This window comes from Onychostruthus taczanowskii, unplaced genomic scaffold (genome assembly GCF_017590055.1).
Source record: "Onychostruthus taczanowskii isolate IOZ18803 unplaced genomic scaffold, ASM1759005v1 scaffold75, whole genome shotgun sequence".
NCBI lineage: Eukaryota > Metazoa > Chordata > Aves > Passeriformes > Passeridae > Onychostruthus > Onychostruthus taczanowskii.
Window position 1 is genome coordinate 1,273,361 of NW_024505339.1, and position 115,688 is coordinate 1,389,048.

General features: G+C 56.2%; 6 protein-coding genes across 24 annotated transcripts; 5 read left to right on the plus strand and 1 right to left on the minus strand.

The window, feature by feature from the left end:
• Positions 1-2,391: 2,391 nt before the first annotated feature.
• Positions 2,392-34,777, plus strand: MYO18A (myosin XVIIIA). Of its 11 annotated transcripts, XM_041423156.1 has the most exons (49): positions 6,781-7,012; positions 7,874-7,941; positions 8,776-8,832; positions 9,210-9,884; positions 10,089-10,151; positions 10,355-10,459; positions 10,854-10,889; positions 11,510-11,566; positions 12,111-12,198; positions 12,327-12,436; positions 12,514-12,690; positions 12,807-13,017; positions 13,258-13,400; positions 14,086-14,186; positions 14,275-14,338; positions 14,448-14,592; positions 16,042-16,053; positions 16,521-16,697; positions 16,776-16,866; positions 16,952-17,144; positions 17,568-17,654; positions 18,239-18,380; positions 18,589-18,748; positions 18,828-19,014; positions 19,121-19,355; positions 20,183-20,292; positions 20,381-20,446; positions 20,693-20,821; positions 21,261-21,404; positions 22,368-22,457; positions 22,543-22,662; positions 22,739-22,850; positions 22,949-23,076; positions 23,187-23,341; positions 24,487-24,610; positions 24,687-24,887; positions 25,183-25,293; positions 25,615-25,719; positions 25,833-25,979; positions 26,070-26,183; positions 26,327-26,443; positions 26,546-26,629; positions 26,851-26,988; positions 27,664-27,849; positions 27,932-28,071; positions 29,303-29,347; positions 30,857-30,979; positions 31,870-33,048; positions 34,130-34,266. In XM_041423156.1, exons 2-48 carry the CDS (start codon positions 7,903-7,905, stop codon positions 33,038-33,040), a joined length of 7,215 nt encoding a protein of 2,404 aa, XP_041279090.1. In that variant the 5' UTR covers positions 6,781-7,012; positions 7,874-7,902; the 3' UTR covers positions 33,041-33,048; positions 34,130-34,266. The 11 variants fall into 11 exon arrangements, with proteins under 11 accessions (XP_041279101.1, XP_041279095.1, XP_041279092.1 ...); XM_041423164.1 differs by lacking the exon at positions 31,870-33,048 and having other exon boundaries at positions 6,778-7,012; positions 34,130-34,777; XM_041423159.1 differs by lacking the exon at positions 29,303-29,347 and having other exon boundaries at positions 6,780-7,012.
• Positions 34,778-35,466: 689 nt separating this feature from the next.
• Positions 35,467-38,174, minus strand: PIPOX (pipecolic acid and sarcosine oxidase). Its single transcript, XM_041423168.1, has 8 exons — positions 38,049-38,174; positions 37,577-37,725; positions 36,948-37,146; positions 36,621-36,803; positions 36,406-36,558; positions 36,181-36,339; positions 35,997-36,072; positions 35,467-35,901 (listed from the first exon to the last, which is right to left on the minus strand). Exons 1-8 carry the CDS (start codon positions 38,172-38,174, stop codon positions 35,771-35,773), a joined length of 1,176 nt encoding a protein of 391 aa, XP_041279102.1. The 3' UTR covers positions 35,467-35,770.
• A 3,563-nt stretch (positions 38,175-41,737) lies between these two features.
• On the plus strand, positions 41,738-55,718 carry SEZ6 (seizure related 6 homolog). The gene is made up of 19 exons (XM_041422845.1): positions 41,738-41,922; positions 42,058-42,164; positions 44,991-45,167; positions 49,120-49,689; positions 49,762-49,895; positions 50,786-50,978; positions 51,286-51,471; positions 51,546-51,714; positions 52,149-52,315; positions 52,399-52,593; positions 52,769-52,907; positions 52,984-53,180; positions 53,257-53,451; positions 53,531-53,722; positions 53,802-53,999; positions 54,096-54,134; positions 54,240-54,360; positions 54,440-54,542; positions 55,471-55,718. The coding sequence occupies exons 1-19, from the start codon at positions 41,738-41,740 to the stop codon at positions 55,501-55,503; spliced, it is 3,300 nt and encodes a 1,099-aa protein (XP_041278779.1). The 3' UTR covers positions 55,504-55,718.
• A 1,012-nt stretch (positions 55,719-56,730) lies between these two features.
• Positions 56,731-88,362, plus strand: PHF12 (PHD finger protein 12). Of its 2 annotated transcripts, none has more exons than XM_041422941.1 (15): positions 56,731-56,876; positions 57,195-57,376; positions 71,509-71,581; positions 73,131-73,518; positions 74,058-74,178; positions 75,141-75,273; positions 75,972-76,136; positions 76,726-76,887; positions 77,944-78,760; positions 80,773-80,895; positions 81,853-81,996; positions 83,897-83,995; positions 84,547-84,629; positions 86,445-86,583; positions 87,189-88,362. In XM_041422941.1, exons 1-15 carry the CDS (start codon positions 56,811-56,813, stop codon positions 87,521-87,523), a joined length of 3,030 nt encoding a protein of 1,009 aa, XP_041278875.1. In that variant the 5' UTR covers positions 56,731-56,810; the 3' UTR covers positions 87,524-88,362. The 2 variants fall into 2 exon arrangements, with proteins under 2 accessions (XP_041278875.1, XP_041278876.1); XM_041422942.1 differs by having other exon boundaries at positions 56,735-56,876; positions 73,109-73,518.
• Positions 88,363-89,280: 918 nt separating this feature from the next.
• On the plus strand, positions 89,281-92,776 carry DHRS13 (dehydrogenase/reductase 13). The gene is made up of 5 exons (XM_041423030.1): positions 89,281-89,432; positions 89,510-89,628; positions 90,218-90,341; positions 90,423-90,734; positions 92,018-92,776. The coding sequence occupies exons 1-5, from the start codon at positions 89,306-89,308 to the stop codon at positions 92,335-92,337; spliced, it is 1,002 nt and encodes a 333-aa protein (XP_041278964.1). The 5' UTR covers positions 89,281-89,305; the 3' UTR covers positions 92,338-92,776.
• A 303-nt stretch (positions 92,777-93,079) lies between these two features.
• FLOT2 (flotillin 2) lies at positions 93,080-112,657 on the plus strand. Of its 8 annotated transcripts, XM_041422879.1 has the most exons (13): positions 93,145-93,212; positions 96,598-96,781; positions 100,593-100,674; positions 101,939-102,017; positions 102,673-102,763; positions 108,407-108,530; positions 108,942-109,060; positions 109,473-109,586; positions 109,678-109,797; positions 110,184-110,398; positions 110,514-110,697; positions 110,915-111,064; positions 111,243-112,657. In XM_041422879.1, the coding sequence occupies exons 2-13, from the start codon at positions 96,710-96,712 to the stop codon at positions 111,279-111,281; spliced, it is 1,389 nt and encodes a 462-aa protein (XP_041278813.1). In that variant the 5' UTR covers positions 93,145-93,212; positions 96,598-96,709; the 3' UTR covers positions 111,282-112,657. The 8 variants fall into 8 exon arrangements, with proteins under 8 accessions (XP_041278815.1, XP_041278816.1, XP_041278814.1 ...); XM_041422880.1 differs by lacking the exon at positions 96,598-96,781 and having other exon boundaries at positions 93,086-93,212; XM_041422881.1 differs by lacking the exons at positions 96,598-96,781; positions 101,939-102,017 and having other exon boundaries at positions 93,080-93,212.
• Positions 112,658-115,688: the final 3,031 nt, after the last annotated feature.

A 115,688-nucleotide genomic window follows, 5' to 3' on the forward strand; every position in this document is an offset into this window, starting at 1 on the left:
GCACAACACACGGGCTGGGGACATCAGTGCGGGGCGGATGCTGCGGTCCTTTCCCCAGCCCACAAAAGCCCTGTCTCCCTGCCCCACTGCTGCCTATTGTGGCCCTGAGTGGGGCACACGTGGCTGCGGCAGTGGCCGCCAGCGCTGCCTGATTAGCGATGCGGCTGGGAACGCTGTTCCCCCTTTTTGTTGAGCGTACAAAGGCTGGGAGGCAGCCTGTGTGCCGGGAGAGAAACCACCGAGGACAAAGAGCGTGCTGGCTGCCTGTCTCCTGGCGCTGTGGCTCTCACCAGCACCTGCCTGGCGAGTGGCTCTGCTCCCAGGGGACCCCTAGGAAGGATCCCAGCAGCCCCCTCCCTGCCATGGGGTGAGCACTGGGTGCTCCCAGGGGTGCAGCCTTTTTGTACAATTTCAGGGATGCCCAGGCAGCTGTGGTAGCGGTGGCATGTGTCACACAGTGGGGACAGGAACAGGTGCAGGTTGTCTCCCTGCTATTGTTGTGCTGAGGCCCTGGCACAGGGGAGCAGCCCCCAGCATGGCATGGCCGTGGTGCCCTTTGTGGCAGCATCTGCTGTGGGTCATGAGAAGGAGCTGTGCTGTGCCCTGGTTCAGGTCAGTGATCGCCCCACAGCCAGCAGTTCTGGGAGAGGAGAAAGGAGGTGGGTTGTTTTCATGTGTTTTAGGGCCCTGCCCTGCCCAGGTCCTGCTGTGGGTTTGGGTAAAGCCCAGTTGCTGCAGGGAGGGCAGAGCAGCCAGAGCCCCAAGGCTGGGTTAGGGTTAGGTGTGGGCAAAAATGTGGCAGCTCTTCTGGCCGTGGCCAGGAGCCTTGCAGCTGCAAGCCTGACCTTGTCCCTCAGGCTGCTTCCTCTCACTGCCTCAGAGGTATCACACACCCAGAGCCAACACTGTGCCATGGCTTGCAGGGCTCTGTCCTCACCTGCCCTGTGGCCAGGCCTCTCCTGGGCACGTGTGCTCCTGTCCCAGCCCCAAGGGGCAGCGAGGTTCAGGGAGTTCCCTGCCATCCCTGTATGCCTTTGTCAAGGGGAAAACGGGTTTCCCTTGTCCCACTGGGTGTGTTCAAGGGCAGTGCAGACCGTGTGTCCTTGCAGGGAGATGGTCCAGGCAGTGATGGTGATGCAGTACTGATGCTGTGCTGGAGCCAAGGTGCAGCTTGGCACAGCACAGCACATCCATGCACCCACCGTGGGCAGCGCTGCCCATCCCTGTGGCTGCCCAAACCTCATCCCCACACCCGTCGGAGAGCTCTAAAGCAGATGCTTCAAACGTGGGGAGCTTTCCTGTTGTCCTTTGTGCTGAGGTTAAGTTCCTGTGCAGTTTCCTGCCCTGTTATATATAGCTGTCAGCCCGTCCTGCGGGCGCTGCCAGCCGCCTGCTCCACTTTGGAGTTGTTTATCCGCAGCCCAAGCGCTCGATGGAGGCTGGGGGGGGCTACCAGTTACCCCAGGGGCACAGGAGTGCCACAGCACCCCACGCAGGGTGAGACTGTGGGTGCCCCCAGGCACTGGGTGTCCCCAGGCACTGGGTGCACATGGGCTTTTCCAGGAGGGAGCTGGGTTTTCTGCCCGGCCGTGGTTTTCCCACTGGCACTGGGTGCTCCCCCCGCTCTGTGGGATGCCCAAATGAAAGAGCCACTGTTCCTGGAGGTCGCCGGCAGCGTCACGAGCCAGTGCGTCGCCCTGGCTAAAATTAGACACTTATCAGTGTTGGGAGGGATGTGATTTTACAGGTTCCTGTTTATTAGAGCAACCTTCGCTCCAGGCCGTGTTTCCGGCTCCTCCCTGGTGGGGACCCTGCCCACGGCAGCCCCTGTGGTTTGCGGTGGCCAGAGCCAGGATGAGCAGCAGAAAGGCCTCTGTTTTCTCAACAAGGGGCTTTTGAACAGCAGGCAGGACGTTGGTGGCTGGATGGGATGGGGGGTTTTGCCCTGGGGAGTGTCCCTGCCAGCAGTAACTGCTACAAAAGCTAGCAGGATATTTTCTTCCCTGCCCACCCATGCTGCTCCAAAACGGCTCCAGAGCTGCTGAGGGTCTTGCATGCAGTCAGCCCTAGTGCCAGGCACTGCCAGGCTTCTGGGCTTCTTTTGGGGCAGCCATGGGGGTACAGAGCCAGCCTTGTTGCATCCCTGAGGCTTGATGCCCAGTCAGGACAAGGACACATCGACTGGGGCAGTCTCAGCCCTGTGATGTTGCAGTCCCCAGGGAGGGTGGGAACACTGGAACATGGCTCAGGGGCTGGGGGTGGCATGGGGTGACCAGTGGGGTGGATGGAGGGGTGGTGGGTGGGTGTTGGCCGTGCTGGTCTCTGATGGCACCTTTCCTGTCTGTCCTTCTGCACAGGCGGCTGTGCCGTGACCGGCGCCCCAGCCCAGTGCCCTGCTGTGGGGGCAAGAGTGCCCCGAGCCCCCTCCACCATGTTCAACCTGATGAAGAAGGACAAAGAGAAGGATGGGGCCCGGAAGGAGAAGAAGAAGGAGAAAAAGGAGCGAATGTCAGCAGCTGAACTCAAGAGCCTAGAGGAGATGAGCATGCGCCGGGGCTTCTTCAACCTCAACCGTGCCTCCAAGCGGGACTCCAAGACCCGCCTGGAGATCTCCAACCCCATCCCCATTAAAGTGGCCAGTGGCTCCGAGCTGCACCTCACCGATATTGACTCTGACAGCAACCGGGGCAGCGTCATCTTGGACTCGGGCCACCTGAGCACGGCCAGCTCCAGCGACGATCTCAAGGCGGACGATACCAACTTCAAGGGCTCGGTGCTGCAGCGGGCAGCCAAGTTTGGCTCCTTGGCCAAGCAGAACTCCCAGGTGATTGTCAAACGCTTCTCCTTCTCCCAGAAAAGCCGGGATGAGAGCACTTCAGAGACCTCCACGCCCTCTGAGCACTCGGCAGCCCCCTCTCCCCAGGTGGAGGTGCGCATGCTGGAGACCCCGCTGGACAAGCAGGGGGTTCCCTCTGTTCAGCCCTGCACCCCTCCCGCCGCCTCCCTGCGTGCCAGGGTGCCGGAGCTCGTCGGCAAGAGGTTCCCTGCCGAGCTGCGGCTGCCCGCCCTGGTGCCCCCCCAGCCCCCCACCCCACGGCAGCTGGAGCTGCAGAGGCGCAACACCGGCGATTTCGGCTTCTCCCTGCGCCGCACCACCATGCTGGACCGGGGCCCCGATGGGCAGGTGTACCGGCGCGTGGTGCACTTCGCCGAGCCCGGAGCCGGCACCAAAGACTTGGCCTTGGGCTTGGTGCCGGGTGACCGGCTGGTGGAGATCAACGGGAGGAACGTGGAGAACAAATCCCGGGATGAGATCGTGGAGATGATCCGGCAGTCGGGGGAGACGGTGCAGCTGAAGGTGCAGCCCATCCTGGAGCTGAGCGAGCTGAGCCGCTGCTGGCTGCGGGGCGGCCAGGGGACACGCCGTGCTGCCTGGGATGTGAGTAACGCCATCCTTGCCATGGGCACTGCCAGGCCTGGGTTCTGCCAGCGCGAACCCAGGGTTCTGTCCTCTCCTCGCGGGGGTGTTTGGGTTGGCAGGGGCCGTGGGACACAGCGGGTGCTGGGGCTGCTCCAGCCAGGAGCGATGCACAGGGAGGAGTGGGAGGCTGTGCCTGGGATGCAGCGGTGATGCATCAGGTCTTGCAAATCATCATGGGTGGGTTGTGCTGCCCACAGTGCTCAGGGTGCTGTTGGATTGGGTTTTCCTCCTGCTAGGGGAGAGCCCAGCTCTGCGTTGCCTGTGGGAAGTCTGTCCCCATCTCTTTGCTGACAGAGCACAGTCCAGCTGAGAAGGGAGCTTTGCTCCTCACTGCCAGGAAATTCCAAAGGCTACTTTGCAGAAGGACACTGCTTGCTCCACTGCCCACGCTGGCGTCCCCCGCAGGGATCCTCCCCGGGGACTGGGGCAGGCACACAGTGTGCCAGGGGCCGGGAGCTGCTGCCGTCGTGCACAGCCCTGCGTACGCGGCTGCTGCTGCTGCTGTATAAATAGAAACTTAATGGCTGGGTGACCCACATCCCTCACGCCTGCTGCCCGCCACTGCTGACCCTGCCGCAGGCTAACCAGCATCCTGGCCAGCTGGCACCCCAGCAGAGCCCCCCAAACGCCAGCATCCTGCAGGGCTGGACCCCCTCTGTGGTGGCAGGGGGTGCAGCAGAGTGGTGTTGTTTAGTGTATAACTGGACTTGTTTAGTGTATTTTTAAGCCTTCCTTGGGGGAGGAGGGTGCCTGTGCCTGCAGAGCAGGTTGCCTGCACTGGGGAGAGCCACAGCGTGCATGGCAAGGCCCTGTGCCTGCGGGTTGGTGGCCAGGATGGATTGAGGGTGACCACGGAGCTCCATGTGCTCCTGGAGCAGATGCCGGCACTGCGGGGTGGAGTCTGCGCCAAGCCAGAGCGGTGCCTTTCCCGCAGCTCCTCCCCGGAGCCCTGCAGGCATCACCAGGCACTGCTGCCTGGATAAAGCCTGATGGGATAGCCCTGTGTGGACACCTGAATAACGTCTGGTGGGATAGACTTGTGTGGGCACCTGGATAACCCCTGGTGGGATAGCCCTGTGTGGACACCTGCATATCTCCTGGTGGGATAGCCCTGTGTGGACACCTGCATATCTCCTGGTGGGATAGCCCTGTGTGGACACCTGCATATCTCCTGGTGGGATAGCCCTGTGTGGACACCTGCATATCTCCTGGTGGGATAGCCCTGTGTGGACACCTGCATAACTCCTGGTGGGATAGCCCTGTGTGTTCACCTGCATAACTCCTGGTGGGATAGCCCTGTGTGGACACGAGGCACGGCTGTGACTGTGTCCAGCGCCTTGGCACAGAGACACGTGCGTGTTGGCTGTCAGCACACAGCAGGCCAGTGATGTGCTTGTGCCTTCCAGGAGCTGGGAAGGAGGAGAGGAGACGCTGGTGCCCTTGGGGCTGCATGGGAGCGGCTGCAACGTGCAGCCTTGTGCTGGAACATGGTGTGGTTTGACAGCATCAGCTGGTGGGAGCTGGTCAGAGGGCTGGCAGTGACTGTACCGTGGGGTGGCCACCACAGCACCAGTACAGGATGCCTCCTCCTCCTGCATGGTGCACCAGAGCGACGTGCTGTGGCTTTGCTGGTGACAGGGAGCCCAGACTGGGGTGCTGGGTGCAGCTGGGGGTCCCTCACACAAGGTGCTGGCACACAGGGAGGCCTGGCTCTCCCCCAGGCCCCACTAAGCTCCCTGGAATGTTTCTGGTCCTAATTTAAATAAAAATGATCCTTTTTGAAACAGGAAATTATAGACATATTTTGGGCTGTTGCTCTGGAAGCCCCTCCCTGGCTGGAGAGGGGTGGTGCTGGTCTCTCTGTGCACCATGGGGGGTTTAACCCCCTCACTGGGTCTGTGCTGTGTCACCCTTGTCCCCACGGACCTGGCTGGGCAGTGGCAGCACCCGCTGCCTCTTGGGGGGCTGTCAGTGCTGTGGGGTGACAGGGGACAGCTGGTGGCACTGGGGCTGGGGTGAAGCCCCCTCCGTGTCCCAGCCTTGCTCCCAGTGTGGGGCAGCTGGGCTGGCTCGGCTCCACACTCGTGTTTATTTATTTACCGGCGAAATTCCTCAGGCAGGGCCCAGGCGTGCGCCGGCCCAGCAGAAATATTCCAGAAACGCCTCTGACCGCTCCAGTGCTTGAGCAGGGCCGCAGGCACCCGGTGGCTGTGCTGGCTAACCCTGTGTGCCACTGTCCACGGGCACACAGGTCCCTGCAGGTCGCTGTCCCCTGGGTGCAAGGCACTGTGCCATAGCATGGCTGGGTTCCCCGTGTCCCACCAGGGTGGAAGTGTGGGACTCTCATTGTGTCAGATGCACTTTTGACATTTTTCCATGCTTGGCAAGTTCTTGGTTTGGCTCTTTTTCTGCTCTCAGTGAGGGGTTGCTGCTGCTGCAGTGTCCCAGTGTGGGGGGGTCTTGGGAGGGGGCTTGTATCCAGTGGGCTCAGCCGTGGGCCAGTGTGTGTCTGCTGAATTTCCTGGCTTAGGAATGAGAGAATTATGCTGGCCAGGCAGAAATGCTGCTGTCACCAAACAGCTGGGCTGGGCATCCCAGTGGAGGTGGCTGCATGCCTGTGCTACCTGGGGACACCTGTGTCACTGCAGACACTCTCTGCTGTGTTATGCCAGCCCTGCCAGGGTGTTTGATGTGGCCTGTCCCTTGTGCAGTGGGATGTGCCAGGCTGGGACCCCCTGCTTCCTCTGGGAATGATTTTTTTGCTCAGGGCACATCTGTCTCACTTAGGTTGGGCAGGGACCTGCTCAGCTGCCAGCTGGGGTCCCAATGTGCCATGCCTGTGTCAACCGCTGCTCCTCCATGCCACCAGCATGCCTGGCTCCCTGCCACCAACTCCTCTCAGCAGCCCCCACACGGGGAGGCCCCTGACCCTCAGCCCCTTGTCTGCCGCTCCACTCACACTGTTCCCAGGGACACCTTGAACTTCCAGAGGCAGCTTTGCCATGAAAACATCTTTATTATGTGCTGCTGGGGTGCTGTCTGTCCCCAAGAGCATTTTGGGGGGATCTGGTGTTCGTGAGAAAGCCAGAGGAGGAGCAAGGAGCGTCAGGGTTGCACCGCCTGGCACGACAGCAGGCGCCCAGGGGTGTGGATTGTGCAACCCCATCCTCTGAGGCACAGAGCCCTCCCTGGCCCCCCCAGCTCCACAGCTGCCCTTGCCTCGGGGGTGTCTCTCCCACTGGCTCCGGGCGGACGGTGCACGGAGGCCGGGCAGTTCCCCCCGCGGCGGAGCCCACATCACTTCCTCTGGCAGCGGTGACGGTGGTGGTGGCGAGGCCCCACTGCCCGCGTGTCCCCCCCCAGCTCTCCCTCCGGCTGCTGCTGCGCCGGCGGGGCCCTCGCATTCCTGGGCTATTTTTAGGGTGGCCCTATCAGCCCAGCTGTCCCCGCTGCCGGCTGCCTCCCCACTAGTGCCTCTCCCGTGCGGTGCCGCGCTCGCCCCGGCGGAAACCCTTCTCCTGGCTCCCTCTGGTAAGGTGGGGACCCCAGCACGGCCAGCACGGCTTGGGGGAGCACCAGGGGGGTGTGTGGGAGATGGTCCCGGTGCTGGGATCGGGGATTGTGAGGCTGAACCCACCCCTGGGGTGCTTTGGGGTTGTTTGTTGTTGGGACCTCATGGCCGGTGCTCTCTGGAGACCTTTGTGGCAGTGCCAGGCTGCTTGGAGGTGGGAGTGCTGTGGGCAGAGGGTTTGGGGGTTCTAACCCACAGGTGGGTTCATCTCCGGACCCCCATGCTCAGCCTGTGCTCCAGGCACTGGCATTTCACACCATGGTGACAGTCTGGGAGGGACAGGGATGTGCTCCCAGACTGCTGGGTTGCTTTGGTGGCCAGGTGCTCTCCTGTGTCACACCTGGCCCTCAGAGGGGGCTTCTCCCCAGTGGCCCCAGGCATAGCCTGGGGTTGGAGAGTGGGTGCCATCCAGGCCAGCAGGTCCCACTAGAGCTGCCTGGCTGCTGGCATGGGGTCAGGCTCAGAATAAACCCAGGCTGTCAGGGCAAGCAGGGAGCTGGGGCAGAAAATATCCCTTCCCTCACCCTGGCATTTGCTTACCACAGCGGGCTGGCCCGCTCAGGGGAATGGGGCCACGGTCCTGCAGCCTGACTAAAGGGGTTTTTTTAACACAGTGAGTTTTGCAGGGTCTCAGACTGGTCACCTGTCTGGCCCCAGAGCCCCTCTTGTGAGCACTGTTTTTATGCTGAGCAGGTCCAGGTGGGCTTAGACCCCCATTCCTGAGGATCCCAGGTGGGGGAGGGCACATGCCTGTACCCTGTGCTGTGGTTTGGCATTCTGTGTGCTGTCCCAGTCAGTCTCACTTCTCCCTCTCTCCCCAGCCAGGGCTGCAGCTCCATGAGACATCACCATGGCGTTCTCATCCCGGTTTGCGTTCTGGGAGCAGAAGGGAAGTCTCTCTTGCATGTCTGCCTGCGCCCCACATTTGGGTCACACTGCTGACCAGCTCCCCCAGTTTGCCCAGTGCTGGCACCATGTTTGGAGCAGCATTCCCAGCCTCACTGTGCTGCTGTGACAAGGGCTGTGCTGGGCAATTGGGAGCTTGGCCGGGGCTGGTGTCACCAACACAGCCATGCATGTGATCACTAACACCATCACTAACGGCTTTGTGAGTGCCTGGAGCAGCCCCTAACACAGTGTGAGCCACCCCAGTGCCACCTGCCAGCCAGGAGCTGCTGTGTGGTGGCGAGTCGGGGTGTGTTGCCCACAGGATGCACCACTGCAGTGTCACAGCCGAGTCCTGGCACTCAGAGGCACAGCTCAGGGCAGGGTTTGGCTGCCCACCCCCCCAGAGGCCCCTGGTTTCCCCGGGTTAGCAGGGATCTGGCATGTCCCACGTGTGGCTGCTGCAGAGATTAGCTGGTGACACTTAAAACGTGCTGTGACACCGGCTGGGGGGTGACGTGTAGAATGACAGAGTCCTGCAGGAGGGGTGGTGGGGCTCTGAACCACCTCCCTCACTGGCTGCACGTGATGAGAGGGCCCAGACCAGGTGGGCAGAGCATGTACCTCTCCCACCTTTGGGGTTTGCTATAACTAGGGTACATCTCTGTGCTTCAGCCTCATTTTTTTGGCTGATGGGAAGCCTGGGAGGATACATGTCCTTGTCCCTGCAATGGGCTGCAAATTTGGGCTGGCATGGAGTGATGGTCCCAAAAGGTTTTCTGGCAGCAAGGCCCCACAGTGGGCTGAAACATGCTCCTCTTGTTTGTCTGACCCTCAGGTCAAGGACGAGGACAAATCTTTAGCTGTGAAAAGACCCGTGAAGGAGGATGGGGCTGTAAGTGTTACAGGGCACGGGCAGGGTGGAGCTTTTGGGGATGGGGCTTGTCCTTGGTGAGAACAGCCCCTGTGACAGGGCCTGGGGACACCATGCAGGGTCATGGGCTTAGTGGTGCCCTGAGCACTGAGTTTTACCCCCATGCTGGCAGCGTGAGGGTTGAATGGTCACTGTTTGTGGGGCAGGGAGATCACCACTGCTCCCTGCCCTGGGACCCACTGTGAGGCTGTAGGTTGGTGGGGAGGAGTGCTGTGTCCCCAGTGCTGGGTCTGGCCAGGAGCTGTGCTCCATGGCAGGGCAGAGCCCTGGGCACCATCATGTCCCAAACAGCAGCGGAGGCTGGACCTCCACTCACACCTCTGTCATTGTGGCTGCAGTCAGAGAGCCCGAAGGATGCAGCATCTGCACCCCCGAAAGCTGAGCCCCCGAAAGCTGAGCCCCCGAAAGCTGAGCCTGTGAAGATCCCAGAACCTGCAAAGAGCCCTGAGCCACCTCCTGGGAGAGGGAAGAGCCCAGAGCCGGTGCTGAACGGGGCAGCTGAGAACGGGCTGGAGGGCCCAGCCCCCGAGGCACAGGGAGATGATGGCCAGGGGCTGTCCCGCCGCAAGGTGGTCCGGGTGGTCCGCAAGGTGGTCCGCAAAGTTCTGCCAGGGGAGGACGCTGGCAGTGCCAAGGAGCCAGGCCGAGATGCCAAGTCTCCTGAGCCAGTGCCACCCCCAAGGAAGGAGGAAGCAGGCCGTGCTGCTGTCCCAGCTCCCCCAGCCCCGCCACCTCCCCCCTCCGTGGTGCCTTCAGCCAAGCCGGAACCCAAGGATGAGATCTCAGAGGGGCTCAAAACCCTCATGGCAAAGGGCAAATCCAAGGAGCACCGGCCACGGCTCCGGCCGGGGGACAGGCGGGAGAAGTCCCCTGAGCCCGCTGGTGGGGACACAAAGCTGTCCCCGTCCCCGGGCGCTGAAGCCAAACCAGAGCCACCAGTGCAGCTTTCAGGAGGGAAAGCGGAGCCGGCAAAGGTGTCTGCTCTGAAACCCACGGCCCTGGAGAGGCACAAGGTACCAGTGTGTGCACAGCAGGGGATGCTCTGACCCGACGGCGGGTTGTGCCCCCAGTGCAGCATGGTGTGAGCTCACCTGCATGGTTTGCGGTGCTTTTGAGATGCATGGTGTGGGTGGGAGTCACTTTTTTTGGGCACTTGTGTGTGCTGTGGCCACTCCATCATGCTGCCCCTTGTCTCCCCTCCATTTCATGTGGAGAAGAAGCTGCAGACCAGCGAGAAGCGGCCGACCCCTGTGAAAAATGCCCCAGCTGCCCCCCAGCAGGTGTGTAGGAGTGGTGACCCAGGTCCCTGGACACTGTGGGTACGCACTGATACCCAGCTGTGCCTTCACCCTGGGACCTGCCCCAAGCACTGATGGGCTGCAGGGCTGGGAAAGCCTTGGCAATGGCCCTGATGGTGCCCATGTACCAGGGCTGTGAGGGCTGTGGGACAGCTGGCCTGGAGCTAATGGTGCTCTGCCCCTAGGCTGCCCCTGGCCCTGCTTCCCCTGGCCCCACATCCGTGCTGAGCCCATCTGAGGAGGCGCAGCTCCGGCTGGAGAGGATCTTCACCACTTCTGTAATTCCAGAGGTGTTGGTGCTTGCGTGTCGCCTTCTCAGGGATGGGGAGGCATGGGCAGCGTGTGGCTGTCCCAGACGTGCCATGTGCTCTGCACACAGTGACTCTACCCTGTGTCTGGCTGCCAACCCCATGGCCCATCTGTGGGTGACGCTGGCAGCAGGGAATGGATGACCAGGGCTGTTGGTGGGTTTGGGGATCATTGCCCAGACTAGTGTGCTGGGGATGGGGGCTGCCTGCACCCCGTAGGGGCCCAGGCACACTGTGGTGCCTGGGATGGATGATGTCCTGGTGGTGCTGTGCAATCGTGGCCATGCTGGGGCCCTGTGGCTTGTCAGGGTGCTGCTTCTGCTCTCTGCCTCTCACCCCCTCTCTTCTTTCTCTCCTCCTTCCTTGCTGCCGTTAGCTGGACCCCACTGCCTCCGCCTCGGCACCCAGCCAGGTACTGTACCCCCGTCCTCAGGAGCCCTCTGCCTCCAGCAGCGACCCCCCGCCATCCTCTGTCTGCCGCTGGGCTGGCGTCTGCGCCCGCGCCTCCTGCTGGAGCGTAAGGCTTTCCCCATCCCACCCTGCTCCGTGGGCTGCCGTGGGGCCGGCGGGTGCCGGGGCAGCCGCGGCTGGGTGCCTCTCCCCTCCCCAGCGAGGTCATGCCAGGAAGCCAAACGTCCCAGGAGGGTGACCTCAGTGGAGGTGGCACAGCTGGGGTGGGCAGGGGTGTGGAGCAGGGTGTGAAGGGGCAGAGTGCTGGCATAGGCAGGATGCATGGCTCGTGCCGAAGCAGCTGTGGCGCGTGGTGCTGGCAGAGCTCAGAGCGGGGTCAGTGGAGTGACCCCCAGCCCCAGGGCTTTGGCAGCAGTGTCCTTCCCAGCTCTGCGTCTGTCCAGCACTGCACTGGACTTGCCACCCCGCTGTCCACAGCGGTGGCTGTGGCACGAGGAGCACCCGCAGGGTTTGGCACAGCGGTGCTTTGCCCCCGCTCGCTCCCCCTCCCCTCTTTCTGTGCTGTGTGTGGGGCAGGGCTGAGCCCTTCTCGCCTTCACCGCCGTCTCTCGGCCTCGCCAGGGTCCAGCGGACGATGCGCCGGCAGCTCCCCTTGGCCCCGTCCCTGCTGCAGCTCAGGTTTGGCTCTGGAGCTCATCCTGCTCTCCTTGTGCCAGGGACATTCCCGCTGTGCTGGCCACCAGCCTGGCATTTCCCATGTCAGAGTCCTGGGCCGTGTCCTGTATCCCTCCATTACATGCCTCAGTGTGTCCTGTGTCCCTACAGCATGTCCCTGCAGCATGTCCCATGTCCCCATAGCATGTCTGGTGTCCCTCATCCTGACACGTGGTTGGCATGGGTGCCTGCTCTCAGGGCTGTGGTTTGGGAGCTTGGCTCCTCCAGGCTCACCCGAGGTGGCCATAGTGAATGTGCCTGTGGGCCATTGTGTCTTTGTGTCTGTCCCAAGCTGTGGCAGGGCCCTGGTGGTCTCTGCAGCCCTGCACCCACTGGGGTCCCCAGCGGGCAAACTGGGGACATGTGCTGGGAGGGTTTGTGGCTTGTGGAGGTGGCCTGGCTGTCCAGCACATGAGCCCTGCTTCCTCCAGCCCCAGGCATGAGGGGAGGGGGTGAGGCAGGGCAGGGAGCAGGTGACCACAGCCTCTCCACATCTGCTGTCCCACAGGCCAAGACGGAGGAGCAGATAGCAGCCGAGGAGGCCTGGTACGAGACCGAGAAGGTGTGGCTGGTGCACAGGGATGGCTTCTCCTTGGGTGAGCCAGGGACACTGCTGGGACACAGCACCCCGTCCTTCCTGTGGCGCAGCGAGCCCCCCGACCCCACTGCGGTGTCCCTGGGGGCTGCCAGCACGGCCCCGCTGAGTGCCCTGTGCCCCTCACAGGCAGCCAGCTGCGGCCAGAGGCGGGCAGTCCCCTGCCCGAGGGCAAAGTGAAGGTGAAACTGGACCACGATGGAGCCGTCCTGGAGGTGGAGGAGGACGATGTGGAGAAGGTAGGGCTGCGGGGCGGGGGCCGGCGGGGCAGATCCCAATCCCCGCCTGACCCGCCCCATCTCAACCTCACTGCCAGGCAAACCCCCCGTCCTGCGACCGCGTGGAGGACCTCGCCAGCCTCCTCTACCTCAACGAGTCCAGCACGCTGCACACGCTGCGCCAGCGCTACGGCGGCAACCTCCTGCACACCTACGCCGGGCCCACCATGGTCATCATCAACCCGCTGAGCTCCCCCTCCATGTACTCTGAGAAGGTGACGCCGCTGTGGGGGGGACACCGGAGGGGACAAGCGGCTGGCACCGCGCAGAGGGGCCGGTGGGGGTGGCAGGGTGCTGACCCTTGCCCGTTTCCCCTCCCTGTCCCCATCAGGTCATGCACATGTTCAAGGGGTGCCGCAGGGAGGACACGTCCCCGCACATCTACGCGGTGGCGCAGGCCGCGTACCGCAGCATGCTGATGAGCCGCCAGGACCAGGCCGTCGTCCTGCTGGGCGCCAGCGGCAGCGGCAAAACCACCAACTGCCAGCACCTGGTCCAGTACCTCGCCACCATCGCCGGCAGCACCGGCAAGGTCTTCTCTGGTGAGTCCCTGTGTGGGTGTGGAGTCCCTTTGTCCTGCCTGCACACGCCCCTTGCTTTGCGGTCACAGCCCCACGCACATGGCAGAGGCTGGACACGCGCCAAGCGGGCTGTCACTGTGTCACGCCGGTGCCTTTGCCGTGCTCCTGGGGGCTGCTGTAGTGCAAGGGAGCAGCAGCACCTGCCCAGCCAGCTCTGGCCCCCTGCACAGCCCCTGCACTGCCCTGCTTGTCTTCCTGCAGTGGAGAAGTGGCAGGCTCTCTACACCATCCTGGAGGCTTTTGGCAATAGCAGCACCAGCATAAACGGCAACGCCACCCGCTTCTCCCAGATCATCTCCCTGGACTTCGACCAGGCTGGGCAGGTGGCGTCTGCCTCTGTACAGGTGAGGGGACCAGGATGGCCCCCCAGCATGGGAGCTGGTCCATTCTTGCCAGCATGGCTCCCCGTGGTGTGGGAGCCAGCCCATCCTCACGGGAATGTTGTCCAGAGAGGCTGTAAGTGCCCCATCCCCTGTGGCAGTGTTCAAGGCCAGGTTGGACAGGACTTGGAGCAACCTGGGATAGGGGAAAGTGTCCTTGCCCATGGCAGGGGTTTGAAACTCACTGATCTTTCAGGTCCCTTCCAATCCAAACCATTCCATGATTCTCCTGGTGTTTCCTACACTACGAGCTCTGCCTTAGATCCCCAGCCATGCTCACAGTGCTCAGCAGCCTGGCATCCTGCTCTTGTCCTTGCTCATACCCAGATCAGATGGGATCCCTGTCCTTGCTGAGTTAGTCCCAAAATCAGGGGATGTGTCTTCAAGACACCTCCCTGCTGTGATGCTGTGATTTAAACGCAGAGCCCTTAAAATGCAGGAGATATACTCCGTGCTCTTGTAGTAGCATTCACTGAGGAGAGATGCTCATGGGCTGTTTGGGTGATGTTTGCACTCACATGGTGCCCGGCAGGGGGAGGGAGACACTCACAGCTCCCTGGGGACCCTGGATAGGCAGCAAGGGTGGGATGTGTTGGGGGGTCTCAGTGGGGCTCTTGGGGACAGTTCCCAATTGTCCCACCTCTGCCAGACACTGCTGCTGGAGAAGCTGCGCGTGGCCCGGCACCCGGCAAACGAGGCCACCTTCAATGTCTTCTACTACCTGCTGGCCTGCTCTGACAGCACCCTGCGGTGAGCTGGGGGGAGGGCATGGCCTCCGTCGTGGGGGGAATCTCTGGGACCTCCCCCACGGGGCCAATCGTGGTGTTTATCCCTGCAGGACTGAGCTTCACTTCAACCACCTGGCAGAGAACAATGTCTTCGGCATCGTGCCCCCCTCCAAGGTTGTTGCCATGGGGGGCTGTAGGGGAAGATGGGGGTCTCTGGCCCATTTCAGTGCAGGGGGAGGCAGAGCTGGGCTCCCAGACCAATGGTTCCTGTTGTTTTCCACAGCCAGAGGAAAAGCAGAAGGCAACCCAGCAGTTCAGCAAGCTCCTGACAGCCATGAAGGTGATGGGCATCTCAGGGGATGAGCAGAAAGCCTTCTGGCTCATCCTGGGGGCCATCTACCATCTGGGAGCTGCGGGGGCAACCAAAGGTAACAAGCTGGGAGCCAATAAGGAGGGGAGATTTGAGACTGATGGATGTGAGGGGTTCCAGAGATACCTTGCAAACAGCCTGCAGTGCAGCCAAGCCCTGGGGGAGAGGGTGGGAGGCTGTGCCAGCTGAGGGACAGTGCCCTGCCACCCTGAGTGCTCTGGGGCACCCAGCTTTGTCCCCATGGTGGGGTGGTCTCATTAACTGGTGGGAATTGAACATTGCCAGACCCTGGGCTGGCCCCTGCCAATTTGGGGAGTGGGGCCTGGGTGGGGCCGAGGCAGTTGGGGGGTGTCCCCTATTCCCAGTGTAACGCTTTCCCTCCCTCCTCCTTGCAGACCCACTGGCAGATGGAGCTGGTAATGGGAGTGGGGAGGGCTCTGCTCTGGGCGGTGCCATGCAGTGCAGATTTGGGGGCTGCAGTGGGGGCTTGGGGTGCTGCTGGTGTGCTGGGATCAACCTTGACCCTGATTGGGTCCTGGCAGCTCCAAATTTGCCTGCTGCTCGTGAGGGGCCCCATCCCAGTCCAGTCAGCACCATTGGTGGTGTGGGTCAGGGCTGCCCTGGCACACAGCACTCACCATGGGTGTGAGTCTCCCACAGCACCAGCTTTGCTCTCCATTCCTGGGGATGGCAAATTTGGCTTTGGGGGCTGCTCTTCTCCCCCTGTAGCTTTTTCTTTCTGCCTGTTGTGCTGGAAGCCCCTGTGGTGCTGCACACTGGTGGGAGAGCTGGGCATGTCATCCCCCAAAATGGGCACCTGGAGCTGGTGGCTGCACCCAGGGAATTTGCAGCCCTGGGGAAAAAGATGATCTGGGGATGAAGAAGGAGAGACCAGAGGGATCTGGATGCACACTGGGGCACAGGGCTGGCCTGTGGGGTGTTCTTGGGGTGCAGTGCTGGCCCATGGGGTGCTCTCAGGGCACTAGAGGGCAGCAGGGCCCTGCTGCAGCCACCACAGCGGGATGCTCAGGCAACTCCGGAGCCTCTCCATGGGAGCCTCTCCATGGGAGGCTGCTGTGGGGGGATCCCAGATCCTGCTTGGGGGGAGCATTGTTACATCCTGCTCGGGGTGGGCATCCCACCCCCGGGTCTGTGCTGCTGCTGCTGCTGCTGCTGAAGCCTCCCCTGCATCTCGTGGTCGCTGGAGTGCTCAGAGCTGAGTTGCAGCAGCCCCACAATTTCCTTGGCCCCGGGCTGGATCCAAAAGTGGCTCCCCATGTGCTGGGGCAGAGCCGAGCTGCTCCCCAACAGTGTCCATGGTGCGGGGGGCTCAAAGGAAGGGGTCCCCACGCTGGTCACGGTTTGTCACTGCAGCGGTGCCTGGGGAGGGGGCAGGCGTGGCATGTGCGGTGGCGTGGTGGCAGGAGGGCGTCCCCGTGCCGTCGTGTGCCGTTGTTTCTAACCCGTGTCTCTGTTCGCATGGTGCATGCTGCCCTTTGCAATGCAGACGCCGACGAAGGTAAAGTCCCATTCTCCGTGTGTCTCTGGCCTCCCCTTCCCCCGTGCCACCCTCATCCCGTTTCTATGTCCCTGTGTGTCACCATTAACCTGCTCCCACCGCCCCCAGCGTCCGTGTCTCTGTGTCTGTCTGTCTGACTGCAGTGCAGCTGTGTCACCAAGCAGGGACATGTCCCCGTGTGGGGTGGCTCAGAGCCTCAGAGGTCCCTGGGTAGTGGTGGCAAGGGGTCTGTGCTCCACACCAGTGTGGCTCCAGGCTCAGCCCTGCAGCAGCACAAAGCCGTTCACCCCTAGCTCCTCTTACACCCAAACATCTGTGTCTCCTCAAACCCCAAAACGTGCTCCCACTGTGCCCATCATCCCTAACCTACTCTGTGGCTCCCTAAGATCATCCCAGGCCTGTTTGGAAATGCTCCCCATTTTTAGGGGTGCCCTTCCTGGCCCTGAACCCCCTTCTCCACCCTTCAGCTGGGAGGAAGCAGTTTGCACGGCACGAGTGGGCTCAGAAAGCCGCGTACCTGCTGGGCTGCAGCCTGGAGGAGCTCTCCTCTGCCATCTTCAAGCACCAGCCCAAGGGCAGCCTGCAGCGCTCCACCTCCTTCCGGCAGGGCCCCGATGAGTCTCCCCTGGGGGACAGTGGCACAGGTAGGGTGAGGTATGGGGGGGACAGCGGCTGGCCCCAGGGGATGCCGGGTTGAGGACACTCAGGCTTGCTTTGGCCAGGTCCCAAGCTGACGGCGCTGGAGTGCCTGGAGGGCATGGCAGCTGGCTTGTACTCCGAGCTCTTCACGCTCCTCATCTCCCTTCTCAACAGGTACGTGCTGGGGGGCCAGCAGGAGAGCGGGGGGGTGCCTGGCCGCAGCCACTGACCCCACTGTGTCCCTTTGTGCTCCCCCCAGGGCGCTGAAATCGAGCCAGCACTCGGTGTGCTCCGTGACAGTGGTGGACACGCCTGGGGCACAGAACCCCAAGCTGGCGGGGCAGAGCCGGGGGGCCACCTTCGAGGAGCTCTGCCACAACTACGCCCAGGAGCGCCTGCAGCAGCTCTTCCACCAGCGCACCTTTGCCCGCGAGCTGGAGCGATACAAGGAGGTACCAGGGACACCCAGGGCTGCCGTTGCCTCCTCCACTCCTGCCCTCCCATACCCACATGAACATCTCCTACGTGCCCCACTGATTTCTTATGCAGTGGTCACTGTGGACCAGTCCAGCCAGAGCAGCTCTGACACGATGCTCAGTGCCCAGGGTTGCTGTGCTGGCTGTGGAACACAGCACAGGAGGGCTGGGCTGGGAGGTGGTGGAGTGGCTGTGGGTGATGATGATGGTGGTCACTGCTTCTCCATCTCAGCACTGACAGCCCATGGGGACCTTTCCACATGTCCTGGTCCTCCTTTAGCATTCGCATCACTCTGAACCCCATCAGGACCAACGCCCTGATGGGCTCACACTCCCTATCACTGCTGCTCTGCAGTGTGGGCACTCACCTGCCTCTGTTTCTCTGTTCCCTCTGACCAGGAGAACATAGAGCTCGCCCTGGCTGATGCTGAGCCCAGCTCCTCTGGCTCCATAGCTGCTGTGGACCAGTCCTCACACCAGGCACTGGTAAGCACTTTCCACTCTTCCTTCCAGCCACATCCTGGCAGCAGATGGGCAGCTTTTTGGCATTTTGGTGGTATACGGGGAGGAAAGGGGCTGTTGGCCATGAGAGCATGGGTACAAGTGTGTGTGCAGCCCACATACTTGTCCCACAGCATGGTTTTCCCCTCTTGTCCTGGGAGCTGCTTGTGCTGTGGACAGGGGACCTGGAGATTTCTGGGATCCTCTGGTTTTCAAAGTGCTCTGGTCCCCAGGATTCTCTGGTCCCCAAGGTGCTCAGGTTCCTAGTGTCCATGGGTCCCCAAGGTTCTCCAGTCTCTGGGGTCTTCCAGTCCCTGTTGGAGGAGGCTGTTGGCACTATCCCTGTGCTGAGCTTCAGCCCAGCACTGCATTTCTCACCTCAGTGAGATGTGCTGCCAGAGTGTCCCATATGGACCCTTTCCCTTCTGGGTCTCCACTAATCAGGAGCCCTCTCACACAGTGTGAGGTTGGGTGCTCCCTGGGTGCCCTGGGTGCCCTGTGTCACCCCATGTCCCTGCCCTGGGGGACCCTGGTGTGCTGGGGTGGCTGCCAACGTGGTGACCCTGCAGGTCCGGTCTCTGGCCCGCACGGACGAGGCGCGGGGGCTGCTGTGGCTTCTGGAGGAGGAGGCTCTGCAGCCGGGTGGCAACGAGGACACCTTGCTGGAGAGGCTCTTCTCCTACTATGGCCCCCAGGAAGGGGGCAAAGAAGGTATGGAGGGGGCCCTGGAACCATGGGGATGTGTCCACTACACCAGAAACAACCTCTGTAGTGGAAGATGTCCCTGCCCATGGCAGAGGGTTGGAATGAGATGATCTTTAGGGTGTCTTCCAACCCAAGCCATTCTGGCATTCTGTGAATGCCCCAGTGAAACACTGGTGCCCAGGGCTGTGCCCACTGGTGCTGTGTTTCTCTGCAGGGCACAACCCGCTGCTCCCCAGTGACAAACCCCGACACTTCCTCCTGGGACACAGCTCAGGGACCAACTGGGTGGAGTACGATGCTACGGGATGGCTCAACTACGTCAAGCACAACCCAGCCTCCCAAAACGCCTCAGTCCTGCTGCAGGAGTCCCAAAAGTGAGCAGGGTGCTGGGGTGGGAGCATGGCAGGGGGGAGAGGTGACGTGGGGGGGTGACGTGTCCTCCGTGCCCTGCAGGAAGGTGATCAGCAGCCTGTTTGCCGGGCGCGGCGGCTCGGCGCTGGTGCTGTCGGGCTCGGTGGCGGGGCTGGAGGGGGGCTCCCAGCTGGCCCTGCGCCGGGCCACCAGCATGCGCAAGACCTTCACCACCGGCGTGGCTGCCGTCAAGAAGAAATCCCTCTGCATCCAGATCAAGCTGCAAGTGGTGAGCGAGGGCGTGCCGAGGGGAATCCCTGCATCTGGCTGGGGCATCTGGCTGGGGCACGGCACCGCCGCACGTCACCGCTCACCCTGCTCTGCCGCACCCACAGGACGCCCTCATCGACAGCATCAAGAAGTCCAAGCTGCACTTTGTGCACTGCTTCCTGCCCAAGGCGGGGGGCGGCGGGGACCCCCAGGCTGTGCCGTGCCGGCGGGTGAGCGGCAGCGAGCTGGAGCTGCCAGCAGAGCACTGCGAGGCCGGGCTGATGCAGCTGGACGTGCCCCTGCTGCGCGCCCAGCTCCGCGGCTCCCGCCTGCTCGATGCCCTCCGCATGTACCGCCAAGGTGAGCCCTGGCAGCAGCACCAGGGGATGGACAACAGCCAGGTCCCAGCTGCATCTTCTCACTAGAGAGCCAAAGACCCCCAGGAGTCCCTTCAGCACGTGCCCGTGCTCTGAACTCTGGAGCCTCTCCCCAGGGTGGTCCCATCCCTGTCCCCCCTCCCCTGCTGGGCTGTTATCTGCACTGGGGACAGGCATGGCCTTAATTGGGTGTCTCCCCTGGCGCCGCTGGTCCCTGGCAGAAATCCCATTGGCATCCAGCCCCTGTCCCGCTGTAACGAGAGCCTCTGGGTTGTGCTCAGCAAAGCATTTATCGATACATTGGCTGGCCAGCCACTCGGCTGAGGGTTTATTGCTTGGAGGCCGGACCCTTCCTGCCATGATTGGAAATCAATGCCACCTGCACACCTCCTGGATCAATGGCCGTGGCCAGCCGCCCGTGCCGGGGTCAACGTTCCCATCAATACCTCATCGTTAATTAAGATACAGAGGCTCGGTGCTGGAGCCTGATGCAGGAGTTGGCTGTGGCTCAGAGTGGAGCCAGAGCAGGACTTGCACAGGCAACATGTGTCACTGTTCTCCCCCCGAGGAGGGATCTGGCCGCTTTCTCCTCAGATCCCAGCCAAAACTGCTGGAGGATGCAGCCAAGGAAAACCTCCTGAGGAGGCTGAGGGCATTCCAGCTATGCCTGACCCCATGGGGAGCTTGTGTCACGTGGGGTGACCCCGTCAGCTCACCCAAAACATGAGCCCCAGCATGTCAGGGCACGTGGGGCTGTCCCTGGCCATCCCCTGGGCATCCACACAGCCCCCCTCTCCCTTGCTTCCCCAGGTTACCCTGACCACATGGTGTTTGCGGAGTTCAGGCGGCGCTTTGATGTCCTGGCCCCACACCTGACCAAAAAGCATGGGCGCAACTACATCGTGGTGGATGAGAAGCGGGTAGGTGCCCCATGTCAGAATCACTGCTGTGGTCCAGGGTCCCCTGCACCTCAAATGGCTTAGCCCTGACACCTTTCCCTCCTTGCAGGCAGTGGAAGAGCTCCTGGAATCACTGGACCTGGAGAAGAGCAGCTACCACATGGGCTTGAGCCGGGTATGGTGCCCGACACCACCGGGTGTGGGTGTGGGCAGGGCTGTGCGTCATGGCACGGTGGGACAGCAAAAGGGCAGCGCTGTTCACTCCCACCCACGGCATTCCTCATGCCCGGGGAATAAAACCCCACGGTGGGACAGGGCCAGTGCCTGCAGAGGGGACAGACACATCCCCACCAGCGGGAGGGTGGCACAGCGTGGCCGGAGGGATGCCGGCACCCATCGCTGCCCTGCTCCCCTCCCACAGGTGTTTTTCCGGGCTGGATCGCTGGCCAGGCTGGAGGAGCAGCGGGACACACAGACCAGCAGGAACATCACCCTTTTCCAGGCGGCGTGCAGGGGCTTCCTGGCACGGCAGCACTTCAAGAAGAGAAAGGTTCGTCCCAGCAACTCTCCCCTCCCCGCTCTGCTGCACAATTTCGCCTAAAATGGGCAGTGCAGCCTTTCTGCGCCTCCTGGGCCAGCACCTCCTCCTCCCGCCTCCCCCGGAGCCGTGGGGGGCCAGGGGGAACCGGGGGGCCAGGGGGAACCGGCAGGGAGGCTGCTGGGCATCGCCACTGAAGGATGAAGCCACACTTCAGCTCCTACTTTTATCATTAGGGAAGGTGTAAAATAGGCGTCTTACAGTGCCTCATCTTCCCGGGATTAGCATTTAGAGGGGCTGGAGAGGATCAAACAGCAGATTTGCTGGTGCAATTAGCCCAAATGCTGATGAAGGGAAGCATGGAGGGGTGCTGAGCACCAACACGCCCGCTTTGCCCTGCTGGTGGCCCTGTACTGACCCCATACCCCTGCTGACCCCGTGCCCTGCACAGATCCAGGATTTGGCCATCCGGTGCGTGCAGAAGAACATCAAGAAGAACAAAGGGGTGAAGGATTGGCCCTGGTGGAAGCTCTTCACCACGGTGCGGCCCCTCATCGAGGTGCAGCTCACCGAGGACCAGATCCGCGGCAAAGACGTGGGTATCCATGCTGGGGGATGCTGGATGGAGCAGGGAGGGCTTGGGGGAGCGTTGGCCCTGGGCAGGGCCCCACAGTGGCGTTGGATGCAGGACCCCATGGTGGGGTCACATGCAGAAACTAATGCTGGGGTGGGATACAGGATCCTGTGGTGGATTAGGATACAGGATCCCACAGTGGGTTGGGATGCAGGAGTCCACGATGGGGTGAGATGCAGGACCACGTCTGCCTGTGCCCCATCAGCACTAGGCTCGAATTGCTCCCTAATTTGCGAATCAGCATGTCATTAGCATCCCGAGAGCCGGCTGTTGCTTGAGCCCAATTACAAGCGTGGAGAATGGAAATGAAACCGTGCGCCGAGAGGCAAATGCGGGGGCTCCGCTCGCACCGGCAACCAGACACTGGTGCACCCGGCGAGCACGAGCTGCTGCCTGGCTCAGCTTTCACCCTGACCTGCTGGGGACAGGCACCTGGGTGGGGGCACCTGGGCAGGGGCACCTGGGCCCCTTGCTGCGCCTCCAGACTGTGCTGGGACCAGAGGAGGAGAGAGGAAGATGTTAGCAGCCAGACGTGCTTCCACAGCACTGCCTGGTTGTCCCTGGGCATCCTGGCGGGCCCCCTCCCTCCCTACCTGAGCTGGGTGCACCCAAACCCTTCAGCAAGCTGCTGGTGTGTGGATTTGCTCCCACCTCCTCTCGCGGGGGATGTGGGTACCCCTCTGCAGCTTTTCTGGGACTGCCTGGCATTTCGACACCATTTATGGGGTTGCAGTCGGCACGACAGCAGAGCGGGTTGGGGAAAGTCCCTGCCCAGCCCTTGGCAGGGGAGAGCAGCCCCAGGGAGCTCCCACCCTGCTCATCCTGTGCAGGGGGGTGCTGGGGAGGGGCAAAGAGCTGCCAGCCTCCTACCCGCCAGCCTCTTCCCTGCGCCTGCCCCCTCCCTCACCGCCCGCTCTGTTGCAGGAAGAGATCCAGCAGCTGAAGAGCAAACTTGAGAAGGTGGAGAAGGAGCGTAACGAGCTGCGGCTCAACAGCGACCGCCTGGAGAGCAGGGTAGGTCTTTGCCTCTGCCAAAATGGGGTATGGAGCCATGCCAGCCTGCCCCAGCCCAGGGTCCCATTCCTCCTGCCACCCACAGATCACAGAACTGACATCAGAGCTGACAGACGAGCGCAACACCGGCGAGTCGGCCTCCCAGCTGCTGGACGCTGAGACAGCCGAGAGGCTGCGGGCTGAGAAGGAAATGAAGGACCTGCAGGTAAGTGTGCCCCTCCCCGGCCTCGCAGTGTCTCCTGTCCCCCTCAAGTGCTTACCACGGCCATGTCCCCTCCCAGGCCAAGTACGATGCCCTGAAGAAGCAGATGGAGTCGATGGAGATGGAGGTGATGGAGGCTCGGCTCATCCGGGCGGCCGAGCTCAATGGGGAGCTCGACGATGATGATTCAGGTACTGTCCTGCCTCCAGTGCTGGCTGCTGACCCTGCAGTGTCCCCTTCTCCCTGTGCCACCCCCACAGCCCCTTGGTGACCACTTTTCCCCACACAGGTGGCGAATGGCGGCTGAAATACGAGCGAGCAGTGCGGGAGATCGACTTCACCAAGAAACGGCTGCAGCAGGAGCTGGAGGACAAGCTGGAGGTGGAGCAGCAGGGCAAGAGGCAGCTGGAGCGCAAGGTGAGTGGGGGCTCAGCTCTAGGGACTCCCTGGTCCCCTCAGCGTGGCAAGGACAGCAGGGACGTGGTGACATCCCAGAGCCCTCACTGCCTGCCCGCCTCTGCCCGCAGCTGGCGGACCTGCAGGCGGACAGCGAGGAGGGCCAGCGGGCGCTGCAGCAGCTGAAGAAGAAGTGCCAGCGCCTGGCTGCCGAGCTGCAGGACACCAAGCTGCACCTTGAGGGACAGCAGGGGCGAAACCACGACCTGGAGAAGAAGCAGCGGAGGTGGGGACCGTGCGCTGGCAGTGGTGGGGACATGGGGGACACGCCTCTGGCGAAGTGGCATTACCATTTTAGCAGGGATTTGGGCACCTCACCAGCTCCTACTTGGCCGAGGTGTCTCCAGCAGGATGGGGCTGCCAAAGTTGGATGTGTTTGCTGGGGGGGATCCCCATGCCCTTTTGGGGGGGCGCAGAGCTGAGTGATCCCATCCATGTGGGGTCATGCCCCATGGTGGAGGCTGCTGATGCCCTGCATCTCCACTCGGCACGCGCTGCCATCCAGTCCCCTCTCCCAGCCCCAAAGTTTGCTAACGTTATTAAGCAGCAGGGACGCTTTCATCTCATTATGGTAATGATCGCACACACAAATACAGCGAGAGAATCCAATCTAATTAATTTCAATTTCCGCGGATTGGAGTCTGTGCTAATGCAGCTGTTTATTACCCAGCGCAAGGAAAAATGGGGATTAGCTGCCGAGGTGTTTAACGCAGGTCACAAACTCAAGCGCAGGGTTGTTTTCCAAGCCCCAGAGGCAGTGATTTTGGAGCAAACCCAGCTGATCCCATCCCAGGGGCACTGGAAGAGATTGCCACATTGCTGACTGGCTGCAGGCTGTGCTGAGCACTCCTTCAGCAGGGGCTTGTGTCCTGTCCAGGGGATCGTGTGTCCCCTGTGGGGATGGGACTGATGCCATGTCATGGGGAACTCCCACACTGGGATGCAGCTGTGGGAGCTGAGGTGTACCACAAGAACCCATCTCTCCTAGAGACCCCTCCATGTCCTGCTTGGCAGGTTTGGTGTCCCCAGCTGCTTTGGAGTAGCCAAGCCCCTGCCATTGGCAGGCACGGTCCCACAGGCACATGCTGGCCCTGGAGAACAGCTGAGATGCTGCTGGGGTTGGTGATGCAGGTGCTGCACTCCCCTTTAGCATGGAGTGAAGGCATCAGGAGGAGTGTCTGAGTGACTCCGTGCCACCGTGCTGGCAATTAAAGACTCATCAACAGTGTGTTTCAAACAAGCACTCAGCAGCACACCACCCTTCCCAGTGCTTGCTGCTGAAGGAAGGGGCTGCTCGGTGCAGTGTCTCTGGCACAGGGCTGAGGATCAGTCCCTGGGGTGCTGAGTGCTCACCCCACTCTCCCTGTGCAGGTTTGACAGCGAGCTCTCACAGGCGCATGAGGAGGCGCAGCGGGAACGGCTGCAGCGGGAGAAGCTGAGCCGAGAGAAGGATGTGCTGGTGGCCGAGGTCTTTGGCCTCAAGCAGCTGCTGGAGGTGAGTAGCCCCCCGACCCTCCCCAGCCTTCCAATCAGCGGGTGCCCCGGGCTGATGGTGACCCTCTCTCTCACAGGACAGGGACTCGGACATCGCAGGGCTGACGCAGAAGGTGGAGGCGCTGGAGGCAGAGCTGCAGGACATCTCCTCCCAGGAGTCAAAGGATGAAGCCTCCCTGGCCAAGGTGAAGAAACAGCTGAGGGACCTGGAGGCGAAGGTCAAAGACCAGGAGGAGGAACTGGATGAGCAGGCTGGGACCATCCAGATGCTGGAGCAGGTACAGCGGGGAGGGGCGAGGTTTCTGGGTGGGGTGGTTTCATGCAGGGCTGTTATTACCTGGGCCGGGCTTGCCTGGGAAGAGGAGGCGGCCGCCCTGAGCCCGGCGGCAGGCCAGGCATCGCCGCGGCCGACACGGCTCCTGGCCCTCCGTGCCATGGCCCGGCAGGTCACCATGGGGCGGGCAGCCCAGCTGGCCTCAGACCGGGGGGTTTTCAGGGTGAGTGGTGACTGGAGAGCGGTATGGAGGGGTGCCCACGTCCCCTTCACCCTGACCACATCCCCACCATTTGCAGGCGAAGCTGCGGCTGGAGATGGAGATGGAGCGGCTGCGGCAGACCCATGCCAAGGAGGTGGAGAGCCGTGATGAGGAGGTGGAGGAGATCCGGCAGTCGTGCCAGAAGAAGGTAAGGCTCAGCTGTGTCCTCTCTGCCCAGGAGGGCCTGGGATGCATCCCCATGCCCTGGCTGGGTACTGGGAGCTGCCAGCTGGGCACCGTCATGCAGCACCCGGCTCCCACGCAGCGACCACAGGCCGGCTCCACCGGCCCGGCGGGTCCGACCAGTCCTTCTGCTGCCCGGGCCAGCACACGCCGGGCTTTGTGCCTCTGGTTGCGCAAACACCCAGTGGTGGGGGTCACACAGTGTCTCCAGGCTGTGGGGACACGTGAGGAGGGGTCATGACCCCTCCCCGCCGCCCTGACTGGCTGCCCCCTGTCTGTCCCCCAGCTGAAGCAGATGGAGGTGCAGCTGGAGGAGGAGTATGAGGACAAGCAGAAGGTGCTGAGAGAGAAGCGGGAGCTGGAGAGCAAGTTATCTGCTGTCAGCGAGCAGGTGGGGTGAAGGGCAGCAATGGGCACCTGCCTTGCTTTGGGGACCCTGAGGTGGCCATGGTGGGGTGGACACCCCTCTGGCGTGGAACTGTGGCAAAGTTTCCCCTGCCACAGGCCAACCAGAGGGACTTTGAGACGGAAAAGCGCCTGCGCCGGGACCTGAAGAGAACAAAGGCGCTGCTGGCTGATGCTCAGATCATGCTGGACCACCTGAAAAACAACGCACCCAGCAAGAGGGAGATCACCCAGCTCAAGAATCAGGTGTGCATCTAGACACTCCTCATACTGCAGGCTTTGAGGGACACAGGGTGTCCCTGTTCCCTGGCCAGGCACTGAGCTATATCCCTGCAGCTGGAAGAGTCGGAGTTCACCTGTGCAGCCGCTGTCAAGGCCCGCAAATCCATGGAGGTGGAGATCGAGGACCTCCACCTGCAGATTGATGACCTTGCCAAGGCCAAGGCAGCGGTGAGTAGGTTTGGGTTGTGATGAACCATGGTGGGGCCATGCCCTGTTTGCACCCAGGGTGGCCCCACGCTGTTTGGAGTGGGTTTGGGGGGTGAGTATCCCATTCTTGGGAAGGAGTGGGAGACAACTGTGTCTCCCTGCAGCTGGAGGAGCAGCTGAGCCGTCTGCAACGGGAAAAGAATGAAGTGCAGAGCCGGCTGGAGGAGGACCAGGAGGACATGAATGAGCTGATGAAGAAGCACAAGGCAGCTGTGGCCCAGGTGAAGTGGGAGGATCAGCTGCACCCACCCCACCCCCTCAAGATGTCCCTCTTGGAGCCAGTGCAGTGGGATCACCACTGATCACCCTGGTGTGTCCTGCAGGCATCCCGGGACCTGGCGCAGATGAATGACCTCCAGGCACAGCTGGAGGAGGTCAGCAAGGAGAAGCAGGAGCTGCAGGAGAAGGTGAGGATGCACCCTGAGTGAAGCTAGGACAATGGGGGGCACCCAGAGACCTGCTGCCCACACCATGCAGGACTGCCCTGCACCATGGGGATACAGAGCAGTCTGCTGGGAAGCTCTGCATCAGGATGGGAGCAGCATGGCCAGCAGCTCTCCTCCAGGACTGCGTGGCAGTGGGGGCAGGGTGATTGTGGCCGAGGCTGAGGCTGTGCCCTCTCCTGCAGCTGCAAGGTCTGCAGAGCCAGCTGGAGTTCCTGGAGCAATCCATGGTGGACAAGTCGCTGGTGAGCCGGCAGGAGGCCAAAATCCGTGAGCTGGAGACCAGGCTGGAGTTCGAGAGGACACAAGTCAAGCGCCTGGAGGTAGTCACAGGGCTTTTCCTCTGCACCAGCTGGGACAGGGGTGCACCAGGACCATCATGAAGCTGCCTGAGAGTTTTCTGAGTGCCTCCCCTCCCCACGACCCCCCACGCTGCAGCCCTCCCCCTCTGGCAGCCCATCCCTGTCTCCACAGGGAAGGCTCCCTGCAAGCACTGATAACAGTAATCCAGCGTCCAGCCCGGCAAAGTGCTGCTCTTTCCCTGCATCGACTTAGGGAAATTATAGACTCCCCAGTCCCGCGCACGCAGCCTGTTTTATATTCTGCCTCCGCAGCTCTGCCGGGGAGCGCGGCAGCTTAGCTCTCCTCTTCATATTTTCCAAGCTATTATTTCCTTCTCCACTCTCTCTGCCTGGGCCATAAATATGCAGCGGCTGGCTCAGTGGCTGGGGGAGAACGGGAGCTATTTTTTCCCTACGTTACATGTTTTAATTACTTCACACACAGTTAAATCTATTTTTCCAATTCAACAAAGCCCTTGCTGTTGTTCTGCCCCTTCCCTGGCCCTGGGAGGGGGTGGTTTCTCCTCCATCTCCTTGTGTAAATCGATGGGAGGGGGATCCGTCCTCGCATCATCGGCTGGTGGGTGTCGGGGTGAGGGTGGACCTGCGGGGTGAGAGGTCCGTGGGGGGATTTGGGGTGACCCCGCTGCTCGGCAGAGCCTGGCCACGCGGCTGAAGGAGAACATGGAGAAGCTGACGGAGGAGCGGGATCAGCGCGCAGCCGCCGAGAACCGCGAGAAGGAGCAGAACAAGCGGCTGCAGCGGCAGCTCCGTGATGTCAAGGAGGAGATGGGCGAGCTGGCCAAGAAGGAGGCAGAAGCCAGCCGCAAGAAGCACGAGCTGGTGAGGAACCCGGGATAGGGCCAGGCAGGGCACAAGGGGGTGTTCCCTGAGGCATGCGGCTCATCCCACTCCCTCCCCGCAGGAGATGGACCTGGAGAGCCTGGAAGCTGCCAACCAGAGCCTGCAGTCAGACCTGAAGCTGGCCTTCAAGCGCATCGGGGACCTGCAGGCGGCCATCGAGGATGAGATGGAGAGTGACAGCAATGAGGACCTCATCAACAGGTGAGAGCACCTGGGCCCAGCTCCCCTGCATCCCTGGGGGTCACTGCTTCCCCTTGCCACTTCAGAAATGCCACAGGGACCCCTTGGCTCTGCCTGGCCCTGGCAGGATGCTGTCTGTGCATCCGTCCATGCATCGTGCACGCGTGCATCTGTCCATGCACCCGTGTCTGTCCGTCCATGCATCGGGCACCTGTGCACACAGGCATCAGTCCATGCATCTGTGCATCCATCCCTCCGTCCACCCGCAGCCCCCATGAGCTTCAACCACTTGTGGAGGTGCCTGAAATGCGTCCAGGATCCTGCCAGCTGGCTGGAAACAGCCCAGGGAGCCCCAGGAGCCAGGGCAGCACAAGCTGGCAGGAGGTTTGGGATGCTGGGATCCAGCCCAGCCCAGGATAGAATTATAGAATCATACAATTGTTTAGGTTGGGAAAGACCTCTGAGATAATCGACTCCAGCCATTAACTCAGCACTGCCATGTTAGCGCTGAATCATGTCCCCAAGTGCCATATCCACACTTTTTTTTAATGTTTCCAGGCAATGACTCCACCACTTCCCTGGACAACCTGTTAAAATGCCTGACCACCCTTTTGGTGAAGAAATTTTCCCTTATATCAAATCTAAGCCTCCCATGGCACAACTTGAAGCCATGTCCTCGTTTTATGGCTTTTTTCTTGGGAGCAGCTCCTGATCCCCCTGGCTACAACCTCCTTTCAGGAAGTTGTAGGGAGTGAAAAAGTCCCCCCGATCCTCCTTTCCTCTAGGCTGAGCCCCTCCAACTCCCTCAGTTTCTCCTCATCACATTTGTGTTCCAGACCCTTCCTCAGCTCTGTTGCCTTTCTTTGGATACACTCCAGCACCCAACCTGGGATGCTGGGGTCCAGCTGGGTGCAACCCCTCTCCAGGGGCACAGGGCAGCCTCACCTCCCTCCCCTGCCCCTTCCCCATAATTTAATTTTCCCCCCCCCTTGGCCTTTTTTTTTTTTTTTTCCATTTATTTAATTTATTTTCTGTTGTGTTTCTCCCCCCTCCGACCCTGCCCCCTCCAACCCCTCCCAGTCTGGGTGCAACCCCTCTCCAGGGGCACAGGGCAGCCTCACCTCCCTCCCCTGACCCTTCCCCATAATTTAATTTTCCCACCCACTTGATCTTTTTTTTTTTTTCATTTATTTAATTTCTTTTCTGTTGTGTTTCTCCCCCCTCTGACCCTGCCCCCTCCAACCCCTCCCAGTTTGCAGGACATGGTGGCAAAGTATCAGAAAAGAAAGAGTAAAATGTGAGGAGCATCTCTTTCCTTCCTCCCCTCCCCTAACCCCCACCTCACCCCCAGGGGCCGGGGTCCCGCATGCCACTGGCCCAACTCTGCATGCCCTAACAGCACCCACGGCACGGCACGGCACGGCACATAACCACATCCCGTGCATGGGGACGGGATGAGCCCCTGGGATGGGGTGGGGGGTGATGCTCTGCCATGGCTGATGACAAATGTGTCAGCATGGGGCAGCAATGGAGCCCTGCTGCCACTAATTAATGCCCCATCCATGGTCGCTCCCACAGCCCTGGTCCTGCTTAACTAACGGCACGTTTGCCTGGACATAAACTGTGTTTGATGTGGAGCTTAATTCCAACGGTCAAAAAACCTTAGCTGCCCCCAGAGCTTGTTTTTGAGGCTCGTTGGGGGTTTTTTTTGTGTCATTCTGTGGGGTTTTTTCATTGGTGGTTTTTTTTTCCCAAGCCCAGCGTTGCCTGGATGTATTGCAGGGGAGGGAGATGCGCAGGATGGAGAGCGGCTCGTTGCTCTGAATTTAAAAAGAGAAGGATTCATATACAGGGTCTATCCAGGCCTGTCCCTTGTGCTGTTTGCTTTCATTCCCCAGCAGGGAATAAGCCCAAAACCAGGGGGACAAAAGGCCATTTAAGATCCTGTGATACATCCCATCCCTTCTTTGCAGTGGCCTGGTGGGAGCGGGGTGGCAAGAGGGGACCACACCGCTTCAATTTCCGTATAGATCCCGGCGGTGCTGCCATGGCCCTAATGAAAGCAGTAAGCGGTGAGGTATTAAGAGAGATTTATTCAGGGATGCTTTTAACGTGGAGGAATGGATTTTGCAATGCAGACAGCACCTTCTTTCTAAAGGCAATCAATATGGTTACGAACGGCCCTTATAAATTAGATGGTTTAAGCCAGATAGGACTTTTTTTACGCCGAGACGTAAATCAGGGGCTCTCGGGCACGGCAGGGCTGTAAATCTGCCCGCTGTGCTCCCACGCCTGCCGTGCCAGAGCCGTTTCTGTTCCGCCTGCTAAACTCCTGTTTACCCGGGGCCATCAGCATTGCTCTTCCTCGCTGTAATTCTGCGCTCGACGGCAGCCTATAAAATGAACCCACTTATTTCCTTCCCAGTCCTGGAGCTGGAAATCTGTGTTTCTGGAGCTGTGCCCTGCCTGCTGCCCCGAAGCCAGGCCTTGCTGTCTCCAGCTCTGCAGCCAGGCAGTGACAGGGAGATGTTGGGCAGAGGGTGCAGGAGCCCCTTGGGCAGCCACAGGGGTTTGGGGGTGCTTCAGGGAGCTCCTGGCTTGCAGGCTGAACTATGTGTGTGCAGATTATGTCCCAGAGATGGAGCAGAACCATAGGATGGCGTTTCGCCCATGCCAGGGTACACAGGCAGTGGGTGCTGGAGGGGTTCAGTGCCTTCCAGTGCACTTCCATCTCTCCAGCACCCAAAAACTCATTGCCTCTTGCTGACCTCTTGCTTTCTTCCACCCTGACCCGCTCCTCCGGCAGCGACGGTGACTCAGATGTGGACTCGGAGCTGGAGGAGCGCGTGGATGGGGTGAAGTCTTGGCTCTCCAAGAACAAAGGCTCCTCCAAAGCGCTCTCTGATGATGGCAGCCTGAAAGGCAGCAGGTGAGTGCAGGGCTGGGCATGGGGCTGGCAGGCAGAGGACGTGCTGAGCTGTGCTGGGACATGGATAGGGCTGGGTGGATGCCTTTGGGATGTGGCATTTGGTGCTCTGTTCCCACCTGGTGCTTGCGTGGATGGCCAGGGAAGGATTAATGCTGGGGACACACGTCCCCCCCACCCAGGGGGAACTCCCTGGTCTCCCTTCCCTCATCCCACCATGGAGGCATATGGAGCATCCATAGCCCCCACCCCATCTCAGGGCTTGTGGTGCTGGGCTTTAGCTCTGTGCAGCATTCCATCTCTCCAGGACTGATTCCCTGCTCCATCCTGCCCTTCTCTGCAGCCCCACCCCATCTCTCCCCACACCTCTCAGAAAATGTTGGCAGAGGTGGGGAACGTGCCCAGGTGCACCCACAGCATGGGGCTGAGGCACACAGCCCCACTCCCCCTTGGAAAACGCTTGCCTGCTGAGCACAGATTGCTTTTATCCAAACCCAATTTCCTAGCAGGGCTCCAGGAGTCCCAGGGGACTCCCTCCCTCTGCCGAGCAGGGGGGAAAGATCTGAGCTGGTTTCTGTTAATTGGTTTAATTTATTCAGCGGTGCAGATGTAAAACATTTTGTTATTGGAGATAATTCCACCTTTTCTGAAGTCGGGAATCAAACGCAGCGGCTCCAGGTAGCCGACAATGAAATAAATTGAAGGCAACACTTTAAAGGGGGATCAAAGTGCTGGGCTAGAACAATTCCCCCATTTACATGACATTTTTCCACGATGCCATTTCCCGCTGACGCAAATTGCCGAGGCCGCCTCGTCGGCCCCTCCTTCGCCCGCTCATCTCCGTGTCTCTCTTGTCTCCCCGGTGCGTGCGGGGCCGCGGTGCCGCGGCGCAGGTCAGCCCCGCCGGACGGCCCCGAGCCCGAGGAGCGGCCGGTGTCGGTGCTGAGCTCCCTCAGCTACAGGAAGCGGCCGGGCCTCAAGGACTCCATAGGCGGCCTCGGGGATGAGCAGACGCTGTTCAGCGCCCTGGGCGAGCGGCCGCCTTCCCCCGAGCGCCCTCCGCGCCGGGCGGCCCGCGGCGGCGAGCCCCAGGACCGGGCTGCCGTCATCGCCCGAGCCTTCGCCGACGCCAGCGGCCGGGCTCGCCAAGGGCTGGACAAGCGGTGGTCCCTCTCGGCCACCGACGTAGAGAAAGCGTCTGTCGCCTCCGCCCCAGTGAGCCGCGTCTCCTCCGCCTCCTGGCGCGGGCTGGAGGACGGCGACGATGGGGACGAGGGATGCTCGGTGCTGAGCTTCGCCCTCTCCAGCCCCGGCAGCTTGCGGAGCCGGCGCGGGGGCCCCGAGGGTCGCCCTGAGTCGCGGCTCTCGCTGGCTCGCAGCCGCCTGGATGAGGCGGACGAGGGGTCCCGCGGGCAGCCCCTCTTGGGGCGCAGCTTCTCCGTGCCCCCACGGCCCCGCAGCGCGGCCTCCGAGGAGGAGGCTCCTGGGGACGCCCGTCCCGTGCGCCACCGCTCCTACCTCGACCCCGACCTGGAAGCCGCCATCCAAGAGGTGCTGAGCTACCGCCCGCTGCCGGCCAGGGGCTACTCCAGCCCCGACTCGGGGGACGACGGCCGGAGTGTCCGCAGTGTCCGGAGTGTCCGCAGTGTCCGGAGCGCGGCCCCCCTGGGCGCCGCTGACCGCCCCTCCGGCAGCCTGCGCCGCTCCGCGTCCGCCCTCGACTTCTCCCGGCACACTTGCCGGTGCCGCAGCAGCTCGGGCTCCTCCGAGGAAGAGGAGGAGCAGAAGAAGAAGAGCTCCAAGAAGCGTGCCAAGAAAAGCAAGAAGAAATCCAAGAAGAAGAAGAAGAAGCAGCAGTCATCATCCGAGTCCAGTTCCTCCTCCGAGTCCTCCTCCGGCTCCACCAGCTCCTACCGCAGCACCTCCAGTGTCAAGAAGGGCCCGCGGGGGGCGGGGAGCGAGGAGCCGACACGTCCTGCCCGCGCCAAGAAGGAGGAGAAGCAGCGGAAAAAGCAGGTGGACAACCTGATGATGAAGTACCTGTACCGTCCCGAGAGCGACTGAGGCAGGAGGTGGGAGCGGTGTGTGCCGTGCAGCATGAACCTCCCCGTGTGCCACTAACCGCTCGCCCTAACCCTCTCCTGACTCCGGAGCTCTCCTCCGCCGGCATGGGCAGCCCGGGATGGGGCAGCCCGCTGTGCCTGCAGCAGCCCTGCTTTGGGCATCTCCATCGGTGGGGAGATCCCCGGCGTGGCCGCAGCGGGACCGGCGCTGCCCGTGCTGCCAGGACGCAGCGTGGTCAGGATTAGCAGCTGCGGGACACCAGGAAGCGCTAATCCCTTCCTGGCTCCCCAGCCATCGGCCAGGACACATCTGGATTTATTCCTTCAGGAAATTGTTAAGGGTTTGATGGGCAGCACAGCCCCCAGGAGCAGAGGGGAGTGGGATGGGTACTAACACGCACCCAGTGTGTGAGCATGGGGGGAGGCTTCACCCATGGCAGGGGGGGACCAGGTTGGGCTGCTGGAGGACAGAGTTGCCCTGTGCCCTGATGGGTGCCTGTGATGGGAATTCGGGGTGTGAATTTGCATCAACCTGCAGGACTCTGGAGCTCTGCATGCTGTTTGATGCAGAGAGGGTGTGTTTGGGCTCTCTGGCAGCAATTTCAGAGCAGGCTTCATCCTTTCTGATGGCTGAATAGGAGAGTGGCTGGAGGAAAGGAAAGAATCCTTTTGGAAATGTGGTTGCCTTGAGCTGTCTATCCCAGAGGAAGGGAAGGCATCATGGGGTACCGGGGAGCAGCACCCCCAGCACCCAGCCCTGGGCTTGGGTACAACCAGGACCCTCAGGGGTCTGGGGGCACTGGTGTTGGCATTCAGGGCCACGACCCTTTTCCCGGGCAGGCTCAGCTCGGCCCCACTGCAGAGCAGGGGCTCAGCTCGGCGCAGCGAGCAGTTGTTTGCAGCGAGGCATGTCCCAAATATCTCGGAAAGAATAAAAAAGGAGGCAATCAAGGCTCCATCCAGCTGGCTGCCAGCGTGCTGGCTCACCGCAGCTCCCGCTGCGGCCGGAGGGGAGTTGAGCTCAGCAGCCAAGCCATGCTGGGGACATGGAGCCCCTCATCACCCCCGCTAACCCCGCTCTCTCCCACAGCCCCACGAGCTCCCGGCACACCTTCACCTACGACAGATGGGACGATGAGCAGGACGCCGGGGACAGCACACGTCGCTCCTCCCGCAGCTCCCCCAGTGCCAGCGAGGCGGAGAGCCGGGCTGCCGAGACCCCCGCCTAGCCCCCCACCACCGCTTCCCGCCGCCCCGGGAACACTCAGCCCCGGGGGCCGCCCGGGCAGCCGGTATTTCTTCTGCACGGGTTGGGGGGACACACGCAGCCGCCCCCCGGCTCCAGCCACGGGAGGAGCAGCCCGGCCGGCTCGCTGGCTGCACCCCCCACCCTCCCACCTCCTGTCTGTCCTTGGCGGCGGAGTCGGCTGCTCCGGCACCCGGGATTTATTCCTCAGTGCCTGCTGGCACCTTGTTTTGTAACTTAAACTCCCCCCTTCGGGACCCTGCCGTCCTCTTACACCCCTTTTAGTTGAGCCAAAGACGTCTCTCGCTGGCCGGGCCCTGGGGAGCAGCCGGGAAGGGGACATGGGGCGAGGGTCCCGCGTGCCCACCTGGGTTTTTGTGACCCCCCCCCAGCCCCCCACCTCTGCCTGGCTGTTTTGCACTAGCCCAGCTGTGCATCTTCCCCCACCCCCTTTACTTTCAGTATGAAAATAAACGTCATTTCTGGCTGGTGATACTGGCTGCTGCCTGCTCCATGTGCCTGGGGGGTCTCCCTGTTTTGGGGGAGGGTGTTTGCATGGTGGAAGGGTCTGATGGAATACATCCAACCCCAGCAAGGATTTAGGGCTTCATGGAAAGGCCAAGTCTGGCCTCTTCCCTGAGCCTGCTGCACCCATGGGTGCTGGGGAGGGGAGTGGGGGGGAAGCCCTCGTGGGTGCCAGTGCTGAATCATTTATCAATCTTCATAAATATGCAGATGAGCAGCGGGACATAGCCTCTGCCTGCTGGCGTTAAATAATTAACGCGGAGGAGATGATGATGTGCATTGCTGGCTGCCTGCACGGCTCAGCCTCGGCCCTGGCCCTGTGCTGTCCCTGTGCCATGTGCTGTGCCCTGCACCCGGCCCCAGGGACAGCCTGCACCCTGGGGACCCCCCCAACTCCTCGGCAGGTTGTTTCCCTTTCCCCAGTATCTCTTGGAAGCACACAGGCCAAGCTCGGTGCTCGCTGCCATAAAGCCACGCTGCGCTAATGCGCTTTCATTAAGTGGGAGCGATCTAATGATAATAAAATGGCACATTTAACATTAAAACATTTAACTTGACTCCTAAGCGAGTGTGTCTCTCCGCGCTGCTCCTGCTCCATCTTCATGAGGCTGACAAAGCTTCTTAATTTGTTCCCCAGGAGTGGGTGCTTGGTAGAGATGGCTTGGCACCGCATGGCACGGGGGATGCTGGGGTGCTGCGATGTGGGGGCGCAGGGTACCAGGGTGCAGGGATGTGGGGAAGCAAGGATGCAGAGGTGCTGGGATGGTGGAATATGGGGACATGGCAGTGCAGGGTATCTGCGCTGTGGGGTTGGAGGAATGCAGCATGTTGGGAGTCTCAAGGGTGCAGGGAGGCGGAGATACATGGAGGTGGAGGTGTAGTGGGTGTGAGGACACTGGGATGCAGGGACACAGCTGCAGGCCAGTGCGATGCCATGGGGGCATGTCTGGAGCCCCACACCTACTGTGCAGCCCCAAGCACACCAGGGAAACGAGTGATGGCAAAGTGGGCCATGTTGTAGGATGGCTCCTCGCCCAGGCTCAGCTCACACAGCAACTTCCCCACCACTGGTGCCAGCTTGAACCCATGGCCTGTGGGAAGGAGAGGGAAGGTGGGGACACAACCATCCCCACGACCCTGGACAGCTCTGGGGTGCTGGGTTGGGGAGGTGGCTGCCCTTGCCTACCTGAGAAGCCGGCGCCGATGACAATGTTGCTGAACTTGGGGTGCCGGTCCAGGATGAAATCTCCATCTGGAGTGTTCTGGGGAGCCAGGGTGTGCAGGTGAGGGGACAGGGTAGGGTCCACCTTGCGGTGGGGGAAGGCTCAGGACCCCGGATGTCTGGATCAGTGCCCTGGGGAGGGTCTCACCGTGTAGAGGCAGGTCTCCCTCACCGCGGGCTGGGTCTCCAGCCCGGGCAGATAGCTGCTGATGAAGCTGCTCAGAACGGCGATGTCAGGGCGGGGGGCACTCGGGGGGATATGATCCCGCTTCTCTGGGTCAATGGGGCTGCCGTGGTGGTGGCACACCTGGAGCACAACTGGTCAGGGTGGGCTGCTTAGGGAATCCCCCACCTTCAGCTGTGCCCTGCTCACCTTCATCAGACCTGGGTACTCAATGGAGGGCAGCCCGTAGATGCCGTGGGGGGCTTGGCTCAGCCCCAGGGTCAAGAAGCAGGGACTGACACTGCCCAAACCAGCGCTCCCAGGCTGCTTCTCCCTCCAGTAGCAGACATCGATGCGCAGGGGCTGGAATCACTCCATTAGCTCTGGCCATGCCTGTGCCACCCCCCCGTGCCACCAACCTTTACCTGCAGCGGCAGGCACAGACCCAGCTGTTCCACAAAGGCACCAGTCCAGGCTCCAGCTGTGATGACGAGCCGGGGGGCTCTGTACACCCCCGCAGTGGTGGTGACAGTGACCGTGGCCCCGGGTTCGATGCGCAGCACCTTCTCCCCGTCCCGCAGGGTGCCCCCGTGCCGGCGGAAAACCTCCTGGGTGGGGAGGGTGACAGGAGGTGGCTGCGAGGATAGAGCCAGGGGACCCCCATCCCATCCCACCCCATCCCATCCCATCCCATCCCATCCCATCCCATCCCATCCCATCCCAAAGCACTCCACCCCCTCAGCAGCACCCACCTGCACTGCCCGCAGTGCCCGGTCAGCGAAGAGCACCCCGGCAGTGCTGTCCAGCACGGCCACCTGGCCAGCTTGCAGCTGGAAGCCAGGGAAGCACTCGGCCAGTGCCGCGGCGTCGAGGAGATCAACGCCCAGGCTCCTCCTGCAGGCCTCCAGCTCCAGCTCTCCCGGCCGCCCCAGCACCACCAGTCCCGTCTGCCTGCATCCCGCCAGTCACGTCAGCTCTCCCTGCTCCCCCTCCCTGCATGGACCCCCAGCTTGCTTTGCCCCTGGGGGAAACTGAGGCACGGTGACGGCAGTGATGCTTGGGGTGTGCTACACCCTGGTGCTGGGGCACCGCACGGTGGGATGCAGGGGACAAGGGCAGAGTGAGATGCATGGGGAGGGTCTGGACACTGACATCACACTCTCCCCCCTAAATACAGCAAGGGCCATCAGCCTTGACCCCGGCACCGGAGGATCATTTAGGTGCTCATTTCCTTAATGACATTACCCTCGTGGAGCCCCATAAATCTCCAGGAACTGGCAGCTGCCTGCCAAGGAAGCCACATCCCACCCAAAGGTCACCGCCCCTTGTCCCGCGGGGAGGGGACCGTGCCCGGCGGTGGCTGCGTCCCTGTCCCCATCACCTGTAGAGGGTGGTGCCGGTCTCGGCCTCCAGCTGCTGCCAGAGGCGGAAGCAGTCGGGCATCATGCGGGAATAGTATTCCTGCGGGTAGGCGCTGCGGATGATGCGGCTCTGCCCGTGAGAGCTGCCCCGAGAGTGGGGCAGGAGGAACTGCGGGGCAGAGAGGACAGGGGGGTGACCACAGACACTGCCACCCTCAGTGCCACCAGCCCCATGCGCACCAGAACCGCGTGGCAGAGGGCACCTTGGGGACACAGCCTGTCCTATCACCCACGGCACCGGGAAACAGCAGGAAATGGGTGTCCTGGCGCTGGGGACACGAGGGTGTTGGCACTAGGGACAGGGTGTCCTGGCACTGGGGACTGCAGTGCCAGCAGCAGCTCTGCTCTGTGCCACGGTGGAGGGCAGCCAGGTCTGCAGGCACCCTCCCAGCCTGTCGGGAATGGGGACGTGGCAGAATGGGGTCACCATACCTGCTCCAGCAGCAGAGTGTCCTTGTGGCGCTGGGCCAGGTGGTAGGCAGTGAAAGAGCCCTGGATGCCGGCCCCGATGACAATGACATCGTAGGTGGACTTCTGGGGCTGGCTGGGGGCAGCCATGGCTGTCCTCGCCCTGCTGCTGTCCCTGTGGCTGCTGGGAGGAGGCCAAGGGGAGGAACGGGGCAGAGTCCAGCCGAGCCCCGTGGGTGGTGGAGCCCTGGCCACCTTCCAGCTCTGTGGGGACACGGGGACACACTCCTCCTGCCCCTTGCAGCTGGCCAGGCACGAATATTTTCATTCCCCCCCCCAACACCAACGCCTGGTCCCACCGGGGCAGGCAGCTCAGCTGATCAGGGTGGCATAGATGTGAAGGAAAACCACTTCCAATAATTCCCCCTTTCCACTGGTCACTGCTGGCTCCAGCTGTGGTGGGACACAGGGCTTCCATTTGTGTGCCAGTGGGAAACCCCCCCTTGCTTCCAGGCAAATGAGGCTTTTTTTCCTCCAGCACAATTTATTACAGCCATAAACCACTTTGTCACCATCTTTTTGTTGTTATTTTTTTAACGGGAGATAGGGGTGATTTAGGGCTCACCAGAGCTGCCAGGATGCAGCATGGTGGATTTTGCAAATCTGTAAAATGTTGGGGTGTGACTGGGGTTTGGTGACAATGCCTCAGAGTCGGGGGATAACACAGACAGGGGCTGCCAGTTTTGCCCACTGCCACCACTGTCCCATGCTGCCTGACAGCTAATTAGGGGAATTAATTTACTCTGGCTTCTGCGGTGTAAAAGGCATTATTTACTGGTTAATTGTCATTATTACAAAATGTTAAATATCATTATTTATTTTGCCACTTGCCTCTGGTGATGAATGAAGCACTGGGGAGCACTGGAGGCTCCCACCAGGTCACGGGGACACCCCAACATTGTGCAAAGGCAGAACTGGCAGCTCGCAGCGATGGGGAGGTGAGAGGAGGAGGATGGGCAGCACAGGCAGAGATTGGGGTGCCCCCCCAGACCCCTCACCCGCCCCAGTGCCCATGACCACTGCCGCAATGGGTACATCCCAGTCTCAGCACCACCACCATGCCCAGGGCTCTGCATCGCACGCGGCCCCGTTAAATCAGCACATCCTCGCTCGCCTTTGATGTTACAAATAATTCAGCAATTTCCTTGGGTTTCGGCTGACTTTTTTTTTTTTTTTTTTTTTTTGCTTTGAATAGCCCCTGTACTTGCTCTTCCTTTTTTGTTGGAAAGATGAAGAATAATTAATTATCCGTGAAACGTTAAATGGCAAAAATGAACTCCTCTCCCGTTAGCAGTGTGGTAATAGAACTAGAAAAGCCTTGCTCGTGAGGTTACAGAGAGGGTGAAACCTTTGGTGAGGTGCAAATCACCATCCCCAGGGCTCTGTTGGACCCCTCAAGCTTTTGTCCTGCAGGTGACCCCAACCAGGGCTGAACGCAGGCGTCAGGGAGGTCTGCACCCCCAAAGCCCAAAAACCAGCTGAAGGACCTCTTAGGGTGAATTTTTTGGGGGTCCCCCCAGCCCTGTGCCAAGGTTTCCATCACCCCTGCCATGCCCCCTTCACCTGGGTTTATACTGACTGGAAGCAATGCTTGTGTCAGCAGGAAATCCATTTTCCTAAGCAGCTGGTGTGGGTCAGGAGAGCTCAGTAAAAATGAAATATTCCCTGTGTGGGCTGGGTGGATGGATGGGAAAACTCGGGGCTGGCAACGGCATGGGGAGGGGGAAGTGGGGGTTTGGGGGGCTGCCTGGCACAGGCTGTGGAGCTGCCCTAGCTCAGATCCACGTGGCACTGGGGAAGTGGGGAACAAGGAACTTTGGCCAAGGCTGGGCAAGGATCGGATGCAATTTGAAGGGTGCTGGACTCTGCAACCATTGCACCTTTTTGTCCACTGTACAGTGGGACAGAAGTTTCCCGAAATCCCATCATCCATCTATACCAGCCTTATTTTTCACCAAGCACAAACCAACACTTAAAAAAGAATTAGGGAGTAACGCTGTTCCCCAGGGAGCTGAGGCAAACACAGCATCCTTCTCTCCCAGCTGCAGTGTTGGCTCCATGCATGCTTGCCCCCATTTTCCTCCCCAGACCTCTGCATTCCCAACCCTTTGATGGCACCTGCAAAGAATTGTTTGTTTTCTGTCAAAAGCAACAGTGGCTGAAGGCAGCCCCTCATTAGCAGTCCAGGTACATGCCTGGGGATGCATCAGGCAGATTAAAATTATTTGAATATCATAATATTAGAAACTTCAATTTGGCCTCAAAATGCTCATCTTCCGAGCCCTACCAGGGCTTTGCTGCATTAAACATTGATGGCGCTACTGGCGGATCAAAGTTTTGGGTTTAGAGCTGAAAGTGCTTTGCAGAAGAGCCGGCAGCACCCCCGGGATGAGGATCCTGGCATCACTTCCAGCCCCGCTCCCACCACAGCCGTGGGGCTGGTGGCACAACAGACAGTGCCACGGGGCTGGTGGCACACAGCCCATGACGTGGGACTGGCTGCTGCTCTGCTCTCGGCTCCCCATGCCAAGCCATGCCATTCTCCACGGCAGGAATGATGCATGTCGGCAAAGCAGGACCTGGGATTAAAATTAAACCCCCACCGGAGCTGGCTGCGTGGGCTGTGTGTGCAGCGGGGCTGGCCGGGCTGCGGGGGATCCGGCGAGGCGAAGCCATCTGGGCTTTTGGAGCGGTGGGGAGGGGGTTATTAAACAAAGAGATTTTTTTTAAATATATTTTTAACACCCGCAAGAGCCGTCCATCAGCCGACATGGAGCTGCTCGGTGCCGGTGCCAGCACCATCTGCCCACTGCAGGGCTGGCTGCCCCCCGGGACCCCGAGGCAGGGGGCTGGGGAGGGGCTCTTGCAACCCCACCATAAGGAATACCAGCCCCACTCTGTGCTGTTCCGTGTCCAGGTGTCTCTGCATGGAGGATGATGAGCCCAGCCCTAATTTGGGCTGTTTAGGGATGGGGAAGAGGAGACTGGGGGAAGGGACGTGGTTGTGGTGAGGAGGGTGAGGAGGCAGGATATGGTGAGGTGGGCACCGAGCACCTTCCCCACAGCCCTCGGTGGCTCCCACCCCGAAGGGCTGCCGGGATTCGGGGAGGAAGGGGGGGGTTAGGCGGTCCCCCTCCCCCAGCCTTCATCTCCAGCTTCAGCGGGCGCCGCACTCGAAGAGTTACGGCGTGGGGGTGGGGTAGCAGGGAGGAGCCCCCCCTCCCAGCCTGCGGGATTGGAGGGCGCCTCGCTCGGAGAGTTACGGCCAGGGGTGGGTGGGGGGAGCCCCCCCTTCATCCCTGGAATTAGCGAGCGCCCCACTTGGAGCATTACGGCCGGCCCCCCGCCCTGTCCCTGGCATCGGCTCGGAGCATCACGGAGGGGGGGATTGAGGGGGAGGCGAGCAGAGCCCCCCCCATCCCCGCACACCCCCGGCACCGGCTGTGCGCCGCGCTCGGAGCATTACGGCGAGGGGGGGCTGAGAGGGAGGCGGGGAGAGCCCCCCCGGTCCTTGGATTGGTGTGCGCCGCGCTCGGAGCATTACGGGCCCCCCCCTCCGCCGTCCCCGGTATCGGCGGGCGCCGCTCGGGGCGCCCCCGCCGCCGCCGCCGCGCCCGCAGCGGAGCTGTCCGCGGTGCTGACCGCCGCCGGCCATGGGGCCGCCGCCCGCGCTGCTGCTGCCGCTCCTCGCCGCGCTGCTCCGCGCCCCGGCACACGGTAAGCGCCGACCGGCACCCCGGGTCATCCCCGCCGCGCACACCGACCGCCCTTCGCTACCGGGTGGCCTCAAGCCGCCTCCGTCGCCGTCAAACTTTGCCAACTCGTGCTCGCCCCCCCGGTAAGGAGGGGATGCTCTCCGTTTTCTCCCGGTGAACCGAGAATCCCCCCTCCCCGTTATCCGCCCCACCGCCGCCCCCTCCGGGGACGCGCACAGCGCTTTGCAGCCGGGCTGGTGCAACGCCGCCCCCGGCAGGCCCCGGCGGCCGCCCCTCTGCCGGTGTTACCGGGGGCTGGGCAGGCACGGCGGACCCGCTCCCGCGGTCACCGAGCCCTTCGAGCCGCCCTCGGGCTGGCTATGCCGTGAGCCGGTCCCTCCGTGCTGTCCCCACTGCCGGGTGGGGGGCATTGGGGGCATTTGGTTCTTTCCCCCTCTTTTCCCTGTTGGGGTGACCCCTCCGGCTCCGCGAGGGACACGGGGGACGCGGGGGTGGCGGGTGCCGGTTTGCGAAGGAGAGCAGCCAACACCCAGCTCGGCTCCTTGTCTCTGCCACCCGGGGGGCACCGGCAGGCTCGATGCCTCGTGGCTCCGCTGCCCCAAAAATAGGACTGGGGAGCTTCCAAGGCTTGGGGAGATCTGTCAGGGATTGGGGTGGCCCGGAGCACTGTGGCCATGCACGGGGCGATGGGAGGGTGGCGGTCCAGCCCTGCTGGCCCCGGTGGGATGCGGGATGTGGGCACCGGCTGCAGGCAGCAGCCGTGCGGGGAGTTACATAAACTCCCCATCTGGCAGCCGAGCCCAGGCGGGGAAGGGCGCCGTGGCCCCGCGCCCGCTGCTATTCCCAGCTCGCCCTGCCGCTGCCACAGCCTTCTTTCTTGGGAAAGGCAGTGGATGGGGACAGCAAGTGGGGCAATGCCATGGCACCCCCATCTCCTGCCCTGCTGGGGGGGCATCAAAACTGGAATGGGGGGTCCATATCAGTGGCTCTGTCCTGGGAGCAGGGCGCTGAGCAGGGCAGATTTCCCCCAAGGGAGGCTGGTGCTTACTGTGTCAGTTTAATGATTTCTAATGAGCAATTACCTCTAGTCAGTCCCCTAATTTCTGAATATCAATAAAGTTAATTAAACACTGCATGTGCATTTCCCAGAGTCTTAAAAGTAGGGATGCCCTGGAAGGTGTTGAGCTTTTCCCAGGGCTGGGACCCTGGGGTCCTGTCCACCCTGTATCCCCTCATCATGTACTGGGAGCTGCCAGTGTGGCTCGTGCCTCAAACTCCCCATCCTCCATCAGGCAGGGCTCCCAGGGGTTCCATGCAGCAGTGCCAGGCTCAGTGTCACTGTGGCCTTGACTTGGCATCGATGGGCTGGTGCATGATGGGGATGAGCTGTGGGTGAGAGGGACATAGGGTCAGGGAGTCTTGGACCCCTCATCCAGGTTGGGGAGCTTTATTATGTGGTCTGAGTGGTGGCAATGCAGGGTCTGATCCTGTCTCTCTCCTGCCCCAGCTGTGGGGCTCCACCAGCCCCTGGTGTCCACAGGGATTTGCCCCAGCAGAAAGTGGGGTCTGGATGCCATGGCACTGGTGAAGCCGAGGGGTACGGTGCCAGGCACAGCTCCATCAATCCTGCCCCACTGCAGCCCCTCTCCCCAGCTCTCCAAAGCTGTGACAGGCCAGGAATTTTTTGTGGGGCTCCTCTTAGCCACATTGGAGGGAGCTCCTTGTAATTTGGGGTCCTGGCAGCCTGGGGCATTAGGAAGCAGCACAGGCTGTGGCAGGGGGCACGGGGCCTGGCCGTGCCCCCATGAGCTGTGCCACGGCATCCAGCATCAGCCAGATGCACTGTGCCCGTAGGGGTGATGTATTTGGGGGACACGGTGCCCCTGGGGATGTGGCTGCTGCCTGGGCTCTCGGTGTGAGGAGGGGGCTGGGGAAGGAGGCAGGCGCCTGCTCCAGCAATTACCGGCGCGTGTGCTCGTGCCCTGCGTGCCTCGGAGGAGTTCGTCACCGCCACGCTGCCGTGCCGCCAGGCCAGGATTATCTGGATAATGCTCTTAAGCCAGGGAGCGGGAGGGCAGGGCTGTCCCGCGGGGATGTGGGGCGCAGGCTGAGCCAAGCTCCCCCGCCACGGCCCAGGGGCCTGATTGCCGCAGGGATCGTCCGTGGGTTTGCAGCTGTGGGGGTGAACTCGGCGCAGGGTGCTGCGCCAGGCAGGGCTGCCAGGCAGAGCCAGAGCTGTGGGAGTGTGGGGGACAATGGGGTGCAAAGATGCTTGGGCAAGGACATGGCAAGGGCACCCCCAGGCCTGGCTTGGAGCAGTAGAGACCTCCCATCCCTTTCTGTGCTGCTGGAGGGACCCCCAGGCTGGCACGGGGCTCCTGGAGCTGTCACTCCCTGCCGGGGTGGGGGCTGAGGCTGACCCTGGCTGTGGGGTCCCCTGGGAACAACAAGAGCCCCCGGGGGAGGTGGATGAAGTTGTGTCTCCAGCGGCTCTGATGGGAGAGGATAATTTCGCCTCCAATCAATTCTTTAAATGCGCACAATTGAAAGATTGCCTCTGAAAGCTGCCTATAACCAGGGAGGTAATGGATTCCCTCCAGGCACAGGCAGGAGCTCGGGAGTGGCAGCATCCCTTCCTCATGCTGCTGGGGACATGGGGACAACTGGAGGACCAGCACTGCTCCCACCATGAGCAACCTCGGGTGGGTGAAGGGGCTGCTTGCACCCCTCAGAGGCAGCTGGGGATGCCTCTATCCGCCTGGCTCGCTGCCAGCCTGCCCTGTGCTGAGACCTGGCACTGCTCATCACACCCTCCAAGGCGCCAGGGGGTCCCATTGGCCAAGGCTCGGGATCTGCTCGGCCCCCAGCCTGCGGGAGAGGTGGCAGGAGCCAGCCTGCACGCTCGCTGTGCCAGTAGGAATTATTACATATATAATTTAAATGCAGTAACGAGCTGTGCTGAAGGGATCAAATATTAATCAGCTGCAAGAGCGCTGCTCTGACCCTGTAAAAATGGAGAGAGGTGCTTGAAATGCCAGATCAGCCAGTGGTGGGCGATGAGCGAGGTGATGCTTGGGCAGGGCTGGCTCTGGGTGGTCCCCAGATACCCTGGGGGGGTGGCAGCAAGGGACAATGCTGGCTGTAAGATCAGCCCTGAGTGGCTTCCAGAACTGGCTGGTTCATCCTCTAGGAAAAGCAGCGCTTCGGCAGGATGTGGGGCTGGCTGAAGAGACGGAGCGCTGGGGGCAGCTGAAACGCTGGCTCTGGCAGGAGCAGGCGGCGATGGGAGGGGATGGTGTCTGCAGGAAGGATGACATGGCTGAGCAGCCCAACGCGGAGCCCGACAAGCAGCTCTCGCTCGCCTCCCGCAACCGATTTCAATTACTGTCTCTGGCAGTGGGCGGAGGGAAGGGAGCTGGGTGGGCAGCGTGGCTCTGCTCGCCCTGCCTGACTCCTGCCCACGCTGGGCAGGCACCCCCAGCACCCAGGGGTGCCCCGAGGGCTGGGTGTCCCTCTGCCGCCCAGAGGGCTGAGCTGTGCTGGGTTCTGGGGGAGACCAGAGCTTGCACAGAGCCCCATGGGGGCCTGGCACCTACATCATGGCCACTGTGGGGTGGCACGGAGCGGGCGCTGCCCAGCAATGGGGTATCCATCGCAGGAAATCCTGGGGGAGGGACGGGAGGGGCCGATTTAGGTGCTGTGAGCCCAGGGAGGGGGGACATGGCACCGCACAGCGCTTGGGTCTGAAATAGCAGCAGATATACAATTCATCACCGCTGCTGCCACGCAGGGAAATTGCTGTAGAAACCCATTAGCTCCTCGGGGAGAGCGGGGAAGGGGGATTACATGGGCTGTGGGTGGCGAGCAGGGGACAAGGGCACCGTTGGCATCCACCAGGTGGGGAGGGAGGAAAGCCCCGGGGATGGGCAGGCAGCTGCCCGCTGGGCTCTGCCCCGGTGCCCGCCCGGTGTCGGTGGCGCTCCGTGTGTCAGCCGGCGCTCGGCCGCCGCCGCGATGCTCCAGGGAACGGGCTGCGGTGATGTGACATGTGTCAGCGGGTAAATGACTGTTCAATTCAAGGAGAATCGCAAAACATACAAGGTCAAACGCTTCCCCGCCAGCGCTGCCATGAATATTAAAGCCGAGCTCCTCCGATAGCTGCCAGGGCTGGCGGCCGCACCCGCCGGCAGCGCCCCCGGGCACCGGGGCAGCCCCGAGGGACCCCGCTCCAGCTGCTCTGACAGGCTCAGCTCGGCCGTGGGCATCGGGGTCACTGGCGGTGCCAGCGTGGAGGTGGCCGTGGGGTGGCAGGACATGGATGCCAGCTTGCCATGCTGGGTGCCAGTGGTTTGTCTGTGGTGACAGCTGGGTGGCAGAGGAGCTGGCTGCACAGTCCTGCCCGTGCCCCATCACCCTCACACCATCTCTGTGCCCCTGCCTGCGTCCTCCCACCCGTGCCTGCATCCACCCACCCCTGCCTGCATCCAGACAATGCCTGAACTCCCACGCTGCCTACACCTGCCCACCCACCACCTGCACCCACCTGTATTCCCTGCCTGCTCCTGCCCACGCTGCCTTCACACCTGGAAGCAAGCCCTGCTCCCTGCCCGAGGTCCTCAGGGCCTCCAGGGCGGGGGGCAGGTAGGGATCTGATATTAACAAGGTGTGTTCCCTCTCCTGTTGCTGTTGTGGAGGCTGGGGGTGCTTCAGGGGGCTGGAGGCCGTGGGACAGGGAGGCTGTGGGTGGGGGAGCGTGGTGTCGGCTGCCTGACAGCTCATTCATCACAGCCGCAGGCCCTGACCATGGGGGCAAAGCCAGATTGGATTTTAAATTAGAAAATAAACCTAGAATCTTGTGAGGCCCAGCCCCTGCCCTCACCCTGTGCCAGGCAGCCGCCCGCCTGCCCCTCCCGCTGCCCCCTCCTACGGGTGGGGAAACTGAGGCACGGAACACCAGTGTGCCACGGCGCTGTGATGCTCCTGGGGCCACCGAGGGCCCTGGCCTGTCCCCTCCCCGAGTCGGGCACTCTGTTACTGCTGTCTTGGCGGGCAGCATCGATCGGGGCTCCCTGGGCGGCCGCGTGCCGCCTTATTTATTTATTTGTGACAGCAGGCAGCATCGATCCCCGCCGGGGCGCCCCGCCCGCCGCAGCCGGATTAGTCTCTGGCATCTCCCGGCTGCTGTTAATAAACTCCCACCCGACAAAGCCAATGGGAGGGATTAGGAGCCCAGCGTGCCGAGGGACCCCAACAGGTACACGGCTGCTGGGGGCTTGGCAGCTCCTTTGCCCACCCCGAGTTCAGGGGGTCGCTGCTGGCTGCCAGGGGTGTGTGCTGGGTAGCCATCCCACGTCAGCAGTCCCTGGTCACCTTGGGGACATGGGAGGGACATAGCTGTGGCACTGGAGATAAGCTGCTTAGAGGCATGTGTGGAGGTGGAGGATCTAATGCTGGGGTGTTCACGGGGCAAGGGTGGCAGCAGCTGGGCACTCCCTGCCTTCCCATGGTGTCCTGAGCATCCTGCATCCCCAGAGGGCTGAGTCCCAAGCATCCCCTGGTGCCAGAGCATCCTGTGGTACCCAGAGCCCCACACAGGGCGAGGGCAGTGCCTGGTGCCAGGGCTGCCCAGCCCAGGCTGCTCGGTGTCCAGATGGGGCTTCTGGAGGATCCTTGGCCTTAGCCAGGAGCCTCCATGGGGAGCTCTGTGCCCCCCAGCACCCCGGGCAGGTGATATGCTCATGGACAGGAGTGTCCAGGGGGCTGGGTGGGCATCTCCAGCCCAGCCTTTACCACACAGGGCAGTGGTGGTGGTGCGGGGCCCAGCCCTGAGCACTAATCTGCTATTAAAGCCCAACGGAGATTTTGGCGCCCTTCAGTATAAACTCATTAACTTTTATGTTCTAATAAACGGATCCCATTAAAATATAATTCTGGCCTTGCTGGGGGGCAAGCAAACCCCTTGGAGCTGGTGCTGGCAGGTGTCCCTGCTGTGCCTCTGTGCCCAGGGCTGTCCCTGGCTATTATCACTGTCCCTGGCGATGGCAGGGGGGTGGTGGGGACAAGGAGTGGGTAGCGGCGGTGTGAGGACGCCTGCCAGCACCCAGCAGCTCCCCACTACGCTGCACACCCAAGATAGTGTCTCTTAATAGTCCCTTAAAAGCAGCAGTCGCGGAGTAATTAATCTTCGCGGGGCCCTGCCCTGCTACGGATAGGGATAATTAGCCGGTAATTGGCAGTATCGTGTCATCAGTGCCTGTGCACGGCAAGACGTGCCCACGCGCCGCCGTGGCCTCAGAGGGATGCTGGGTGTCACCATGGCACCCCCTCTGCCGTGGCACTGAGCTGTGCCCAGCAGGAGAGGGGACGGTGCTGCGCCGGATCCAGGAGCGGGAGATGCTGGGTGACTCATTAGGGCTGATTAAATTCTTTTATTTTTGGTTTAAAGGCCGTAAGCTGCTGGGCTGGGCATGCTGGGGATTTGTTGAGGGACTAATGCCTGGGAGGGGCATGGGGCTGTGACAGGGGAATCCCTGTGGTTGTGGGTGGGAGAGGGGAGAGCATGGATGGGATAGGGGGTTCCCTACAGACTCACACTGCTCAGGGAAAAGGGCAGCCTGGCTGGAAAGAAGCTGAGCTCTCTGGCAGCCTGGAGAAGGGTGAAAGTGGCCAGGCTCCTGTGACATTCCTGGCACAGCTGGTCATGGCAGCCTGCATGTCTGCACCTTGGGAATATGCAGCCCCAGGAGAACCTTGGCACGGGATGGTCACCTCTGTGGTGAAGGATAATCTGAGATCAGGGATACCCAGCCCCATGGCTGTCCCCATCCGGGCTGGCTCACAGGAGGAATGGGCACCCCTCCACGTGGTACAAGCTGCAGACGTGCATTAATTAGCCAGGGCTTAATTGCTAGGGCTGCCCCAGTGAAGGGTGTGCTGGGGAGAGGGTGTCACGGTCCCGCTGCGTGTGGCTGATGTGCTTGTTTGCCATCCTGGTTTTGGGGCAATATTGGTGTGCAGGGAAGCGTTAGCCCTTGGAGCAGCACTGGCGGGTGGTGCAGGGTCGTGCATGGGAAGTGCTGGTCCCCAGTGCAGCACAGGTCCGTGGCACTGCAGCAGCACCACTCCCCAGAGCTGCATCCACACCTGAACCAGCACAGTCCACATCCAGGCTCTGTCCCAGGTGCCACTGAGGCGCAGTGCTGCTCTGGGATGAAGCATCCCTCCCTGGTGCATCATCAGTCCCTCATTCCCTCAGTCCCCAACACAGCATCAGTCCACCAGTTCCCCAGCATCCCACACTCTTTCCTCCCTCCCTCCAGGCTTCAACGGGCTGGCGAGGAAGGCTGGGGAGAGCGCTGAGGTGGAGCCGACGGCGCTGCCCACGCCGGCGGAGCGGGAGGCAGAGGCTCGCTTTGTGAGCACGGCGCCCACGCTCAAGATCCTCAACCACCACCCGCTGCTGGAGGACCTGCTGCACGAAGCCTTCCTGAAGAAGGACTACCTGGCCCAGGCGCCGTTCCTGCCTGCTGCCGCCGGCCCCCTCCTCCCTGCCGCTGCCCTCCAGCCGGCCCCCGGCCCCCCAGAACCCGAGCCCTCACCCCGCACCCCCGCCCTGCCCCGGCCCGCCTTCCCCACCGACCCGCTGACCACGCCAGCGGGGCGCTCCGGGCCGTGGGGGGAGGCGTGGGGGGCTGTGCCCGGTGCAGACCCCTCGTGGTCCCCCTCTGGGGTGCCAGAGTCAAGCACTGCATCCCCCAGCCAGGCACCCACCATGGCTGGCACGTCGCTGGCACCCCACGCCAGGGCCACTGCGGTGCCTGGGGATGAGGAGGGGACCACCACCACCTCCACCATCACCACCACCACTGTCACCACACTGCAGGGGCCAGGTGAGCGCCAGGGAGGGAGTCAGGTGGAACTAGGGTGAGGTGAAGCTAAGCTGGGGTTTCTTCTGTCAGCAGCTCCCTGCAACCGGACGCTGGCGGGTCCCGAGGGTTGGCTGGTGTCCCCAGAGCCAGCCGGTGTCCCCTATGATGGCAGCCTGGACTGCACCTACACCATCTCTGTCTACCCTGGCTATGGTGTGGAGCTCAAGGTGAGCTGAGGGCTGAGGGTGGGCCAGGGTGGCAAGTGCCTGCAGACAGGTGTGGCGTGTCCCCTACTCTGTGCCACGGCTTTGTGTCTGTGCAGGGTGCAGCAAGCACGTGGTCTTGTTCCTGTCCTTGTCCCCATTCCTGTGCTCCTAAGCCAAGAGAGCTGGCTCAGGGCACTGCCTACCCTCAGGCCCTGGCACAGGGATGTGGGTACACGAGCTGGTGGGATGCCCCAGGATGCTTTGTGCCCACCAGCTGCTGTGCCTGGCACCCATCACAAAGAAGTGCTGTGAGATTTAATTAACAAAGCCCTAGTGGAGAAGGTGTGAGCAGTGCCAGCAGGTGCCATGCTGTGCTGCAGGGCCAGGAACACCCAGCACCCATCTGCCAGGAGCAGAGGCTGACAGCAAGCCCTGCTATGCTGAGGCCTTGTGCTGCTCCCGTCAGTGGCACGTGGCCATGTGTCCCCATCTCTGCTGAGGCCACCACAGGGCACTGCCATGACTTGTGGAAAGCCAGCGGTGAGCCAGGGGCAGCAACTCCACCACCAGCCTTGCTCCAGCCTACACTCACCAGTGCTGCTGCTCCTCGCCGTGCAGCATGGCTTAATTAGCATCATTAATAGCAAATTGCTCCAGAGGGCGAGGCTGGCTGTCTGCAAGGCTGCCAGCGTGGGTCTGGCTGTGCTGTGGTGCTCTGGCAGAGCCCCGGCTGGGCCCTGCTGCTCTTGGCATGGTGGGGGATGATTTATGGCCCTGTTAACCATGTTTGAAAGGTGCTGCCCTGCACAGACAAGCTCCAGCGGGCTATCGACCGCAGAGAAGCACTCAAGGACCAGCTCCCAGCCAGGTGCCGGGTGATGCTGCTGCGGTGACACTTGTGTCCCCTGCAGGTGGAGAACATCAGCCTGGCAGAAGGGGAGACACTGACGGTGGAGAGCGCGGGAGGCCTGGAGCCCAACCTCCTGGCCAACGAGTCCTTCCTGCTGCGGGGCCAGGTCATCCGCAGCCCAGCCAACCTCCTCACCCTCCGCTTCCAGAGCCCCCGGCCCCCCAGCCCTGGCTCCTACCACTTTCACTACCAAGGTATGGGGCTCAGACCCCTCTGTACCCTCTGGGAGCTTCCCGGCCAGCGTGGTGCCAATCTGGGCTTTGGCGATGCACCAGGAGTGTGTGTTTTAAGCTGGCACTGACTAGGTGAGGATCGCTCATGGAGAGCTAATTTGCCTTAGCAGCTATGGATTCACTGAGTATAATTCTCAGCAGACCAGGCACAGTGTCACTCTAGCCCTGCCACACTCAGGCATTTCCAGGGGTGTGGGCAAGCAGTTTTTGGGTTCTGGGGGGAGATCCATTTCTCCTCAGCCTTGCCAACAACACCACCTGCCCCCAGCCTACCTGCTGAGCTGCCCCTTCCCGGCACGGCCGGCTTTCGGGGAGGTCTCGGTCAGCAGCCTGCACCCCGGTGGGGACGCCCGGTTCCGCTGCTCCACGGGATACCAGCTGCAGGGCGCCCGCCGGCTCGTCTGCCGCAACGCCACCCGCCCCTTCTGGAGCGCCCGCGAGCCCCTCTGCCTGGGTAAGCAGCGGCAGCACGGGGACACGGGACAGCTGGCGTGGCACAGTCACCCACTGAGGGTCCCTCTCCCACAGCGGCGTGTGGCGGGGTGGTCCGCAATGCCACGGTGGGACGCATCGTCTCGCCCGGCTTTCCCGGGAACTACAGCAACAACCTGACGTGCCACTGGCTGCTGGAAGCGCCGGATGGCCACCGCCTGCACCTCCACTTCGAGAAGGTGTCACTGGCAGAGGACGATGACAGGTTTGGCTCAGACTGGAGGGGCAGGGGTGTGGGGGCACCCTGGGGCAGCCCTTCAGGGGATATGTTCAAGGATGAGTGCTCTTGGCTATATCCAAGGATGGGTGCCACTGGCCATATCCAAGGACAGGATCTGCCATGGATGAGTGCCCTTAGTCATATTTAAGGATGGATGTTGCTCACCAGGGCCAAGTATGGCTACCTTTGGCCGTTGGTCATGGTCAAGGACAGGTGCTGTTTGCCATATTCAAGGAAGATAACCTCTGGCCATGCCCAAGCATGGCTGATGTTGGAAGTGGCTGGGATTAGAGGCTGCCATCCATTCCAAGCATGGTGCTGTTGGAAATGGCTGGGGTTAGAGGCTGCCATCCATGCCCAAGCATGGCTGCTGTTGGCCATGGCCAGCAGTGCACCCTGCCCTTGTCATGCCTTGGCAGGCTCATCATCCGCAACGGCAACAACGTGGAGGCACCGCCGGTGTACGACTCCTACGAGGTGGAGTACCTGCCCATCGAGGGGCTGCTCAGCACCGGGCGCCACTTCTTCGTGGAGCTCACCACCGACAGCAGCGGGGCCGCCGCGGGCATGGCACTGCGCTATGAGGGTACGGGGCCAAGGGCGCAGCGGGTGACCCAAACATCCCCGTGCCCGCCTGGCCCCTGCAGACCTTTGCCCCTGTGCCCGCAGCCTTCCAGCAGGGGCATTGCTACGAGCCCTTCGTCAAGTACGGGAACTTCACGGCCAGTGACCCCCGGTACCCCGTGGGCACCACGGTGGAGTTCAGCTGCGACCCCGGCTACACGCTGGAGCAGGGCTCCACCATCATCGAGTGCGTCGACCCCAGTGACCCGCAGTGGAATGAGACAGAACCAGCGTGCCGTGGTGGGTGCTGGTGCTGGAGGGTGCTGGGGGCTGCTGTGGATGGGGCATGAGAGATACTGCAGCCACCGTGCTGCTGAGAGTGATGAGGGACACGGTGGGTGCTGGACGTGGGACGCTGGAGTGGGTGCTGTGGCGGGCGCCCCGTGGCAGTGCCGAGCCTGGCGTGTGCCCACAGCGGTGTGCAGCGGGGAGCTGACGGACACGGCCGGAGTGGTGCTGTCACCCAACTGGCCAGAGGCGTACGGCAAAGGCCAGGACTGCATCTGGGGGCTGCACGTGGAGGAGGACAAGCGCATCATGCTGGACGTCCGTGTGTGAGTGCGGGATGGGATGGGGATGGTGGGATGGTGGATCTGTGCCCTCCCTGCCCTCACGGCCCCGCTGCCCCAGGCTGCGGCTGGGCTCGGGGGACATGCTGACCTTCTACGACGGGGACGACCTGACGGCGCGCATCCTGGGCCAGTACACGGGCGCCCGCGGCCGCTTCAAGCTCTACGCGTCCACTGCCGATGTCACCGTGCAGTTCCAGTCTGACCCTGGTGCCGGCGCCTTTGCCTATCGGCAGGGTTTTGTCATCCACTTCTCCGGTGAGGCCCCTGGCGGGACAGTGCCCCTGGTGTCCGCAGTGTCCCCACTGCCCTGCTCAGCCTTCCATGCCCACAGAGGTTCCCCGTAATGACACCTGCCCTGAGCTGCCGGACATTGCCAATGGCTGGAAGACCTCCTCACAGCCAGAGCTTCTCCATGGCACTGTGGTCACATTCCACTGCTACCCCGGCTTCCAGCTGACTGGCACTGACCTCCTGATGTGTCACTGGGACCTGACGTGGAGCGGTGACCTGCCCTCCTGCGAGCGGGGTGAGTGGTGCCCACCAGTGACCCCCTGCCCTGCGGCGCATCCCCAGCCACCGTCACCACTGGTCACTCCTGCCTGCAGTGACAACCTGCCGGGACCCTGGGGATGCTGAGCACAGCCGCAGGGTGGTCTCCAACCCTAAATTCCCGGTGGGAGCCACCGTGCAGTACGTCTGTGACAAGGGCTATGTCCTGGCGGGCGCTGGGACCCTCACCTGCCACGACCGCGCTGCGGGGGGACCCAAGTGGAGCGACCGCCTCCCCAAGTGCATCCGTGAGTTGGGCGTCCCCTCCTCGGGCATATCCCCCGAGCCGATGGCGAGCGCTGACTCCACCGTACCACTGCCTCGCAGCGGAGACCTACGAGCCCTGCCACAACCCCGGCGTGCCGGCGGGCGGGCGGCAGAGCCCGGAGCGGCGGCTGTACCCGGCGGGAGCCACCCTGCACTTCTCCTGCGGCGCCGGCCGGGCGCTGCTGGGCGAGAGCAGCCTGCGCTGCCTGCCCGGGCACCCCTCACGCTGGAGCGGCTCCCCTCCCATCTGCAAGGCGGGTGAGACGAGCACCCCCCACCCCAGCACCCCGCCGGCACCGCTCAGCACCCCACTTCTCACCCCTGGTGTTGGTTTCTTTCTTCCGCCTCCTCCAGCCTCCTACGATGAGTTTTACAGCAACCGCAACCTGGATGGTAAGGGCGAGGGTGTTTTGGGGTGCCACAGCGTGGAGGGGCACCCGGGGTGCGGCCGATGTGGGGTGTCCCCTGGCTGAGCCCCCCGACTCTCCTCCCGGACAGCTGTGGCCAAGGCTGTGCCCTCGGGGACAACGCTGGAGGGCACCAACGTTGCCATCGCTGTCTTCCTGCCCGTGCTGGTGGTGGCCCTGCTCATCGGGGGCATCTATCTCTACTTCTCCAAGTGAGTGGCCCGCTGGCCCCGTCACCCTATGGGGCCCCATGGCCCCCCAGTGCCCACCACAGCTGCCCTTTCCACACAGGCTCCAGGGGAAGCCGGCCCTGCAGCTGCCCCTTGCTGGCTCCCACCCCTACGACCATATCACCGTGGAGTCGGCTTTTGACAATCCCACCTATGAGACAGGAGTAAGTACTGGCCCCCACACCCCCCATCTGGGGCTGGGCACCCTGGGGACCCAGCATGGCATGGGCCACCTCTGCCAGGGGCTGTGCACGGGCTGGGACAGCTGTGGGGTGGGGGTCATGTGTTCCAGGAGCCACACACTGGATGGGACACGCACCCAGGAGCAACACAGGGGATGGGACATGCACCCAAGGGGATGGGACACGCACCCAGGAGCAACACAGGGGGTGGGAAACGCATCCAGGAGCAACACAGGGGATGGGACATGCATCCAAGGGGATGGGACATGCACCCAGGAGCAACACTGGGGATGGGACATGCACCCAGGAACAACACAGGGGATGGGACACGCACCCAGGAACAACACAAGGGATGGGACACACACCCAGGAACAACACAGGGGATGGGACACGCACCCAGGAGCAACACAGGGGATGGGACACGCACCCAGGAGCAACACAGGGGATGGGACACGCACCCAGGAGCAACACAGGGGATGGGACATGCACCCAAGGGGATGGGACATGCATCCAGGAGCAACACAGGACATGGGAAACGCATCCAGGAGCAACACAGGGGATGGGACATGCACCCAGAGACCACCCTTGGGGTGATGTATCTATCCAGGGACTGTTCACAGGATAGACATGCAGTCAGGGACCACACACGGGATGGAACATCGATCCAGGGACCACGTGTGGGGTGGGATATCCACCTAGGCACCACACATTAGATCAGGAATGAACTAATCAATCAATCCAGGGACCGCACACACTCTCTGGGATATCCAAGGGCGATGTACAGGATGGACACTGCTCCAGGACCCACGTTTGGGATGGGACACACATCCCCAGGTCCTTATGGGATGGGAGACGCCCTATCCCAGTCCCAGGCACCCCGTTGCACTGCCGAGTGTCCAACCCCTTGCAGTCTGTTTTCTTTGCAGGACACGAGGGAATATGAGGTGTCCATCTAGGTGTGGGCAGCGTGGAGCTGCAGCCACCCCTCCCGGGCCCCCCCGTGCCCACCGGCCCCGGCACGGGCTGGGAACACCTCTCCCAAGGAGACTCAAGCCGAGCGCTTGGCAGGACCCACCTGGGCACCGGCCACCCCCCTGCCACCCCCAATCCACCCGGACCCCCGTGGGGTCTGCCCGAGCCCCGCTGTCACCCAGCCCCCCGCACTGGGCTCATGAGAGGCTGAGCCACTGGGGGTCCCCGGACCCCATCCTGCCCCCCGGGCCATGAGCCAGGAGGGTCCCCGGACCCCATCCTGCCCTTCGGGCTCCATCCTTCCCCCAGCCCCCGCAGGGGGAAAGCAGCAGCCCCCACAGTCCCTGCGACGGAGGAGTGACACAGGCAGGGGGAGCAGCGCTGTGGGGACCCCCAGGTAAGGACAGGGCTCCCCGGGGGCTGCAGCGGGGAGGGGACAAAGCCCCGGGGGGTGGGCGAGTGGCTTGGGTGGCCATGTGCGTGCACCCCCCGCCCTCGCCCCCCACCCAGCACAGGGCTGGTCCCCCCGCAACCCTGTGTCTCCCACCGCCGCCACGCAGGGACGTGTCCCTCCCGTGTCCCCAGCATGCTGCGTGTCCCCCCGGCCCCCGCTTGCTTCGCCCTCACCGGGGGGTCCCTTCCGCCACCAGCGTGTCCCCAACGCGCGTCCCGGCTCCCCAGCGCGGCCAGACCCGCAGTGGCGGCGGGGGCACCGGGCATGGCTGTGCCCCGCCACCGCCGCGTCCCGACCGGGCTGGTGACCCCGGCCCCCGCCGCCCCCTCGATCAGGAGGGGACACCGCCCCCCTCCCCATCTTTTGGTTGTTTCATTAATAAAAACTGGTGTTTTAGAAGAAGCGATGGCGTCTTCCTCAGCGGGGCCGGGCAGCTCGGAATGGGGGTACACCCACACCCACACACCCCCCCAGAGTGGGCCCTGAGCCCACCTCACCGCTACCCCGCTGACATCCCGACCCCCCCCCGTGCTCTCCGGAGGGAGCACTGCCGCTTTAAGAGGCGTGGCCTCTGGCGGGGTGACGTCACAAACACAGACCGCGCCCCCGCTCCNCCCCGCTACCCCGCCCGCTCGCTGGAACGTGACGGCCGCCACGCGCCTGCGCGAGAAGAGGGCGGGGAAGGGGCGGGGCGGGGCGGAGTCGCACGGGGAGGCGGCTGGCGCACGCGCAGTGGCCCCGCGTGCGTTGAGGGGCCGCCGCACGTCCCCGCCTCGCTCCCTCTCGCCGGGGGGGGCTCTCGGGGCCGCTCCTGGGCTGGATGAATGTGGGAGAAGATGGAGACCAAGACGATCGTCTACGACCTGGACACCTCCGGGGGGCTGATGGAGGTGAGGCCCGGGGCGCGGCGGGGGGGGCCGGGCCGGGGGGGCAGTGGGGCTGCAAGATGGCGAGGGAACCCCCCCACCCCGGAGCCCCGTGGCCTTACAAGGAAGTGCGGAGGGACGGAGGCAGCTCGCCCGGCCCCCGGAGAGGCCCTGCCGGACACGGGGCGGGCGGGGCGGGCTCGGCCGGGGCTCTGTCCCCCCCCCGATCCCCTCCCGGAGGAGCCGGGGCCGCTGTCCCCCCGGCGGGCACGGGGAGAAGGGCGCTGGGTCAGGGTCCGTGCAGCCCCTCAGAGCCCGCTCTGTCTGTGTGTGCATGTGCAGCAAATCCAGGCCCTCCTGGCTCCCCCCAAGAGCGAAGATGGGGAGAAGAAGAGCAGGAGGCCCGAGAAGGAGCCCAGGCGAAGTGGCAGGGCCACTAACCACGATAGCTGCGATAGCTGCAAGGAAGGAGGGGATCTGCTCTGCTGCGATCACTGCCCCGCCGCTTTCCACCTCCAGTGCTGGTAAGGCTTGGCGCTCTCTCCCTCCGGATCTGCCCAGAGCACCTTCCCTCCGGCCGCTCCCGCTTCCCGTTAGGTCCCGGGGAGGGGGGGGACGTGGGGCCGGCTGGAGCAGACAGGAACAAAAAGGAGGTGCAAACCCCGCTTGGGTCCATCCCTCCTCGTACTGATCCACTGCGGCCGAGGTGAACCCTCCCCCGGCTGCTTTCTGGAGGGTTGGGGGTCCACCCTCCTCCTTTCTTTTTGTGCTGAGCAGCGGGCGAGAGGCCTGGAGGAGGAGCGAGGCCGCTGGCTGCGCGGCCTGGCTGCCTTGGTGCTGCCCCTGCCCGGCCTTTCGCCCTCCCCAGCGGGAAACTTCCCCACCTCACCCCTGTCCAAGGGTGCCTGGCTTGCGGGGGACCCTCCGGAGGGCCCTGGCTGGAGAGGGGGAAGCTCTGGTGGCGTCTCTGCACCAGGCCTGACGTTCCCAGCGCTTCCGTGCTGCTGCAGCTGCTGGGAATAATGGAGGTTGCTGTCTCTGTGTCTCCCTGCCTCACTGTTTACAATATGGCGACCTTCCTTTAAATTATATTTTTATTCTCAGCGCCATTTTGGCTGCATATATGACTTCCAAACCCTCGCAACGCTCCCCACAGTATCTCAAACGTGAAAATACCTTCCCCGTGCAAATCCAGGCCTCCAGACTTTAACGCTGGCCGGGTTTATTCCTTTCCCTCCTTTTTTCCCTTCCTCCTTGCTCTTCCGACCTTCTTGTCTCATCCGTGGGGGTGTCTGCCGTGAACTGGGGGGCTGCTGGGTGCTCTTGCTGGGAGTTGTGTGGCTTTGTTGATGAAGGCAGAGCTCTCTGCATGCAGATCTGGCTGCCGGCTGGGAATCGAGGTGCGTGCGGAAGCGGTGGCAGGGCTCGAGGTGCTGGAGGCTGCAGCAGGATGGGCTCTTGCTGCCTTCCCTCACAGCTTCCCAAGCTCTCCCGGCACAAAGCGACACCACGCCAAAAGCGCCTCAACTTTCCGCCCCAAAGTTTTTCCTTTTTCTGCACCCGGAGCTTGGATGCATCCTGAAATCCCCCCTTTCAACAGTTGACACAGGCGGGCGGTTTGTGTTAAATTAGCACAGCCAGAGTGGATAATGGAGTGGAGGAGGGAGCGGGGCAAGTCAAACAGCTGGAGCTTGGGAGTACAGAGTATTCTTCCTTAGGGGAGATTTTTTAACCACATTCCTTTCTCTCTTTCATGCTTTGGAGCTTTGTTTGCCACCCTGTTACAGCTGTCTCCTCTGCGCTTTTTTTTCCCCTCCCTCTGTTGTTTTTTTTTTTTTTTCCCTTGCTTTTTTCAAATTTTCATTTGCTTGCTGGCTATTCTGCATTTCTATGCTAATTGAGGGTCTCAGAACACTTATTAAACTGGTGGCTGATAGCAGGGAAGCTGAGTGTGCGGTCACAGTTCTGTAGGGAGTGTCCCGTTAGCAGCGTGTAGCCAGGCAAACCCGACAATGCTGTAGCATGCAGCCATGACATCATCCCTCCTACCCTGAGGAAGTGCTACTGGTGGTAGTGCAGATCCTCTAATATTTACTAGCAGGATAGTAATTATCATTATTTTTCATCCAGTGTCCTTGATGAGCTTTAATTTAAGGGTGGTTTTTTCCTTCTGCTGGGCATAGTTGCTTTCGGATGCATCCTGAGCGTTCTCCTAGCGAGGCTGGAGCGATGGCTAGAACTTCACATTTTGGAATGCAAGAGCTGTGCCTAAGGCTGCAGAGTTAACTCTGAATCCTAGTTAAGTCTGACCATAAATGAGACCACTTTGTGCATGCCTAAATTTCATGGATTAATCTGGTGATGTTTTTGTAGTTAGTGAGTGGGAAACAACCGGGTAAATCAGATACCTGCAAAGCTTTTGCTGTACCTGAGTTAGTTGCATTATAATTGTACAAGAATTTATATAAAAATATTATAGAAAAAATATATATGTATCTTTGGCTAACTAGCCACTCTTCAGAACAGAAATGAAAGAGCAATTCTAAATATTCTCTTTCATCCCATTTGTTGCCTCTTCTGGGGTTTCTCAAGCGACCCCTTTGACAGCAGCCCAGACCCTGCTGTGGGAGGTGGCGCAGTGTGGAAAGGCTTTGTCTCAGGGCCTCCAGCTTGGGTCTGGTTCTGCCTCCTTCCTCCTGGACCTTTGTTGGACCCTTGGCTATGGCCTTCAGGTGACCTAAGTTGTCTCAAAGGGATGCTCAGGTTTTGTTTTTGTGTGTCTTTCCATTACCTCCTATGTTTTGCTGAAAGTAAACTTCCGTTCTGGATATAAACTTAGGCGTATAGGCAGCACTTGCAACTTCCTTTCTGCCTCCTTTTTTTATTTAAAGAATAGTAGCTGTAATGCAAGGCTTGGTTTAAGTCACTTGAATAGTCCTGCTGGAGCACTCTGATTTGTGTCAACAGCTTACCTTTTCTCTAAATATTCATTGTGAGCTTTAGTACCAGGTTGAATTTATTATCAGTATAGCATAACAAAAAAAGTAGCTTTTAATTGGTCTAGGGTTTGTGATGTGTTGATTACAGCTGTAATCAGCTCCCACACAGCTGTATGGGAGAGGCCATGTTATAAAAGAAAAGGATTTTCAGGGGTATGATTGGCACGAGTCATGCAGTCAGCTGGAGGCAAACCCAGCTCAGCTTCCCAGGAACTCATGTTGCACCTTCCTGTGTAGAAAAGGTTTTTCTGTATCAAGTTGTTTAAGTCTGTAGTGAGGAAGTTGGCTTTGCTAGGTGTGTGATCCTCAAACCTCAGCAGTTTGCCTTAACTTCAGTTTAGCAGTTTAAACTTCAGTTTAAACCCCTTGTCCTGTGTGGAAAACAGAAGGCACTTGGCCAAAACTCCCAAAACTTTCAGAGTCTGATAGTATTACACTTATGAAATGGTAAATAACAAGTTTTGTTGGTATACAAGTGGAACAACTGCTCTCCTGAATTAATGTGGGTGGAAGTGACTTCCCAATTCACCTGTTGGGATGTCAGCTTTCCCCACAACTCCATTTTGGAGTCCTAGTTCAGTGTAAAACTGCTATGGGTGCTCTGAGAGGCCAGAGGATTCCAGCCTGGCTGCAGATAAACTGGCCTGGTGGGAGGGATACAGCAAAGTGTGAAATCTCTGCCAGATACTTAGTTTCAACATACTTGGATTAATATCAGGGTCAGGTGACTCTCTTCAGGTTTGAATTTACAGAGAGAGGTTCATTGGGTCCCTAGTAATTCTTGAAAACAAGACGTGGGATTTTTAGCTCTGAAGTTGGTGTCTGGTTCTGCTGTTTGCCCACAATCTGCTGCTTTGGGTAACAGTGCAGAGTGCATTTCCATCCTGATGTTCTGCCTTAGCCCAGGCCCTCAGGGATGGTGCACACTCCTTCTTTACATAATTGAAAACCAATTTTCCAGTGCTACTTCTATTCTTTCCCATTTATATCCTCCTCCTGGCAATGTGATTGTTAGAATTCCCTGTGTTTTCTTGAGCTTGTAGTAAACTTGATTCACATTGAAGCGGGTTTGCAAAGTGACTGATGTTGCAAATTCATTACGAAGGATTAGAAAGATCCCCGGGAGAGGAAAAGTTTAGTTAACAAGCTGGGGGAGGGGAGTGACAACAGGAGGGAGAACCAACACAGAACAGTTTTGTGTTTGTTTTTTTTCTCTCTCTTTTTGTTTTTTTAAAAAGTCTCCCTGCCCGAGTTTCTGGTTGGAGGAGCCCAAAAGCACAAACCTCGCTGAATGCTGCGGTTCAAGTCCCTCGTGTAAAATCTCATGCCGCTGGCTGTGCAGCTCTGCTGGCATGGCAGAGTGACCTCAGTCCCTTAGAGCTGACCAGTTATATAAACGACAGTGCCAGTTTTGTGGCCCTGCTCAGCAGAAAGGTTCCTGGTAGCTGGGCTTCTTCACTGCTGTGCTGGGAGAAGTGTGTCGTGTCCGTACCAGGGCCTGCTACCTCCATCAAATTTTTTGCAACACCTCCTCGTGTTTATATTTGCAGTGTTTGGCTCATTTCCCCTCCGATTTGGCAGTCTTCACCCAAGTGCTGGTGTCGAAGAACAGGAGTGACAGAGCTGCAAAGTGCAGCAGAGGAAGTTAAACTAGAGTTTTGGTATTTTCTATGAGTCACATTGTTTTAGCGCTTCGAACAAAGAATGGAAAAAAGTTGTGTTTGGCTGGTAGGACATCGATAACTCTTTCCCCACCTTATTCAGTCTAAAACATCTTGCTTTATCTTTGGCATTTGTTCTAGCTTAGGGTTTTTACATGAATATGCACTCTGTGAGGGCAGAAAAACAATGGCCAGTCTATTGTCTCAGTTAATCCTTCCCTTAATGGTCATCTTGGGCTGCCTCGGGTGTTTCAGGTGAATCTTGGAATGGTCTGAGGCATCTCCTGCTGCAAGGAGTATTGAGATGCCCAGGAAGGTGCTGGAGAGGCAAGCTTCCTACCTAAGAGTGGCTAGGAACAGGGTTTCAGTACATCGAATTACATCACAGCTTCAAAAAAGCTTGTAGTTTTAGGTGAAGTAAGTTTTTATTATGAGGCTTTCTGTTTGTTTGGGTTTTTTTAACAGTAAATGACTGGCAAACCCCTACTTTAATGTTTATGTAATTGCATACTGAAGGTCAGAGGAAGCTGTTCTGTTCCCAACATTTAAATGTATCCATCTTAACCGATACTTTGTTAAAACAATATCGGTTTAAGTATGTGCTTTTAAAAAAACACCGACTTTTGTTTTTATGTATCTCTGGTTCTGATATTTTGGGAGCCTTGGGGCCAGCCCAGGCTGGATCCTGAGACAGGAGGAAGTGATTGCCCTGCCTGGGTTTCTGGCAGCAGAGGGTCAGCGTGTGCGCCTGCAGATGTGGTAACATGATCAGTCTTGGCAGCTCTGCTCAGCAAAGTTGTACCAATGAGATTTTTCACTCTCCTTATTTTGTCCTAAATCTCTCTGTGCAAAGGCAGATAAGGTCAGCCTAAATCTCTGGACTTCAGCTGAGGGCTTCAACAAATCATTCACAGTAAGAATTTGAGGAACTCGTGATTGGGTGACTTGCAAACCACCACTCTCACCTGTGTGTGTGGATGTTGCTTGTGTTAAACTGTGTGTGAGCAGATTTTGCACTGTGGGCAAGAATTGGGGATTTGGATTGAGCCGTGGGTCTCTGCTGCAGTTCCCAACATCAGTGTGCAGTGGTAGGAGCATGGTTTTGGGATTCTAAAGTTGGGGATTTGGAGTTGAGGAGGAGGATGTTTAGCTACTTAGCTTAGGCTTTGCCTGCAAGGCATGGCTGCTACATGGACTGGGTTACATCAAACACCTGCATTGTTCCAAAGCTGTTTAAAATGGCACAGTGGGAGACAGTGAGTGAACAAGGAGAATTCTCCCTGGTTTCGTCCCTTGGCTTAAGAAAGTGCCAGTTTTATGTTGACCACGACTTATGGAACTGAGAAATCCTTTTTTTGTGCTGCTGTGAGGTCCGTTTTTGAGTTGACTCCTCAGGAGCAGGAGGCTGCAGTGAGGTGGGGTTCACTGCTTTGTTCCTGCTGCTCCAGAGCTGGTCTTTCCTGGTATGTCAGCCTGCAGGCATGACTCATGGGAGCCTTTCACAACATGGAAAGGTCTTCCCAGAGGAATTCCAGCTCCTCCAGGCATTTGCAAAGGAAATTCTTAATTGGATTAGATTCATAATACTAATCTGCTAATGACTGTTTGTTATGGAGATCTTGGCACTATCTTGTAAATATATTCACCTTCCTTTAGCTGCCTTATGTCTTTTTATCACATACAAGCTCAGTGTTGTTAAGATTGTACTGCCGCCAGCAGATCTGATAGTTGGGAATGGGGGACTACTGTGTTTATTACACAAGATCTTATAAAGCTCGTAATTCTTTCCTCTCTCTCTCCATTTCACGGTGTTGTTTAGGTGGGGTAGAGAAAGGGAAGCGGCGGTAATTGGCATGTCTGACATCCGGCTGTACTTCTCTTACCGCGGGTGTGAAGGACACCCCGGGTGGGGAGTGCCTCCGTGCAGTTGTCAGTGACAGAACTGTGTATTTTTAGTAAGAATCGGGACCAAACAGGAATTCCCCCCCCCCAAAAAAAACAGGGCCTTTTTTGGGTTGTAGGTGCTGTTGTGGTGGTGTGAGGACCACCTGCAGGAGAGCAGGGCTCCTCTGTTTCCCTGTGTAAGACAGAGTCAATTTGAAATTTCAGTTGTAACATCGATACTGAAACAGTTTTTCAACACTAACATAAATTCTTCCCTTTATTGACCCACACCAGTGGATGTTAAACTGCTTTTGTTGCTAGACTGACTCACTGGTTCGTGTCAGGTTCTTGAGTTTTTCCTGTGCTCTGCAGCCTTTCTTAATCCTTGAGTCAGTAGCAAATTGCAGGAATCTGCTGTGGAGAAAGGGAGCAGTTACTTGCAGAGTAGGAAGGAGGTGTATCTCCCTGAAAGCAAGTGTGACAGTCTGAATATTTAGGAAGTGCTGTCTGTTGGAATATAAATCATGTGAGAAGGATGTACCCATTTTAGTTTTTTAAACCAATCAGGAAGTTCTCTTGGACTTGTGAAAATGCAAATGTATCTGGGGATATAACACGGCTTTGTTACAGGGGTATGAAAAAAGTGAGTGTAAGCAAAAAGCATCTTGCCACGTCAGGTTACTGGCTGGACTTGTGATTTTTGTGACACAGATTGTCAGAGCTGGCTTTTCCTTCTTATAGTAATCGATTTGTGCTGTCTCCAGCTCCACTGCTCACTAGATGTCTGCCCAGCTTCCTCGAAGGAACACTGCAGTATCCAGTAACTCTGTAAGCTGAGTAAAAATAGTGTTGCAGCTTCCCTTTAATAAAGGGGTTGACAGATACCACTTGTAATGCAATCACATACCTTTTTAGGATATGGAGTAAATGTTCCCTGTAGCCAAAAATGAAGGGGGGAAGAGAGAAAAAAAAAAAGGTTGTATAAATCATTCTTCCTGTTGGTGTATCAGATCTTGAGCACAAAAAGCAAAGAGCATCTCAGCCAGCTGGGGGGAATCGAGTGCCTGAACCCAACTCTAACCCATTTCTGCTGACGTCTGCTCTGCACGATCACTGGTAGCAAACTAGATGGAGCTGGAGATTACCGACTTTGAACCCTGCAGAAAGCACTGGCCTGAGGATACAATTTAGCAGGCTGAAAACCCCATGCTGAATTTCTGGCAAGCACTAGTGATTGGTGTGAAACACCTGCCTGTGCAGCCTCTGACTTTGGGCACGGCATCATGTGAACTTCCCAGTGATCTCTGTCTAGAATAGCAACAGGAGCAAGATATGAAGGTGATCTGGAAAAGGCAGAAAAGAATGTATGCCCTGCTCTAAGGATTTTTTGTTGGTTTTTTGGTTTTTTTTTTTTGGTGGATATTTCTGTCTCTGCTCTTTTTTCTCTCTTCCCCAGCATTCTTGGGAAAGCCTAGTCCACATGTAGATGTCAGAATTACACTTCACTTGTGCCTGTGTGAAGACAAATTCATGCTTTTGCTTTTATGGGTCTGCCCTTCATCCTCTTCTGATGTACTTCTTTCCTTTTTTCCACCTTATTGCTGCTGTCCTTTCACCCCTGTCTCCTTTGAACACGTTCAGTATGGCTGGGGCTGAATGTGTTCACTTCTCAGAAACCTCTCAGACCTGTGTTTTGATTATTTTTTTTCCCACCAGAGATGTCTCTTCATTTATTGTTCTTTAAAGACAGAATTGGATGAAGTGATTCTCACCAGGGCTGTGTTGTTCCTCAGCCTCCTTTCTTTTCCCTGATGCTGCCCTATGTGTCATCCTGCTTTGAGAAGATGACTTCTAATCTGTTAAGAAGATGGTGCTATAAAGACCTGAACACTTAATAATGAACCTGGACATTGAATTCAGGCTATTGTTACTATTGTCTGCAGCACAGGCATGAGTGATGCCTGGGAAAGAAACAGGAGTCAGGATGTGCAAAATGTCTGAATTTCTGTGTCTGACCCACATTTTTCAAAGTCAACAATTCTTCTGTCAACTTCCATGGTTTTTACTTATAAATACAAAGCTGGATGGTTCCCTTGGCAAATATGTCTCAAATATCAGAGTTCATAACCAGTCAAACTAATTTAAAAATAATAATTAAAGACTCTCACTGCTGTTTTAGTGATACTATACACTCTTTAATACATATTTGTTTTTATAGATGTATGTGTTTACCTATGTATGGAAATTTGGTATCTTAAAAAACAATACTTCCTTTAATTTTTTGTCAGCTGGACATTAATGAGGGTAATAACTAACAGGTTGTCTAGGGAATGGTCTCTGGGGCCAGGTTCCTTCTATAAATAGAAGTAACTAATTACATCAGGTGATCACATGTTTACATGCAGCTTATCCAGTTTATTGGGCCCTCCTGCTCATCAGGTTGGAGGCAAAAAAAGTTCTGCTTTGTGCCTTGGAGGATACTTCCCTGATTGCCCATGAACTTCAGGATTCCCTGTGCAGGAGGGCACAGGGAGAAGGCAGGAAGGGAGCTGAGGTAAGGTAGATAAACACCTGCTTCCATGAGGTTCTCTTCCTGGGATGGGAGTAGCAGGAGTGGTTTGATGGATTCAAGTAAATAAGTTCATTGGCATTGAAATTCACAGAATACTCACAAAATTCATGATACGCTCATGAAATGGTACCTGGTTCTTAGGAGCAGGGTGGTGCTGCTGCCAGAGGCTGGGACTGCTGGCCAAGCCCTTGAAATGTTGAACACACTGGCAGGTCTAGATAGTAAAAATAAGCACACACTGAAGGGAATTTTGGGATCTGGCATACCCAGCAAAGCTGCTACTTAAACCCTGAAGAGTTAAAGTCTTCCTCCACTCTTGTAGCATCATGAAGATAATGTAGTGTACCTTTATTTTTTCATTGGGTACATCTTCTTCCTTGCTGTCTGCCATATAATGGTGTTTTAATCCTGCTTCTGTTTTCTGTCTGTTGCTGAACCCTTATTTCCAGCTCTGGCCATGCTGTTGGAAAGATGCACTCTAAGCACATGCAGCATTCCAGATGATGGGATAATTAGTGACCTGTGAAACAGTCATTTTGCTTCCCTTCTTTGCACAATGGCAGCCAAAATAATCATGTCCTGACCTGTTTGGTGGTGTCCAGGAGTCCTTGCTGGATGTTGCTAATTTAGAACTTCTTATGTCCATGCTCAAGACTTTCACTTCAGTGTAAATAAAGTTATACTGCCTGCTGTCAAGCTTTTTTCACAGGCTCCCTCAGGAGTTGTTGCACCACAGGTAGAAGTATAGTGGGTGATGCTCTGTAGTTAATGTGAATTGTGCTGCTGGCTTAAAATAGGTATAACTTATAAACAGTGTGAGCCTAACTGTGGCCAGAAAGTTGCTGAAACTGTTAGTTTTAATGTGATCAGGTCATGCTTAGAGGTCTGTAAAGAACAAAAATTATGCTGGGCTTTTCTGAAGTTTGGTGGTCTCTGCATTGGTGCTTGAGAAATCTTTGGCTTTTCCATGAAGATTATTGTTGTACAGCTGAGTGTCACAATTTATCCATGTTAATGAGCAGAACTTGGATACTTCACTGAATAATTTGAGGAATAAAAGTGGAGGAGAGGAGGGAGCTGATAGTTTTCCTAATAACCACCTCTGAGGTAATTGAAATCTGACTTCTGTCTTCAGGAGCTTTGTGTTGATGCAAAAGTAAAAGAGGAAGGTGAGGGAGTTGCAGTGGGGAGGAACTTGCTGCAGGCTGCAGCTGTTGGCTTGTTTGGTGTGGTTTTATTCTGTCTAAGGTAGAGGCTCAGGGTTCCAGGTGTCCTCCTCCAGCCGGGTTTGGGAGCAGCTGTGAGCAGAAGTATGTAATTTGGGCGCAGTAAAAATGTTCCAAAAAGCTGAATTTGTAAATGATGCAACTTTCCCTGTTCTCAATGGGGCTCTTGTAATGCCCTGACAGTGAGGTTGGTTTCCTGGTTTGTTTTAGCTGCCATTGAGGCCCTGCTGTAGGAAGCCAGGGAGCCTTGTTCTTTATGAAGCTGCTAGAACAGCTGTAGCTCTATCCATCATAGGAATAAATAGGAGTCCCATAGAAGAGTTGAAAGCCTTCTTCCCTTATCTGGCAAATATATCTAGCATCCTTCATTATCATCCTGTCACTGAGTCTTGGTCAGTTAATCAAGTTTCCTGAGAAGGAAAAAATGTGTTTGCCTACATTTTTTCATGGTGTTACTATTTTTCCTCCGCATAGGAAAAAAAAATATTTTAAGTCCAATTGTTGAAAACAACTGACGTGAAAGAGGAGTTATTGAAGAAAGCTTCACCAGGCACTGGTTTGTTTTCCTGCCACCATTATCCCAGCTGGTAGCTGGCTGTATCCTGGTGGGTCCAAAAGTAGTGTCAACGTGCCTTTGACGCAAGATGGCCAGGAATGCAGTGTGTAAATAACCTCAGGTCTGCTTATAACTGGTTCCTTTGAGAGCTTCGGCCCAGTTTGTATTGGAGAAGGTGCCATTCCTTGGAGCACTTGTTTACCTATTTATTGAGGTCAGCAAAGTGAGGAGTAATTACAGGATTTAGACTTGACAACAGGCTTCTGATGTATGAGAGCCCCAGAGTGTGAAATTGAAAAGCTAAGTGGCTTGGTGCTATTGTTTGCTTGATAAAAACTCCTAATATGCTCTTGAAGATTTTTTTTTTTAATTTTGTCATAGCCATTTAAGTTTTGATTAAGGGATAGAGCATTGCATTCTGGCCATGGCAGAGCAATGCTTGACAATGCATCTGATAGGAATTTCAGGAGATAGTTAACTTTCTGAGAATAAGTTATGAGACAGATATTATATGGCAAGTGACTTCGTAGGCAGTGTGGTGGTTTTTGACTAGGCAGTGATAAACATCTCCTTTAATTTTCAGAGGCTTTGTATGAGTTAGTCTTCCAGGTGTTCTTAAGTCAGCCTGTGTTTTTTCACAGCTGTCTTTGTTTTAAATGCAGAAACACATTCTGCTGAGCAGGTTTGATTTGGGTCACACCAAACCCCCCAGGTAAACAGCAGAGGCCACCATTCTTGTCTGTGATGACAGAAGGGGAAACTTTCTGAAATGAAGGATTAGTGAAAATGTACTGAAAAGTGCAACTGACTGGTGTGTAGTTGAAAGGAGATGTGTTGTAACCGAAGATAAAGTGGGAGCTGTACAATTCCAGGTCCTGTTGGCAGCAAACACTGGCGGCTGGAGCTGTGCATGCTAATGAACCCATGAAAGATAGGGAGAAAAGGGCCGTGGTGCTCCTGCCAAAGTGCTAATTCTTACCTTGCTTATGAAGATCAAGTATCTTGCTCAGATTTAAAAATCCGTTTCTTTTATGCTTACAGTAAAAGGTTGAAGAATGTGGTCATACCTAGTCAATTAAAACAGCATTCTTTAGCTCTTCCCTGGCTTTCTGCTGAGACCCAGGCAGTGCTCTCTGCTTGCTGCGAGGCCAGCAGTGCAGGAGCAGGCTTCATCAGTCTTTGTTAGCATGGTGAGCTGCGTTGATGAACAGTTCATTAACCAGGAGAGGCAGAATCGCTCTTTTAATACACTTGCTATCGCAGCTTGGCCCTGACAGTGAGCAGAAAACCTCAGGAGGCTTGTCTGAGCACTAAAACCTTTCTGCTGCTCTGAAACGAATCTTTTCCCCCTCCTTCCACAGGCCTTTGGGTAGCAGCATTCATTAAAATGCTTCTTTAATAGTATGGCGTATGTAGGATTTCATGGTTCAAACCCAGCAAATGGGACAATAACATACACACTTGCAGAAGAAACCTGTTCTGACTCTTCCAGGCATCTCTCAAGGTTCACTGTGGTATTAATTGTTTCATTGTAAAATGCGTAAGATTGAGGTAACAGTTAAAACAAATAACCAGAGGCATCTGGCAGCGTGTGGATCCCTGGCACGCCGCACGGCGGAATGGGGCAGACGTGTTCCCAGCAGTTCAGGCACGCTCGTCGGGAGCTTCAGAGGGTGAAATTTCACTAGGAACAAATCAAAGTCTGTGGTTTTTTTGCCCTGGGGTGTTGGGAGGGGAGAGGGGAATGGGCCACATGAATCCATTCTTGATGTAGATGCAGATCTAAGAGCTCGTTTTCTAGCAAGAGTAAAACCTGAGCTGTTGCAGGATGCACCTTAGGATTCAGCATGGATTTATGCTGCAGCAAGCACACGGGGATTATTTGTTACTCTTCTCCTTCCACCTCCCCCTTCCCTGCTTCTGTTAGCAAAAGATTCGTTTGGGGCAGGGAGCTACTGCTTCATCCAAGCATTTGAGGTGATGCAGCCAGTAGTGGAGGCTTTGGTGCTCTCATCTAGAGCCTGATCTCTTGTTCATCCAAGCCCTCCAGGAAATGAGAAACATAAGCTGCAGGTATGTCAGTGCATATATGCAGAGCACTGCATTTCTGGAGCGCCTGGAACACAGAGGCCTCTGAAACCCTGCACTCCTCCTCAAAATGGCTGCCAGATGTGTTGGCTCTACTGAATTCCCCAGAGCCTGACACCAGAAATGCTGAGGTTATTACCAGCTTGGTTCTTGCTGTGTTCTTCCTTCAGTCTTCCAGGCACAGTGTTGCAAGAGGGAGTGTGACCCCGGATGGCTGCAGTACCTGCAGAGGCAGTCGCTGGCACACGGGCGAGCTCGGGGCAAGGCTCGCCGGGACTCTGTTTAAACAAAGGAAGTGTGTTTGTTTTCACAGTCCGGGCTTGGGAGCCTGGGCTGGGATCCTGTGCCATTTCCCTGTGCTAGGAGCAAGATTCTCGAGGAAGACAGACTCTCCCTTTGCTGCAAAGCACAGCTCTTCCTGCCCAGCAAGTATGCGTCTTATCCTCCCTGGTTTGTCAGGGCTGGAGACTGGAAAGCTTAACTCGGATTTGGTTTGGTATTTGTAGGTGCAATAAACAGTATAGAGATTCCTGCCATGAACCAACATCTAGCTTCCCATGCTTGTGTGGCTTTCTTGGGCCAGTCTTACAAGCTACTGTACTTCTTGATCCCCTTGTAACCCAGTCTGTCCCAGTGGATCCTTGAAATCTGTTTCCCAGTCAGTGGGAAATGGAGCTTCCAGATCCTGTGGTAGTGCATCCGTGTGTTCAGCACAAGAGAGCAGACTTGCTAAGAGCTGCCTCTAGCAAAAGTCAGGAGAACTTTTAGAAGTATTATGTTAAGTCACACTGCATGGTAAATGGCTGGGTTTTGCCAGCAGGTACATTTTCCCTGCCACAGTCAGCAGTTTGCTCAAATAACAAATCTTAATGATAAAGAGGTGTTGGAAAGTACTTGAGTTAGTAGTAGGATCTGTAAGGAAAGTGTATCATCTAACATATGCTGCTCTGCCTTTTACTGAGGAAAAGTGTTTCTCAAAATAGTCCTCCTTACTCCTTAGTCTAATTTGCTTTGGTTTATTTCTAGCATCAAAATGAGAATGTCATTTCACTGTGATACAGCTCTTATAGTAAGCGTAGATCCATGTGAGTAGGATGTATCCTGTGCTTCGTAGCCAAGGCAAGCTGGATATGGTGACACTTGTAAGAGTATTTGGGTTGTCTTAAGATAGAAGGTGGTTTCTACCATTAAGTAAGTGTGCCCAGGGATGGAGTACATGGGAGGTGGTGGGTAAACCTCATGACAGCTCGTTCAGTTGGACTCCCTGCAAGTTCAAGGGATGGAAATGCCTGGATGTATGACTGTGCTTGCTGCACGGGAATCTGTGTGGTCTCACATGCAGTAATCAAGTTATTTAAGGAGGTGTGGTGTTGGTGGGGGGGAGGTATATGTGTGGCACACCAGTGAATCTTCCATTTATCTTTGCTGTTCAACTCTGAGAGTGCTCTGAAACCGTGGAGCTCAGATGGGTGTCATGGAAGACTGGCTTCTTGGAGGTGTCTGGCTAAGTGGATGTATGGGAGAGCGAATCCAGGGAGCTTCACCATCAGTTAAAGGAAGTGCCTGGGAGTGGAACTGCAGAGCTGCCCTGACTCTGGCTGTGTACGTGAGAAGAGTTCCAGAAATGACAGTAAATAACAGTAAAGCTTTGCTTTGTGTTTCTCTTGTAGCAACCCTCCGCTCAGCGAGGAGATGCTGCCGCCGGGGGAGTGGATGTGCCACCGCTGCACCGTGCGCCGCAAGGTAAAGCCTCTCAGGACAGACACAACCCCTGCCCTTCCAAATGGCCCTCTGAAACCTGAATCCTGTGGTTCATACCTGCCTCTCCCTTCGTGTGTACTTAGACAACCAGAGCTGCTTCTTTGTGCTCATGTTTGCAAAGGGCTTTGTTAGGAAAGGGCTTAAAGAAACCTAAGGGGTCTTGGCGAGACCCTTAGGATATTTTAACCTCACTACTAGGAAGTAAAACTGAAGTGCTTGATACCTTCTTGTCAATCTGTACATTTTAAACTTTTCCTTCCCCCCGTTTCTGGAAAGGAGGGAGAGCTGAGGCACAGAGGAAATGGGAATGGCTCCTGTGCTTGAGGAGATGAGCTGTCTACAGGCAGAATGGGAGTCACGTTAATACAGCTTTGCCATCAGGGCTCTGATTCTACTTAATATATGTTTTTTAGAAGAGTGACTTCACAGCAGTTGTACATCAGCAGAGGGTGAAATCACAGTGAGTTATGATTTCCTGGGCTGTTGAACAGGATGGGAAGGAGATGATTGGGCAATATTGTAGCTTGTCTCTTTTTTTTTTGCCTTGATGCTCTTTCTCCAGGAAGCTGTCTTGCACAATGTAAACATCTTATTGCTGTGACCACGTAGGGCTGCATAGCAGAGGGTTTAGAAACTGCACCAAGCTATCTAGCAACTGTTCTCTTGAAGTGACACCCAAAACAGATTGGAAGAAAACTGTGTGCTCAGCCTTTTGTTCCTGAAGTGATTGCCTTGTTATGTTTCCAGGGCACTGTTCAGCCATCTGCCAACAATAGAAATGAAGGTCACAAATCGAAAAACAAATAACAAAGTAAAAAGAGAGAGAAAAGGAGAAAAGACCCAACTTTTCTATATTAAAAATTGCCTGAAAACACTTTGCTCCCTTTGCAGACCTTGTTAGTGATGGAGTAGATTGGTTCCTCCATATGGGTGATGCTGGAACAGTGCACAGTTGCCCATCCCAGGCCACACAACATCTCCTACTGTTGCAAAATGGATCTTGTGGTGATGGGAGACTATAGTTTTCCTCTGCTGCACCTTGTTCAAGATTCCTGTCATCAGGAGATAGCAGAGTGTTGTTTGTATGTTGTGCTTGTATTCTCAAGCTGACCTTCTCAGCCTCTGATGGGTTTGTATGCAGTGCGGGGTTAGTAAAGTGCATCAACAGTGAACAGTTTGCTGTAGACTTTCTCAGTGTTGGTAGCAAAGTAAACACTTGTCTGATTTTCAAATGTTTAGGACTAGATGCTGTGAAATGTTGTCCTGATCTGGACTCAAGTATAGCTACCCTGAAAGGAGAGACACATGGTAATGTTCTTCCCCACGCTTGGTTCTCTTCAGCTGTTCTGTGACCTGTACCTTAGCTGCCATCAGACTGTTCTTGATCGAGGCTCTAATGACTGCAAGGGGGAAGTTGTAGTGCGTGGCTCAAGCGTTTTCAGATGCTGTTTGTCTTCAATCACATATTTGTCAAGGTTGATGTGCTTTGTTTGTGGCCTCCATGATAAGCCTGCCTATTCATGTCGTGCAGAAGCGAGAACAGAAGAAAGAGCTGGGGCAGGTAAATGGATTGGTGGACAAATCTGGGAAAAGGACCACCTCCCCCACCAGTGACGCAGACCTGTTGGACAGGTCTAGCAGCAGCATCAGGGCTAATGCGCATGCCAGGATCTTGGAAAGGAGAGCGAGCCGGCCTGGCACTCCCACATCCAATGCCAGCACCGAGACCCCCAACTCAGAACAGAATGATGTCGATGAGGACATAATTGACGTGGATGATGACTCTGCCATTGCAGAAATGGACTGTGGGCAGCCCCAGCTGAAGCGACCCTTTGAGCTTCTTATTGCTGCTGCCATGGAAAGGAACCCAACGCAGTTCCAGCTGCCGAATGAACTGACCTGCACCACAGCACTTCCAGGTGAGCGGGGCCTTGTCTGCTGGCAGTGAAGATGTCTGCAGTTGCATCCTGCTGCCACCTTTCCTCTTTTCCCTCCTGACTCTGTGACACTTGTGGCTCCAGTGGTGCTTGCTGGTGAAAGCAGAGGTACCTCTGGCTCTCCTCCAAATTCCTAGCAGCAGGTGCCTTTCAAATCTGTGGGGACACTGGAACTACACACCATGTCCATCAGAACTTGTGATAGATGCTTGTTGATTTCACCTTGGACTAGATCATCAACATGAAAAAAACCCAGTTGTCAAAATACTTGATTTTTGATTTATGATGCAATAATACAGTAACAAAGTAGTGACTAAATGTATAGGGTGTCACTGAAGTTACTAAGTGTGAAATATATCTGCCTTTAAAGACAGTCTCTGTCACTTAAGGCTAGATTTAGTGGTTGATAGAGGTTCCTTAAGCAGCAATCTTTGACTTTTCTGAGATGATTATATGTATCTACCAGAAGGCAAACCTCTGCTATGTGGATAACACTAAGCTTTTTAAAATTTCCTTTTCAGGTACTAGTAAGAGGAGGAGAAAGGAAGAAACCACAGGAAAGAATGTCAAGAAAGCACAACACGAGTTAGACCACAATGGTTTGGTTCCCTTGCCGGTGAAGGTCTGCTTCACATGCAACAGGTACTTGTTCTCCCAGGGAAGCTGTTCAGTGTGGCTGCAGCCTTCAGAGGAGCCAAGTTCTTGCTGAAAAAAGTAGATTACTTGTTTCCTTTTCCATTCTCCTACATTACTTACAATCCTCTAAACAAATGGGAAAATATTCATCTTTGCTAAATAACAGGTGTTCACCACAGCAAGTGTAGGTCCAGCTGTAAAGGGCTCTGAAATGTAGCCTGAAGATTGACAAGATTGAGCCATCTTGTCTTCAGTGTTTTCCTGCAAAGAAATATTCTGAAGTAATGGTGGTTTAGTAAATGGCGATGTTTGTTTATGGTTTGTGAAGGAAGTGTGTAAGGAGGTGACCTTTAGGAAATAGAAATCTACTGAGAGATTTATAAGCCCAAGGCAAATAGGAATATTGTGCTGAAATTGTAAATCTGAAAACCAGTACAAAATACTGATGGGTTTTGTAACACTGCATAAAAAAATGCATAGATCAATCCCAATTGAAAATGTCAGTGAAAATGAAACCTTTATTTCAGAAACCCAGTCAGAGTGAATTTCTCAAAGTGGAATGGAGATTCAGGTGGGCTTTTGTGGAGAACAACTGATGACTTTGTCATAGAGCAAAGGCTTTTTTAAAGCCTGGGGATTCAGATGTAGTTGTTTTTCTGGAGTTTGAGACTTGTTCTGAGAACGTCTTGTTGATGTACACGTCCCAGCATCACACATGATTCCTCTAAGGAAACTTGTAATTACCTAAATCTGAGATTTCCTTTTGATCTCTGAATCTTGCTTCAAATAAAGGCTTTTGCCTCGAGTGGATCTTAAAGAAGGTCTATACAGATCAAGTTACAAATCAGAAATCCTACTTTTTGGTGCAAACAACAGTGTAGAGGATAAACTGAAGTGGTCAGCCAAGCTTGTCTGAGTGTTGTATTTATACTCTATACAGGGAATAAGATTTGGCTTTCTCTTCTCAGGAGTTGCAGAGTGGCACCTCTAATCCAGTGTGATTATTGCCCACTCCTGTTCCACATGGATTGTCTGGAGCCACCGCTTACTGCCATGCCTCTGGGTAGATGGATGTGCCCAAATCACATAGAACACGTGGTGGTAAGCAGGACTATGATTGCAGTATGGTAACCGGATGCTGGAGTGGAACCTGGCAGGTCCATTAAAGGACAAAGCACAACAAATGTAAAACAGCTTCTGAGCTCTTATTGCTCCCTGTAACGCTTGTAAAGCTCCTGCTGCAAGCAACGCACTCTCCAAAGGAATATGATGCTGCTCTCTGCAATAAGATATAAAGATGGGGGAACTCCTTCCTGTAACTGAAGCTGACAGCTCAGATTGTGGCTCACTGACAGCTTGTCTAGTTTTTGACTGGACTCTTTAAGATCTAGATGAGCTTCCAGAACTGGGATACAAAGCAGCACAGTGCTACAAATAGGGGAAGTAATTCTTTGCATGCTTAACCCAAAAAAGTTTCATTCCAAGAGGGAGCTTTCATTTTTGGAAAAGCAGTGTACTTGAGACTTAAATACTCAGGAAACAGGGGGCTGAAACAAAGAGCTTTTTCCCAGACAAACTGCTTCTGAGAGCATTGATACTTCTTAGTCGGCCTCTAAATGCTTTTGTATTCATCTCCAGCAATGTGCCCTTTAACAGAAATGGTTAGTGCTGCAGGAAACAAATAGTCTAAAGCTGAGCTGATGCTGTACTGCCAGTGCTACGAGGCATTATGAAAATCTTAGGGTGCCTTAGAGTGACCTGCAGATCCCTAACTCCTGTGGCATTATCTGATCACCCAGCTGAACCAGAAGAACTTGACCCTGAGTAATCGGTGCCGAGTATTTGACCGGTTCCAGGACACCATATCTCAGCATGTTGTCAAAGTGGATTTCTTAAACCGAATCCATAAGAAACACCCTCCGAATCGCAGAGTTCTTCAGTCAGTGAAGAGGAAAGGTCTGAAGGTATGTGTAACAAGTAGTGGTGGGTGAAAACCCCTGTGTATGTGTTTTAGTTTGGAAGGGAAACCAGTATAATCCTTGGGGCAGGAGGAGAAGACAGAGTCTGAATGATTGTGTTGGTGAGAGATCTGGGAGTCAGCATTCACTACCTGTAGGAATAAGAAGATCTCTTTCTTTCAACTGTAAGGCTCAATTGTTACAAGTAAGCACTTAAATCTAGCACAAGCATCAAAGGTACAACACAAAATTTCCTGAAGGTGGCCCTACAGTCAGATTTGGGGCGCTGTTTGTTGCCAGGATGCCTGAAAACTGCCATACAGACTTCCCTTGGCTGTTTTTTCATGATTTCTCTTATGCTGTAGCCACCATGTTGTACCAAAGTCATGCCTGACCTAAGGGAATAAAACCTATTAATTTCAGCATGCCTACATCAATTTAAAGTACTCAGTCCTTGATACTTCCAATGTATCTGCAGGGTTCCTTTGGGTGAGAAAGCAGCAAATGCAAAGTTTAGTGCTGATCAAGCACTTGGTTTAACTAGTCATTCTTGAGTAATTGTTCTCATGTGTGATCTTCTTTCTCCACAATGTAGGTTCCTGATGCTATAAAGTCCCAATACCGGCTTCCACCCCCGTTACTCGCGCCTGCAGCAATTAGAGATGGCGAGCTGATCTGTAACGGGATCCCCGAGGAACCCTTGCAGAAGCACCTTTTGAACACTGAGCACTTAGCCAGCCAGACAGAACAACAGGAGGTAAATTAAGTCAAATGCTTGGACTCTGTGCGTGTAGTTGCTTTGGTACAAAGATCCCCTTCCACTTCAGTCGTGATGGAGCAGTTGTCTAGGAAACCAATCTCAAGCTCGTGTGTGAAGGTGGATAGCTTGTCTTGTCTCTGACACCTTTGTGCATTAAAACTTCACTTTGACTTTCCAGGTGAGATGTAAAATTCCTCATTTGACACTTCAGGGAAGTGGTGCAATAGTCCTCTGGCCTTAAGAGTGGAGTCGAGGGCCTTCTGTCTAGACGTCATCTTTATTTCGTGGCTGAGGGGAAATACTTTGCACTTTGATTATGTAAGGCTGCTCTCTGACACGTTTATTTATAAGTTAACGTCCCGTTTCTGGGTCGCTTTTTATTGCAGATGGAATTGGGCATGTAAATCAAGGTCAAATGAGTGTTTAAATCTTGTATGAAACTTCTGGCCAGATTCCACAGTGTAAAGGCATGTTAAGTTGCTGTCAGTGGAGAAATCAATTCCTTCTTTTAGCACAGACAAGCTTCTTTTATGTGACAGGTGCACATCCACCATCGAGCCTAAAACTTAGAATAAATCTTTTGGTCTTCCTCCACTTTGTGTAAAAGGAAAGTGCTCTCCACCCCAGCTTTCTACTCCCCATACCTGAGGTAGAGCAGCATTTCTTTCCAACATGCTGCAGAGTAAGTTGGAGGGTTGTGCTTGGCTAGAAGCCCTAATTAGCGAAGGTGTGTTTGTAATTTGAGGCTGAAGACTAGCAACATTTAACAAGTGAAGAGAAGGAGGAGTTTGGAAGTGAGGAAATGCTGCCTTCTCCCTCCTTTAATCTCAGCCCCTCTCTGTCCTACCTCTAGCATGGAGATAAACAGTACATAATTTTGATTGCACTTTTATACCTCTGGACAAAATTTTCTCCTAATTGTAGATGAGCTCCAGAGCAGATGCTGTAGTTCCACTGCATCTGAGCAGTCAGCAGCTGAATTTCCTCTAGCTGGGTGAATGATGGAGCAACTGCTGCCTCCAGAGCTAACCTGCACTTTTTTCTTCCTTTCAGTGGCTCTGTAGTGTTGTTGCGCTCCAGTGCAGCATATTGAAACATTTATCTGCTAAGCAGATGACTTCACTTTGGGACTCTGAACAAACAGAGAAGGCTGATATTAAGCCTGTTATTGTGGCAGATGGCTCACTCGCCAACCCTTACCAGGCAGCTGACAAGGCACCCACACCTTCCCTCTATTCCATGTCATCCTGCACCTCAGGGATTACCACCCAGAATTCCTTGAGCTCCTCGCAATCCCAGCAGACTTTGTCACAGGAAGATGTTAACTGCAGCTCTTGTATAGATAAATCCAAGAAGGCGTCTTCTTGCGGGACTTCGAATGGGCCGACAGCCTCTGACATTAAAGTGAACGGGCCTCATTTCTATGGCGTTTCACCCGAATCCTCAGCACAGTTGACTGACTCCCAGAGGCTCACGGGGTCTGGGAACACAATACCTGTTTTGTCTCACCGGCAAACGTGGCCTCGGCCCCTCACGCCCCCAGCGAGTTGCGGACTTGTGAATCACACCATTGGAACCGTTGTCAAAACAGAGAACGTAGCAGGACCCGTTTCTTGTGCACAAAGGGGATCTGCGCCGGTCACGAGTTTGCCTACGTCCATATCGAGCTCCTGCGGCAGCCTGGAGACCACCAGCACTTTGCAAAGGAAGAATGTGCAGACGCAGATCGGGCCGCCGCTGACGGCAGAGCTGCGGGCCGGGGGCTCCCCGCTCAGTGCCACCCGGGCTCTCACCCCTCCCCAGGCTGCAGGAGATGGCATCTCAGCTGTTGGGTCCACAAACAGATTCTGTTCACCAGCACCACCTTCAGGTACGTGCAGAGCCACTGACCTTGGCCCTGGGGCTGAGAAAAGCTCAGGCGAAACCTCATTCGAAATCTCAAGGCTGTAGCAGTGTGCCCTCGTTTGACTGGGAATTGGGCTTTCTGTGGAGAGCCAGCAGAAGTTTCTCAGGTCTCCTCTGTCTTAGGTCTCTTTATAGGAGCCATGGGATGTATTTTTGCTGGCTGCCTGTACTTGAGGCGGGAACTCTGTCCTGACAAGCAGGATAGTAGGTCAGTTGAATTCCTGAAAGCAACAGTAGCTTTATATCACTTGGCTGCTGCCTCGCTGTTTCAACAGCTGCTGCTTTAAAACCCCAGTGCTGCTGTAAAACCACTGGTTTGTTTCAAATGGCCATTTGGATTGCAAGGTAGTCAGTCCTTCTCACAAGAGCAGCTCTCTGGGATCTAATCCAGAGTAACTGTTCAGGCAGTGGCTGTGTCCCCAACTGCAGGTGTTGTTGAAGTATTCAGCTGCACAGCCTTGATGTTGGAGAAATGTGGGCTTGGGAAGGTGAATCTGCCTAGGATCTGTTGGTCTGATACAGGGTAGTTACAGACTTGGATATGCCAGGGATCCTCAGTTGTACCCAAAAAACTTGCTTAATAATAGCAAAGTATATATAATAGAGTTATATAACCATTTTTAGTATAGAAACATAAAGTCAAAGATGTTGATAGATGCTGGAGTAACTGCCCACAGCTCAAATGTTGCTAGAATAAACGTTCACATATGGCATTCTCTTCCTTTTCCCTCTTCCCACTCCAGCTCAAGGCTCAAACCAGCAAAGCCTTTGTGCAGGTTGGGTGGGAGCAGTCACTGAAAAGCACGTGACAGAGCTGTGTCACTTCTCATGCAGCTCCAGCCTGCTCCGTGTCAGGCTTGTGAGGAGCGGCTCAGGTCTGGTGGTTGTAAAGCAACAGAGCAACATATTTTTATAATCCTTTCTAAAATTCCTCAATGAGTAACTTCTAAGCTTTGCCTCGCCTTTGGAAGCAGTCCTCAGGGTACTTGGCCTCCTCCTGAATAAACTTGGTTACTCTGAGGCTGCTGAATTGACCATGCCCTGCTTAGAAATGCAGGGCAGGGAGAAGTTCTGGTAGAGGAAATGAGACTGTATTACAGAAAACTTCTTGCTTGTGGTTTGACGAGCACTGCAAACCCTACATAATTTTGCAGTTACTTAAGATGTTAAATAATTGCATCTGGTGCAAAGCTTGTGTTCTACAAAATCATTACTTGCTGCAATGTCTCTTGGGAAAGGTGTAAACATTTACATTTTCCATCTAACAGGATGGATTATATATTTATAATAAAAATTGTGGTGTGCAAATTTTGCTGCTGAGTACAAAAATGCAAATTGCTCATTACTTTTTTTGCCATAAATTTCAGTAGTTATATGCAAACCAGCTTAAGAAGATCTGGTATTGACAACACATTACAGGGGTTTTGTTTCCTGGCACTTGCCTCTGCCTCTTTCAGCTGCATGGTCACTTCCAAAGCAGGAGGATTTTATTTTGTAAATAATAGAACCTGCTTATGACTGTCACATTCCTTCTGGACAATGATGTGCACCCCAGACTTTATAACAGTGTAGAAATAAAACCAGGGCAGTTGTGCTTTTTATTCATATTAAAACCTAGACAAGCTACATGGCAAATGTCTCTTAGGTTTAATAAATTCTTCAAACTCCTGGGGAGTTGGTGCTCATCTTTCCAGTGTCACCACAGGGAGCAGGAGATTAAATGTATAGGTCAAGAATTGCTCCAGCAGCTGGAGACGAGGCAGAAGCCACGTTTGGCTCTGTGTTGGAGGCACACAGAAGCCTTTCTATGAGCAGAAGAAAGCTCCTGGCCTCTAGTCCAGGCCTTTTTCAAAGCATGACTATGAGCAAAATGAGTCATTTTGGAGCAGCTTGGCTGCCAAGGGCAGCCTGAGGGCTGGGTGCATGTCTGGTGAACGTCACAGTGACATCTCTTCTCTCCATCACCTCTCTCTGTAGATGGTAAGGTCAGTCCCAGCACCTTATCCATAGGAAGCGCTTTAACTCTACCCTCATCACTCACTTCAAACTCTGCAGCTATGCTGGACTTCACCGGTTCCCTGAAAGCATTTATGGACGGGGGTGAGTATTTAATTCATCATCAGTCTCTGCCAGCCCTGTGTGTTTGCTTCCCTAAAGCATTCCATCTCTGCTCCAGGGAAAGTTCCAGAGATAAAGAAGGGTTGTAGTCAGGTGAGGGAGGGGCTGGGTGTGCATTACCTTAAATATGTCACATGCTTCCCTGCTCCTAGTGTTGCCAAGGCAGCAAGGCCAATGAAGTGTTTCTGCCTGAAGCTTTTCTGGGGAAGAATCACAACTGGGCTGCTTTCCAGGTGGAATTCACATGCAGAAACCTGCAGCCCTGCCGTGTTGTGGTGCTAGCTGCAATCCAGAGCTGCTCCTGGCAGATGTAAAGTCCAGCAGCAATAGATCTTGTAGTGGAGCAGTCACCTGAGTGGTGATGCTCCAGTGGGTCTGTTAATTTTAGCATTTATTTCTGCTTCTGTCAGTCTCCTAGACTGGCCTGGTTTTTATTTCCTTTTGTTGCATTTGGCAACAAGAGATGGCAAACGTTAGCAGAGTGCCTTCAGGAGGAGATTGCTGAGCCTGCAGCAGCTTTAAAGGGGGTTACAGGTCTCTGTGATGCAGGGCTGAACTTTCTAACCAGGTGGCAGAGCTTCAGAGAAAGGACCCAACATAGTGTCCAAAGGGGTGCAATGGCTGTCTCTACTGACCTGTTGATTCTGGGCCAAAACAACAGATTTTTAGCTTTTTTCAACCCTAGTTGCCCCAAACCTCTGCTTGCTGCCTCAGTTGGAGCTCTCTAGCTGTGGCTGGCACTGTCCTCACACTCTTCTCAGAGGAGGTGATGTGAAATAACAGCTCACCTATGTGTAGGAGTCTTGATATTGCAGAATTTGTCAAGTCTTTGCTGTTGAAGCAAACAGCGAGTTTGTAAGTGGGACAGCTAAATCCACTGCAGCTCAGATTGCACTCTTTCCCTGAATAACTTACTAATTGCTTTTTGTTTATTAACAGAGATTGAGATAAATATGCTGGATGAGCAGCTGATCAAGTTTCTGGCCTTGCAGAGAATACATCAGCTCTTTCCTCCCAAAGCTCAGTCTCTAGCGAGCAGTGTCAATTCCCATCAGCAATCTCCTGTGGGAAACCACATTGAAGGTAAGAGCAGCCCTAGAATAGCTGGGTTATGTTGAGCCATAGATTTGCCACTGTCTGTTCCTTGAAGGAGATTTCCCTCTTCTTCTGGTATCTGATGCTGCCTTGCACTTTTCTTTCTTCTCATTCCTCTGCTCTGGATATCCACTGACCAGAAACTCCATCAGGATCCTCTGCTTAATTATTTACAAATTTGAGCAGTGTGAATACTTTTAGTACCTTCAGATTTTCTGCTGGGAATGTGTAGTGAAGTTGTGTTTTATTCATCTTAGAATTAGCAAGAGACAGGAAGGTTCATCTCAGGTGCTTGGTGGCTTTTCTTTACACTTTTACCTTTGAGATGGGCAAGAGAAATCTGTAAATTCCTGCTCTCTCTTTCTGGAGAGATACAAGCACAAGAACAGGAGGAACTGGAGCACAGAATATATGTGTGACATTGTCATTGCCTGTTCAGAATGTCACTGTCAAGCTAAAACCACTACAAATGCCAGTAATGGAAAACAACTGGAGTTTCTCTTGGAATCTCCAGATTCCTGAGTTTGGCTTTGTTTATTACCCCTGGTATCACCTAAAGCTGCAGGGTGAACGTGGCTTCTCGTTCCTCTGCATGCAGCCAGTCAGTTTAATCTGCTTTCAAGCACTAACTGGAGAGTCTTGCTGTGGAAGCAGTTCTCTGCTCCCCCTCTGCTAGGCCTGGGGGTAAATATCCCAGGTAAGATGTTTGGAAATCAGTCAGTAATCTTTTTCTGAAGCTCTGTGCTTGCCTCCTTTAGCATCACAGCATTCCCTAAATGCTTTGTCAGTCTTCCTGTGATGGCTGCTGCAGGACACAGCAGCAGGCTGTGGTATGAGCTGCCTTCCTGGTCTGGAATTCTTCAGCAGTCTGCCTTTCTCAAGGCAGATTGGTGCTGTCTTAACCCATCATCACCCTTTTTGGGCAGGAATGATGCATCCAACTGGCTGCTTAGCATTGCTGATGAAATGTTAGATCCAAAGCCTGTAGTGAGCCCTGCAGAGCCAGGCAGCTGAAAGGATTCATGCAGGGCAGCCAGGCAGAGGTGGAATTTGTGATGCCACTTGGTGTGGCCACTATTCTTGCTCTAAACTCTGCAGTCTTTCATAATCCTCGTGTTCTGTTCTTTGATTTCACCCTCTTGGAGTAACGCTGTCCTGCAGATGTGGTATCAGGAGAGGCTTAAACTCTGTGTATTAGGGGTTTTCCTGCAAAAGACAGTGCTGAAATCCTGGCTAGGCCTGTGTGGCCCAGTGGAGTTCAATATCTGTTTCACAGAAGATTTTCTGTCCAGTTAATTTGGGCATGGGAGTGTGTGATTTGAACTTGGAGCTGCTCTGGAGGCTCAGCCCTGGACCAGCCATTGTCAAGCATGCCATAGGGACTGACCTGAGGGTAAAAGGGTCCACTCAGTCAATCATCTTGTCTTGGGAGCTGGGTTTGTCTCTGCCAAGCCCCATTCAGCCCAGGTGTTTTTCCTGCAGCTTCACTAGAAATGAAATCGCTGCTGTTAATTTGGTGAATTCACCAGCACCAATTCTTTTTAAGTGGCACTTTGAGAGCAAAGACTGAGCTCTTTGATTACCTAGAGTAGAAGAGATTAAGAAAGAAGCCAGGGGTAGAAGGCTTGTGTGTTCCTCAGCGTGACTCCATTGTGCACACTCAGTGTTAATGCTCCCCATTTGCATGGCTTGTGTGGGTTATGAGAAAGCCATTTTCTTTGACTGGCAAAAATAATGCACAAACATTCCTAGAGGGTTGGGAACTGGTTCTTAGGCCTAATCTGACTGCATCCTCCTTAGGGTCTGTGCTTTCTGAGCTAGGGACACTGGGGTCAAGCAGCTTTCCCAGCTGATAACATTGTTCAAGTAATTTCTTTTTATCTTGCAGCGCAAAGAAAGGAAGTGCAAGCCCGGGCGGTGTTCTATCCTCTGATGGGCTTGGGGGGTGCAGTCAATATGTGCTATCGAACCCTCTACATTGGGACAGGTGAGTAGCTTTTTCCTGCCCTGACCTTTCAGAATCAGGGTGGTTCACCCTGAACCCTCCCTGAGGTCTCTGCCAAGTGGGTGTCAAAGGAAACAGACTCACTGTGGCCGCTTGTACTGGGATTCTGCACTACCAAGAAGTGTGGAAATCCCCCATCTGCCTGAATCTGTGTGGGTGGCAGCTCTGTCACCTGCTGTCATAACTACAACAGCTGTCTTAGAGTTTTAATGCCTGACTGATGGAGAGGAGAGTTATGGTTTGCTTGCAGGTTTTGTTTCTTGTTGCTTAGATTCTTCTGGTGCTCTGGGTAGACCCAGGAGCAGTGAAATGCTCTTCAACCTTTGTGGAGCTGCTGGCTCCCTTCCCCCACTGAAACTTTGCTGGTGGCTTATCGAAGCATTATTCATGCAGTCCTGGGAGCAGGACAAAAGCAGTTGCTCCCCTGTTGTTTTGCTAATTGAAGTTTAATTCTGTCTGTTGTTCTCTGCTGCTGACAGTTTGGGGGGTTTTTCCAATATGAACTGAGCCTGTTTTGTCCTCCCCCATGACAGGAGCTGATATGGATGTGTGCCTTACAAGCTATGGTCACTGTAACTATGTGTCTGGCAAACATGCCTGCATATTCTATGATGAGGTGAGTGCCTGAGTGATCTTTTTTTTTTTTTTCATTATTTTTATTTTTTGGTGTGCATGGCAGTAGGAGCTGGAGATGCAGGCAGCAGGTTGTCTTTGTGTGGTGCTCCTTTTTTGGACTACAAAGTAAGAGCTGGGTTTTACTCCAGTGGAGGCTGTGTCAGCATTTTCTGTCAAACCCTTTTCTGAAGCACAGAGCTCTGCCAGCATGATTTCTCTGACTGCCTGTGGGCAAGGACTAGCCACAAGTCAGCACTGTCACTGCTGGTGTCTAGGGAAAGAAAAAGACATAGACGTGATCTGATACTTCTTGATCTGAATGTTGTTAATAAAAGCTAAACTTCATGTGTCAACATCAAACCTCAGCTGGAACAAACCAGGGAACTGCTCCGAGTCCCTTGTTTTCAAGTGTGATGGGGGAGCAAAGCATTCATAGCATCTGCAGTTCTCTATAAATTATTTATTTAGCTAAAACTTCAGTTAAGCTCACAGCATAAACAGAAACCTACAGTTTCTACTTAGCTACAGCCCAGAGATTAGTTTGTTCTTGAAGTAAACAGACCAGCAGGCCTGCCAGTAACAGCACTGCTGGAGATGTCTCTTAGCATGGAAACAGTCTTTGAAGCAAGATCGAGTCTTTTATGTCACCATTTGTCAACCAGCTCCAGAGCAGGATCCAGGATTAACCCACAGCCACCTTTGGCCATTCCTCCAGTGCCCTGCAAGCTTCCAAACACACTCAGTAATGGGATCCTGACCATAAATCTGTGTGGAAGCATCTCCTCACAGTGGTCAGTCATAAATCAGGCTCCAGGCACTGACCTTTGACCCTCCTGTGCCTGTGGTCACTCTGGAGAGGGAGAATTCCCCTTCCTGCAGCTCTCTCTGCAGGTTCTCCTTCTGCAGTCTAGCAGGTTACTTCAAAACCTACTCTGTTTTGAACATGGAGTTTTTATAACTTGATTAAAGCCTTGTAGTCCCTGAGGGACGAGGTTCTTGAGCTCTCAGATGATTTCTGTGAGCTAACCTGAAATCTTCTCTGCTCTGTCAACGTCCTCCACAAAGCTCAGCTGAGCGTGACGCCGCTTGTGTAACGCTGCATGTCACGGTAATGTCTGCTGGCATTTCAGCCTGCACAAGGCCCATGAATCCCAGACTGCCTCTGTCCTGAGGCTGCTGCAGCACGTGGCATCCCTCCTGCCATCTTGTGCCTGCTTTCCAAAGCTCATCTTTTCCTGCTAGGCACAGGTCTCGAGCCAAGTTTGCATTGTAAAATGCTCTCTTTTGTGAGCATCAGCTTGAATATCCTGTTCCCAAAAGATGTGTTGGTTCAAGTGCAGTAGGTAAAACCCACTTTGCTTTGGCCCTCCTTCTCTGCCAGAAAGCAGCTGCTGCAGGAAGGCTGGTTGTTCTGTGAGCAGTGGGATCAGGTTGGTGGTCTCTGAAGCTGCAGGATATTTACCACCTCTTATTTGACCACTACTGGCAACAAGGAGAAGGGGTTGTGTTTCAGTGCTCCAAAGAGGTGTGTATGGGCAGACTTCTGACTGACAGAGGGGGAGTTAGATTGGATATTAGGAAGAAATGTTTCCCTGTGAGGCTGGTGAGGCCCTGGCACAGGTTGCTCAGAGAAGCTGTGGCTGCCCCAAACCAGTGTCCAAGGCCAGGTTGGATGGGGCTTGGAGCAACCTGCTCTAGTGGAAGGTGTCCCTTCCCATGGCATGGGGCTGAAACAAGATGGTCTTTAAGGTCCCTTCCAACCCAAACCATTCTGTGACCTCATGTCTTGATTCCCTCCTGTTCCCTTTCTTTCCAGAATACAAAGCATTACGAGCTGTTGAACTACAGTGAGCATGGGACAACCGTGGACAATGTTCTGTATTCGTGTGACTTCTCGGAGAAGATGACACCCACTCCTCCCAGCAGTATTGTTGCCAAAGTGCAGAGTGTGATAAGTGAGTGTTGTGCCACCACCACCACAGGGAGTTAACTGAGAGGGGGCAGGAGCAGGTGGAAACCAGTTCCTTCTTGGTGTGCCCCTTGTTCTGCACAGGCTGGTGCACCCCTTGCAGAAAGGGGAGCCTTGCCACAGCCCTCAGCTGGGGTTACACAAGACCTTCCTCTGCAGCCTGGGGAGCTCTGTGCCCTGACCTAAACCCTACTCCAGCCTCCAGGGCAGGAGTTACCAAGCTCCAGGTCCCGATGAGCAGCCAGTTTGGAGCAGGCCTGAGGCATTTCCCCGTGCATGTCCTCCCTTCCCAGGCTGTGAGAAGATCTGGCCTGTGCTGCAGGCATTCTGTCCCTGCCTGTCTCACTCCTGCTCTTCACCTGATCAGCTTCCTCCTTCTGGGCTGCCAAAATAGATATGTAAATGCCTCAACCTCTCCAGGGCTGTGAGGAGATTCCCATTTCCCTTTGATCAGCTGCTCACTGCAGACTGAAATCCCTCCTGGCTGCAGGATCTTACCCATGAGACACCTCAGCACTAACCCCTGCTGATGAAAACAAGCTGCTGCTGACCTACCCAAACCTTACCATTTTTTTTTATATTCTTTTCCAGAACGACATAAAAGCAGAAAACAGGAAGAGGAGGCGCATGAAGAAGCTGCTGTGATGAATTCACAGGCACAAGGGCAGCATCGAAAACCCTGTAACTGCAAAGCCAGCAGCTCCAGTTTGATCGGGGGCAGCGGGGCTGGCTGGGAGGGCACGGCCCTGCTCCACCACGGCAGTTACATCAAGCTGGGCTGCCTGCAGTTCGTGTTCAGCATCACCGAATTTGCGACCAAACAGCCCAAGGGGGACACTGCCTTAGTACAAGACATGGACTTGGAGGAGAAGCTTTCTCTGAAACCCCACCAGGTGCCGGTGCTGCGGTCCAACTCAGTTCCCTAGGAATTTTTAGGAAGAGAGCTTTTTGGAGTAAGGAAAAACGCCCTCAGACTCTTTACAATGCAAAAATGTACAAACCGAGGTGGGATTTTTCTGTGTCGGCCCAGAGACTGTTCACACGCCGTTTGCATGAAATGAAGAACGTTTAACTTTTTTTAATTTTTCTTTTTTGCTCAAGTTTTAGGGGCATTTGCACATATATTTGTACTATACATTTCATTTTAAAAGGAAAACTGCAGTGAGAGCAGGACGCGTCAGAGCGAGGGGTGACCGCTGTCTGACTCGAGGACTCTCTCTGACAGATAGTTCCCATGCAGTTGTAAAATAATCAGAAACTTGTTCTATTTTGTGCCAGTGACAATAGTTTTATATTAAAAGAGAAATACAGTTTTCATACAGCAAATCTATACAATATCATTGTTTTATTTAATGTAAAGAAGCGCTCTTCTTCCCACAGTTATTTTTCCCATCCCTCCCTGCTATGGTTGCACTACAAGTAGCTACTGTGTATTATGGGCAGTGAGAAATGAGTTCTTTTCCTGGTGTCCATCCTATTTTTTATTTCAGATAAGGAAAAGTGTTGGATTCTGTGTAAATACATCAGTGATGGCATTTTTCAATGTTTTAAAGCTGTGTACAGTGCTACATGTGGTATGACGTTCCTCAAATTGTCTATTGTAGCAGATCCTTTGTCGTAACCTGTCTGTCTCTTTTGTTTCTCTGCCACCTCCCCGCAGCAGAACAGCTAGTTCCACTGTACATAGTAATTGTAACGTTTTAGACTTTACAGAAACTTTCCTGTATTCTGTATATAAAAAAAAAAATACTTCACATTCTGTTTTCTCGATTGTCTGTCTTCACTCGTGTCACCACAACCTGGAGCTTCCCCAGAGTGTCTGACTGCAGAGGAGCCTGAGCTGGGAGTCAAGGCTGGGGTGGGATGGAAGGACCCTGGTGTCCTGCCTGGGATGTGGGAAGAGGGTGAGGACTGGAAGATGATGGAATCACGGAATTGGTTGAGGTACAAGGAACTATTGAAGGTCATCAAGTCCAACCCCTGCAATCTGCTGAGACGGCTTCAACTCGTTGTGGTCCAACCTCACCTCAAGTGTTTCCAGTTCTGGGCTCCTCAGGACAGGAGAGACATAGCCTGGAAGTGTCCTGGAAGATCAGGGACTGGCACACCTCATTTATGAGGGAAAGCTGAGGGAGCTGGGCCTGTTTAGCCTGCAGAAAAGCAGACTAAGGAGATCCTATTCTCAAATACATCGATGTGAAGGGGATGTGTCAGCGGATGGGATGGAGCCAGGCTCTTATCGGGGCTGCTGAGCAATAGGAGAGGCAAGGGCAGAAACAGAGCAAGGGAAGTTACACCTGAACATGAGGAAGACCTTTACCATGCCTTGGAACAGGCTGCCCCAAAAGGTGTCAGACTGCCTATCCCTGGAGATACTCAGCTGTCCAGACACCCTGCTCAGTGCTCTGGAGGACGCTGCTGAGTAGGGGGGCTGGACTAGATGACCTCCGCTGCTCCCTTCCCACCGGAACCATCCCGAGGTTCTGTGACCTCCCTGCCACCCCCCGGGGCAGGGCCGCTCTCCCGGGCTATTGCTGCGGGGCAGGCTGGCCCGCACTCACCCTCTCTCCAGCGGCGCCACGAATCCAGCTCTCCCTCCGCCCGGCGCCGCTCAGACCTCGCCCCGTCCGCCCTTCGCTCCGTCCCGCCGGGGCGGGGAGGCGGGAGCGGGGCGGGGCGGGCCCGGGGCTGCCCGGAACGGCGGCGGGATGGGGTGGGCGCTGCTGCTCGTGGGGCTGCTGCTGGCGCTCTACACGCTGCTCCGGCACGGGCTGCGCGGCGCCCCGCGGCCCCGCGGCCTCCCCGAGCTGCGCGGCCGCACCGCCATCGTCACCGGTGAGCGAGCGGCGGGGAGCCGCCCCGGGCCCCGCTGCGGCCCCTGCCCCCGCTCAGCCCCGCGCTCCGCTCCGCAGGGGGAAGCAGCGGCATCGGCGCGGCCACGGCGCTGGAGCTCGCCCGGTGCGGGGCCCGCGTTATCCTGGCGACCCGCAGCGCCCGGCGCGGAGAGGCCGCCGCCAGCCGCATCCGCAGGGTGAGCGCCGGCACCCCCGGGAACCCCCGGCATTCCCACACACGGGACGTCCCCGAGCCCTTTGGCACCTCCAGGGTACCCCTGGCACCCAGCGGGCGAGTCCAGTTCGCTCCCGGGATACCCTCCGTGAGGCATCCATGGATGTCACATGAACACCCCCAGCTACTCCATGTCCCTGAGGACACTGCCGTGGCATCCCTCAGCAGCGCAGAGATGCCCATGAGTCCCCCAGGACATCCCTGGGTACCCCCAGCACACCATCCAAGACACACAACAGGACATCTCTAAGCATCACATGATTAACCCCCAAAACCCCCCCGCGGGTGCATACAGGTACCCCGTGGCAAACGCCAGGAATAACCCCTCTACACCCCCACAGCACATCCCAGGCACCCCGAGATCCTCCAAGGTGGGGCACACTGTACCTCTGCGGCCTCCCACGCTGGGGGTCCCAGCACACTGTAGCCCTTGGGCCAGATCCAGCCCCCAGAGCATCCCCCTGCCCCTGGCCAGCTCTGGCCCCCACCCAGGGCAGGGCACAGCCCCGGTTCGGCCCCTGGCCCTGCCCCAGCCCCTGCTGTGCCCACAGGAGACAGGGAACAACGAGGTGCTGTTCATGCACCTGGACCTGGCCAGCCTGCGCTCAGTGAGAGCCTTTGCCAGCACCTTCCTGCGCCAGGAGCCCCAGCTGCACCTCCTCATCAACAACGCGGGTGAGTGAGTGCCGGGACCCCAAACCCCCTGAGCACCCCCGGGGCAGCACCACAGGCTGCCACTGCCTCCTCACTCCGCAGGGGTGAGCGCCGGGGGCACGACGGAGGATGGCTTCAGCCTGGCGTTCCAGGTGAACCACCTGGGCCATTTCCTGCTGACCCGGCTGCTGCTGGAGCGGCTGCGGAGCTGCGCTCCCAGCCGGGTGGTCATCGTGGCCTCCAGCGCCCACTGCGCCGGCCGCCTGCGTCCCGAGCGCCTGGGCCGGCCGCCCTCGGGGCTCTTCTGCGCCTTCCAGGACTACTGCGACAGCAAGCTGGCCAACGTGCTGCACGCCCGCGAGCTGGCCACGCGCGAGCAGGGCACGCAGGTCACCTGCTACGCCGTGCACCCAGGTAGGAGCCAGCTCACGCCTGGGGTCCGTGATCTGCACACCCTTGTGTCCCTGGGGTCCCTCTGTGGGGGCGGTGGCCTGCTTTGCGGCCTTTCCACAGGGAATTCCTGCACGGGGAGCGTCTCTCCCTTGCACGGTGTGGCCCTTTGCATGTGTCCTTTTAAATGGTGCATCCCTTTGTACGTGTCCCTTTATACGGTGTGTCCCTGTACGTGTCCCTTTGCACGTGTCCCTTTATATGGTGTGTCCCTCTACAAGTGTCCCTTTATATGGTGTGTCCCTCTGCATGTGTCCTTTTAAATGGTGCATCCCTTTGTACGTGTCCCTTTATACGGTGTGTCCCTGTACGTGTCCCTTTGCACGTGTCCCTTTATATGGTGTGTCCCTCTACATGTGTCCCTTTATATGGAGTGTCCCTTAGCATGTGTCCCTTTATATGGAGTGTCCCTTTGCACGTGTCCCTTTATATGGAGTGTCCCTTAGCATGTGTCCCTTTGCACATGTCCCTTTATATGGAGTGTCCCTTTGCGTGTGTCCCTGTGCACAGTGTCTCTTCATGGCGTGTCCCTTATCCTGGCATGTCCCTTTGGACCTTGTCCCCTTGCGCTCTGTTCCTTGACACAGCGTGTTCCCTTTACAGTGTCCCTTTGCACAACACATCTGTTTGCACAGCGTGTCCTTTTTCATGTGTCCCTTTGCATGTTCCTTTCCCCTCTTTCCTTTTTTTCCTCTTCTCCCTTCACTTTGCACCTGCCCTCGCCTGGGACACACCCACACACCCTGGCCTTGCACAGCCAGGACAGGCATGGGGACAATCACTGCCATGCTGCACATGCCAAGGCCACCCTTATGGTTGATGCTTTGTGCGAGGAGACAAGAATCTTAACTCCATGTTTCAGAAGGCTGATTTATTATATTATGATATATATTACATTAAAATGCTATATTGAAACTATACTATAAAGAATAGAGGGAAAAGGATCCATCAGAAGGCTAGAAAGAACAGGAATGGAATGATAACAAAGGCTCGTGAGTCCCAGAGAGTCCGAGCCAGCTGACTGCGACTGGCCATTAATCAGAAACAACCAACATGCCCCAATCACAGCTGCACCTGTTGCATCCCACAGCAGCAGAGAGTTATTGTTTACATTTCCTTCCTGATGCTCCTCAGCAGGGAAAAAACCCCAGCAAAGCATTTTCCACAAAATATCACAGCTACACCCCCTGCCCATCCACTGGGACACACACAGGGGGACGCACCCCACACGTGCCGATCTCCCGCAGGTTTCGTCAACACCTCCCTGTTCCGGCACGCTCCGCCGTGGCTGAAGCCGCTGCTGCTGCCGCTGGCCTGGCTGCTGTTCCTGGAGGCGGCCGAGGGCGCGCGGGCGGTGCTGGCCTGCGCCACGCGGCCCAGCCTCGAGCCCCTCAGCGGCCGCTACTTCACCCAGCGCGGGCCCCGGGCGCCGTGGGCAGCGGGCCGCGACGACCGCCTGGCACGGGCGCTGTGGGACGGCAGCGAGTGCCTGGTGGGGCTGGGGGCGGCCGGGGGACACGGCGGGGGACACGGCGGGGAGGGCCCTGCTGCTGGCACGGCGCAATAAAGGTGGTGGAGGTGATGAGGGAGCGCGGGGTGCTCTGTGGGTGTGGGATGGGGGGAGGCCGGGGCAGCCGTCCTTGCACGCCCAGCGCAGCCTGAGCGCGCGGCAGAGCTGGCAGGGGGACGGTGAGTGAGTGTGCGAGGGGGTGTGGGTGTGCAGAGCGGCACACCTGGCTCTGCACACACACTGCAGGGCACACCCTGCCTTGCACAACCATGCGGTGTCACACATGCCCATCCCTCGCACACCCATGCAGTGTCTTGCACACCCATGCAGTGTCACACACACCCTGCCTTGCACATGTCACACACCTATCCCTCGCACATCCATGCGGTGTCACACCCATGCGGTGTCACACACACCCTTGCCTTGCACACCCATGCAGTGTCACACACACCCTTGCCTCGCACACCCATGCGGTGTCACAGACACCCTGCCTTGCACATGTCACACACACATCCCTCGCACAGTGTCACACACCCATCCCTCGCACACCCCGGCAGTGTCACACACCCATCCCTCGCACACCCCGGCAGTGTCACACACCCATCCCTCGCACACCCCGGCAGTGTCACACACCCATCCCTCGCACACCCCGGCAGTGTCACACTCGGCCCCTTGCACACTCACCTCCCTCCCTTGCACACCGCGCATGCGCACGACCCCCATGTTACCCCCCGCGCACGCTGCGCCCAACATGGCGGCGCGCCCGGCCCGGCCCCGCCCCTGGGGTGTGGCACCGACCTCCCCAAGATGGCGGCGGCCGCGGGCCGCGCCCCCGCCGTGCGAGGCGCGGGGGATTGTGGGGGCGGTCGGCGGCGGGGCCGTCATGGGGAACTGCCACACGGTGGGGCCCAACGAGGCGCTGGTGGTGTCAGGTACTGTGGGGTGACATGCAAGGCACCCTGAGCGAGCTGGGGGTCTTGGCTGTGAGGGGACTGCCAGGGGTTTGAGTGGTCCCTGTCATGGGAGGATCCTGAGGGACTGGGGGGGGTCTCTAATGCGGTGTGCCAGGAGGGGGCTTTGGGGGTCCTGGATGAGAGGGGGCTCTCAGCGATTTGAGGGGTCTCGATCACTGGGGGGAACTCTGTGATGGAGCCCATGGGAGAGGGAAATCGGAGGGTCCTGGCTGTGAGGGGACCCTCAGGGGAGTCCCTGTTAGGGGGACAGTGTCATGGAGAGAGCCTGTGGGAGTTGGGGTTCTCTGTGGTGGGGTGTGCAAGGAGGGGGGAATTGGGGGGTCCTGGCTGTGAGGGCACTCTGAGGGGTTCTAGGAGGGATCCCTGTCATAGGGAGGCCCTGAGTGATTTGGGAATAGACAGGGAGGTGGGAGATGCTGTAATGGAGCTGGGGCTCCGGGGTGGGGTCCAGCCACAGCAGCAGCACCTCGGATGCTGCTGATTCCAGGTGGTGTCAGGCACTGGCACCAGCAGAGCTCAGACAGGCTGCCAGGTGGCATTGCCAGGAAGCCATCCTGTTCCTGGGGACAGGCTGGATTGGCCAGGGAAGGGGAGCTGGGGGTGAGCATCCCCCCGGGGCAGAGCGCTGCAGGGTGTCCCTGCAGTGCCCATCTTCATCCATCACATCCCCTGATGTGATGGCTGCAGCTTCCTCACCAGCACATCCCCTGACTCTCAGTGGTGCTGGCACTGGATGCAGGTGATGCCCACTGGACATGTGGAATGTCACCAGCAGCTGACTGAGGTGACTGAGCTGGGGTTAAACAAACCAGCAGTGAAATCCCCCATGTCTGATCCAACCTGTAGCTGCTTCAGTGCTGCTGAAGCTCCAGGCTGCACTTTGGCGTGGACAGGATTATAATTAATTCATTGTTATTATTATTAGGTGAATTAATTATTGTTAGGTGATGCGAGGGCTGGGAGCTTCACTCTTTGACAGACTGAGGCCAGCTGCAAGGTAATGGGCACCGGTAGAAAATGCATGTGAACATCAAGGCTGTGCCTCAAGTCACAGTTCTGCCATGCTTGCAACTATGTTATTGTGGTTTTGGAGCCAAAGCCTCCAGCAGGCTGTGGTTGGTCTGTTATCAGTTCATCTCTCTTGGATGACAGACCTGTTACGGGAATTCTTGAGGAGATGCCAGAAGCAGGCTGCAGTTCTGGAAACAAATATACCCACTCTGCTGCTGGCTTCTAAGCAGTTACAAACCCCACCCAGCAGCTCTCCAGAGCAGCAGTATTCCCTGCAAATCCTGGTCTGCAGTTCCCAGTGGGATCCAAAGCTGATGCTGTGCTTCCCTCCAAAGGGAACCCTGTCAAAACTGGCGCTGCTTGGTGAAATGCCACATTCATGGGAAGGTTGAGAAGCTGTGCTCCAGGTGTGCTTTGGAGCTTTTTGAGCACTAAAGGGATGCCCTTTACTCTCAAAGCTTTGGTTTGCCTCTGCTCAGCTCTGGAGTTTACCAAACACAGCTTCCAGGATGAGCCAGCAGGAATTTGTGGCATCTGCTTGCAGTTCCAGGCGTGGTGCTTTTCCACAGCCAGGAGTGGCGAGCCCAGGGCACTCCTGGAAGTGCAGCTGTGTTTTGGGAAGGGAGCAGAGATCACCCCGTGTTCTGCCAGCTGGAATGGGGTTTGGAGCTGCCACCAGGCTGGTTTTCCTCAGCTGCTGCCCAATAGTCTGCAGATCCTTGCTGAATCCTGAGGGCACCCACTGGGAGCTCTGCTGGCCCTGCAGCTCCTCTGTGCCCCTGTGCATCAGTGAGAGCTTGTAGCTACAAGCCATTGAAATTCCAGGAACTTGAGCCACTTTTTTCCTGGGAAAAGCAGGGAGGACCTCATGGGCCAGCATTAATTTGTGTGATACTAAGTTTAAGGATTTAGGGAGAGAGGGGAAGGGAAGGAGAAACTAATAATAATTACTAATAAGCCAAAATAATGTTAAATAAATTTTAGTTAAATTAATTTAAATAAACCAAATATTATTAGAGGCAGTCTTTTGGCATGCAGTCTTGAATTGTCATATGGTAGTTATTTGAAAGATATTTCACTTGGTGGGAGGGTTTTCTTTATTTTCTTTACTCAGCCTGTGCCCCTTGGCCTTTAGTCCTGGGCCTCCCCTGGCATGTGGGTTTTTCGGAGGAGGGTTGTTCTTTCTTTTCACTTTCTTGTGAGACACTTGAGTTCCTCCAGTGCTCAAGAAGCAGCCAGCTGTGCCTTGGGAATGTGGAGCTTTGCAGCCTTATTTGGGAAGCTGCTTCCCAGGCACAGCTCAGGCACTGCTGTCCTTCCCCTGCTGAGCAGCACCGACCTCCTTCTAAGAAACTGCACTGCTGATCGATCTGTCAGTGAATTGTGGAGCCCAGGATTTGTAAGGAAGAGCCTTGATTCTCCCCAAATTGTGGGTCTGACTTTTCTGGGAGACTCCCTTGGTGCAAGGACTGAGGAGGCTTTGGCAGGAGCCTGGCACATCACTGAGCACAACTGGAGCTGGTGGAGTTTTCAGGGAAGTACACAAAGTACCTGTTCATCCCCATATCTGAATGTTCCCACCAGCCAAACAGGCTGTGAAATGCTGGGTTTGGGTTACAGTCTGGTTAAATGCAGCTTTTTGTGGCTGTGGGTCGACCTGCTGATTTTAAATGCAGCGCTATGATATTTCCACAGTGCCACAATAATGAAATCTGCATTTACGGTGGCCATATTCATCTAGCAGTTACCAAACAGTGTTGCCTAAATCTCTACAGCTGAAGCATTTTCCTTCTGGCTGGCAAGGGCTGCAGCAGAGGAGCTCTGAGGGGAACACCTGGAAATGTGTGACAGGGGAAATGGGCACAGCCCTCCCTGTTCCTGTGTCAGAACAAACTGCTAATTGAGCAAAAGTTTAGGGAGTGAAAGGAGGAAAAAAATCAGGGGAGTGCAATCCAGCCAAGCCAACTTTATCTCCTAGGAGACTACTGAGACAAGCATGTTGCTTGTAACACCTACAAGAAGACAAGTAGAGGTATTTGCCATGTTCAGCTAATCTGGTTCCTCCTCAGGTGAGCAGAAATCAGCTTGAGAAATATGCTCCAGCCCAGGTTCTCAAATTTCAGTTTGGTGCAACACCCTTTGGGGCTCCTTTATGTCTGCCAAAGTAAAAGAAGAGTTAATTCTAGTCTTGTGTAGACATTTCCTGCTGCATGGCAGCAGTCAGGGGTGTGTAACCCTTCCAGGGCTGCTCTAAGCTCTTCCATCCTGTTACTGCATCCCTCTTACCCCTTCAAGAACTTCTCATGTGCTATTTTCATGTTACTTTTCGAAGTTGAAAGCCTGAAATAAAAATTTCTTGAGGTTCTTGAAGCCCTTCCTGTAAGAGACCTACATAAGTCCACGGTGCAAGAAGGAACTGGTTTCTTAGATATTATGAAATTAATATGAAACTGCCTGGAAGACCATTGCCAGGAAACTTGACAGTAACTCACTGTTCAGCTGAAAGAATTTATCAAGTAAGTTCCTTGTTTTGGCTTGGATAATGGAATTGAGTATGTGCTTATTGAATTTGCAGACTGAGCTGGGAATGGGTTCGAGAGCTTCGAAGAGCTGGATCAGAATCAAAACAAACTCTAGAAATTGACCCAATGGGCTGAACAAAACCCAGTGCAGTTCTGGAAGGAGAAATGTAGAAGTTACATTTAGGTGAGAAGAGTCTATTGCATGAAAATGGAACAAGAAGGTCCAGGCCATGTCCTGTGGAAAGATGTGGTGGCTCAGCAAGAGCCACCTGAACCCTCACACTGATGGTGTAATTCCAGTTTTTCAGCCTCAAAAGAAATAGGAACTTGTGGGAAGGAGCAGGCAGCTTCAGCTGGGTCTCAGGAGGTTTTGCCCTATGTTCATACAGTTAATTCAATTCAAACTGTTTTGCAGGGTTGTGGTTGGGGTGTTCCACCTCTTGCACCAGGCAAGCCATGCAGGAAGCTTGCAGTGGCACTGGTGGTCATCTGCCAGGTTTAACTGAGTGCTCCTGCAGATTTTGGTTTGTCATTTTGGCCAGTCAAAACTGTTTCCTCACTCTTGGTTTCTCAGTCTTTGTGATGCTCAGGGGTTGCTGAGAGTGCAGCATTGCAGCTGGTCTCGAGTCAGGAGCACTCAGAAGGGCCCTTACCCTTCAATCTGCAGGACTTGCAAACTACTCTTTGGAAAGCCTGTTAGGAGGAGGTGCACAATAGCCTCAGACCTTTCCTTTTGGTTTCCAAAAGGAATTTTGGGGTAGTACCTCAGTGATTTTGTTGGGTAGCTTCATTGTTGTTTGGCTTCTCTGAGTTGCTGTTTATGAGTTATTAAATGTGTTTTTAAACTCACTCTATAGCATTGTTACTCATTAAGTCATTTTCATATAAATTACATCCAGAACAAGATAGCCAATGTAATCTGCTTTCATCTGCTGGAGTGACCATCAGAGTCTTTTATGGATTCACCTCACAACCTTGCATCTTTTTAAATTAATTTTGTTAACCTTGTACCATTTCTGTATGTGAACAAATCCTAATTTGTACACACTGCGAGGCCTAAGAACCACACACTGACTTTAGTCTGGGCCCTGCTTTAGGATGTGATTTTCTTTATGTATGCTTTTGCCTTCCTCTATCTCTGCATTATCTTTTGTCAGTAACTGTTTTCAATTACCACCTTTTTCCTGGTCTGTCTGCACTCAGCAGCCTGTTTACCATGACCTGATTTTGGAAAGCTCACCACTTCCTGCCAGAGAGGTAACTCAGTGCCCGAGTTACCTGGGAGAACAAACAACACAGAGCTTGTTCAGATCATCCCAGCTTTGATGTTTTGAGCCCTGTGTCCCCAAAACTGTTGAGGCTCATGTTCTTCCTTGCTCACTTCCTGCATCTGCTGAGAGCTCCTTTTATGTACCAACCCCCAAGCGATTAATCTTATTTCATAATAAAAAAAACCCCAAACAAACAGACAACGTGCTTTCTCCTGGCTCTGGGAATTCTTGCTTGAACATGGGAGCCCTTCACTGGGAAGAGGCCAAGCTGGCTGGCAGCTCCCTGGCTATGAATCCTCCATTTGTGGCCCTGCACACTGCCCCGGAAGAGGCACGGTGGATGTTTGTGGAAGCCACTGTGAGACCCAGTCTGCTGGAACAGTGGGCGTATTATAGCTGGGAAATGCAATTTCTCTGCCAAATCTCATTGTGCAAGAGGGTTTATTCTTTAGCCTTGCAAAGATTTTGCTTTGTTGGTTCCTTTTTCACTTGCTGCCGGAGAATTGAGAAAGAGGCGGCAGGACTGCCATGGAAAATGAGCCCTCAGCTCCTCAGCCTTGCCAGGACGGAGCTCTGCTGCGCTCAGACGTCCAGCATGCATGAAAGCAGCTGGCTGGCATCCCACTCCTCCTTAATGTGTTAGTTTTCCCTGTTTTTTTTTTAGGCTTTGAACAGTTTTTGACATATAATCTAGCTCAGTAGACCATGCTCTGCAGCTGTGTTGTGTAGCACCGGGAAGCAAATGTGGAGCTCATTTTGTGTGTGATACTAAATAAGGTATTTCCTTGCACTTCCTACAGAAGAAGAGGAACATCTGTGTGGAGAGGCACTTTCCTGTAACAATGGTGGGTTTAGGGTGCAGAGCTTTCTCAGGATATTATTGAGAAAAAAATTAACAGAGGCTCAGTAAAGACCACATAGACCCTGGGAAATAAAATACCTTTCCATGTGGTGCTGCTTTTCCTGAGTGCCAGGAACACCTCCCTTCCTGTTCTTGGAAAACAAGGGCCTGGCTGAAAGGCTGAGCTAACCAGGCTGACGCCCTCCAAGAAATGTTAAAGGCATTGTGGTTACTGCAGGATGTTGTATCATCAGCTTCTGTAACGCTTGCCTGGCTGAAATAACCTTCCAGCTACAGGAAAAAGCTATCCAAAGGCTGGCTCAGAGGTGACAGGAGAATGTTCCTCTAGGCTGTGCAGCACAGGAGATCCGAAAAAGTGTGTAAACCCTTTTCCTATTTGTGTTTAATTCTTACTGAAATGCAAGGGTGAAGAATTGTAGATGGGGCAGATCTGCTGGTTTGTCAAACACTGCATGGAAGCCAGCAAAGCAGGCAGTGTGTGGCCAGTGTCTGGAAGCAGACAGTGTTTGGAAGTAGGCAGAAGATGGCTAAATGACAGGGAACTGGAGCAAGAGGAGGAGCAAGAAGAGGAGGAGAACAAGGAGGACACAGTCCCCTCCTGCAGTCGGAGGGCCCTGCAGGCACGCTGGCCTAGATGTGTGCTGCTTCTGCTCTTCATTTTGACCTGTGCAAACAATACTGGTCATTCCTCTTGAAAGGGCTGCTGGCTTCTTCCTTGTCCCTTTCCCCTCCCACAGTCCAAAGCTCCCAGAGCCACTCTGTTTTCTGCGTTCCTGCTCTTCCTCTGCGGCGGCTCTGTCTTGCCAGCAGAGATCTATCCTGCAGGGCTGGAACTGTCTGCTGCTCTGTTTGTACAGCACTGGCCTTGCTGAGGCCCTCGGGCACTGCTGTAGTAGGAGTGATTATGGAGAGCAGCTGAGAGAGGGAATTCTGGCTCCATCTGCCTGAGAGTCAGCAGCTCCCAGCCCTGGTCTGAGCCGGCGAGCTGCAGAGTTCCTCCCTTCCCAGCCATGGATCTGATCACTGCCAGGGTGCTCTCTTGAAAGGCAGCAGGTGTCTTGTTCTTTAAATCAAAGATATGAAAATCCAGACAGCATCTTCCAGCTTCACTGGGATCAAATCTTAAATGTGTCAGAAGGGTTCTGGAGGCTGCCTGAACCTTGGGCACATCCAGCTCTGAGATGGACCATCAAAGCATCAGACACTGTGCTACTTGCACAAGCCAGAATTAGGAGGTATTTTTTGGGAGCTCAAAGGTTCTTCTCTCTTCCAATGCTGATTTGAGAGCTTCTGTGGGAATTTAAGGATGGTGTGAGGGAAAGGAGGTGGATTTCATATGTAGCTTTCCAAAGCAATTAACATCACAGTTGAAGATACTGATATTGATTCTGGTTGCTAAAAGGGCTTAACAAAACTAAAATAAAGCCCTGGTTTGACATACAGTCCCTTTCTGTGTGTTACTGTTGGTCATAGTGAATTATACAAATACTAGTTTCCAACTTCATAAGACAATTCCAAAAAATTCCCAATCCAAAATTTTGCCTTGGGAAAACGTGTGAAGCTTATGGAGAGGAGGAAGAGTAGGAACTCCTCATCTTATAAGTTATTCCCTGTCCAAGAGCACGTGCTTGTGTGTAATCCTGATGTCTCTGTGCTCTCTGCTGTGCTGCAGGTGGCTGCTGTGGCTCTGATGAGAAGCAATATGTGTATGGAGGCTGGGCCTGGGCTTGGTGGTGCATTACTGACACCCAAAGGTAAGGAGACCCCTGTTATTTGTGGGCTTTTAGAGTGAGAATTTGGCAAAATTGTCCCAGTGGGGCTGTCAGCAGTATTTTTAGGAGCACTGGATTAGGCACTGTATGAAACCAGGGATGAGCATCAGGAGTTCTTTGCTGGCTGTTGGCATGGGGACAGCTGAGTGCCACAGTGCAAAAGACACACACAAAAAAAGAAATCACATGCTTTCAGCTGGAGTGCTTTTCAAACGGCCTCTATGTCCACAAGAGGAGCCAAGCTCTGCCCAGTATGGCCCAACCCCTCACCCAGTAACAAACCAGTTCATGGCCTGCAGTGCACCAGTGCCCCCCTCTGCTCCTCAGGTCTCTCTCTGTAAAGATCCTGCTGACTGCTGTCACCTTGGGGGCAGACTGTTCCAATCTAAAACCACGGGATTTCCTTTCTCTCCCTTTCCTCAGCCGTGGATTTTGCTTGCTGCTGCTTACAGTCTGCTCTCTGAGCTGACATGCTGTGGTAGTGCTGCTGTCCTGCTAACAGAGCTCTTTGTCTCTGGGATCTGTAGGAATGCTCCCTCCCAAAGCATCCCTCATGCTCACTGATACAGGTTTCCTCTGTCTGTGAAAAAAAATAGCAGGGAAAAGGACAAAGACGTGATTTTTGAGTTTTACACTGAGTGATGGCTAGAGGTTGTAGTTAACCCTTACAGCCTCTTCCAGCCTCTTTTTCCTGTACCTGTGTTGCCACCAGCAAAGTGAGCGTGTGGCTGCCCTCACTCTGCACATGATGGGAGGTGGGAGAGGAAGGAAAAGCCCAGCTTGTGGGCTCAGTGTTTAAGGGCTGTGTTTGAGCCAGACAAGCTTCACTTCCAAATTTTGTGAGACATCTTGTTGGGAGAACTGTTAATTGAACAAATGGTTCTTGCTTCTCCTCTTCTTCTGAGAAGGACAAAAAGCAGTGCAGGACCTTGACCTGCCCAGTGCACAAGATCAGACACATTTGGGAGGCTGATTTACTAAGTTAAGGATAGGCTGAATCCAGGGCCAAGAACTGGATTGCCAGGAACGAGCTGTTATGTGATAGAGGTCTGGGCATTATTTAGCAAATGGGGCTCTTGACAGGAATTCCAGCATCCAAGCAAACCTTCTGCTTTAAAATCCATACCACTTCATGCCGTGGGATGTGGTGCTTAATTCTCCTTTCTTGCCTGCCATAAGCTGTGCCCCAGATGGAGCCCGCTGCATTAACATGAAGAGTGAGACAGATTTCCTTCTCTGAAATTAGGACATTTTTTCTGGAACTGCCAGTGCTGCAAGCAAGAGAGACAGGAGCAATTGTGTTGCTGTCAGCGGCATCCCGCCAGGTAGCATTAACCTGGGAACAAAAGGAACAGTTAGAACTGGCAGGGTGCTGGGCACTTATCCTGCTGCAACCTTGAGCACTGGGGAAAAACAAGGGGAAAAAATGCTGTCCCTGTTTAGGGGTCAGAAATAAAAGCAGTGAGAGAGACAGTGTGGTCTAATATGCCTCTGGGGAAGCCAAATGGTGTTAATTCAGCTTCCCAGGACAGGACTTGGAAGCAGCTTCTCTCCTCAGTGCCTTAGCCAGGGGTGAGTAGCCAGGTCCCTGGTGTTTTCCTTTATCTGTCCTCTCTTAAATACTGACATAGAAGCATCTGAATTATTACCAAAAGGAATTTTTCTGTGTGCAAAGATTACTTCAACAGAGAAGTTGAAGTAATCTTCATCCAGCTGACACCAGGATGGAACAGTTTGATGTGCAGGGTGGGGGGACAAGCCCCCAGCCTGTTTATCCTCATTAAAAGGAACTGCTGGATGCTGTAAACTCCCTCCCATGACCAGGGAAGCTGATTATGGAGCCCTGGGAGTGGGAGAAAGGCAAACTGACCAGGGAAAAGCTGAAACCTGAAAGTCTCGTCTGTCCTTTGCAACGAGTGTCTTACTCTCTGGTAACTGCTCTGTGTATTTGCTGTCCTACCCTTACTCCTCCCTGCTCAGAGTGTCTTTGGAGGTTTTGACCATCCTCTGTCGCTGCGAGAATGTTGAGACGTCGGAGGGGGTCCCCCTGTACGTAACAGGGGTTGCACAGGTAATAATCCTCCAGCTTCCTAACACACTGTCTAACTGTTTATCCCTCTGGTTTCAGCAGCAGCAGCAGCAGCAGGATAACATAAAAACTAATGGTTTTCTAGTGGGACAGCTGAAATCTCCATACTCTCCTCTCCTTCCCCTTCTCCAGCACTTGCCCTGTGGCACTCCACAGTTCATAGGTAATGCAGGCAGGTGCATTCCTGGCAAATTCCAAATTCAGATTGCTGTACCTAACATTTGCTCCTGCTGTAACCCTTTCCTTGCCAGCACTGTCTCCACTGGGGGCTTGGGGGAGAGCAGAAGGGCATCTGGAGGCACATTTTTGTGTGGAGGCACAGACAGGCCAGGTTGGATTCTGTACAGGATTTGGGACAGGTGGGAAGGCAGGTTTTGTGCCATTTCAAAATTGCAACTGTGCCTGGCTCTGCAGTGTTGGCTATGGATTCCCACTCAGCCCTTCTTCCTCCACTTGGAGACACTGCCCATTTTGGATGTTGTCGCCTTTGAAAATACAGCACAGAGACCTCAGATGAGTTGCAGCACACAGGACTGGCATTATGCACCAGTAATGACTAAATATCCCAGTGAGCAGAACTAAGAAGCAGCACAGTTTGGAAATTAAATTCCAAGTCTAGATTAGGCCTTCAGAAGGCTGAAATCCTGCAGTATCTGATTAAAGCTGTGAACACATGGCAAGAAATGCCTGTGCATGTCCTGGACAGTGGGATGTGTTTTATCAGCTCCCAGTTTGCGTGCCAGTTTAATTAGGACAGTGGCCAAGGCAGGCAGAACTTGCAGGGATAGGTTTCAGCACTTCCAGCCAATCCTGGAGCAACTCAGCGTGCACACAGCAGCCCCTTCATGGTTCAGATGTTTGACCTGATGTTCACTGACACAAACTCTCTGCCCCGTGGCTCCTTGTCCTGACTCCCAATGTCTTTCTGGCTCGTTATGGCTGATAAAGGAGCCAGGCTTGGCTTTCTACAACCTGTCACAGCCAAAGATGTCCCTTGTTTTACCAAATTGTGACCTGTCAGCAGATTGCTGGGACTGACCAAAGTACCTTGAGCCCACCTGGGGTGACTGAGACAGCTCTGGAGCTGCAGGATCTGTTCCTGGGTGCCTGATGCTCTACAGGTGTAGCCATAAAGAGCTGGAGACTCATTTCCATCCTTGGGTCACGGGACACTGGAAAAATAGAGAGAGAGGTGAACCAGCTCAGGGGGTAAGTGTGTGTAGGGCTAACCCAGGGCTTCTTCAGCATCAGTGTCAGGTTCTGCCAAGCACCAGCATTCATGTGAGGTGGGTGGGAGCATCCCAGTTCTGTGCTGTGCTTTCAAACCAGTGACACCACCCCGTGCTGCCATGGCATTGGGCAGCATGGCACAATGAGCCTCTGACAGAGGGCCCTTTGGGGTCTCAATGCTGCAGCTTCTGGCTCCTCACTAACCCAGCAGGAGGGAAAGGGCCACGGGGTAATTTCCAGTCTGGATTCCAGCCTTTGCTGATAAATTACCTTTAAGCATTATCTGAAAATCTATTTCTTGGCCACAATGCCCTGTCTGTCTCCAGTCACAGATGTGGTCCCTTGGCTGCATTCTGTGCCTGCCTTGCATTACCTGTGATGAGTGCAGCAGGTAGCCCGGGGCAGGAGATGCAAAGGGAAGAGCTGAGTGTGTGTAACCTGGAAACGTGCAAATATTTTACGTTTTTTGGCAGGATTTCCCTAGAGATAATGACGTTACAGCCCAGGTGTGAGGACGTAGAGACGGCGGAGGGGGTAGCTATAACTGTCACAGGTGTGGCACAGGTACAGTAACTCCAAAACATCATTTCAGGAATGCATGTCTCTAACTTACATCTGGTTTTCCCTCTGGAGAAGTTGCTGTTGTCCAGGGAGAGAAGCCAGCTGCTCTGGAATAAATCTTTGTACCAAATCACATTGTCCTTGTTGGTACAAACACGTTCCAGCATGTTCCATGTGGTGAAAGGGGTTATGACTTCTCCTTCTCTCCCCAAAATAATTTTTTTTCTGGTGTCTCATTTGTCCACGTGGCAAATGAGGTGTGTGTGGGTGACTTGATGTGTTTGTGGAATGCTGGTGTGCTGTGGTGCCCTTGGAGCTGTGTGTGACCCCACAGGACTGACCCATAACCTCCTGAGATGGTACTGAGCATTATATTCCTTTGGATTGTTATTGTTAGCACATGGGCCTTGTAATTCTTCATGGTGAGTTAAAGCTTGAAAAAAATATTTTAGTCCCTCCAGGCACTAAAACTGGCGTGTAAAATTTTTGGCTGGAATTGAATTTTTATTCTCTACAGCTTTCTTCAAATGTAAGAACCTGCTTCTGCTGCTTGTGGCAGCACACCAAAACCCTGCACTTCTTGGAGTCTGAGGTCTGCTGTCCTGGTACAGTCTGTCCTTGGGGCCAGGTCCTGCCCTGGGGAGGATGCTGGGAGGGAAATGTTATTTTTTGAGGGAATTTGGCTCCTCAAATAGGCAGCTGGATGCTGTGATTGAAAATTACTCCTGGCAGCTCATTCTGCAATTGGGTGTACAAACCAAGAGTGGCTCTCAGTGCACACAGGGCTGTGGTCACTGTGTGTCCAGGTGTGTTGTCACAGGACAAGTGGCTGCCACATTCCCCGTGGGCAGCTCTGGACCCAAGGGGAGCTGCTGAGTGAAAATCCCTCATGGACCCAGCACCCTTGGTTTCTATTTTTCAGTACTTTATATCCATCTTTCACTTAGTTTCCAGTCCTTGATATCCATTTAGCTGCTAAGGTGTCACATAACCCCAGTGGTCTTTGGCAAAAATGTGTGCACCCATGTCTCCCTTCACACGATTTTGCTAAATCTGTTGGCTTTTCCTTCTGTATTTGGTGTTTCTCTGAGGCCAACATTCCCTTTTGTCCTAGTTTTGGGAAATCCTTCCTGCAAAATGGTCTGGTAGCAGAGGGCTGGATCACCAGGTGCCTTGATTTAAAAATGCAGACCCCAGTTCATCTCATTCATGTTATTCTCTCTTCTCACTGTTCATTTTTTCCACTGACAGTTAATTTTAAAGCTGTGATCCAAGGAATTGCCACACAGAAAGCAGCCTCAAGGCTGTTGGGGATGTGCATGGCAGAGATTACCTTAATTCTGCAGAAGTACTTTTTGAGGCAAACCTTTCTCTGTTAAGGGCTTGAGCAAAAAAAAAGGGAAAAAAACCCCAAACAAATTATTCCTAGAGAAACAGCTTTTAAAGTGTTTGCTGCAATGATAGAAGTGCTTAATGTGCATAAGGATGCTGTTCTTTTCTTGAGGAGGGATGTAATGAGTGCTCACCAGTAGCCTCCTTCCCATGTTGGCTGGGTGCTGGGATGTGCTGGGATGCTGCTCCCTTAGGCCATGCTGGGCTCTGCATCCTCCTGCAGCATTTTTCTGAGCCTCCAGCTAATTGGATTCTCTGTGCTCACCCCTCACTGCGAGTGCAGCTGGCTGGAGCAGGGTGTGGTGGCATGGATCCTGCACAGGGGATTGCTGGATGGAGGCTCTCTGATCCCCTGCCAGCCGAGGGCTCTCCCTCTGATGGCAGTGACATTTGAGTGTCGCAGTGCCCTGCCTGAAACCCTGCAAAACACGCTGAGCACAAATTGCTCAACTCTGGTTTCTTTTGTGCAGCCTTTGCTTTGGAGGTTGGGATCTGTATTCCATGCAGAGCCAGGCTCCCGTGGGCTGGCCAGAGCTCATCAGTGGAGGCTGGCTGGCTTTATCCAGAGGCTGAATCATTCCTTGCTCCTAAGTACCACAGGGATTCTCCTAATGAACATCCTGCCCTGTGCTCTGTCCTCCCCGCAGCTCCCGAGGGTGGGGATTGTTTGGAGAGGTGGAATTGCTGGCAGATGCTCACCATAAATGTCGCTGCTGAGTCTAATTGCTTTTGGTACTTGCAAAAATCTCCTGTTTGCTGTGAGAGGAGCCTCGTGCAGGGCTTCCACTCCTGGGTGCAGCTGCAGAGCAGCTCTCCCAACTCCCCCTTGTGTGGGAAGAGCACACTGCTGGCCTGGGGTGTAGGGAATTAGCCCCAAAATTATCCCAAGAGGCTTTGGGAACAATGCAGAAGAGGATTGCCATGCTTGCCTGAGGTTGTTTGACATTTTGACTGGGAGACCCAGTCTGGAAAGCAGCAGTAGGAAATAGGGTCAGCCTGGGTTGGTGTTTCTAAACATTGCAAGGGGCAGGGTTGTGGCAGGTGAGTTTTGGCCAGCTCACTCTGTCTAGCATGGCCCACCTCCTGTCCCCTTAGAAGATGACAGTCAGTCCCAGCTGTCCTGCTCTCTGGCAGTGCCTGGGCCAGGTGCTGCTCTTTGGCTCTGGAGGGATGATTTTGTGTGTGTGGGCTGTCAGACAAGACTCTCAAGAAAGAGCTGTGTTGCTTTTGCTGCTGAAAGTGCTAGAAGGTATCAGGATGAGGTCTGTAGCCTGTGAATCCCTCAATAGTGTGCACGGGGACCCTCAGAGGGCCCCTGTACAGCATCTGTGCTTTGGTAATCTCAGAACCAGGTCCAGCCAAGGCCCTTGGGGCAGGACTCAGGGTGCCACCATCTCCTGTGGGACAGGAGGCACTGCCCAGCCCAGCTGTGTCCATGAGAGGGTGCTGTAGGATCCGGAAAGCTGTGTGGCTGCTCTGGCCATGCTCCTTCTCTGGTGCTGCCAGGCACAGAATGTCCCTGTGCCCAGCCTTTGCCTGAGCCCTCAGACTGGACATGGCCACCAGGAGCTGTTGTCTTGGTGGGTTGCACTCCTTGTAGCTGGGTGCTGTAGGCACAGATCTCCACTGCCTAACACACTCCTCAGGCATTTGTAATTCACTTTGCCTTTAAAAAGCAGCCCTGTGATCAGCAGGACCATCCCAAGACCCTGGCTTGGCTGGAGTGGGGGCACTTTTACCCCTGGCTCTGGTGTAAGGGAGGTGAAGACATTGCTGGAGTGGCTGTGTCCCAGCTCTGGGGATTGTCACCAGACTGACCATGTGGAGCAGAACAGTCAAGTCCTGACCATGGCACACTGGGATCATTGCAAAGGATGTCTGGGAGCTCCCAGCTACAGGCAGGACAAACCAGTGGCCTTATTGTCCCATCTCTCCTTCCAGGGAGCACTAAATGGAACCCCTGTTCCCAAGCTGCTCCTTGGGCATGTCAGACTCTTTCTCATTCTTTGTCTTTTCAGGGTCAGAAAAATTAATTCTAGTGAAAGAGGAGGAAGAGGAAGGTAACAAAATGAGTTTTGGCCAGGGGTGGTTAATACCCTACTTCCTTCTGACTCTGCTGTTGGTGCAGTGGCTGAACTGCTGTTTCAGGGGTTTTTGTAGGGTTTCTGTAAGTTGGGTCTGGTAGGGCCAGGCTCTGTCCCCACTGCTGAGCAGCTCCACGCTGAGCTGCTGTTGGGTTTGGGCAGCAGCACAGAGAGCAGGGGCTCTCTGGCTGGTCCAGTGGCCTGGCTCAGCATGGGGACAGCTCAGCATGGTCCCTTGGTAGCACGGGAGCCTGGCAGCCTGCTGGTGGTACTGCTGCTTCTGCTGCTGCTGCTGCTGGGTGCCTGCACCTCCTGGACAGGCACCTTCAGTCCCTCTGGTTCTGTCTCCTGTCTCTAGGTGAAGATAATGACTGAGAAGGAGCTCCTGGCTGTGGCCTGTGAGCAGTTCTTGGGGAAGAACGTGCAGGAGGTGAAGAACGTGGTCCTGCAGACTCTGGAGGGACACCTGCGCTCCATCCTGGGTATGGAGGGGCTCACCCCCTGAGGCAGCTCGAGTGGCTTTGTCCCTTCTCAGCTGGCTGGTCCCAGCAGTATCGCTGCCACCACGCAGCCACACGGGACCTTCCTGTGCTGCCTGCAGAGGTGGCATCTCCCCTCCAGCAGCTCTCTCTGCGTGGCTGGGCCTTGTGATAAATGAGTTTTCGGTGCCTGCAGCGAGAGATGTCTGAGTCCCCAAGGGCCACAGGTAGCACATGTGGGTGGTGGTTGCACTTGTGAGACTGAGATGTTCTGCCACTGCTGTGGCAGAGGATTACGCCCTTGTGCCCAGGCCTGAAGAGATTAGGGACAAGAAGGATGTTGCTGAGCTTAGTCCCACATTTTTGTGTGTTACCTGTTCCAGAAAAAGTGCTTCACCTTCCTCCCCTCTGCAGGTACCCTGACAGTGGAGCAGATCTACCAGGACAGGGACCAGTTTGCCAAGCTGGTGCGGGAGGTGGCAGCTCCCGACGTGGGTCGCATGGGGATTGAGATCCTGAGTTTCACCATCAAGGTACTCCCAGATGTTGGGCACTGCTCTAGGCAGAGCTGTAGGAGCAGCAGGAGAGAGCCTGGCCCTGACCCCGCTGCTGCAGCTGGAAGGCTCAGGCTGACAGCCTGTCCCAGCCCTGCGGGAGTTTCCATGACAGCCGCCACAGCATGTCCTGTATCCTGGCAGCTGGGCCAAGAGCACCCGGGTAGCTGCCTCTGTAAACAGGCTCATGGAGAGAGCTGGCTGATAACCCAGCCTCCTGGGAGTGAGGGAGGATGTCGGGATGGCCTCCTTCTCCATGCCCTCCCTGTTTGTTTGGAGCAGCTGACGTGATGCGTTCTGACCCTGGCCTGACCACACTGAGCTTCAATGGGAAAGGGAGCAAGATGGAGTCACTCATTTGAAGTGGTTATGACTTATCTTCCCTCCCCAGGATGTCTATGATAAAGTGGATTACCTGAGCTCCCTGGGGAAGACTCAGATTGCAGCTGTCCAAAGGGATGCAGACATTGGAGTGGCAGAAGCCGAGCGGGATGCTGGCATTCGGGTGAGTCTGGAGACGTGCTGGGCTTCCCTGGAGCAGCTTTTCTGCTCCAACTGCATGTCCTGAAGCTCTGCTCTCTGTTCCCTCTCTGCAGGAGGCAGAGTGCAAGAAAGAAATGCTGGATGTCAAGTTCATGGCAGATACCAAAATAGCAGATTCCAAACGGGCTTTTGAGTTGCAGAAAGCTTCCTTCACTGAGGAGGTCAACATTAAGGTGAGAGTATCCCACAGCCCACTGCTGTTCCCTGGAGGGTCTGTGATGGTGTTGGTGGCTCTGGGACTTGTCAGCTTCCTCCTCCTGCATCTGTTAGGAGAGCTGGAGATATAAAACCCAGGACTGTGTGTCACTGTGAGCTCCTTGCAGCAAATTCCTCTCTTGTTTGCAACAATTCAGCGGGACTTGGAGAAGAGGAAAGGATGGGGAGGGTTGAACCTGGAGCTGATTTGGCTTAAGTGTTGTGGGAAGAGCAGCACTGAGGACTGGGATGTCACCACTGGGAAAAGGTTCAATAGCAGGAGTCATGTCTGATTTTGGGGTCCTTATGTCGGTGTACCCGACCTCATGGCCCTGGCCCCTCTTCTCCTCTCCCCCATGTGCAGACTGCAGAGGCCCAGCTGGCCTACGAGCTCCAGAGCGCCCGGGAGCAGCAGAAGATCCGTCAGGAGGAGATCGAGATCGAGGTGGTGGAGCGCAAGAAGCAGATCGAGGTGGAGGAGAAGGAGGTGCTGCGGATGGAGAAGGAGCTGACGGCCACCGTCAAGCAGCCGGCTGAGGCCGAGGCCTATCGCATCCAGCAGATCGCCGAGGGCGAGAAGTGAGTGAGCCCCTGCCCTGGCTGGGCAGGAGGGAGCACAGTGCTGCCCTGAGCCCCAGCTCCTGGGCTCCCTGCGGGGATCCGCGCTGCTGCAGGGCTGCGTTTCCCTTGCCAGGGTGAAGCAAATCCTCCTGGCTCAGGCGGAGGCAGAAAAGATCCGCAAGATCGGCGAGGCCGAGGCTTTTGTCATCGAGGCCGTGGGGATGGCGGAGGCTGAGGGGCTGAAGCTGAAAGCAGAAGCGCTCCAGAAGTATGGAGAAGCTGCCCAGCTGGCTCTAGTGCTGGATGCACTGCCTGAGGTGAGGAGGGGGCAGCTTTCCCCTGCTACAGGGGGCTCCCAGACTGGGCTATGTCTCCTGGGGGCACAGCGAGGCCCTGTAGGGACCTTTCAGTGAGCTGCTGAGCACCAGGTGGGCTGGGGGGGCTCCCAGACTGGGAGCACAGCGAGGCCCTGTAGGGACCTTTCAGTGAGCTGCTGAGCAGTTCCTTGACTCTCTGCTCTCCCTGCTTCCCCAGATCGCTGCCAAAGTGTCTGCTCCCCTCTCCAAAGTGGATGAGATCGTTATTCTCAGCGGAGAGAAAGGCAGCACCATGTCTGATGTGAACCGTCTCCTGGCTGAGATCCCCAACTCCGTGCGTGCCATCACTGGTGTGGATCTCACAAAGGTGAGCTGGGCACTGGCAGCTGGCAATGCCAGCTGCTCTTAGGGCACAGGGACTTGCCTGGAAGCTTTCAGCCTCCCAGGGAGCCTCTCCTTCCCCAGCCCTGACCACCACAGAGTGCAGGCAGTGCCCTGCCTCCCCCTCCTGCAGCCCTAACAGCTTCTCTCTTCCCCTCCTGCAGCTTCCTCTGTTCCAGAGAGCCACCGAGGCCAAGGAATGAGGTTGGCCAACCCAAAGCTAGTGGAGATCACTCCCTGTTATGCACTCAGACATCAACTGCCTTCAACACATGGGAATTCCTTTTATATCAAAGACAATCCGAGTTTGGTTTGTAACTGGTGCCTTATTTTGTAGGGCCAGAAAGATGCATGTCCTGTCTGCTGCTCTTTTTATTCCAATGCTGAGAGAGGATTTATTTTCTAATTAACTTTGTGTTGTCTCAGGCCAATCCCATCCCCAGTTACGACTGGCAGCTTGTCTTGGTGTTGCAGTCCCTGTGCCTTGCTGTTCTCTGCCCTGGGGTGAGCACCTGGGACTTGGAGCAGAGGCTTGGGATGGGGAGTTTTAGGAATAGAAGCAGGACCCCCCTCCCCTGGGCTCCTTGCCCTCTCTCAGTGACCCTCCTGGGCCCTGTCCCAGCCCTGCCTCTGCCCACAGCTGTCCCTGTGGCTGGCTCTCCCTGTCCCTGTGTCTCACCCCCAGGGCCCCCACAGTGCCAGCAGCCCTGCCCAGGCTGGCTGGGTGGCAGTCAACACCCAGGAAGGTGACAATCCAACACTAGCAGTGGGTGCTGCGTTCTCCCATGCTTGGGGAATTTTCCTCATAGGATCTGAAGCAGGGGGAGCTCCAGGGGACAGAAGGAGCCCACCTCAGCCCTGGTGAGAACTCACCACCACGAATACCAAAAAGTAGCGCTGTGCCAAAGCTACCCATCCCCTGAGAGGGCAGTGAAGCCACTGTGGCTGCTGTCCCCAGGTGCTGTGACACTTCTGACCCCACAACTACTCAAGCAGAGTGGTGGTCAGAGGTGGGTGGGGGACCAGCAGGACACTGCGGCGGGGACAGGCCCCTCCAGCACAGCCTGTACAGCTGCCCCTGCCTCCCTCCCTCCTTCCCCCTGCCTCTTATGGCCAGTGGCTTTGCTGCCTTGTGACAATGTGAAGGAGATTGTCCCCCGTGTGTGCCCGTCCTCCCCACAGTGCCACCAGAGCCCTGTGCTGGCCCTGCCCTCCCCAGCGTGTCTCAGTGCCTGTGTTCAGTGCGGCTGGCACAGCTCAGTGAGTGAAGCCAGCCTGGCACTGCTGGGAGCGTCCTGCCCCCCCAGCTCGGTGCCCCCACCCCGTGCCATGGGGCAGCTGCAGGTCCCTCCGGGTGCTGTCCTTTGCCAGGAGTGACCCCCGGCGGGTTCTGGCCCCCCGTGCCATGGGGCGGGGGAGCGGCGCTGTCGGCGTTATCGGGCCCGGCCTGCGCTGCCCGCAGGCGGCGGGCGCGGATCTGGCGCGGGCCGGGCAGGCGTGCCGGGCCGGGCCGGGCCCTATCTGCATGTGCCCGCCACCCTCTGCTGTGAGATAATAAACCCTTGTCACCTCCTGCCGGGCTCTGGCTCGTCCCTCTGTCCGTCTGTCCGTCCCCGGCTCCCCTGGGTGGCTTGGGCTGGCCGGGGGCTGCTGGCCCGCGGGATGGGGGGACAAGGAGTGTGGGGAGGTGAGGTCCCAGCTCACGCTGCTCCTCCAAGGCTCCTGGGAGCTGGTGGCTTCCCCATGGTCACCGTGTCCCCATGGGCTCTGTGTCCCTGCCCTCCCTGGGGAGAGCCTTGTCGTGCTCCCCCAGGGATGAGTGTGGAGCCAGGAGTGAGCCCCACTGCATGGCCCGTGTGATCCCAGGGGGTGACCTCTGCAGGGGCACCCCAAAGAGTGGCACCCCAGGGTCTGGAGAAGCCTGACAGGTGCTGACAGTGCCATGTCACAGCAGCCAGGCTGGTGGCAGCAGCTCATGTCCCCCTGCCCTGCCACTGGAGCTCTGTCCCTGCCCTGGGGGACAGCAGGATGGGTCTGGGGGTACCTGTCCTGCTCAGGGTCACCCTGCAAGCAGGACCAGTGACAGCCAGCATGGGGCTGGCATGGAGGGCTTTGCTGCACTGCCCTCCCTGGGGAAAATGGTTTCTTCATGCCCTCTGACTCTCCATGTCCCCCAAAGCCAGGGCAGGACAACAGGCCCTGTCCTATGTGTCCTGCAGCGTGGCCCTGCAGATAGACAGGGTGGGGACAGGTCTGCAGCTCCCAGAGCCTCCTTATCTGGAGCCAGCCACGCTGTCCTGGGGCAGCACGGCTGCTGGGAGGGCTGTGGCACTCGGGGGTCTCTGTGGCACCTGGGGGTCCCACACCAGCTGTGGTACCAGCCTGGGGGACACTCAGGCCCCTTCTGCCACTGTGGGGTACAAGGCCATGGGGCAGGGCTGCCCTCGAGTGCTGAGCAGGGAGCAGGGCTGGCAGGCACCAGCATGGAGGTAATCCCATTTGGAGAATCCATGGGGAGAATCCCCTGGGACTCACCTGGAGCTGGCTGGGCTTGGGGAACTCAGGGACACTGCCTGTGTCACTGCTGTGCACGCTGAGGTGCCTCTGCCACAGTCTGGGGAACACTACAGGCTCCAGGACACCTCTGGGTCACAAGAGGGACCAAAACAGGTCCCCAGGTCCCCAGAGCCTCATGCCCCGGGACAGGCTCAGACCAGGGCCGGACCCTGTGCCCCCTCCGGCCAGGGTCTGCCCAGCCAGGGGAGTGTGGGCCATGCTGCCCCTGTGGCTGTGGCCCAGAGGTGACAGCGGGTCCAGGGACACCTTGTGTGGCAGGGCAGGGTCCCTGATAGCCGGAGGCTGCTGCTTATCGGACCCGAGCCCGCAGGGGATTATCACCTCCCCCCAGCCGATTTCCAGGAATGCCGGCCTGTCCTGGCGAAAATAACGGCACAATGGGACAGCCAGCTGCAGGATGTGGCCCTGTGGGGACTGACAGGGCTGGGGGACACAAATGACCAGGGTCATGGACAGGCAGGTGACACTCATGGTCAGGGGTGGAGCCGTTTGGGGACACGCGTGGTCAGGGGACAAGTATGACCAGGGTCATGTGCAAGGAGGGGACACAGCCCTCTTGGGGACACACGTGGTCAGGAGGGGCCCTTGGGGGGACACAGCTGGGGATTACATCCCTCCGGGGGACACAGATGGCCAGGGGAGCGTGTCCTTTGGGGACACCTAACTGGGGGATACATCCCTGAAAGGGTCACGTCCCCCTGGGAGGGGGAATGTGTTTCCAGGGTGTCCCTAAAGGCAGGAGGGCAAATCTCTTTTTTTTTTTTTTGGGACACGCTGCTACGGGTCATGTCCCTCAGGGGAGCAAAAATGGCCGGGGACACAGCACTGCAGAGGCCACCCCCTCAGGGGACACAGGCTCCCTGCACCCACGTGTGCCCTGTGCCTCACCTGAGGGTGCCTGTGTAGGGTGACCCCCGCTCCCAGATGTCCCTGTGTCCCTGCTGGGCCCCTCCCCACGGGCTGCCACCCCTCCCTGTCCCACACCACTGTCCAGCAGCTGGGAACCAGTTTGCAGCGGGGAGCTCCCAGTTCAGGATCCCCACAAGCATGGGAATGGATAATCCTTGTGGCCACAGGAGGATGGGGCATTTGTGGGGCCACTCTGGAGTGGAAGACGCAGGGGGTGGCCCCTTGCAATCCCCACATCCCCAAATCCCCCCTTGGACAATGCCAGGCTGGGTGGGGGGAGCTGCTCGGGGCGGTGCCCCCCGGGCATGAAGGGGTTAAGGGCCCGTCCAGCTGTGCAGTGCAGATGTGAGATATGCAGATGAGGCAGAGCAGGTTTTATAAGGAGGGTGCAGATCCAGCACCCCACAAAGCCCCAGTGCCACCCCCACAGGTAGGTGCCACCACCTGGGAGCTGCTGTCCTGCTCAGGGATTGTGGGACTGGGGGACAAAGGTGGGGTTTGGGACCCCCAAAACCTGCTCGGGGAGGGTGGGATTGAGGGAAAAAGGTGGGGCTTTGGGAACCCCAAAACCTGCTCGGGGAGGCTGGGATTGGGGGACAAAGGTGGGGTTTGGGAACCTCAAAACCTGCTCGGGGAGGGTGGGATTGGGGGACAAAGGTGGGGTTTTGGGAACCCCAGAACCTGCTCAGGGAGGGAGGGACAAAGGTGGGGTTTGGGAACCCCAAAACCTGCTCAGGGAGAGGGGGATGAAGGTGGGATTTTGGGAACCCCTGTGCTGCTCTGAGATGGGGATCTGGGATAAAAGGAGGGGTTAGGGGGTGCTGTGGTGGGGAGGAAATTGGGAGCCCTCAATCCCACTCTGGGGCAGCAGGACTGGGGGGCAAGGATGGCGTAGGGGGGTCTTGGGGTGAGGGGACAATTGGGAACCTCTGCTCCTCTCCAGGGTGGTGGGAACGGGGTGACAAGGAGGGATTAGGGGGGACACCTGGCTAGGGAAGCGCTGAGAGCCTCTGTCCTGCTCTGGGGGGGATAAGGAGCGTGTGGGGAGCTGCTGGGGCAGGGAGGCCTCCAGGAGCCTCAAGAGGGGACAGGAGCGAGGGGACAGGGGTGGGTGAGGGTGACAC

Excerpts from the sequence above, each read along its gene's own strand:
- MYO18A (XM_041423156.1), top strand. The coding sequence starts at position 7,903 with ATGGCGTTCTCATCCCGGTTTGCGTTCTGGGAGCAGAAG. Across the intron at positions 12,437-12,513 it reads AGGAGGACGATGTGGAGAAG|GCAAACCCCCCGTCCTGCGA; the intron begins GTAGGGCTGCGG and ends CCTCACTGCCAG. Across the intron at positions 29,348-30,856 it reads CAGAAAAGAAAGAGTAAAAT|CGACGGTGACTCAGATGTGG; the intron begins GTGAGGAGCATC and ends CTCCTCCGGCAG.
- PIPOX (XM_041423168.1), bottom strand. The coding sequence starts at position 38,174 with ATGGCTGCCCCCAGCCAGCCCCAGAAGTCCACCTACGATGTCATTGTC. Across the intron at positions 37,726-38,048 it reads ACACTCTGCTGCTGGAGCAG|TTCCTCCTGCCCCACTCTCG; the intron begins GTATGGTGACCC and ends TCTGCCCCGCAG. Across the intron at positions 36,559-36,620 it reads GTCTGTGCCTGCCGCTGCAG|CCCCTGCGCATCGATGTCTG; the intron begins GTAAAGGTTGGT and ends GAGTGATTCCAG.
- SEZ6 (XM_041422845.1), top strand. The coding sequence starts at position 41,738 with ATGGGGCCGCCGCCCGCGCTGCTGCTGCCGCTCCTCGCCGCGCTGCTC. Across the intron at positions 41,923-42,057 it reads AACTCGTGCTCGCCCCCCCG|GCCCCGGCGGCCGCCCCTCT; the intron begins GTAAGGAGGGGA and ends CGCCCCCGGCAG. Across the intron at positions 53,723-53,801 it reads CCGCCTCCCCAAGTGCATCC|CGGAGACCTACGAGCCCTGC; the intron begins GTGAGTTGGGCG and ends ACTGCCTCGCAG.
- PHF12 (XM_041422941.1), top strand. The coding sequence starts at position 56,811 with ATGTGGGAGAAGATGGAGACCAAGACGATCGTCTACGACCTGGACACC. Across the intron at positions 75,274-75,971 it reads ATCACATAGAACACGTGGTG|CTGAACCAGAAGAACTTGAC; the intron begins GTAAGCAGGACT and ends CTGATCACCCAG. Across the intron at positions 86,584-87,188 it reads CAAAGTGCAGAGTGTGATAA|AACGACATAAAAGCAGAAAA; the intron begins GTGAGTGTTGTG and ends ATTCTTTTCCAG.
- DHRS13 (XM_041423030.1), top strand. The coding sequence starts at position 89,306 with ATGGGGTGGGCGCTGCTGCTCGTGGGGCTGCTGCTGGCGCTCTACACG. Across the intron at positions 89,433-89,509 it reads CCGCACCGCCATCGTCACCG|GGGGAAGCAGCGGCATCGGC; the intron begins GTGAGCGAGCGG and ends TCCGCTCCGCAG. Across the intron at positions 90,342-90,422 it reads CCTCCTCATCAACAACGCGG|GGGTGAGCGCCGGGGGCACG; the intron begins GTGAGTGAGTGC and ends CTCACTCCGCAG.
- FLOT2 (XM_041422879.1), top strand. The coding sequence starts at position 96,710 with ATGAAACTGCCTGGAAGACCATTGCCAGGAAACTTGACAGTAACTCAC. Across the intron at positions 108,531-108,941 it reads ACACCTGCGCTCCATCCTGG|GTACCCTGACAGTGGAGCAG; the intron begins GTATGGAGGGGC and ends TCCCCTCTGCAG. Across the intron at positions 110,399-110,513 it reads CAGATCGCCGAGGGCGAGAA|GGTGAAGCAAATCCTCCTGG; the intron begins GTGAGTGAGCCC and ends TTCCCTTGCCAG.